Genomic DNA, 144,179 nt, shown 5'->3' on the forward strand with positions numbered 1-144,179 from the left:
CAGCTTCATGTCTCCAGTAAAGTGATTTTTTTAAACGGTTTTGTGTTTATTAAACACTTGCTGCGTAACTTTCGTGAAACTTGGAACAATTACACTTAAGTACAATAAGTGACACTGTTGTTCATAAAAATGTAACTGATCAGTCTCGCTGTTTTATTTATTTGTAAACGAGAGAAAATAAATGCCGTCCGGAAGGCTATCCTCATCAGACAACGTTTCTGCATGAAAGCCCTGCGAAATCAAGCAGAAATTAGTCTTTTAAAACAAATCTATTTGCATTACAATATTTGCTGAGTACCTGCGTAGGGTATATCAATCTCGCCTTCAGCGAAATTTATCAAAAACATTAAGGCGTTAAGCATCTTGACAGAAAGCTTAGCATCCATTGTTTGATCCCCATTCCAATAATGTTTCACTCCTCCCACAGCTCCTGGTCTTAAACGTCATCACCTTTGACCTCTCAACACTCCTGGTAGCAGCAGGCGTCTACCCGAGGTCTTTGTCCATCTCACACAAGCAGTTAGTTGAAGGCGGAGTATAATGTGATGGAAGCGGAAGCTAGTGACCTCACGGAGACACAAACACCTGTCCTTCCTATAGTGTTTGGGGGGGGTCGAGATACCTGACTCCCAAATGTTTTCATAAATTTCGCCGAAGGCGAGACTGCTACACCCTAAGGAGGTGCTCAACAAATACTGTAATGTAATTAGAATTTTTTTTTAAATTCATAATTTCGAAGGACTTTCATGTCAGAACGATTTTTGATGAGGATAGGCTTCCGGACGGCATTTATTTTCTCTCGTTTAGAAATAAATAAAACAACGAGAATGATCAGCTACATTTCTGTTAACATCAGTCACTTATTGTATTGAAGTGTAATTGTTACAAGTCCAGAGAAACACACGATAATTAAAAGAATAGTTTGAGCTTTTTGGGCACAAAGACTTAATCGCTGGTGACACCCTCTGGCTGACAACTCTGAATGTACCCCATAACACCACCCACACAAACACACTAAACCATTCAATACTGTAAATATTCATTCTCATTCGCATTTGTACATACTCATGTCAGCGTTGCCAGTTCATGTGTCGTAACGTGTGAAAGCGTCCAAAGACACACTTGGTTACTTTGAGAGCTCGATACGTCTGAAAGGGGCCTTTTAGTAGAGGAGACCAAGGGCAGGGGCACGCCCACTAACTAAAGGCTGGGACAAGTTAACCGATCCTGCCGGGAAGGACTTGAAATGGATAGGGCAGCTGCGTGGGATCTTGCTCGGGAAGACCGTCGGGGGTTTTAGGTGGCGGGTGAGTGAAGCGATGCGTCCCCGGGTGTATGCTCACGCTTATAATAATATAATGTATCTCGTTCGATTTCGTTCGCGTACTTGTCTTATTTATTTATATATGCCGTTGGGCAAAATAAAACTATCGTTATTATTATTATTATTATTATTATTATTATTATTATTATTATTATTAATATTATTATTATTAGTTATCATAATTTCACTCACGACTCGTGTCTCGAGTGGTAGGTACCTACTGGTAGGCTGAAGATACTAAATTAGGTTATGAGTTGGTAACTGCTGCCGTTAGTCGAAAGGGCGTACTCCCCCTGTAGAAGGTTGAGGTAGATCTTATTTTTGTTGTTCGGATCTGTTTCGTGAGGTCAGGCTCCGCAGGGCTGCGGGGTGTTCGCCACGTGTACTCATTATGGTAAAAACTATTAAGATTTTCAACATGAAGACAACGTTTTTCTGGTGTTTTTTTGTTTTGAGTGATTTTGACATTCATAGTCGTTGACGAACACGTAATTTTCCTTATTCCACATTCAAAGGAGAATTGGGAAAAAAAGCGTTTTCAGTGGATATGGAGGTCAAATTCGCTCAAAATACATCAAAAACCGTCAGGGAAATCTTGTCTACATGGTGAAACGCCGCCCTCTTCTTTTGAAGTGTTCCTCTGTGTATCGCTTCTTAGGTCCTCCTTAGTTCTTCTTCACACTTCTATACTTCACTAGGCACCCTTAGTTACTTCACTGCGTACACTTATATGCTTCACCCGGCGCTGAGCTCTGCCTGCACGCTTTGCTTCCACTGACTTTGCTTTTCTGTTTTCTTTTCTTTTGTTTCTTCACTTTAGCTTACTCTGGACTTTTCTTGTTGCATTTCTCTTTTCTGTCCTTTTGTTTGTTTCCACTATTACACTTTTCTTTTTACTTCTCTCTACCTTTTCTGCGCCGTTGTAATGGCCGAGTCGAGGCCGCCCATTGACCTGCTGGAGCCGTGATGGTAAACAAAGCTTGCTGTTGGCTGTAATTCAAGATGTGAAGGCTGCAACACCAGGTATACCGCATTGTTTACTAATACATTTGGTTACTTGTGTTTATGCGAGTTATGTGCCTTTGTGGTGAAGTGGTAAGCACGCCTAGCAACGGATTCGCAGGCCCGGGTTTGGTCTAGGCTTGGGGCAGCCCTTCATCCTCCCATCCGGACGGGTCGGTCAGTGGATACCCGAGGAAAACTGATAGAATGTTTTAAAATACTTAATGGATTCACGAATGTGGACTTATCAAAATTCTTTATGATCGATGACACTTTGCGAACGAGGAACAATGGCACAAAACTCAAATGTAGGCAAGTAAATTCAGACTGCACCAAATTTTTCTTCACCAACGTTGCAGTGCGAGAATGGAATAAGCTCCGACCTTCAGTGGTCCAGTGTAACACAATTGACTCCTTTAAAGACAAGCTCGACCGACACTTCCTTCAACTAATGTTAACTAGAGTGAAATGCAAAGTTTTGGAGCTATCTGATCAATGTAGAATCTCTTATTTTTAAGGACAGGCCACCTAGTCTGGACCTTGGGGTCTGTGTGGTCTGATTTTCTATATGTAGATCTATGTAAACTGTGGTGACCCGGATCGGTTAAGATTACTAATGTTAAGCCTCCCATGTCTCACTTCCTATCTTACCAAGTGTATATGTACTCTGTTGTCATACTTTTACTCTACTGACCTTCAAACTTACCTCAAAACTGCAGGAAAGACTAGAAATATCTAAACAAGTGAGAATACCATTTAAAGGTGTGTGTAAACCCAAATGGCCATGGGAGGGTGAGTAGCCCAATACAACAAAATGTGGAAACACATTAAGCATTTTCAGTGTGTTTGATCTCTTGACTTTTTCTATTGATTTTCTAGGAAGTTTAAAGATAAACAGAATACATATGTTTCAGTAGAAAAGAAACTGCCTAAGTAGGAAACGAGATATTGATGCATTAACAAAGTCAGTCTTAATATACCTAGATGTCACACTGACCCAGTGTCCCAGGGTAATTATTTCAGTAATTGACAATAGGTTCTTACCTACCCCAGGCTTAAGGTCAAATGTGATAAAGATGAGAATCGAAACTAAACATGGCTCAGTGTATACCCTCAACTTCACTTCATTAACACTTTATTCAATTTTATCATTGTTCCTTGCACCTTTCTCACCATGGCTCTTCCCAATGCTGAATGCTGGCATGTACTAATATCCACCTCATAGGCAGAGTTGAGGGGAATGACTCAGAAACTGTATCATGGAGCTTTTTTTTTTTTTTCAAAATACATTGGTAGCTAGACATTTTATGACTTTTCTTAAATGAACAGATTTCCAATGTAACTGGGTTAAGCTTCATGATTAAGATTCATTTTAGGTCCCTCTACATAATTGACAGGAAGTAATTTTTCACAAATTTGAGATGAAATTGAATCTGCACACAGCAGAACCTCTTAGATGTTTTATTTCAAGGTTAATGCAAAAAGTAAAATAATTTTTCAGAATTACACTCGCTTCAAGATCACAGAGCAAGGCCATCTCCAAACCTATGCCCTACCACTTCACGTTTTCATGCTCCAACAGAACTCCATATAAACCTAATGGATTGTGACCTTTTACTACTAAGATAGTAACTTATCACTGCTATGTATAGTAATCTATCATTGCTAAAATAGTAACCGATCTCCACTAAAGGAGCTGAGAAGACAGCCACAGGCAAGAAGTAAGAATTAGAGTGGTGAGTGGCCAGAGTCAGTTCAGATATAATCACAGTATTCATAAGTTTTAGACTTTTACTTTCTGCATTTATCTCAAAATAAGAGGTGTCCAAGGAACATTCTTATTCCTTCCAGAGTGGAGGAAAGTGGTGTAAGTGCTGATATGCCAGAATGACATCACCAATGGAAAGCAGGACGTTTCAGTGTGACCAGTGCCACTCCACCTTCAGCCAAAAGTGTAACTTGAAGCGACACTTGAAACTCCACTCAGGCAGTAAACCATACAGCTGCAAGGACTGCGACCTGTCCTTCTATGAGCTAGACTCCCTCAAGAAGCACTCCAGGACCCACACTGGGGAAAGGCCTTACCAATGTGAGGAGTGTGACATGTCCTTCGCCTATAGTGGCCATCTCAAGGCACACAAGCGTGTTCACTCTGGGGAGAAGCCATATGTCTGCGAAGAATGTGGTCTGTCCTTCTCGCAGTCAGGAAACCTTAAGGTACATAAACGAGTTCACACGGGGGAGAAACCGTATGTGTGCAAGGTGTGTGGTGCTGCCTTCTCCATCAGCAGTGTGTTCAAGAAGCACAGAAGAGTACATACTGGTGAGAGACCCTTCCACTGCACACACTGTGATGCAAAGTTTGCCAGCAACTCAAACTTATTAAGACACAATAAGAAACACACTGGGGAAAGGCCCTTCAAGTGTTTGCTGTGCAGCGCTGCATTTCCAGTAAAGAATTCCCTCGAGCGACATGTTAAGTCTCACACGGGGGAACGGCCATACTGCTGCGAGATTTGTGGCTCTGTATTTGCTGACATGTCTGACTTAACCAAACACCGCAAGACACACACTGGAGACAGACCTTTAAAGTGTGATGACTGTGGGATGGGGTTTTTCTCAAATTCTCAGATGAAGGTACACATTCGAACTCACACGGGGGAGAAGCCTCACCGCTGTGCCCTCTGTGGCGTGGCCTTCGCCCAGATTGGCACACTTAACAAACACAAGCGAACACACTCTGGGGAAAAACCCTTCTTGTGTGAGGAGTGTGGGACAATGTTCACAGCCAAGAGTAGTCTGAAGAAGCACCTCAAGAGGCACTCCACTAAAGGCTTACCTCACCTTGCCAGACCACCCACAGCTCTTGCACCACAGCCACAAGCTGAAATACGGTAGCTCCCTGCAAATCCAGTTGTCACCCACTCCTCAAAGACCATTGCAAGTACTGCCACCACACAACCCCTACTGGCCTCCTCTCCCTCTACACACACACATACACACAAGCAGTGGATACATACCAGACAATCTAGATTCAGTGGTGATGACCTCTACAGTATACATGTTTTACCACCCTTGAATGTTGATATTTCAACTATTCTCCCTTGCCCTTCTGCAGCTACAGAGCCAGACACCTTCTCTGCCTTTGTTCCTCTTGTTATTGTCAAATAATGCTCCTTAACTCAAGGTGCTGCAGGAGACAAGCTTTCAGTTCCCACCCCAGTACTGTCAGAACTCAGTTGTCCTCCCTAAGCCAGCCACTGTGCCGGAGTGTGTGCCACTGTCGCTACAGCCACATCAGAGCCACAAAATCCTCCCTCCCTCGTCTCAGGTATGTAGGGTGAGTGTGTCTTGGGCAGGATTCCACCCCTTGTTAACTATAGCTTAAGCACCTGTCCCCTTGATCTTTGATCTTCATTACCTCCAGGCAGATGACTGGCACTGTGTGAAAATTAATATCTGGCAAAGAATTTAAAAAAAATTGTCAATGACAGTGATGGACTGTTGAAACAACAAAGGGTTGGTATTTTTATTATTTTTTATTAATGCTTCTGTGGTGCAGTGGTTAGTGGGCCTAGTTATGAATCCACAGGCCTGGGTTCGAATCCTGGCCAAGGCAGTCTCGGCTTATAGCTCACCCAGCTGTTCATCCTCCCTTTTGGGCTAGTTGATAAATGGGTACCTGGAGAAACCTGGGGAATGTAAACTGTGGTAACCTGGATGTTACAGTAGCCCTGTGTTTAGTTAATGGGTTCTTTCCTGCCACAGGGTTAAAGGCCAACAGGATGGACATGAGCACCACTGCTATGAGCAGCTATGGCGTATGCCCCCAACTTTGCCATAACATTACCGGTACTAGGTTGTCATCAGCCGCAAGGCAGCAGTGTTTGGTTTAAGATAATGGCTGGTCTGGTTACCATTGCTAGTTGTAACAATCATGGCAGCTTTGGTCAAAAAGATGTACACATGAATTAAGTTCCTTAACTTTCCTCCAATGTATTGTTACTTTTGGGGTGTTGGTCTTCTTGGAGCTAAGAAAGATTTTTACATAACTACAAAGCATGATTAATTTATTTGGAGAAACACAAGGATTAATGACTCAGTGTAGTTCATTACTCATGCAATATGAAAACTAATATACTTAATATGTTATACTGAAGTTAGAAGTGGTGTTGCAGCCAATCAACCAGCACCATAAAAATATTCTTGGTTTCTACATTCAGTGTCTTTTAGTAAATATATGTACTTAATTTATATTTTTGCAATAAATTTTCCATATTCTCTAATGATTTCTTTAATTTCCAATAATTTTTTTATAAAATTTGAAGAGCATTATATAGGGGACCATGCACATGTGACCACAAAATCACACTGAATTAAGGGAAAGAATAGGGTACATGAGGTAAAAACTAAAATAACAGATTGGTAGGGCCATAAAAAGTAATGAATTGCAAACAACAGCAAGAATTTTATTACTCAACAGTCAACCAGAGACCTTTAGTAGTTTTCTTACATAATTCTACATATATACAACACTGGAAAATTTAAAGTATTTTCAAGACCTATGATGCATAGTGTTCTTTTAGTTCAGGGTCTGTGGGCTTCATGATCACCTTGTCTTCAAGGTTTACAACCCAGCCTGGCTGAAGACCATAGAAAATCTGTCTTGGGTCCTTCTGTTCCAGCAGCATATCTCTGTGTTGTGAAGCACTGATGTCCGGCAACTCGTACCCGTATTTCTGCAGGGTGGGAATTAATCACTGGGGATAATGGCCATGGGGCATGAGGCCTCACCTACCCTATGAAGCCTCCCAAGCAAGTCTCCATGCAGGCACCTTTCCTAAACCAAATACTGTACCTGCCAGCAGGATCCATCAAGTTTCTTTAGCCACAAGATTTGTTGTTGCCCCATTGACCTCAACAATGTTATGTAAACAATCAATGCACTTGTTCGTAACGTTGTAGAATTTAGTGAATGAGTGAGTCTTCAATAAATAATAAAAATACTCACCTGGGACAAAATGAATCTTTCCTTGGCCACCTCAGCAGGGTCAGCCAGGTAGCCCCTATTCTTGGGGTCACTGTAGTAGTCAATAAGATCTTGTGGCGGCAACATGCGGCGGGGAATGGGCACACCTGTGGAGAGACACCCTTAGAGATAAGCTATTGAACACACATCTAATGTGATTTCTTAAAAGTCTATGTTAAGAACTCTTGAAAAACTAAAAATACTTTTGCATTAGCCACCTCCTTGAGGGAAGTTTCCATGAGGAGGTGGGGCACTGGAGCCATAGTTAAATAGATACCTTCAAGAGTAACCATCCCAAACCCAAGGCTGTTCTGCTATCAAGGCAGCTAAGTGGCTTTTTAAAATAAGGAGGCAGTAGCTGAGTGGTCAGCATGCAGGCGCAGTGTCCTGGAGGACCCAGGTTCAAGTCCTATACACCACTACAAACTCACAATTTTCAGTCATTGCTTAAAAGGCTTAAAACTGCCTACATGCTGTCCTGATGACCACTATCACCCCAGATTCTAGCAAAACTAGAGTGGAGCAAAGATGAGCTCCAGGGGAGCAGCATAAGCCAAGCACTTCCCTGCACCACTAATGAGGTGGCAGGTAAGATTTAAATAGTAAAGAACAAAAAGATGCGAGTTGTGTATAAGTTATATACAAACCTCTTTTAAAGTGTGAAATGGGGTCAATAGCAGTCTGAAGGGAGATGGGGTCAAAGTATGATGTGACTATGGTGCCTCCACAGCGTTCCACAGCAGCAATGACGGCCTCTGATGCCCACTGCACCTCCAGATTGAGAGTAGCTTGGAAATGGTCCATGCCCTGAGTGGGAAGAGATCATGACAGGTACAAATGAGGATTCATTGACTTGAAAAACATACCCACATTTTTCACACATCTGTTCATTATCTGCAGACAGAGTAGCAGCTAAAAATGAAGGGTAAATAGCTGAAGTCAGGACCAGGGCTTCGTTAAGTGCCATAACTACAATGGATTCCTTACACCTCTGCAAAATGTAAGGTATGAGAATGTCAAATGACACTAAAATAACTGAAATATAGATGCAAGAACTTCACACACCTTTCCTATTTCTAAATTGTCCTTTTCTCTTCTCTCTAATATTGGTAAATTAATTTCCTTTGAACTTTCCTCATACATAAGCCTCCCAACTGCCACTATTGTATAAAACCTCAATAAGTTTGTAGCACATAACCTCCCTTTCCTAAATTAAAACTTTATCAGATATTATCTCCTTTCTTGCATGTGTGCATTTGTTTGCATGTGGAACTAAGTTTCTCATAAAAGGAGTTTGTAACTGGAGACATTTCTCACATCATCCTGCAGCCAGATGCCACCCTCTTTTTCTATGGGTTTGATGGTGAACAATCCAGTCGCTACCAACTGCGTCACATCAACAGGGACATCTGTGCGTAGCCTGTTGGTGTCGATCATGCGCTGCAGCTTCCCCATGCAGAGTGGCACATATGACAGCTTTAGGCTGGAGGGAGAAGCAAGTAAAGGTCTGGATGCTAAATAAGCCCAAATCCACTTCTTCCAAACACTGCAGTTTGTGGGATACTGAACAGGTCTAAACCATTTCTAGATGAGAAAAAGTACAATGAAGTACAGAAGGTACTTATATATATATATATATATATATATATATATATATATATATATATATATATATATATATATATATATATATATATATATATATATATATATATATATATATATATATATATATATATATATATATATATATATATATATATATATATATATATATATATATATATATATATATATATATATATATATATATATATATAGGGCCAGAAATGATCTATGATATTTACAATCCTAAGAAGTCAAATCTCACATGATAAAATGAAGGCATGGATGATTTCACCAACACCAAACCAATTAAACCATATTATGAATCTCCTTCCATTACAGCAGAGGTGGGAGTGTCATGACTGATAAAGATGAACTGTCTGCCCATTTATGCCATTGTATAGCAACATCAGTAGGACTAGGGACTTACTGGTGACCCTTGTAGTAATTCTGGTAAGGGAAACGCAGGTAGAATGGGTTGTTGCCTGTCTCATAGCCGAGCCGCATGAAGTTCTGCCGCTGCCCTGATCCCTTGGAGCCTGCTCCATGGGTCTTGCCACCATAGATGCCGCGCCCACGAGTCGGCTGTGGCAAAAAGTGTCAGATGGTAGAATCTCTCCATCCTACATTTATGAAACATACCCCCCCTCCCAAAAAAAAAAAAAAAAAAAAAAAAAAAAAACATAGGTAAACTAGAAAGATTACAAAGATCAGCGACAAAAATGGTAGAGTTTCACAGGCTTAACATAAGAGGAAAGACTAAAGGAAATGAATCTACCATCATTAGAAGATAGAAGAAAAAAGATGATAATGATATAAAACGTCAATCTTCCCTTACACATTAAGCCTGCCAAACTTGGAACTTCTTTTGATGCTGATCTTTATGCGTGTGTATGTTTGCGCACATACATTTAAAAATTTAACATCACTTATGAGTGATTTATGGCGGCAACTACATGTGGCACAGAGGTGTCCCTCGTAGCATTCGCAGCAGCGGCGTACTGCTGGGTGGTGCCGAGAAAAGACGCACCAAACATGGTAATTGGTGTGACGTCAAAGCTCATCCTGTGTTTTAAGTCCATTCCATCCTGATCTGCACATGTGCAGGCTTTGTTTACATACACAGGCTGGATTAATTTTGGCACGGTACAGTGTCAATTGTCGACTGCTTTTTGTGATCTGTCCCACCCAAGTTATTTTTATTTTTATAAAAGTAAATGATGACGTAGGTTCTGAATGTGAAAAATGCATGAAATCTGAAAAATTGTTCCTGCACCCCTTGTAGATATGTTGGTAAGTGTGGTTAAGGAGATAACCTACACCCCTTGTATGTTGGTATGTGATAAATGAAATAACCTGCACCCCTTGTATGTCGGTAAATGTGATAAATGAGATAACAGGCACCCCTTGTATGTTGGTATGTGATAAATGAGATAACCTGCACCCCTTGTTTGCCGGTAAATGTAAAAAATGAGATAACCTGCACCCCATGTATGCCGGTAAATGTGATAAAAGAGATAACTTGCACCTTTTGTATGCTGGTAAATGTGCTTGCCTGGACAAACTAGGATATCAACACTGTGATAGTAAACTTTGGGTTATGCACAGATCAGGGTGGGATGGACTACAACACAGGGACGAGATGTATCGCCACACCGGGTAATGAAAGAAACACCCCCTCGCGGTCACTGCCACACTGAATGCCGCAGCGCCTCACCTGCTTGTTGGCACCGGGGTTGGGCTTGAGGTTGCCGAGGGAGACGCGCGGCAGCCTCCTGAGCAGCGACAGGGCCTTCTCCGTGCCGCCGGACGACATGTTTACTTTACGTTTGGTCTGATCTTGATCTTGATGTCACAGCTGACTTTTAGGATTTCTAGACATGTCAGGCCTTTGTAACGGCAGCTCCTGTGATAATAGTTTTGTAGTGCTTGGAAACAATAACACTCTTGCACCATTACCTTCCCTCCCACACAGTTAATTATTTACGATACTTAAACCTACTTTTGTGATCCTGTGTACCTATATTCCATACTTAACCTTCTGGCATTACAGTTTTATTTCGCCCAGCGGCATATATAAAAACAAACAGGACGAGTAAACGAACAAGATCAACCAAGATACATATACAAACAAACAATTAAACATTCAGAACAGGCAGTATCCTACGTAAATGGGATAAAATACTATTCCCTATATCGATCTTGCACGCCACATATCTAAGAACTCTCTCTGCCTCGACCAGTCCCAGCATTCATTTCACGTCCCATCTTACTCAGAAACACTTGCATCATCTTCGTCTCAGCCTCTGATCTACCTTTTGACTTTCCTTAACAGTTTTATCCGATTTATGCTTTCATTTTCACCTGGACGGAGGGTCGTATTTTAAAGCATTCCGTCGCTCAAGTACACATATTTAACAAGGCTTTCCTATGAGTTTTGGGCATTTCCAGGGGTAATTTAATGACAATGGTGGTAGTTTGACCCTTCTTATGTAGCATGAACCTAAAGAAACACTCATTGGAACCCGATTGGTCCACTCTTTGACCTTTAGAAATAGCTGATATGGGACGCAATACCGGTTGCTGTTACACTTCCACTTGTAATCTCACTTTTCACATCAATTCTCTTTTTAATAATCCTCTCATTTTTCAGTTGTATATTTAATATTTTCTGCCTTTTCCTTATTTTCAAATTTAAATAAAAATCTTTCAAAACTTGCTCCTTGTTCTTTCTAAACTATGTTAATTTCTCATGTGTTTCCAGACACTGTGAGATCATGTGTAATTAATTAAGATCAAAGATGGAAAATGAACCCCATAATATAATATATATTCTAGCAATGGGAACTTATCAATCAATCAATATAAGATGAGGAATTGCAAAAGATCTTGGAAAACGGAAGAGAAAGATCAATGAGTGATCAAAGAGTAACCGGAGGTAACCATTAAAACTGTATTCATTGTATTCAAAATAAAAAAGTGCATAAATTTTTTATTGTCACAAAGATGATTATAAACTTTATACTCCACAAAAATATTACTAATATAAAAAATAGAATACCCCACTATTTTTGCAGTAAATATTACAAATATGTTGTACAATGTATATACAAGTTAGTTCATCATTTTGATTGGCAATGTCAATGTTGCATTGACAAGGTTATGTAAGAGGTATCCTGGTGGATGTGGATAATTTTTAGGCCTCATGCATCAAAGTCTTGTCTATCAAGGTTCTGAAAGTTTCAGTTAAGACTTTAATTAAAGAGGCTGAAGTAAACTATTATGAAACTGAACACTACTGAGTTCAGTGTTATAGGCCTCAGTTTGAAACCCTGCAATCTCTTGGTGCTGCTACTGGGTGAATGTATCTCGTTTACTTTACACAGTTCAGCAACCTCAATAAGGCTTGTTTGGGTGGAAAAGGGTCAGCATCAAGATCATTCAAGGATGAATTTATTGTAAAAAACATTATTTTTTAACTAATGAAGACAAAAATTATATTGATTCATGAGCAAACTCAAATTTGTCAGCCAATACTGTTCAATGAGGGCCGGTTGAGAGCATGTCTGTATAGCAAAACTCCTAAAAGAAAACCTGAATTATTGAATCATTAATGAAATAAATTCAGATAGGGATGGACTGCAGCTGCCACCTGTACCAGAGAGCACCATTAAGAATGAAAAGGAAAATTTATAATTGATTATTACATAAAAAAATTGAGGAAACAAGAGTACTACAATAAAAAAATGAATGGTCATACCAACCCTGATTCACAGCAGAGAATGATCCCAAACTCAAGAGGCAAAGGCCAAGGGTCAGCCACTAGTCCTTAAGAGAGGCGAGATCAGGCATCCCTGTGACTTCAAAGTCAAGGAGCATCTGGCCATATGCCTTGCCCTGGGGATCAGAGCGGAGGGAGGCGACCCCGCCCCCTCCCAGTGACCTTTCCAGCACAAAATTGAGTCCATTTATCCCTGGTACCTCATACCTGTGAAGGGGCAGGTTAAGTCAGGTCAGTGTTGTACAAGACATACATTGCTAAACTTTCATTATTATTATTATCATAATTTTTCTTCAACCTAGTTCAGCAGAAAACAGTGCAACAGTCACTAACAGGCTAGGACTGACCACCCATACCCCTAAAGATAGCCAAACACTAGAATTGGCCTGCACATTAATAAAGCATACTCCACATAGTACACACTAGATAATCAACTTCACCCACCTTTTCACAAACTCCTTTGGAGCATCACTGCCCAGCTCTGGCTCCCACACATGTCCAAAGTACTTTCCCACTGCATCAGCTGAGAGGGCTTTGAGCAAATAAGGATAGAGGGATGGGGAGCGCGCCACCACCCCAACATTACACGAGTCCCCCTTGTCACCACTGCGGGTAAAGGCAAGCTCCTCCAACCGATAGCTGTGGAGAAAGTAGATTAGGAGAAAAGTAGGTTAGTATGTGAAGGACAGGCTGGCCGGTGTCTGTATTACAGTGAGAATCCCTTAATCTGGACACCTACTCACCTGTGAGGGCCAGTTTCCAGTTGAGGGAGATCAGAGGGAGAGGAGGCAGGCTGGTGAGGCAGGTTGTATGTGGATGCTGGGACAGTAGTGCTGGATCCTGCTGCTGCCACCTCACATTCCTCTCCTTCAACGTTGACTCTGATCTAGGAGAAGTAGTTAGTCATTCTCACTCACTCACTCACTCGCTCGCTCCCTCCCTCCCTCCCTCACTCACTCACTCTTCTCATATAATCTCTTAGAATTCATTAAAACTTTTCCCTTTTTACCTTTATCCCCTCTCCTCTCACTCTACATCTCTTCACTTCTACCTCCACCCATGTCCTCTCCTACTTTCCTCCTCATCCCTCACCTTACATCTGTCCTTCGGTATGAGAGACGAGTGCAGCCTGAGGAGGGGTGTAGGCTTGGGACGGCCACCCACAACAGCTGTCAGTCCTGGGGCCATGCCAGTGCCTGCTGCCGCAAGCTCCATTGCAAACACCTGCAGGGCACGCTTGTCCTTGTGTGTCACCGAAAACCACATCACGCTTTCCCTTGGCCCCCCATCATTCCTGTAGAAAAAAAATGGAAGGAAGTTGAGGAAAGAGAATGGATAGGAAGGGAAGGGAAGGAAAGAGATGGGATAGTTATTGGCGTTAACTGAAATCATATAATCATACATGATATAAAAAGGAAAATAAAGGAGAAATAATATGAATTGTTCAACCGGGAGTAATGAATGAGGTGTATGGGTAAGACAACTATGTGGTGTCTAAGGTGGGAAGGGAAATTACTGGGCCACCCATCCTTTCTCTTACTGCCTGTTTTAAAATATTTAATGACTATGAATGAGGACAAATCCAAATTGTTTATACTTATTCTCTCTCTCACCTAGCATGGGGACCATAGGTGTCCTCAGCCCCCAGTGCCTGGAAATGTGTGCGACTGAAGTCTGCCATGCCCAGGGCCTTGAGGATGGACCGGGTCCTTGCTAAGATGGCCTTTACTGTGCGATGGCCCTTGGCGGCGCTTGCAGGGCCACCCACTACAAACACTGCCGTGGCCTTGTAGCCATCCAGGTATGTGGTGGAGACCTGTGGGTGTCAGGGCATATCAGAGTGTGTGGGGATATTGGGTGGGAGAGTAGGGGTGGTGGTGGGGTTACTGAGTGTGTTTGCAATTTGTATGTTAAATCTGTTTGCCATGCAGTATTTGTTTTATTTATGCATAAGAAGAGAGGGAGAGGAGGAGAAGAAGGGAACTAATGAGACTAATAAATTGATATATTTAGATCATACACCATAATTACGTAGGTAAATGTTTGTTACGTGGAACTAAGAAAGCATGAATGCATGGTGTGGTACTCCCGCCAGTGCCAGCAGGCAGTGGTCAATGCACCCAGGCCAGGCGCACGCTGCTCTTAAGGAGGATGCTGCATGTTCTTAGCAGTTAAACAACTTTATGCTTATACAGTAAACGTTCAGTTATCCACATCGACATTATTGGAAATTATCCCCTAAGTGACCCAGATCACCAAACCAGCCACCATATTCTCAAAAGGTGCAGTTAGTTCAGGGAAGTTACTCGCAATGAGACTTGCAAAACTATCACAAAATCAGTATAATATACCGGTTATGTGGGGGATCTATGCGGTTGGAGAACGGCAAGCAGTGCAGGGCAGTAACAAGTGGCTCAATCAATGCCACAACAGCACAAGTCACACTCAGAGAGCATCCAATGAACTACTGAGTTGCCCATCAGTGTTGTTCATAAAGTACCCTGCCAATCCACAAAGTAGCAATGGATCAAAATCATGAATCATGGAGGATGAATTTACTAATATAGTAATACCTCGGTTTATGAGTGCCATACTTTACGAGTGTTTTGCTTTACAAGCAAAAAAAAAATCACTAAAAATGCTTTGGTTTATGAGCGGTGACTTGGTGTATGAGTATCCTGTTTGTAAAAGTCGAAGGCGCAAGCATGGGTTCCCTTTGTTTGCCGCAAGACAAGAGTTCTCTGAGCGGAAAACTGGGAATGGGGTCTCAGTCCATAGAGGTAGCACCCATGTGCTTGTGTCCGCTTACGTTTGTGCTCTAGTGTGCGATCTTTGTGTTTTCAGCACTACAGTGTGCTTTCATTTTGGTTTACCAGTTTTTTGGTTTGCGAGCAAAATTCCGAAATGAATTAAGCTCTTAAATGGAGGTATGATTGTATTATACTACGTACTATAACCATTACTTCTACTACTACTACCATCATACCCCCTAGACACACCTTATAGAAATCAGTGGGTGGCTTCCCTCTTGCACCCCACACCTCCACACCTGCCTCCACCTCTGCCACCTGCACACCAGTCAGGTCACACACCACATCCGGGAGTACGTACGCCCTGGGGTCACCAATTTCGTAGAGGAGCTGCTCAGCAACTGTGCCCACACTGACCAGACCTCCTGTCCCCTCAGGCTTGGTGATGAGTATACGACCGCTGGGGCTGACTTCAGCAATGGGGAAGCCTGAGTATTTATGACAAGAGTGGATGTAAGGAGCAGTGTAAAATGAGATACAGATGCATGAAGTGAGAGGGAAATGGAAGGTTAGAGAGGTTGAAGTAGAGGAAAAAGAGGTGTTAAATGAGGAGTGGTGGGTGAAAGAGGATTTCAATGACAGATTCAGATGGGAACAATGGATGACCGTCCATTGGTAATGGGGACAAAGGCTAACAGTAAATGAAAGGGACACATGTTAACAGTGAGTAAGATTCTATGAAAGTGCAATGCCCATAGGTATGGGAATCATACTGTCTTAATTTCATATTTTGTTTTACATGTGAATTATATGATGTCTGGAAAGGATGATCCAATGTCCTAACACCCATGATACATGAGGCTGAGGGATATGCATTGGAAACCATCCACTACTGAGCTAACTATACTACTGAGCTGACTCAGGACCATTCATAACATTACACTAGAACAGAAAATATTGAACTAACACAAAAATAGTTCATCTACATGTGCCTTGAAGGACCTACCAATTTTATGCCAGTCAGGCACAGTCTGCCAATCAGTGAAGATGCCACCGGTCACCTGGGCACCACACTCTATCAAGTGACCTGCCAGGCTGCCTGATGCCAGCTGGTCAAGATCACTTGACCCCCAGCCAAACTATAGAGGAGGCAGGAAGACAGGGAGGGGGGAAGGGAGGGGGAGAAAGAGAAAAAATGAGTATCTAAGGTGTTAAAGGTGTTAAATAACATAAAAGGTGAAAGAAATTGAAAGTATGAGAAGGTAAAAAACATATAGACACAAGTAAACAAACACAGTGTAACTTCAAGAATATTTTAAATTCCTGGGTTACAAACAAAGCTGTATCTCACATCTGCTGTTCAATTTATCAATGGGTGGGATGAGATGAGCTTAGCTTAAATCCAGTATACTACAACATGGTAAAACACACACCACATGCATGAGGGGTGCCAGGGCCAAGGCACTGTCAGTACACCTCCCAGTCACCACCACGTCTGCTCCCTGCTCAAGGGCCTTCACCATGCCAACTGCCCTGAGAACAACAGAGAAAATAGTCAGACACAGTAAGCCCTCCCATATTCAAACCACCATTATCCAAATTCCCCTCTGGTATATCAAACTGACAATTTATGTATTTTGAACCACCTGTACTGTGGATGATTCATATGTTTGATGCTTGGTGACACACTTGGTGCTCTTCGGCTGGCCAGATGCCACTATTTTCAGTACACTCAACCCTCATTTTCCAACTAATGGGGGGAGCACCGTCTGTGAATCGGAAATCCATTCCACTGGTGGCCTCCCTCTCATTCATTCTCCATAATTCCTAACCTAATGAACACTTCACAAAGTCATTCTCATTAATTTTTACCATATGTTCAAACTACCTCAAGAGTACCAAATTTCACCCCAAACTTTAAATTTCATATCTCTACTTCGCAACAACAATAATAATAATAATAATAATAATAATAATAATAATAATAATAATAATAATAATAATAATATCAATAGTAATAACGATAATATTAATAATAATAGTAAGGCAAATGTCTCACCCGAGGTAGGCATTAATGCTGTGTGCTGAAGGGGGAAGGGGAAGGCCTGAAGTAAGGTCACAAAGGTTGGCATCCAGCAGGTCATTCTTCTGGGGCATCAGGTCATCTCCAGCCACCACCCCAACCTGCAGGTGTTGTAATGAAGGAGTAACCATGGCAGCAATAGTAACAACACTGTACGTAGTAGTTGTAAGAGTATCATTATTATTACGTATGATTATCATTATCATTATCATCATTAGTAGTAGTAGCCTTACTGCTTTCATTCACCTTTCCCTTATATATTCATCCATACCTCCACCCACCACTCCCTTTCACACCCACCCATGCCATACTTTCAACCACCACTTCCTTCCCCCTCACCTACCTTGAGATCCACTCCAGCCTTCTTCGCCGCTTGTCTCAGGGCAGCGGCACAGGCCTCAGGGTTGATGCCACCCGCATTGCTTAACACGCGGATGCCTGAGGGTACATGTCAGGGTGCTGAGAGAGTGTTGACATCAGAGGGAAGGAGAGGAGGAGGAGGAGGGTAAGGGGTAAATGCTAGGGTGGGAAAGTATGTGCTAAAGATGTGGCCTGGAGTCTACAGTTGAGGAGTGTGAAACTTAATCTTGAGTTTAGTACTTCTGTAGGGTGAAGAATAGATGCTAGGGTGAGGGAGTGGGTACAAGGACAAGGAAATAAGTGCTAAAGATATGACCAAACTATTGAATTAAAACAGGAGAGTGTGAAGTCCAATATCTTGTCTTATATTCCAGTGGACAAAAATATTCAATGCAGTGAAAATAAAACACACACATACTCAACGAGATCCACACACACCTTGCCTTTTCATTTCATTCAGGTGAGGTCCTAGGGCGTGGAGGACAAAGTCTGGTGCATAACCCATGTCCGGCTTCTTGGCTCTGGCAGCCGTGAGCAGCGACATGGTGATCTCCGAGAGGTAATCGAACATAAGAAAATCCAGACGCCCATGATGGATTAGCTGGGATGCTGTGGGGGGGAGGGAGTGATTAGCTGGGAGATGTGACAACAGGAGATTAGTTTCAGTGCTCTACTATGAGAAAAGAGGATTCGCTAGGGGATGTGAGTTAACCCCTTGCTGCGGATTTCCTACAAGAAGACATCACCAAGCTACAGAAATGGAACAAAAAGTGGCTGCTACAATTCAATGAAAAAAAAAGTAAAGTCATGCACCTTGGGAGGGGATATCCAGCATACCAATACCACATGGGAAACACTCCACTATCCACCACAGAGGCAGAGAACGACCTGGGAGTGTATATGTTACCAGGCTACCAGTGAAAGCCAAATCTATGCAAATCGCAGCGGACGGGTTAAGAGAAGATGGGAGGGAAGGAGAGGAATAGCCAGGGTGCATTGGGAGGCATCTTTGTTCAGTATCATGCAGTCAGCGTTTTTTTTCTTATCTTTGGTAACAGTCTTGCTTACGGCCATATCATCTGTGTAAGGTTCGGGTACATTGGGTAGCATTAGGTTCCTGGCACGGAAAGCTAATATGTCCTCTTCCTCCAGTGCTGCCTTCATTTCTTCTTTCACTTCATCCTTGACTTGATCTGAGCTCATTATAGTTGCAGCATCCCCCCCCCCCTCTGGTCCATAAGCACTGTCACCACTTCCGGATTCTTGTCCCTCTCCAACCTAATAATCATGTTTACCTCATCAGTCTTGTTTCCACGGGTTCTCTTGAGCACGTAATCTTTCCTCCAGGTCTACTATTCTTGTCATACTTAAGTCATCTTTCATTGGTGGGGCAACCAGAATTTGCTCTTCGACACTTTACAATGGAAATATTGGTTCCATAATTCCCCACGGTACATACGGATAAATAACACTCTTAAGTCACTACGGATCAACGCACCATGAATCTAGAGTAAGTACTACATAAGAAAAGTCACAAGAGATGTTATATAGGGTACGTTTTCCGGTGGTGTCGTGAGCTGTCTGCCTATCTTGAGCTGTCCCCCTGTGCCGATCGGGGCCTTTGGAAGTTATATAGTAGAAGACAACTGTAAAAATAGTGTTTGAACGGACATATATGACATAAGGAGAGTACTTCATGGGGTAGGGAGTGAAATATGGACGCGTTAATATAGCCAATCTTAACCTAAAGGGCCGGCCTCTTATCAATGCGTGTCGTGAGCTGTCCACCTATCTTGAGCTGTCCTCTAGCGTTTGGAGGTTATATAGTAGACGACAACTGTTAATATAGTGTTTAAACCGATACATATGACACAAGGAGAGTACTTCATGGGGTAGGGAGTGAAATATGGACGTGTTAATATATCAATGCGTGCTAACTAAACCTCGTCTCCTCTTACCTGCCGTAGGAGTGTCACCCCAAAAGCCACTAGCACAGCCGATCCTCACGGTGTCCCCCGGGGTGTCCTGGCTTAGGTGTCTCCCCAGGGTAACCAGGGACGGCGTGGGGCTTAGCTTTATAGTAGACACCCGGGCGACCAACCTTCCTAGCCCCGCCATGATCCAGCTGTGTTGTAATGCTGTCTTATCATCACTCACTCATCACGTACCATACTCATCACCACTCGATCATCACCCTACTCATCACCATACCATACTCATCACCACCCTACTCATCACCATACCATACTCATCACCACCCTACTCATCACCATACCATACTCATCATCACCCTACTCATCATACTCACCATACTCATCACCATACTCATCACGACTCATCATCTCATTACCACTCATCACCATCTCATTATCCTCATCTCATCACCACTTATTACCATAGGCTACTCGATCATCATCATCACCATCACTCATCTCATCAACACTCATCACCATATTCATTATCATCCTCATCACCATCACTCACCTTATCATCATATATATACTCACCCTCACTCATCTCGATCATCAGCATACTCGATCATGAACATCTTCACCATCACCATATATTATACTCACCATCACTCATCTCATCACTATATACTCATCACCATATACTCATCTCATCACCATACACTCATCTCATCACTCATCACCATACTCATCTCATCACCACCACTCATCGCCATCCCCACACATCTCATCACCATCACCACCCATCTCCATCTCATCACCATCACTCATCTCATTGCCATACTCATCACCATCACTCATCTCATTGCCATACTCATCACCATCACTCATCTCATTGCCATACTCATCACCATCACTCATCTCATTGCCATATTCATCACCATCACTCATCTCATCACCATATCACAAACTCGATCATCATACTCATCTCATCACCACTCATACTCCTAACTAAACTAAACTAACTCAATATATCCCTATCAAGAGCCATTCCTGCCAAGAGAGATAGGCAGAGGATAAATCTGTATTTTTGGTTAATATACACAATAACATCACTTATGTAAAAAGGGATACCTACTGTGCTGGTCTGCTGGCCTTACCTGTCATAATGTAGTTGAATTACAGGCTGTTTCTTACACGACTGCAAGTGACAACTCTGGTACTGTTCAGGCAATATTTTTCAATCAGCTCCTTATGGAAAGGTCAATTTGAATATATTCCTTGTTTGTAAGTTCCTTGGAAACAGCTCCTCATTGGTGTGATCTTTAAGGGTGCCTCTGAGGGAAATAATGTGTGAGGTGGCTCTGGTGGACATCGAGAGTTGCAGTGTTCAGAACTTATGAGTGGAGGAATGAGTCATATGGGGTGCTAAGGTGGGTCAGACCACTCCTAATACTGCAAGGAATATTATGACAATTCAAGCCTTATGACAAGAATTGCATCTCATGGGTAAAATTTGTCATATTTTCCATTAGGACATATTTATAAATTCCTTAGAGTATAATTACTTGTTGTCACAATGAAGGGCTTACTGTACATACTTAACAGGCTGGAAAATCTCTTTTTAAAAAATTATCCTTACTTGACAAAAAAAAATAATGAAATTGGTCACATTTGGGAAATATTTACATAATCTGCACTTTAATAGTGCATTATATCATACTGTATTTTAAAAGAAAGGATAAGGTCAGTGATGGGATTCAACCGGTTCACACCGGTTTGTAAGAACCTGTTCTTGGAATTTCTTTAATTCCGAGAACCGGTTGTTACTGTTAGCTTAAATCAGGGGTTCTCAGTTTTTCCCCCAATTTTTCCCTCAATTTTTACTTATAACTTATTTAGGTAAACCTCTCATAGAGAGAACCTGTTCTTAAAAAATTTGAATCCCACTACTGGATAAGGTCAAAGATCTATGTTCATAACATAATTCAAGTATAGTTAATGAAATAATGAGAATATGCACTTCAGTTTTGGCATGAATAATGTGTAGCGATGGTTGGGGAACAAACAGGGGAAGTGGTGGCTGAATGGTTAGTGTACTGGTGCCGCATACAGGAAGACGCAGGTTTGTGTCCCGCCCACCCCCACAAGCTGGGATTTTTCGGTCACTGCCGAGTGCCCTAAGACTACCCACATGCTGTCCTTAGACCACCTATGACCCAGACTCTAGATTCTCTCTCTAAAGAGAGAATCAAAGATGAGTTCCAGAGGGCAGCATGAGTCAAACAAGTTGGTGCCACTATAAACACTTGCCTGCACCATAACAGGGTGGGGCAGACTATCAGGCTCCACTAAGAAAGTATACTAGTGCCATTGGTGGAAACGTAAAAAATAATAATAATAATAATAATTATTATATATTACACCAAGGTGTTCTGATCACCTGGAGAAAATGGAAGTACAAAAAAGAGGATGATGTGGTGGGTATGAGAAGACTACCCACTCAGAAAATGGAGACTGGGTGAGTGGGAGGCAGGGACTGTAAGAGCAGCATTTGGGCAAGGGAAAATAAAGTTAAGTAGACATCAGAGTAAGTTGATAGATAAACAAATAGGAGATGTAACACAGCTTTCATAATTTGCCTGATATTGTGCAGTGTTTGTAAACATAACTAGCTTGAATATGGGTGTACTCCACACACACATCTTTTAGAGAATATGAGTGGTCTACTTTTTCTGTATACATTCATTATTGTGTTCCACACACATTAAATCCTTTAATTAATGGATATGTCAGGATCAGGAGGGTGTTAATACAATTTATTTTTGTTTGTATGTATCTTTCAGGGCCCAGCTTACTGAAGCTAAGGCAGATGAGAAGTACAGATGCATAGAAAAGATAAATAATAAAGCATATTTTTTTATTTCATATGTATGAAAAACAAAAGTAAAATCTACTTTGTTTTCATATTGAAAATAGTTTCATTTATTAAGTACTAACTTCAACAGTGGTGAGCTAATAAATTATGACATCCTATATGGTAACATCATATGATGATAAAATACAAACTTCACTGAAACTCACACGGCAGCAAACATGTACATACTCATTCATTCATAATTTACCTTGTGAACACTAGAATACAGCCAAATCACACTCAAGGCATTTGCTCTTTTATCAATAACAAGAAAATTCTTACAATTCAGGAACTTTATTAGTACATTGATTCCTTAAATGCTACATGTCCCTTCCTAGTAAACACTTAAAAAATGTTCTGGCATGATATTTATATTATTCTTACACCAGTCCTGCATCCTTTGCCATACTGTAGAATGCAGAAGATTTACTTTCGAGTAATGAAGATGGGGTGTCAAACTCTTTCACCATACCTCGGTCCAGCACCAGTACTCTGTAAAAAGATGAATTAAGAACTGCTAACTTTCTGATCTCAGTGTAACACATGAGTGAGTCAGTGTCACCTGTTTTATCTGCACTCAAATATATTACCTTACCTTAAATGATATATGGTAACACTTTTCTCCATGAGCTAGTCAAGGCTAGGTTAGAGGGGAGGGCTAAATGCAGGGATCAAATATGGTATATTAAAAATGACCAATGTTATTACAGCACATATTGTTTCATTAGCTTGTTCCTTTAAGGGGCTTTCACATGTTCATGATCTGTATCTCAAGCCATGCTGATGCAGGCTTTGTATTCCAATTGGCATATAGTTCGGCAGACTCCCCAGGTATTTGGTATGAATCCAAATACTTCATGCTCACCCAACAAAGTTTTGAACATGCTCAAATAATGATCTCAAATCAGCCACATTGAATGAGGATTGTATTACATTCTTGAGTTTGTCCTAATTCGTATCTCTTTGAGCTGGTTCCAGTTGCTTCATTTGGCCAAAAGAAAAATGAACACAAAGTGAACCAAACTGACACAAACTCAGTTGTTGGTAGGGTAAACGATTTAGCACAAATCATGTCCCCATTAACTGGAAATTTGGATGCCAAACAATTCCACCCAAACATTGAGAAACCATCCAGAAACGAGCTGGATGTCACACATATCCAGCTTGAGTTAGCATGAGGTCTGTAGAAACCAGTAGTAATTTTTCTACGTATAAATATTGATATTACATGCAACCACAAATTCACTAAAAAGTTCAATATACGATTTTTTGTTAAAGATATAGAGTGTAAACTGAAATTACTTCATGGATGCATGAATACATGTGTAGCCTATGTGGTAAGTCAAGCATCTTGTCTTTCTCAATGAATTATGCATTTCTTAAATATAAATGTCTCCTAGTTCCACCCCAAAAGATGTAGCATTTAGTGAGGTGAAGGTAAAATGGAAGGCACCTAACCTGGAGGAGTCCATGATTGTGTTGAGGCGATGTGCAATGGTCAGCACAGTACAGTCCACAAACTCTGTTCGGATGGTCTGTTGGATGAGATCATCAGTCTCCAAGTCAATAGCAGCCGTAGCCTCATCCAGGATTAGGACGCGGGTCTTGCGCAGGAGAGCCCTACCCAGACATACCAACTGCCTCTGGCCCACACTGAGGAATTGAAAACAGTATTGCTGCATTAGTACTTGTGAATGTGTTTCTCAGTCACCCTTTATAGTGGCAGGCTGCACTCTTAATTAACAAAGAGATATATCTGCAGTTTGACAAAACTGACTAAGTGTTCATCTTGATTATCCTCTTCCTCTTCCTCTACCTACTAGTAACTTCAATATGAATGAAGTTGAATATATTCTACTCTGTGACCACAGATCTTAGTGCATAATTTACTTCAGAGTGGATCAATATTTTTTGCCCATAAATAGGCATCATAAACAAGAACACTCACCTAAGGTTGTCTCCTCCTTCTGAAATCTCATGCTGAAGGCCAGCAGAAAGAGTGCTGACAAATCCCTTGAGATGTGCATGCTCTAAGGCAGACCACACCTTTTCATCACTGTACAAATTAAAGGGGTCCAGGTTCATTCGCAGTGTCCCACTAAACAACACAGGGTCCTGAAATAACATATCAATGTCATATAACAATGCATTATGAGCAATTCAGTACCAATTTGACATTCTGTATTGGTATGAAAATATAATTACAACTTATGCCCTTTGACAATTAAGTCAAATAGACAAGTTGGCACTTGTGCTGAGGATTAACTAAATGCATATGTTGGGTATTGTGAACACTATTATACTCTGATGCCCCATTCACATGAGAAGATGGCTAAATGGCAGAAATTTGACTGGGGACACATCACAGCCACTAAGTAGGTTTGTCTTTTGTACAAACATGTCAAGTAACTTGATAGCATAAAAGTTGAATAAATTGACACTTTTGAGCAGTGTAACATTTTACAGGATAGGGCAGAATATGCCAAACTTTTTATGACCTCACTTTGCATTGTTTATGGTTTGTGTGAAGATAACGTTACTATCTCAGCACTTTTGTTACCTTTCCCTACAGGCAGATGAATGTACCACCATAGGACTGAAATTCATGTGTTAGAAATAAAACTATTTATCTCTAAAAATAAATGTTCCTAATATCTTTTTTTTTCTTTTCAATGAATGATTAATGCAGAAAGTGTACATTGCCATATTTATTTACATTTACTAACAAAGGGCATGAACAAAATGTCACGCACCTGAGGGATGATGGTTAGCTTGCCACGCACGTCATGCAGGCCAATCTCACCAATGTTGACCCCGTCTATGGTAATGTTGCCTTCAGCAGCTTCAATGATGCGGAAGAGGCCAAGTGTCATGGAGGACTTTCCAGCCCCTGTCCTTCCCACAATACCAATCTAAAACACAAATTAATTGGTTATTTCTGCAAAGTCCCCAAAATATTTTCCTTCCCTTGACAATGCAGGTGTAGCAACTGTAATTAAACAATGACCTTTTACTGAGTGTTGATAAACAGTATTTCTGATAAATATACACAAGGCATGCTGAAAAGAAAGGCCTGTCACTTGAGCAAACCAAGGTGATTCAACTCACCTTCTCTCCAGAATTAATATGGACATTTATATCCTTCACCACTAGGTCTAACCCTTCACGGTACCTTGTGGCATATTTGTTAAACATCACCACCCCTTCTTGAGGCCACTCCTGAAACATACACACAAAAAAAAGTTTGTAAGAATATTAAGGATATATATTGTACAGTATTATTTTTGACCACACAAAACCATAAATACTCATGTAAAAGTTGATCTCATGTAAAAGCTGACCCTTCATATTTGGGCCCAAAATCTGGAATTTCCTTATACTCAATGTCCAAGCTGACTGCTATTTCAGTTATAACATAACATCTGCACTTCAAGGCTACAATACAGTAATAATTGTTTTATATACTTTGCTTCCTTATGGCTTGGATACATATGGTTGAACAGCTTGGAAAAATTTAACACTAAATGAATAAAAAAAATTTTTTACTTTTACATGAGCATGTATGAATACGATGATATTTCTAAACTCCAAAGCAAACTGGAATTACAATTGCACTGTAATATAAGAATACATTAAGTCTGGAGCTGATTACCAGAGATACCATTTTCTTATTTTATTTATTATACATATTCAAGGGCCAAACCTTAGGTGGCTTCTTGTTAGGTATATCCCAGGGTGCCTCCTGTGGGGTTTCTGTGTATTCCTTAATACGCTCCACAGACACAATGTTGGTTTCAACATCTGATGTCATTCTCACAAGCCAATTCAAAGTCTGTGTTACCTAAAAGAAATAGTAAGATAGGTTATAACTCTGCTCTTCTGAAAATATCAACTTCCTCTACTTTTGAGCTCCCTTTCTTTCCTTATATCCAATGAGCAATGTGCAAATTAAGGTTGTCTCATAGTTGCTTCAGAAAAATACTTGCAGTTTATACTCAATAGTCTAATTACTTACCGAGAGAGCATAGGTGACTGAGAGGCCAACAACTCCTCCTGAAATAGATCCTCTCCTGCCAACAGCAAACATGGCTGCTGAAAACGTCATGATATTGCCAATGAATTCCAGCCTCACTGCCAACCACCTGCAAGGAGGTAGTTTCAGGATAAGAGATTGTGGTTTACCTTTGCTTGCAAATAATCTTCATCCCAACCTAACTTACCAAACCAATGGAAAAGAGGAGGAAGCCATTTCTGCCCCTGTATGAAAGAAGTCATCAGGATGACAAATGGGTAATACTACAAACTTAATATTTATGGAAGTATTGTGCATGAATCAGTGGAAATTTGATCACTTTATATTTTGTTAAATATAGCTCCACATAACAAAGTTTAAGAGCCAAACCTGTTAGCCATAATGCTGGGATTGGAGCTGATCATGTTGAAATCCACTCTGCTCTCTGACTCTTTGATGAACACATGTTGCTTCCCAAATGCTCTTATGGTGGGAGCTCCTGCAATAATTAAATAAAATATATGCACCTCTCTTTTAGAAAATACAATAATATTTTGAAACAATTTACAAGTTTGTTTTGGTTAGTTTCGAATTCTGTATTGGATGTATTCACTAAATACTAATCTACCCTACTTGATGCAACACATTATATATATCTTACATCATTTAATATAGTAAATAACAGGAGGATGCTTGAACTTTTAATAATAAATAGACATATTTACTGTATATGCTCATACTGGCATAAAAGTCAAATCTTTTGGGCATATTTTTAAGTCATGTTTATGGAGTCAACTTTTATATGGGGGATACTTTTCTAGGAGGTTTTTGCTGCTTCTCCTCCTCCTCCTACTACTACTACCACTACTACTACTACTGCTACTACTACTTTTTGGAGGGTTAAACTGATTCCACAGTGGAACACAAGTTGACCTTGAGAGGTCAACTTGTACATGAGCTTGACTTTCACAGGAGTATCTATGGCATTACTTTTAAGCTCTGTGTATGTTTTGGGTTCCATGTACTTACCCTGGAGAGTCTCCTGGAAGTGGGAGTAGATGGGTGAGCGGGACACCGACTCAATGCGCTTCAGCTGTCTTGAGGTTGCCACATACAGTACCTAAAGAGGGAAATGTGAACAGATTAATCATCTTAGGAGTAATTGGTATAATCATAGTGACAAATGAACATACATTTCACTCACCATTTAATCATATATGGATGTATGAGAACTGCACCTCGTCCTCCTGTTTCCCTCAAATTCCATTCATAATGTTCAGTAAGCCTCACTGGCTCTTACAGTATCATCACAATTATAATAGACTTAATGATCTCCAAGGAGGAGGAGGACATATTGTGAAAGAAACTGTAACAATGGTAGAACTTACTTGAACAAAATAATAGATGATCAGTGTCGGCACCATGACATAAGCAAACTCTACTGTAGCGGCAAGTATCACTACGAAGGTTGCTACCACCTGTTGTAATACATATATGGATTAGAAGAGTTCTAGCTTCAGTAACTAACATATTTACATTTAATCCATTATGAGAAGCATTTCCTAAACATTGAATGAAGTAAAACAACTAATTTGTAATGGAAATATCTGTGAAGCTTATTGAATTAACATCTTTATGAAATAAAGCCTGATTTTTTATTAACTTTAAATTTGACTTTATAATGTAAATGTTGTACCTTTCAATAAGCTCATTGCTTAAATTTAACAAAAATATTTGGTTGATCAAAAGACCTAATATTCAACAACAATGAATTTTTTAGGTGTTTCTTTCATTACAATTTTTATATAAAGTATCTTGAAATTAACTGAAAAAAATAGGAGAGATATTAACAAAAATCATTACAGCCCCAAAATTAGCATAAATGAAGTCGAGACAGGACAGACCAATTAGTAAAGGCAGCCAAAGAAACAGAAATCAGCAGAACAAATCATGATCAAGTACACATCAATAATTTAAGAAAGCTTGCAGGTATAATTAAGGCCAAAGCATTTTGATAATATAGATGAAAATATGTACCCTGTAGCCAAAACTAGGCAGTCTCTACTTTAACCCAAGTGAAATGATATTAAGCTGTTCCTTACAGGAAAAGGAGCATGACATCATGTGCCTTGTGGAGACCTAATTGTGTGAAAATGTCAGTGTTGAGATGGGGTATTGCAGATGTATACAGTGGAGAAGAGACAGAAAGGAAGAAATGCAAGGGGGAGTGATGATGGCTGTGAAGAATAAAATGATTGTGGATAATGCGAAACCAGGAGAGGGTATAGCAGAGGCAATAAACATTAAGCAAGCACAGTGGGGGCAGGGCAAGAGAGGCATCAAAGTGGGGTATGACAAGACAAGGGCATGGAATGAAGCTGATTTTCATGAGACGCTGACAGCCATAAACAGACACTTATGGAAAGTTGTAGAAACTGACTATAATATTGGTGGGGAACTTTAATTGTAAAGACATGCTAAGGGAGACATGGGAAGCAGGAGTAAATGAAAATTTGAGGGGTAGTATACTACTGAATATAAAAATGAACTATGTAATGACGCAGTAGGTTAAAGAAAATGCAAGATACAGAGACGAGCACACCCAAGCAAGGCCATATTTGTAGCTACCTGTGCCCCACCGAAAAAAGCGATCATGTGGTGTTAGAATTCCAGACGTTAGAAGGGAGTGTGACGCCAAGAGAAGAGTCACACTGGCACAGCAGATACAGCTACAAGAAAGCAAACTTTACAGGCTTAAGGAAATATTTTGAAGAAGGAGATTGGAAGGAACTCAAACAAACTATGGAGACAGAAGACCATGGGAATTTTTTAGTCATCTTACACATTGTTCGTCTCATCTGCTGGTAAACACAGTAAATATAATCACAGGAAGAACATTAGAGCTGATACTATACATCAAAATGGTGTTCTCTTATATGGATGAAGATATACTGAGAAAAAAGAGTGTTCAAGGTAAGATATGGACTGTAATATGCACCAGAAATTTGGTCAGCACAAAATATAAATAAGAAAGTGAATGTAAAGAGTAGTGACAAGAATGGTACAAAGTCTGCAGAAGTTGTCACATGAAGAGACTGAAGAAATTTAACCTTCCAATACTTGAGGAAAGAAGAGAAGGAAGTCTTAATTTGGATGCATAGAAGACCGAGAGGCTATGTAAAAGTGGATAGTGATTTTTTATGTGCAACAATAAAAGAACATGAGGAGACAAGTTCAAGTTGAATAGCCTAAATTTGAAAACATTGTAAAGCAATTCAGCTTTCCATTTAGCACTATTGACAAGTGGAATAATCTAAGTCAGGAGGTGGTTCAAGTGATGGTCTCTTGCATTCTCAACACACACACACACACACATACACACACACACACACAGACTACATACATACCGTAAAGAAACACACAAGCCAAGATCTAATGGACCAAGGCAGGACACTGTCAAGTGTGTCCACATCTTTGCTGAACCTGTTAACTAGGCGACCTATAGGAGTGGTATCATAGAAGGACATGGGGAGCCGCAACACAGTTCTTAAGAGTCTTGAATGAAGCTCCTTCGCTGCATCCAGGCATCCATAGGATAGGGTAAATGCCCCTCCCAGAATGAAAAGGGCTGTTGAATAAAGATTCTGTTACATCAGTTTGGAGAGTGCACAGCCCACAAAAAAGCATTAAAAATAGCGTTTTAGATTATAAGAAAACGGAAAATCAAATAAGTAATCAAACACTACCCCATATGATCATCTGTGACAGTACAGTAACAAGAAAATTATCACCACATGTAGAAGAAACCCAAAAGCCAGACCATAACACGATAAATGTCGGTTGTCATGTACTTCCCCCAACACTTTGTCAGAGCACAGTAGAATCTGTTTCATAGAAATATGCAGCAAGCATTTCTGGACAGACTTCTGCTGATGGTGAATCAAATAATGCCACACGGAAATGGAACTAGACAAATGAATGATTAGGTGTGTGGCACTTACCGATATGAAGCACCCTATCCATGACCTGAAATTGGTTGGTAACATAACATCAACAGTATCTATGTCCTTGGAGAAACGATTGACAATGCGGCCAGTTGGTGTAACGTCAAAGAAAGACATAGGACTGCGCATGATGTTCCCGAGCAGCATTTTATGTAAGTACTTTGCAGCACGCACAGTGGCTCCCGCAACTGTCAAGGCTCCACACATGATGAACAATGCTGCAAAATTAAGGAGTCATGGAGCCTTGGGGGATACTGTTAACTGCTTTAAACCTACACAAGAAGGGCTTTCACAAAATTTTCTCTGATGAGGTTGGGAAGACTGTCATGGGAGTGCTGATACAGTAAAAGTCCATCAATGGATATTCCACTCGTCTGAAAATCCCAAAACTAATTTTGAAGGCAGGAAATTATAATAATAAAAAAAAATTCTTAGCAGCAAAAAATTACAACCAGAAGGGAAAAAGGTCGAAAATTGTGAGTGAATGAAATGCAAAAAGTAAAGTAAAACAATAATAATGATAATAAAATAACAATCATAATGATAACAATAAAATAATGATAATAGTAATGATGATAAAAACATAAAATTTTCCATGGCAGAAATAAATAAAAAACAAACAAAAAACATTGAGGGAAAAATGCAAGCAAGGGCCAGGCATTGACTATTCTCCTCCTATATTAACTCTCTCGCACCCCAATAAGTTTCATTAGTTTTTCTTCCAACACCTCATCCTTAGGGAAGCACATGGGTTGTCTCTGCGCACCTTCCAAACTTTCCTAGATTTTTTTCCTTAGAAATTCATAAGTAGGCAAATAGTATATATTAATGGAGCCACAAGAAATTTATCTATAACCTTCCCTTTCAGACTGGTTGATAAATGGGTACCTGGGAAAACCTGGGGAATGTAAACTGTGGTAACCCAGATGTCACGCTGGGCCTGTGTCTCAGGGTGATGGGTTATCACCTACCATGGCTCAAGGGTCACTGTGACAGAGATGAGCACCGAGACCATGCAAAAGCATATGCCTACAACTTAATTATTCATAGATTCTCTTCAGCTGTTAATATATTCTCACTTATGAATTTTACATCCATAAGTCATAGCAGTAATAGAATGATTGAGCAAGTAGGAATAAAGTATTGGAAAACAAAGATTTATGGCACAATCAACATCTAGTTAGTTGTGTGCCTGACTCCAGCGAGGCAATAGACTGGCCACGCACTAACATACAAGCTACAGTTCACATGCATAATGTCTCCCAGAATTTTTTGGCTTATTTTAAACATTCCAAATTGAATAAATGATAACTGTGAAGGAATGAACTAGTTAAGATGAAAGTCTTAAGACCCATCCAATGACTTGATGCCCCTATGCCTAAATCAGCAACAGTTATCTGATCATGCACTATAGTAAATAGACTGTCAAGTCTTCTAACCTGTGACAGAATGTTTTCTATCATTTATAGTATAGTGGAGCAGAGCCCTTCAGAGTTTTCTAAAATTATAAGTCATCAAATAATGACTGCTGAACTAAGAAATCTTCACATATGTAATAGAAAAGAAAACTCACCTTGCCCCACTCCCAGAGCTGTGTACACTCCCAGGTACTTGTCACGTACAGCCGTGTCCATTTCACCATTCTCATCAAGATCCACTTCAGACCAAGCAGTAAGCCACACATTGGAACCTACAGAGCAGGCTTGTGACAGTACGTAGGATATAACTGTGAATGATGTGGCAACAAAGCCAATATTCCGAACGTAGTAGCCATATACACCGAAGGAGACTTTTCCGGTCTGTGCCTTTTCTGCTTGAATGAGTTTTTCGCCAGTTTTCTTTTCGTCCAGGACGGGGGAGGCAGGCAACAGGGACTTAGGCTTCTCAGATTCACTAATCTTCTTGGACCTTAAGCTCTCCCTTCTGGGCTTCTCCCTGTACATAGTGTGATGTATGAGTTTATTGCCAATGTTATCTAAATTATTAGAATTATGAAGAGGGCATGGCAAGCTAAGGTTGGGTGAGGGAGGTTAGTATAGACATTTAAATTTCAATAATATTATCTTTCTAGTGATAACTGATGGGAAATAAATCCAGTACATCATGCTCTTTTCAGAAAAAAAGAAAGCGGGGCAAAACTGTGAATCTAGGAACTGGGGTTTACTTATCTCATGGCCCAAAACAGTTGATACCCTGTTCCCTTTGGGAACATCCTCCCCTCCAAGTTAATACTCACTCTGTGCTGTGTCGAGCTCTCTCACTCCCTATACTTTCTGACTCCGACTCTTGCCTCTTACGAGAAATTTGGCGCTGGAGAGCTTCTCGTCCTATCTTGTTCTCCAAGTTCTGTCTGATATCTTTTAGCTCTGTAAACAATGTCAACATTGCACATATAACCAAACTACAAACCATAATTATCCCCTACAACAGGATATAGAACACATATAATAAAGGGAAAAAGGCAAAGTCTTTATCTTCATTGGAAGTTCCTGGAAGGATCAGGATGTAAGAGCTAGAGATAGACAGATAGGTACACAAAGGCAAGGCATAATTCCAGGAATTTTTGTATCATAAGCTTATAAACCAAGAAATAGAAACTAACTCAATGTATTTGAATCTATCCCCCTATATATATATATATATATATATATATATATATATATATATATATATATATATATATATATATATATATATATATATATATATATATATATATATATATATATATATATAATTTGATATCTTGTTTTATGGTGTAACAAGCTTCCTGAGGAAGTTTCAAAGGAGAATGAGATGAATGGACACAACATTATTATTTAACATTAGGAGAGATGTTAAAACAGTTGGGTGTTGGAAATACAGAGACACATATGTAGACTGTATACTGTAGCTGGCTCCATAGAGTCAGTTTCAAACAAGCATGAAAAATTATAGATTCAGACAGCTTTTCAGATAAAGACAACAGAATATTGACTAGTGCAATAGAAAACTCACCCTCAAGGTCATCATCAAATGCTTCTTCACCCTTCTCAGAGAGATACTGAAGAAGAAACTCGTTGAACTCTCCCTTATTCTCCACCAATTCAGCATATGTGCCCTGCTCTGAGATCTGCCCATTCTTCATCACTATAATTCTGTCAACCCTAGGCAAGTATGTAATGCCATGAGTCACCAAGATACGTGTCTGTGGAATACATAAAAGCATACATCTGTACATTTGTAAAATGTATTGAGATATTTTATTCCTCCATTCCTTTCAATTACCATAACATGTATACTATAATGCTGTACCCAATTTCCCTCTTTCTAAATCATTATTCAGTTTTATGCAACACTGCAGTTTCAAATTCTAATTTATGTAATATACATAACAACTATCAAAGGATTATGAGTATACTTTTACCTAAACTTTTTATCCATTTAGTTACTTGTCACTTGAATTCTTCTAGTATGTAATTCTAATTACTTTTCAGTGCTAAACGGTCATTGAAAATATCATGTAAAACTGCATCAATCCTCTCTTAAAGTACATTCTGACCCTACAGTAAGATCTTGCCATTAACTGATTTCCCAAATATATATATTTTTACAATAATGTTAAGTTAGAAGATACCAAGTTTCTACAATAATGGGTAGATTTTCTCTAATAATGGAACTTTTGCTGGAAGAAAGCATCTCGGCACATCCCGGATAGCATTTGTTTGCTGCCATCTTGATGACATGGGCATCAGGACTACATCTTGGTCACATGTTAAGGATCCTCTGGTGCCACCGCTTCAGGATTTCCATCCATCTTTCCCATTTGAACCTATCTATTACTGCTTCATACTTACTTCACTACTACTTAGCTGAAATAGCCATGAACGTTAACTTCCTGTTTTATAGGAGGCGCTCCTCTCTCTCTCTCTCTCTCTCTCTCTCTCTCTCTCTCTCTCTCTCTCTCTCTCTCTCTCTCTCTTCTCTCTCTCTCTCTTCTCTCTCTCTTCTCTCTCTCTCACACACACACACACACAACATTGAAGATAAGTTGGGTTTATCTTCTTTCATGTGTAGCCCCTTTTCACCTAGCAGTGACCAGGTACGCAACACGACGTAAGGCAAGGAGTTGTGACCTCGTTGTTGCGGTGTGTTGTGTGTGAGTGGTCTCAGTCCTCCCCAAAGATCGGTCACTGAGCTCTGAGCTCCTTCCGTAGGGGAATGGCTAGCTGTCTCGAGAGAGACCCGCAGCAGACCAAGAGGTGAATTACACACACACATAGACACACACACACACACACACACAAGACCCACCTCCAGGAGCCTTTCAACCTTTTACTTCCGTGAAATCTGTGTGCACTGCCAGTGAATCAGTGGGATATTTTCCATGATCTTACGTTTGTGTCCTTCCCTTCCCTCTCCTCCACTTTCTTCCACAAATCTATTTCTTTATCACAACTAATATAAGGAAATACAATTCACCAGATACACATCATCTACACATAACACAAATTTCTCTGTATATTTATGCATACATCTCAAAATTATCAAATAGTTTATGTTTCTTTATGTGCACCATTTAATTTTGCATATTTTTTATATAATACATGATGATTATGTTGAGTTTATGGCTTAAAACTTGTTATATCCAGCAGCGACATTTCAAATTTGGTGCACGCGGCCAGCCCGGATACGGTGCGGGGCGCTGTTTTCACCCGGCCATAGTGAAGGGGTTAAGACCAAGTTTGTCCCAATCTGTCAACTACAAAAAACACTCACTTTGCCCTTTAATACTCCTTTGGGTCCAATGACGTGGTCAAAGATGTGCTTCCCAACATGAGAGTCAACAGCACTCAGGGGATCATCCAGCAGGTAAATGTCTGCATCAGAGTAGACTGCTCGTGCCAAACTGACTCTCTGCTTCTGTCCACCACTTAAGTTGATTCCCTGAATGCCAAATTAATATATATTAATAATGAGACACTTGTAATTTGTGGGTACTCATAGAACCCAAGATGTTAAATACCTTAAGCAAGTTAGGAACTGTATACAATTGTGTAATATTTTTATCACCTTTTCTCCTATTTCTGTTTGATCTCCTCCAGGTAGCATTTCAAGATCAGGAGCAAGAGCACAGGTTTGTATGGAGACATTGTAACGATCCTTATCCATGGCTTGGTTGAAGAGGATGTTGTTTTCCACTGTGGCGTTTTGAATCCATGCTTGCTGGGCAACATATGCTATACTCCCCTGTAATGATACAGAGTATGAGCAACACCTGTCACTAATTTGAGCATAATTTTTATACTGATTAGTACTAAGCACACTGGTTCTCACCGTAACATTCAGTGTGCCACTCTGCTTCTCCATCTCCCCAAGGATGGCTGAACAGAGGGAAGACTTTCCAGCCCCAACAGTGCCCACCACAGCCACCAGGGAGCCCTTCTCTACTGTCAGATTCAAATTTTGGAGAATTGGTTTTCCATCCTCCTCTTCATGACCCCAAGCATAGGTTCCATTCTTGATCACAACAGGATGCTCTATGAAGAAAAATTACATGCATTTAAGATACTGTATGAACCTGAGCTCGAAGTCACACTGTTATCCTGTGTGTAATTCACAAACTTTGAATGAAGGATTTAGCTGTACAGAATATGGTGCACTGTGAACACAGAATAGGCCATGCATTCATAAAGGGTGTTCTGAAATTTGGTACATATGAGAAAGTTGACTCCATTCCCATTGTTTTCTGCTCTGAGCACTCTCGTCTTGCGGCGAACAATGGGAACCTGAGCTCATGCCTTCGACTTTTACAAACAGGATGGTTGTACACCAAGTCAGCGCTCGTAAACCAAGGCATTTATAGTTAATTTTTTGCTCGTAAATCAAAACACTTATAAAGTATGGCACTTGTAAACTGAGGTATTACCATATATACAGTCAAGTCACGTATGACGCGGATTCGTAAGGCGTGGTTTCCTATGACGCGGTATGGTTTCAGAACCGTACGCGGGTGAAACCATCTATGACATGGTTCGTGGTCTCCCCTGTGGTAAGTTTGAGAGAGCAACTTGGGCTGCCCAGACCGCCCCGGGTCCTTTCAAATGCATGACGCTGCAGCCCAAGTTCAGGAAGATCAGCGGACACCATTTTGCTGCCAGAACAGCTAATAAACGTCCTCAGGAAGATCAGTGGACGCCATTTTGCTGCCAGAAGAGCAAGTAAATGTCCTCAGGAAGATCAGCGGACGCCATTTTGCTGCCAGTGAGATGCCGATACCATAGTAACGACGAGGCTTAACTGAGAAGCGCACAAAAGCATTTGATAGAGGGGTACGGATGGTCTGGGCACCCGGGGCGGCCCGAGTCGCTCTCTCAAAAGCACCCCTCGGCTGCGTTTAAGAGAATGACTCAGGCCGCATGGACTGATCAGTGTGCTCTCAAACGCATGACTCCGCAGCACGAGTTGCCAATTCGGGCCCCTCGCTGCATCTCAGTTTGGAGAGGTGGAGCGCCTCCATGCTGTAATGACGTCATCAACAAATATGGCGGACCAAACAAACACATATAAGTGCTTCCATTGAATTTCACCTCTCTGTGCCACAATAACCACTGCAGCTTCCTTTTCATCATCTGTTGCAAGGAGCTCGTCGGCCAGAACAGCTAGTGATGCATGTTTAAATGTCATCAAGAAGATCAGCGGACGCCATTTTGTTGCCAGAACAGCTAGAGAGAGAGCAGCGGATGCCATTTTCCTGCCAGTGAGATGTCATTACCATAGCAATGACGGCAGATAATGCCTATCGGTGCACTCGGGCTAGAAAGAACAAAAACAAAAAAAAAAAAAAAAAAAAAAAAAAAGTGTGGGTGGGGCAAAATGGCAAGGGTTAGAACCAAATTGTATTTTCTCCATAGGTTTAGTTATTCCTATGACATGGTTTCCTACGACACGGCCGTTGCTCAGAACCAATTAACCGCGCCATACGCGACTTGACTGTATATATATATATATATATATATATATATATATATATATATATATATATATATATATATATATATATATATATATATATATATATATATATATACAACACACAGGTATGCTCACCTTCCTGGCTGTCATGCGAGACACAGTTTGGATCCAGTTCATCTGAATTCAGGAATCTGTTTAGTCTTTTGAGGGAGACATTTGCCTGGGAAGAAGGTAAAGCATATTAGGATTTTTTTTGTACCTACATGACTATAATTAACTTTCAAACATAATTACATAATGAAAACTTTTGGATGATGTATTCTTAAAAAATACATATGGTTTACTTACACTGAAAAACTTAAAACCATTTTACTATTATTACTTTAGTAAATGACTGAACAGTACTCCATTTTACAAGCAACATTACCTACTCTCCAAAATATAATTAGTGATATTCAAAGAAGTAAAATGAAAATAAAATAATCTATTAATAATAATAATAATAATTAAATTTTACTAATATCATTGTAATTATTATTATTTTCATCATTATTATTATCATTTTTTATTATCATTATTATTATTTATATTTTTTAAATATTGTTATTATTGTCAATCTAGTTATATTATTAATAATAACAGCAATAATAATAATGATTATAAAATTATTAACTATAATATTAGAAATAGTAACAATAATAATAATTATAATAATAATAATAAAGACAATGTTCAATCATGCAAAAAATGGCTTGCTCATCAACAGGCTTGTTAAATTGCAAAGGACTACACACAGCAAGCAACAAGGCCACTGATCTCCATCACCCAAGGAGCCCACATGCAGCTTAGTATATTCCCCCAAATTTACCTTACCTTTAATCAACAATTATCCAGACCTCATGGACTAATTATACAATCATAATCCAAAATCAGTATCATCAAATTCATATTAACGAAAATGACAAATTGCATGAATAGGCCCACATCACATCATGCATCCCCCAAAACAACCACACAATGCAAAACACAGCAAAAAAAATAAAGGGGAGGGATTTTCTGGAACTCTTAGTTCAGTGGCTGTTCCATCATACAAAATGAATACCACAAAAAAAAAAAAAAAAAAAAAAAAAAATGCAACCTGGGTTTCTATCACAAACTAAACATAAGCCAAAACCAGTACACTAAGCAGGAGCCCAAACTTAACATCACAAGAAAAAGCCATGTGGAATAGAGGAAAACCCTGCCAAAGGCAGGAATAGCCAGTCACTCCCTCTGATGGCATGCATGGGTTATACAATTTACCTATGTTAGGTGACAATCTAAATATGCAGAATGTGCCACATGAGCAGCATGTAGTATCAGGTTGGTGAAGGTGTGGTATTTTGTGAGGCTAGAGTAATGTCAGAGGCAGAATTGTTATGTAAGGTTTACCTGAACCAAGCTGGAGATTATCATGGGCATCATTGTGATGGGGAATTGGAGTAGATTAAACAAAGAGATAGATACAAAAGCTGTTTTTGCATCCAAGATATTTTCAGGTGATACAGTGAGATATGCTCCAAATGATACCAGGGCTACCTGTTGAAGGAGAGTATATGTAAGTGTCTCTGTTTTTCTGCTGTAATCTCACCCGTAGCTGAGATGTGCCTTGTCTGAACATAGTTAGTTACTGTGTAGGGGCTCACAAGAGATAACACATTCCAAAGTATAGTTACTATGTACATGTGAAAATAAAACTTTAGGCTCCTGTGGACTGGTTGCCATACCATTAACAGTGTGCTTAGGTAGTCTTTCTCCAGTTTGACAGGAAAAAAAATTGCCACATATGTTTGTTCAAATTCTCGCATTGACATATCTTTGATAGTATAACAATTCACATACTTATAATGGCATCTCAGATATAGTCATGTATTTTTCTATACCTATTGATCTTATAAGATCAATGTTATTTTTCTGCTGGTTCGGTGCTGCATTTTTAAGCATTTCTGAGAATGTTGTCAAGTGCTATAGGAAAGGAAAAATATGAGGTGGATCATATTTGATGAACTTATTTTAATGCAACTGTTGAAGTGCTCAAGTGGGCTTGTTTGCATGTAATGCTATTGCTGGGCAGTTTTGCAGGCTAAGAATCTATTCCTAGAGGTAAATTAAAAATGGCAATAAGATATTTACAAGAAAGGAGATAGAACACCATGCTTGCTGTGCTCCTCCCCAACCCTTGCAAACAAATCACTCAGGGCTTCACCTGGATTGTATAAGCCAAAATAATGGGTGTCAACCCCAGTGGCATACGTAGAATATTTAACAATGCAATAGACACAAATATTTTCTGAGTAGTCAATGTGGCGTGGCTGTTAACAAACACGTAGGTTGTGAGACAAGCAAATACCACCTGGAATAAGCAAAAAATCAATATTAGATGTACATCATTTTTAAATAACTAAGAGGAATCTACTAATCAATACATAAACCATTAACATAAACATTACATTAGGCAAAATCACTCCCACAACTTGAGATATACCTCCATGTATAAACAAAATATTTACACTCAAATGCCCCCCTCCCTTTTTTTTTTTACAAGAAGGCAAGGCAATAGTTGCAGTAAGAGAAAGAAAATAACTTTGGCTTTAATGAAAATTAAGCAAATGAAAATGCGTTGAATAAATAACACTTTCCTGGGGACAAACACAATGATAATCCATACAATCAGCTAAAAAGTCCACGAAAGAATACCACACAAGCATAGATAGCTTTGTCTACACAGATCAAGAGGCCATTATTATGATGGGACGAAAAAATACCCACACTTACAAAAACGAATGACACTTTGCAGCATCAGCAGGGTAACTGATAGCATCAAACTGCAAGGCAATACCTGCACTGATGCCACGATAAGGAAAGGTAACATCATCATGGGCATGCGCAGAATGTTCAGGAGAGATACCGAGGTAAAGATGATCTCTGCAGTGAGGATGTTCGTTGGGCTTGACAATACAAATGTAGCAAACATGACTAAGTTAACCTGTTTCATAAGAGAAATGGAAAGAAATGGAAAACGAAGAGAGAAGGGGAGAAGATAGTTAGTTCAGTATTTGTTCTGTTATTCCCCTAAATCACTGAGATTCTGGGTCCCTTAAGAATAACACATAAAGTATTGGCAATGCAATTTCTCCATATATGCCTTTTTATTTATCTCTCTATCTATATCTCTGATGCCCTGCCCCCTCATAGAAACTTCCCCTTGGCCTTGACCTTGGCAGAAGTGCCTTCATTTTTTTCCTGTTCTGACACTTCCTTTCAGCACATTCAATACCTTGCCTGCCAACCTCCTCTCATCCATTCTATTGATTCATTTCACTGGTAGTCTTCTGACACCCTCTCCGTTAACCCTCCCATATACACTCTTTATAAAATCATCCTCATTCATACTCAGCACATATTGCCCTGTGTCACAGGATAGTAGCTTCTGAGCCACCACAGGCTCAAGGGCCAATTTGATGGGATGAGCCAAGAGGTCATACATAGCTTACTGTGTGTCCCCCAACTTTATGTCTATCTTACCCTTTTCCATCTCACACACACACACACCTTATATGCTGGAAAATTTGGTATGTTTAACCCTTCCAAACCTCAAAAGTTTCTCTCGGGAGATCCCCCAGAATGCAAAAGTCATTGGAAAATACACTTTAAAACTGAGAAAAGTCATAAAAGATGTTTTATAGAAAATTTTCTGGCACACCCTGCTATAATTAAAAAATTATATGACGCCAGCGGCAGCGTAGTCGTTAAGGGGTTGACTTTGGGAAAAAGGTCTAAAACTGACCAAAAATGGGGTGCAGGTCCAAATGAAGGAGGTGCCAGCATTAAGATAAGCAGCTTTCTTCAACACCTTAACCTCCTTGTTTCTGATGTCCAACACTTGATCCTCAAATGAGGGTTCCCAAGCATACAGCTTCAGCACCTGCAAGCCAATGAATTATCAATCATCAAGAAATTATTTCACAGCAAATACTTACAAATAACAAGCAGTGTATATATGATTAAGAGTCCATTATGCATTAAAAGAAAAGTAAATAAATAGATGAACTGAGGTATACATGTTGCATAAGACCCTATTGATTGATTGACACATACTATAAGTAAAGTACTAATACAAAAAGCAACCAGTTGCCAAACTCACCTTGATGCCATTTAGGATTTCATTCATAAGCTTAACACGCTTGTCCTTCATTTTCATCTGACTGATTTGGAGAATCTTGGTCTTATTGGCAATAAAACCATTAACAGGAATTAGGATCACCATCACAGCAACCCCAGCCAACACAGATGGACCTGAAGACAAGAAGCCAATGGAGATTAATATTATTATAATCAAAGTTCATGATTATTGCACATGCCATATGAATAATAAAATTTTGGAATTTACTAATACAGAAATACTACTACTTTACTGGTGGTCTATAAACCACACATTAAAGATAGAGATTCCACTGAAACTGGAGTTGTGCAATGAGAGTAGAGAGAGCTTCCCATGTATTGATGGCTCTCATTCCTTCAGTAGGAAGTTTCAGACACTTCAGGATTATGCACTTAGGACCCTTAACCCGTAAACTGCGCCAGACATTTCAAGATGCTATGAGTTAGACTGTGCCAGACATCTTAACCCCTTCGCGCCGGATGTTCAAAAAGCCCGCCTGGCTGATATACGGCGTGCTCGGCCGCGCACAGTGGCGCGCCGGAAACCTGAGCCAGCATGTATCTGCTTGTCACCTCCGTATATTATGCTGCTAATTTTCAGTCAACATGTCACGGTCACGTCGAAAGGCAAGGAGTGGTGGTGTTGGCACCTTGGTGTCTGAGAGAGAGAGAGAGAGAGAGAGGTGGGCGAGACGTGATGGTGTCGGCGCCTCGGTGTCTGAGAGAGAGAGAGAGAGAGAGAGACAGCCAATGAGACTTCCTAATTTTAGACACAAGGCGGGAAAAAGGCGGTGCATACTGTAGCTCATTTTTTGTGATTGGTGGGAACAAGGATGGTGGGAGGAGCAATAGGATTTCAAGGACAGCATACGGCGTCTTTACGTACTTAGTAACCAACACAAAGTACGGGACAACTCAATAGAAGAAGAAACAGAATAGAAATATGACGCCTACGTAGGTGTCATCGTATATGCTACTGGGGCTTCATGACACCTACGTAGGCGTCATCGTATTGAAAGGGTTAAGATGACACATGTTCCAAGGTGAATATTTATATTTCCCGTGATGCCAAAGTATATTCCAATGAACCTCATGTGGCAACATCATCCCTCTTTCGCACCATGTAGTCACCATCATCATATTAGTTGCTCTTTAGCAGCCATGGAGAGTAGAATTATGTTATCTACTGATGCCAACCACTCTCATATAGCTTCTGCGGTCGTGAATGAGGGGGAGGCATGGGAGGGGGTAAAAATAAAGTATTGGTAAAGAGAAAGATTGTAGTAGACAAATTTGAAAGAGACAGCGATTCAGATTGCATTTAACCATCAGATTCAGCTGGTCTGAGGAAGCGTGGCAAGCGTGAGCATGCTTCTGGTGCTCAAGGTCACAGACACGCTGCCTCTCCAACAGTGCAGAAAGTTACTAGCTAGCCTAGTCACTCACTGACACCATCATCACTGTCCGATGATTCAGAGTGGCAGAAAGATGAGGAAAACGACAGTGGGGGTATAAGAGAAGACTCAGCTAATGATCTGAGTGAGGGAGGGGTGTCAGCTGGTGTGGGAGAGGAGGGGGAGGCAGAGGGAGAACAGGAGCCTCAGAGACGCGAGACAACGCGTACTCCATTTGTCTGGTCTGATGGATCAGATTTTGTGCCAGACATTCATAACTTTGACAAGAATATTGCTGGTGTGACTAATGACTGGCCTCTTGATAATGATGTGCAAGAGGTTGATTATCGAAATTGACAAAGTGATGTTTCCTGTGATATATTTTGTCTGTTGTAACTGGAATGAATAATTAGTGGCAAGAGAATGTTCAGATGTGACTGTGCCGTGTGTCATCTTCCCTCTGCCACCGTCCTATCTACCCCATCACTACCAGCGCTCCTATCTACCCCGTCACTACCAGCGCTCCCAAGGTCGCCTCATATCCGCAACCTTTATCCCACCATCATTGTCACATGAAGTGAATTATTATTATTATTTTATTTATTTATTTTTTTTTTTTGCACTATTTGGTGCTCAACATGTCTCTCTTGGGTGTTGTAATACTAAAAATTGTTTTCCACCAGGTTATTGTTTTGCCATTTACTGCGCACCCAGGAGCTATTCCCGAGTCTTAATTGCGCAGTTTATGGGTTAAATAAAGCTGGGAAAACCAAATTCTGAATCAACTTTTTTCTTATGTATTTCCTCTTTTTTATTTACACTTTCACAGGAGGTGTCAAGATACCTCTATGAACAAAAGTGATTATCCTCTCGAAACCTTTTTTGTATTCTTCTTGTGGAAGCAGTGTATTGTGGGCTTATATTTTATTATTTTGCTTCACCATTGGCCAGCCTTTCTTGCTTGAAAATAAAAGTAGTCATACCTTGGTTTAAAAGCTTAATTTGTTCCAGAATTTTGCTAGCACACCAAAAAACTTGTCTGCTCTGAGCACTCTCATCTTGACCTTGTGGTGAACAAAGGGAACCCACGCTCGAGTCTTTAACTTGTACAAACAGGATACTCGTACACCAAGTCAACTCTTGTAAAGCAAGGCATTTTTATTGATTTTTTTTTGCTCGTAAATCAAAACACTCATAATGTAAGGCACTCATAAACCGAGGTATTACTGTACTACACCTTGCAGCATTACTTGTGCATGGCCTAAAATGATCAGAGAAATAGTTTGCCCACTATAAGGACTTTTCACTTACCAAGATGTTGCCATAAGAAGTAGAGAGCCAGAGCAATTTGGAAAGGCGCTGACCAGAGCATGTTGATGTAAGCCATAAGATCCATGAAGCGCTGAGCATCCACGGACATCAAGTTGACAATCTCCCCAACAGTTGATTCCTTTTTGGCTGAGCTGGAGATAAGCAAGGCCTGTCCACAGAGTGGTTTTCATTATAATACTCAATACCATTAATAATCATATGAATTTTTTGTCTTAGCTTAAAAGGAGTGCTTAGTGTAAGGAAATAACTGGGTCAATGTACCACATCATAGCTCATCAAAACTGTTTCCACATAACATCGAAAATGAATGTTCAAGCACAAATATTACTCTTATTACAAGACCTGTTAAATTTGAAAGCATGTAAACAGAAATGTATTAAATAAGAACTTTTCATCATGACAACTGAAAATCACAAAGAAAAGTATTTTGGAATCATATGAAAATCATTAAAAAAAGACACTATTTTTTCCTAGTTGACCAGCATGTACAATAATCAAAGATCTTCCTTTCTTCATGATACATGCATAAATAAGAAAATTTTCAGGCCATTTATATTCCATACTGTATATTTGTAAAATATTGCTTAGAGGTTATCAAAGTGGGATGGATTTTAAAACTAAAGCTAAACTGCCATCAGAGAACTCTAGTGGCTGGCTGAAACAATGAGATTATTTATATTTCATCTGCCTAATATACAATCAATCTTTGTTATAGGTTATATTCCTTAAAATCCATATGAATAGTGATTTTACCTTATTAATAAATGTTTTTTCTACAAATCTTAATAATATAAAGGGGCAGCAGTACAAGTGCCACCTTCCCCTCAAAACAAGTTGGATGTAAGATCTTCCTTTACAATGTATTTCTGATGCCAAAAATAGTTTCCGGAAAAGTATACATGTACAAAAGATGCAATCAAACCAATACAAAACATGAAAGATGCCTCACCTTATTGTATACTGCAGATATTATGGCTGAGCGTATTCGAAGGCCAATCAGGTACATCCTTCTAAAATACTGCGATAAAAGCAATGACTGAAACTCGGAAGCCACCAGCAGCACTAGAGCATAGAAGTAACCATGCCACTGAGGCACATCCTCCCTCGTTGTTTCTGTAAACTCAATGAGTTTGCTGTGAAAGGGAAATAAATGGTAAGTATGAATGCTAGTTCTTCTACTAAAAGAATATTAGGCAATGAGTAGTTTCTGAGAAGATTTACATAGATTTACATAGAAAAGCAGACCACACAGACCCCATGGTCCAGACTAGGTGGTCTGTCCTTAAACCTAAGTGATTTTACATTAATCAGAAGGCTCCAAAATGATGCATTTCTACTCTAGTTGATATTATGTTGAAGGAAGTGACGGTCGAGCTTATTTTTGAAGGAGTCAATCGTGTTACACTGGACCACTGATGGTGGAAGCTTATTCCATTCTCGCACTACAACGTTGGTGAAGAAAAATTTGGTGCAGTCTGAATTTACTTGTCTACATCTGAGTTTTATGCAATTGTTCCTCGTGCGCAAAGTGTCATCGATCATAAACAATGTTGATCTGTCTACATTCGTGAAACCATTAAGTATTTTAAAACATTCAATCAATTTTCCTTGGAGGCGACATTTCTCAAGAGAGAACATGTTAAGGGTAGAAAGCCTTTCTTCGTAGGATTTGTTGCGCAAGGAAGGGATCATTTTCATTGCCCGACGCTGACCACCTTCTAATTTAGCAATATCCTTTGCATGGTGGGGAGACCAAAACTGTACCGCATATTCCAAGTGGGGTCTGACTAAACTATTGTAGAGCGGGAGTATTACATCTTTATTCTTGAATAAAAAGTTTCTTTTAATAAAGCCCAACATTCTGTTCGCTTTATTTGCTGCATCAATGCATTGCTGTGAGAATTTGAGGTTTGACGCGATTTTGATCCCCAAGTCCTTGACACATTGAACGCTTTTGAGTTTAACGCCGTGCATTTCGTAATCGAACTTCTTATTCCTCATTCCAACTTGAAGGACCTGGCACTTGTTTACGTTAAAGGGCATCTCCCATCTATCCGACCAAGCTGAAATTTTGTGCAAATCCTCTTGGAGGATTTGCCTGTCTTCGTCAGTGAGAACCGAGTTACCAATCTTTGTGTCGTCTGAAAATTTACTAATGCGGTTATTGAGTCCAACATCCACGTCGTTGATATAAATAATGAAGAGCACTGGGCCAAGAACCGAGCCCTGAGGGACGCCACTAGTGACCGGCACCCACTCTGAGTTAAATCCGTCAATCACTACTCTTTGTTGTCTGTTGCTCAACCAATTCGCGATCCATTGGTGTACTTGACCATCAATACCTATTTGCTTTAATTTGTAAAGTAATTTATGATGTGGGACTTTATCAAACGCTTTCTGGAAATCAAGATAGACTACGTCCAGTGATTTGGTTACGTCATAAACAGTGAGGAGGTCATTATAAAAGGTTAATAGGTTTGATAGGCAGGATCTTTTGTTTCGGAAGCCGTGTTGTGAGTCCCCAATTACTTGTAATTACCTGGTACTTTTTTGTCTCCTTTCTTACAAATCGGTGTCACGTTAGCCTTTTTCCAATCTGAAGGGACGATGCCTTGTCGCAAGGACATATTGAATACGGTTGTGAGGGAGGAGAGTATTTCGCTCATTGTTTCTTTCAGCAGAGTTGGATATACTTTGTCAGGTCCAGGACTTTTATTTGTTTTAAGTGATTTGAGGGCTTGCAACACCCTGAAGAATGTATAGGCTAACTGTGGCTATGTGTGAGGTAAGGCTAGAGCTTAGGGGAAGTTAGATGAGGTAAAGGAATTTAAATATCAGGGAAGATTTTATCTAAGTATGAAAACAAGGAGGGAGAAATGAGGAAAATGTGGCAAAGCAAAGGCAACACAAAGTCCACCAAGAGAATCACGAGAGGTAGAACTCTAGTCATGGATTTAAGGAGAGGAATGGTAAATAGCATACACTTGCCAACCTTGATCTATGGCTCTGAAGCATGGGCATAGAATGAGTCACAATAGAACGAGCATTTATGCATTAGAAAAAGTTACAGGAGAACATGTGATATAACAAGACAGGATGGCATAAGTAATGCAGAATAGTATGAAAGATGTGGGTAAATTGTAGCTCAGTGGGAGGTGTAAGAGTCAAATAGGAAGAAGAAAGGTAGGGAGAGCATTGGTAATGTAGAGTGATAGGGTTGAGGAATACATGAAGGTGAGAGGTGGAAGAGAGGAGTGAATGTTGTGAACAGGAAATAAAAGAACAGGGAGAACAGAAGACTGCTGCTGTAGCCAATCCCTCATGAGCCCCTCCCCTTTTAAAGAAGGCACTGTAGCTGTTTTCTCATCTCTGTTATGTTTAACATGTTCATATATATTGTAATGATGATGATGATGATAATGATGATACAATACATCTTAAAGCAGGGGAATATACCTCAGAATCTGGGGGCTAACAAACTGCAGCATGTCATTGATAAGCTTGAGGAAAGCACCAAATAGGAAGGGTAAGCCAAAGGTGCGTATCATGGTAGGGAGGATGGAGAGTTTCTTTTTCTCTTTTTTTCTACCTGCATCACCTGGCTCCACCCGTGCTGAATTGTTGAGGAATGGAGTATTTCCATCAGAATTCCCTGATCTGTGGAGGAAAAAATAGGAATAAATAAGCAACTTCTGCACCTTAAGAGTAAGGCTGGGCATTCATTTGTCTGAAATGCATGACCTGTGTTTGAGTCAGTGTCCATATCCATGTCAGTGGCATCAAATGTGTTTGGGCTCAGTTCATTGAGCTTTAAAGGCAGAGCCATTATCAAGGGAAGATTTCAATTATTGATATAGCTATAGCTGTGGTAGGATCAATGGATTCTCAGCCTTTTTCCACATGTTAAACTTTCCCTTTTTTTTGTGTGTGTATGTAGCAGTTTTCATAACACAAGTAAAACCTTCCAAATAGTCAGAAGTAATTACAACTTATATCAAACTTGAAACACTAACTTTTTTCCTGCCTTTCTGAGGGTCTTTTTCCAGTTCCTATCCCAATTGGTCACGATGGTGTTGGTGGCATTCTCATACTGGATGTTCCACATATCATCCTGCACAAGAGGCTTCCTGTATCCCTTCCAAATGAGTGGGTCTATCCAGGCGAAGGTGATGTGGCTCAGGAAGGAGGCACCAGTCTCTGGGTATGGTTTCTAGGGAAGGCAAGTCAAAGAAATCAATGGTGAGTTGGGAGCAGTAAGAATATCCCTGGGTCTTATTTTATTTTATTATTTTTTTACAGTAAAGGATGCAACTAAGGGCACACACACACACACACACACACACACACACACACACACACACACACACACACACAAAAAAAAAAAAAAAAAAAAAAAAAAAAGGTAAGCACTGCTTTCATACAAAAGAAAGCTGGAGTGTCCAAATGGAGTGTCAGTGTGTGTTAGAGGTGTCTTGATACTCTTCTCTTGAAAGTCATAAGAAAGGGAAAAAACAGCGTGAAAGTGTACCGGTGAAAAGGAAGAACGAATGAAGATGCTAAAGATATACTATCTACAAACTTGGAATGCAGTCATAAAGCTCAGGAAAAGATTAAGGAGGATTTAGGTTTGGAATATACCAGGACGTGGATGCAAGTGTGAGGCCACTAGTAATTCAGTTTCAAACTCTGTTCATGGTAAATGATATATCTGACAGAACTTACCCTTATAGCTGTTTATCAATTTTATAAATGCATGTATTGGGATTAGTACACACCTGGCCACGAGGGAAAAAGATGTACTCAGGCGTCGCATCGCTGAAGCAGTTGAGGAGCCACAGGACACAAGTAAGTGGGAAGAATATCATGAAGGTGACAAAGCGCATTTCATCATAAGATTGATCATCCTAAGGAAGAGAACATAATCTTAGTGCCACAAATTTTAGTACAAGAAGACTACAGTAAATATCCTTGAATCTTGATCAATAAAGAGTGGTGATAAAGCAAACTATCAAGATAAGGAGCCCTGAAATAATGAATTTAAAATATCCAGGGATCACTCACTCTTCCAGAGTATTGGTTCAGCAAAATAACATTTTGTGATGAGGTGGGAATCTGACCTAGCTCATATTCAGAAGTAAAACTGAGCTCTTGACTTATTCTTCATAAGTACTGTTGGCTGGAAAGGGTATATGAGAAATCTATGCACTCTATACAAGGAAAGTAATCTGAGTAATAAGTCCTTGCAGATAGGGGACTATTTTTTTATTAATAACATGACATACAACAGTCAAATCATAATAGTCTTCACTTGTTTTCTGGGTCAACCCTACGGCTAAAAATACTCACATCAGTGTATTGGATGATCAGTGATCTGAACTCTGGAATGCTGCACACCATTAGAAGGAAGCAATACAGGAAAAGATAACCAGACCTTTGCAGGCCTCTTTTCTTATTCAGCAGCAAAAATACCATGTAGACTATCTGTAATACAATGAAAAAATGTTCTCAGTTTCAGAGTAATTAATGGTAAAAATAAAATAAAAAAAACAATCATAAATTAACCTAATGAAGAGGAATGGGAACTGTAAACAATTTTTATCACCTTTCCTTGTTCTGGTAATCACTGTATACTCAAGCAAGTCAAATTGGCTGATCAAGGTTTGTGCATTTCAATCTGCAGCCTGTGCTATCTGAAACATGCTCACCCCACTATAGATATTTTTTGTTTTGTTTTTGTAGCTCATGCTGCTAACAAATCACTTTATTTGATTTTCTGCTATTTGGGACCCAGTATACCCTATACTTATTTAATTTCATGTCAGTCAGAGAGCTCAGCAAGGATTGGTAAACAATCTACTTACCAATGAGGCAAAGATAAGTGCAGGAGTAACATAATCAACTGCTGGCACATCCTCCCCGTTGCTGTCTTGGTGGACGGCATAAAAGAAGTTGATGCACTGAATAACCATCAGTGCCATTACAACCGACTGCAAAAACGGCAAGGTAAATTACCAACACAAAAACAAATTAAATACAATCTATCTATCTATATCTATATCTATATCTATATCTATCTATCTATCTATCTATCTATCTATCTATATATATATATATATATATATATATATATATATATATATATATATATATATATATATATATATATATATATATATATATATATTTTTTTTTTTTTTTTTTTTTTTTTCTTCAATAATATCGTTTATAAGTATATTTGACTTCTGAAATGGTTTTCCTTCAATAAGATATGTAGAAAGAAAAAACAATACAGTAATAAATCACAAGTACTAGATCTATTTTTTCCATACACTCTTATTTCATGTATGATACATTCTCACAAACAAAAATCACATTTCTCTTAACTAGTATTTCTAAATAAACTAGTGATGATGATGATGAGGAGGAGGAGGAGGAGGAGGAGGAGGAGAATGAGGAGGAGGAGGAGAATGAGGAGGAGGAGGAGAATGAGGAGGAGGAGGAGAATGAGAATGAGGAGGAGAATGAAAATGAGGAGGAGGAGGAAGTTGAAGATTTGATAGACAACATTTGGCAGAAACCATAAGCTGTAAATAGGTTTGTCAAACTGTATAGTAGTAATTTGTAATTTTGGTTCAATTTTAGATTTGGGAAGCAAATAATATGCTTAACATACAAATTATTTTTGCACATGGATTAATGGTATGCAATATGAATTTACCTAAATTACTTCTTCTAGTTAGTAACATTTTAAGAAAACATAAGTTCTGAGAAAGAAGTTGCTTTATGATCCTGTCTCCTCACTTGTCATGTCTTACCAGCTTTGAGATGTTGATGAAACTCCATGGCACCAGTCTGTCCACGCTTTGGCGAAGATTTGACACCTCCACAGGTGCCAGCAGTAACAAAAACCCGCATGGCACCCACACCAAAACCGTCCGTTCAAAGCATAATGTAAGGTCAGGGCTGGTAGTGTTCCAAGATAGTGTTTCGTTCTGAAGCACATAGAAGAAAAACATTAATAGAATATATATACTTGATGTTTACTATACTCTATGCTTCTCCAATTCATGCCTCCCCTTATGACTGTTGCACACTTGCACAAGAAGTCTCTCACTACACACACACACACACATATAAGAATGGCGTTTCACTACGTGGATGAAGAGACGATGAAGAAACTGATAGCAGCTATGATTCGTCCAAGACTGGAATATGCAGCAGTAATATGGTCCCCACATAAAAAGAAGCAAGATCGAAAGAATCCAAAAAGGTTGTCCCTAGCTTGGCAGACTTAACGTACCAAGAAAGATTGGAAAAGATGGGGCTACCATCACTAAAAGAAAGAAGAGAGAGAGGTGATATGATTGCAGTTTTCAGGGTGATGAAGGGAATAGATAAAATCAATAGAGAGGATCTGTTTGTACAGGATGGGAGAGCAACAAGAGGACACGAAAGGAAGTTGAGAAAGACAAGATGCTTGAAAGATGTAAAGAAATACAGCTTCCCCAATAGATGCATCGACCAGTGGAACAGCTTAGACAAAGACGTTGTTCGTTCCAGAAACATAAATGAGTTTAAAACAAAGTTTGACCAATTGAGACTCTGAGACAGGACCACACGAGCATAGCTCACTTCCTGTATATTACAACTAGGTACATACACACACACACACACACACACACTTGGAATTATAGGCCAGTCTCTCTCACAAGTGTGGTGGTTAAGATCAGCAAAGAACTAATTAAAAATAAGTGGATGAATTACCTGGAGGAAAACAGATTGACGGACAAGCAGTTTGAATTTCAAAGAGAAAGATCTTGTACAGTGAATTTGATGTGTATTTATTTGCGAGTGATAAACATAGTACAGGAAAGGGATGGTTAGGTTGACAGAACTTACTTGGATTTACAGAAAACATATGATAAGGTGCCACATAAGAAACTGCTGTGGAAGATGGAGGATATCAGAGGACTGAGAGAAGGACTTTAGATTGCTGGAATGCAGTACAGCAATCGAGAGTACGTGCAGTGGAAATGAGTTATATAAGAGGTGCATGTGGTGTTTCAGGATGGGATGGAGAAAGTAACAAAAGCATGTATAAGAGGTTTGGTATGGGTGTGACAGTGAAAAGAGTGGATTATGGACTGGTCGAGGGGGTGAAGTGTGGTGCACTGAGATAATTTGAGCATGTGATGAGAATGAGGGAGAATGAATTTGTGAAGAGAGTGTATGAGGGAAGGAGTGAGGGATGGGGTGTCAGGGGAAGACCACTTGTGAAGTGGATCAATACGGTGAGCGAGTATAGGAGCAAGAGAGTTGGAAGTAGCAGGATTTAGTGCCAGAACAGGGAGAGGTGGAGACACTTCTGCCATGGTCACCCCCTGGAGGGAAGTTCCCAAGAAGGAGCAGGGCGTCGAAGATAGATAGATGACCGACTTTGGAAAACAGGGAAAAGAATATGGTGATCAGGGATGTGAGGTCCTCATGGAGGAGTGTAATCAGTGGAGTCCCATAAGGGTTGGTGCTGGCTACGGTCATGTTTGCAATTTATATTAACGACGTGATGGAGGGAGTGAACAATTACATGAGTTTGTTTGCTGATGATGCCAAGAACATTGGAAGTGGAGAGGATTGTCAAGCACTGCAACAGGACCTGGACAGAATATGGGAGTGGAGTCATGGATGGGAAATGGATTTTAACACCAGAAAGTGCAGTGTAATGGAATTTGGAAAAAGAAAAAAACAGAATTTCTGTTAACTATACAATGGAAAATGAAAGCATCAAGAAAACATCAATGGAAAAAGATCTGGGAGTATCTGTATTGGATCATTTGTCACCAGTAAAGTACATAAACAGAATTGTAGGTGAGACATATAACCTGGTGAGGAACATGAGTTGCTTTTCACCATTTGGATGAGGAAATGATGAACAAATTGATTGTGACAGTGATACGCCCAAGGATGGAATACGCAGCAACAGTATGGTCATTGAGTACAAAGTTGAATATAAGGAAAGGAGAGAGGATTCAGAGGGTAGCAGCAAAGTTGGTTTCTGGAGCAAGAGACTTAACATGCGAAGAAAGATTGAAGCAGTCGAATTTACCAACATTGGAACAGAGGAGGGAGAGAGGAGATTTGATTGTGGTATATAAGGTGCTGAATGGGATGGAGAAAGTGGACAAGGAAGATCTAATAACATGGGATGCAAGCGACTCAAGAGGCCATGGAAGAAAGATGAAAAAGGATGCCTGTAGATGAGATATTAAAAAGAACAGTAATGGAGGTTTGGAATGGCCTGGTCTATGCAAAGATGATTTATAAATTTAAGGCTAAGGTAGATAGTAGAAGACATAGAGACAAGACAGTACGAGTATAGCACCTTTCCTGTATATCACAACTAGGTAAATACAGGGTGCCCCCCAAAAATGTAACACTTTCACATCCTTATTAAATCTTTAATTTTGAATGCACTTTATAATGCTTTTGCCCAGTGCTAGCATATCTCGGGGAGTTTTTTTTCCTGAAAAAATCAAGTCATTATCTTTACTCTTTAAGTCACAGTCTCCAGTTTCGTGATTTTTCACTTTTCAACTATAGGAATATGGAAAGTTGAGGGCATTGATAGTGCCTGTGATGAGATCAAGTTTTGAATATGCAGCTGTGATCTGATTACCGGTACCTTGCAAGAAAAAAATATTAGAAAAATATTTAATTTAATTTAATTTCTAGGGGACCCGCAGAGGGCCATTCTTGGGTAGGTCATCTCCTAAAGGGTACACCGGCAAGTCAAATAACAAAGAGGAATTAATAATAAATATCAACCATAGAAGATCCTCCTTTGTTAATTATGAAGTAGAGGAAAATATTAATATTGGACTGGAGGTCATGCAAATTGGTGTTTTGAGGATGTGTATAATAGAAGGTACACTTGAAGATCCTCTACAAACATCACATATTTGTAAAGCATATTTGAGCCAAGGTGGTTTACAAAGTTGATAAATAGTTGGGGACCCAGGACAGTGCCCTAAGGAACTGTATTAAAAAAGGTAGAGCTCTGCTATGCTCACTACTGATAAAGACCTTCGTACATTAGGTGATGATACATAAAGCTTCTGTTGATAAAAGGTAAATTATAACATCATTAAACATCAACTTGCTGATCAGACTGAGATGAAGAATTGTTAAAACTTTTATTAACAAAGATTGTAATAATGTGTACAAAATATCAACACCCAAATTAATATATTATATATATATATATATATATATATATATATATATATATATATATATATATATATATATATATATTCCTTCTTGTTAATTATCACTCCATCCAGAGGGAACATGGAGGATTGTGACGAAGGGCGTGTGTCTGATGCTGTCTGCAGACGGTCTGTTGGAATAAGACTTGGCACTTTTCACATTAAGTTTTTCACAAAATTAATGACAGACCGCCAATCGAGCAAGTAAACCTCGAAGCCGCAGGGCTTTGACCCCGCCACTCGACCGCAAGGTATCAAATAACCATATTGCAGTCTGTTTGCCTTTAAAGTGTGTAACAACATGGCTCAGTTTTAACATTTCAACACTTCGATGGGGCACTTTTCGTTTTATTCACTTCTAAAAAAGTTTTCAAGATATATTTTTCTCGTTTCCTGTTTCCCGCGCACTGAACTGTGACCAACCCCCTGCACTCAGACTCCCCTTGCCCGCACCATACACTAAAGGAAAGACTCAAAAGTTTTCTAGAAGAACATACCCAAAACGTGTCTTTACAAAACGCCTCCACCCCTTCCCAATCTGACATCGTTGGATCACTGACGCTGCAGCTTGCCCAGTTGCCACGACCCGTCTCCTCCTCCGCCGCTCCGCCCCACGGCCTCACGTAACGCAAAGCTCCGCCCACCCCCTCGAGGCGCCATGGCTCCGCCCCGCACACACACCTGCTGCACGGAGGGTTTTTGGGGAGGAACAGTCAGCATGATCACCCTGGATTTGTGGTGCTCAAAGAATCTCTCTCTTGAACAACTTGAATAGGAGGAATACTCAGCATGATATATCACTCGATCTGGATTTGTGGTGATCAAAGAATAGTCAGCATGACCATGCACTTGATCTGCTGGATTTGTAGTGATCAAAGAATCTATACTCTAGAACTCTGTATAGGAGGAACAGTCAGCATGATCACTCTGGAATTGTTTTCTCTATAGGACCCTTTGTGCGATGGCGTAACAATCAGCATATGACCATGGCATTCGATAGGATTTGTGATTATCAAAGAATCTCTTTCCAAAACCCTTTGTATAGGAGGAACAGTCAGCATATGATCACTCTGGGTTCGTGATTATCAAAGAATATCTCTCTCTAGCTCTAGCTAGAACTCTTATTGTATTGGAGGAATAGTCAGGATGACCACTCTGGATTGTTAGCTGGTAGCTCTATTTTTTTTATTTATATATTTAAGGTTTCCAAGACAAGTTTATCACTGTAATGACATCCCGAAGTCAATAACGGATCTCATAAACCCAGCCCTAGAATTCTTTGTATAGGCCGGAGGAATAGCTAGTGATTGATTGATTGATAGTTTATTGTTGCAGGTAAACAACAAGGGAGAAGGGAGGAACATGCCATCCCTACCCCCAGGCAGGACAGAGTGAGATTATACAAATATTAATACATGTGAAGGGAGCACCAGGAAATTAAAAAGATACAATGGTAGGAAGGAAAGCACAACAAGGGAGGGGGCAGTACCTCCCCCTGGACAATAAGACAATAAAATGTGGGGACGGAGAACATTGCCCAAGCACTAGATGGGAATGAATACAGAGATAGAGTAATACTAGTCCTTAAAGTAAAATACTGCAGAGATCACAGCCTTGTATAGCACGGCAGTAGTTCAGGCTGCCACACACGGCATCACCACCTTGGTGCAAACTGAGGGTGTTCCTTGAGGATAGCAGAGAGGACATCATGGTTCAGGAGCCAACAAATTGTCTGCTAGTCAGCATGATCACTCTGGATTGTTAATTTGTAGCTCTGTTCTTTATTTATTTATTTAAGTCACTCACTCCATTGTATCTTTTTAGTTTCATGGTGCTACCTACACATGCATGTACTACTAGTTGCATAATCACATTATGCCCTGCCTGTGGGTTGGGATGGCATGTTCCTCCCTTAAAATTTCTCCCTTGTTCTTTACCTGTAACAATAAACTATCAATCAATCAATCAGTTTTCCAAGACACGTTTGCCACTAATGACATCCCGAAGGCAAAAACTCATAACAACTGTGACATCAGGATCAAGGTCAAGAACATGGTACCGGCGGGGGTGCTTGGAAAAAACATGATAATTATACAGTTTTATTAGTCCGTGGTGCTGTGTTGGAAGTTAAAAGGACACAAGTAGGATAAATGAACTACCAGATAAACGCACGAGAGAGAATATAACTGCAAATACTGGAGTGGGAGAGAAGTAGAAAGATCTGAAGAGGGCACGAAAGCAAGCACCGAAGAAGAATTAAGAAGTTAACAATGGCCGGGAGAGATGCCAACCCGTCCTTGCTTGAAATTGACGACAGCATCATACGAAAACAACTACTTCTTCAGGTAAGTCTCGAAATTAGCAGGATACCCTTTCCTTAGCAATCCCCCAAGCCTAACCTAACCTAACCTTCAAGAGGAGCAGCGTCCAACTCCATTATCGACCAGCTGCAATACTTGAAGATGGATCAGAGGTGTGGAAGCGGCAGGTCCCCAGACCGGCCGTGGTGATGACACCTAAATTTACAACAACTACAACTAACAACTTACTTGGTTTACTTGGTGTTGTTTAGAGGCCCCGCCTCACAGTCGTGGTGGTCCACCGCTGCTCCCAGTCCTGCCATCCCTGCTCAACAGGCCGATTTGGTCCAGTATCGTGTTGGAAGTCCTACTTCTTGAGGTGTAGTCCGGCACTGGAGGTTCGTCTGGGACTGTTTGTAGCAGCTTGTCCAGCCCATTCCTAAACCTGTTTACCGGGCAACCTGTTAGGTTTCGGACTTCCTTAGGCAGGCTGTTGAAGATTCGTGGCCCTTCATGGGACAGACTCGAGGCCAGCAGGGTCCTGCCTCCACCTGGGGCTCTTGTGGGGAGGGATCTTCTGCTGCACTTTCGTCCGGTCCGCTGATTATCGTGCTCTTGCAGCGCATTGTGTGTGGGGTCTAGCACCAGAGCTTCTAAAATTTTCCATAAGTATATGGCCCGATACCTCTCCCTTCTTCTTTGTTGTGAATAGAGCCTCAGTTTCTGCAGACGTTCCCAGTAATTTCGGTGATGTAACCATCTGATTTGTCTTGTGAAGGCTCTCTGCACAGTTTCAAACCTCTGCACATAGCCCTTCTTGTGTGGTGACCACAGCTGACTACAATAGTCCAGTGTTGGCTGCACCTGGGCCTTCCAGAGGGTTAACATTACCTTGGGTTCTCTGGAAGCAAATGTTCTTAGAACCCAGCCTATTATTGCCTTTGCCTTCTTCACTGTTTTTGTGATGTGGTGTGAGAAGGAACTGTTGTCGCTGAGGTGAACCCCAAGGCACTTTACATGTGACTGTCCAGATATATGTTGCCCTCCTTCTGTGAGCAGCAAAGTAGACGTCTTGACGGTGTGGTCAGGGCCACATCTCAGCATTTCAAACTTGGCCTCGTTGAATGCCATGTTGTTGGTTGCGGCCCAGGCATACACTTTGTTGAGGTCCTCTTGTAGGTGGGCGACTCCCTGCACAGTGGTGGTAGTGGAGGATTGCGAGACGGTTCTACGGCGTGCCAATTCGCCGACGGTCTCTGGACGGTTTGCTGAATTCTCGGCGAACTGTCCAACGGTCAAAGATTTAAATTTTGGTTGAAGTAAAGTATCACTATTCCTTCTCTACTGGCCAGAAGTTAATATATTCATAGATGGGCATATATAAGTTTTTTCCATCACGCAGGAATTATTCGTGCATAAAGAAAAACTCGTGCAGATTTAGTAAAGGGATCAAGTTTGCTAGAGAAACCAAAAGATATATAATACGACTAAGAATAGTAAAGTAGTGTCGTCTCAAAAATGTTCCAGAAAAGGGCAGATTTTTGAAGAAAAAAAAAATTATGTAAAAACTTCTGCTATCACCTTCAAACTTGGCCACAAATATTATGATATTATTTAACTATTTAGATAAGTGACTCAGGTCACTTCGAAAATTTTGACCAAAAAATGGAAATGCCCCCTTAAGATGCTGCATATTGCTGTAAAGTTTAAAAATAGTGTCAAGCATAACTTCGCATACAGGTGCAGCCTTTCAGCCAATCAGCCCATTATGAAGTAAGAAGGTACAGTAATACCTTGGTTTACGAGGACTTCACGAGTGTTTTGATTTACGAGTAAAAAAAAAAAATGCCTTGGTTTATGAGTGGTGACTTGGTGTACGAGCATTCTGTTTGTACAAGTCGAAGACACGAGTGTGGGATCCCTTTGTTCACCTCAAGACAAGAGTGCTCAGAGCAGAAAACAATGGGAATGGGGTCTCAGTCCATGTTGCACACTCACAGAGGTAGCACCCTCGTGCTCATGTCTGCTTACCTTTGTGCCCTAGTGTGTGATCTTTGTATTTTCAGCCTACAGTGCGTTCGTTTTGATTTACGAGTTTTTTGGTTTGTGAGCAAAGTTCCGGAATGAATTAAGCTCATAAACATGACTGTATATTTAATTATTACTATAGGGAAAATACTCATAAGGTTTCCTTTGGTAAGTTTTAATGTGTTTAATTTGCTAAGTATACTTATTGAAAATCTCTAGTTTCCTGAACGACTTAGGCCCACTAAATTATTATTGTATCCCTACCATACCCAGAGCCAGGGTCCATTAATCAGGAAGCTGGCTCCACTAAATCAGTAACTTTGCCAAAATGGTAGTGATGACATGGCTTCAGGGAGTGGTCAGTGTGGAATATTTAGGGGTAGCTAGAATTCAGTTTTTGAATTATTGTTTCTGTAAACTATGACATCAGTCCAGTTCTATACAAACTGTTCATTTTGATAATGGTCTGAAATATGCAGATATATGTAGGATATAAAATCTGGTGTAAAATATATATTCAGCCATTTTTTTTGTTATTTCTTATTTTTATGTACGTATTTGAAGAACCAGCTACTGAAATGTTGAAATATGCAGTTTACATAATATATATACATGTAAATAAATACATTACGGAATATTAAAAGTGTTCTAATATCTTAAAGGGTGAAGAGAATGAGGAACTTAAGAGTCTATTTCCATCAACAACTGCACCTAAGAAAGCTGCCACCATCAAGCCTAAACCAGGTAAGAAGGAAGCCACTTCCAATAGTTGTTGTTGATCTTTTTCTTCTTTTTCTTCTTCTTCTTCTTCTTCTTCTTCTTTTTCTTTTTCTTTAACAGTAACTGATATAACAATGGTTATTATAATGTTTAAATAATGATAGTTACTGTAATTATTACTATTGATTGTCATTGTTACTATAGTCCATAAATGAGAAAGACAGGTTTTCATATTCTGCTACACATTGTAACTATGTAGCATTATAACTCCCCCAGTATTTTTGCACATAGATGACAATAATTATGCATATTTAAATATGTGCCAAGTAGGTAATCATCTGTATTTATACATTTTTTGATAATACACTTCAGATTAACACACAACAATAGATTTCTGAAAAAACGTTGTACGGTATGATGATGTCATGTGGGCCCATAATCCAAGCTAGCTGGATGACCAATTTAAATAGGCATTGATCTAAACACAATCTTTGAAAGTATTAAAACATCATGTTCAGAAAGTGTTAACTACTGAATAAATTATCAATTCGCCTTCACCTCCTGTGCTCCCTCCCACACCCATGCTCTCCTTCCCTCGCCTGTTCCACCTCCCTCATCCCCTGTGCACTCTCCCTTATCCCCTGTTCACCCTCCCTCCCTCCCGCTCCCCAGGTCATTGTAGCTCACCACGTCAGTCACTGATAAGATAAGCTCAATCACCTCTCCAAAGTTCTTTAGAGGGATTGTGTTATATGGAATGAGTAACACCACCAGGTAACCTTGATGTTGCCATCTTTCCTAATCCCATTTGGAAGTTTATACATGAAATCTTATCTGACAAGCAGTCATTCTCCAAGGTCAAATGAGACAGGGACGAAGTGAAGACCAGGGCCATTATCAGTGTTTTGCATTCCAAAGAGAAATTGATCCCTTGGATCAATACATTATTCGACCTTTTTATATTGTGTGTGTTTTATAATCTTATTTCAAGTATTTCTGTCATAGCAAATTTGTTATGAAACCTCAACAGTACACTGAGAGATGTCTTCATCCTGCTGTCATATATTTAACTTCCAATTTGGAGTAAGTGATGACCCAGTGCATAGCCTCGCGACTTAGAAATGAGGCTCAACCCACACACTGAAGAACCTTGCCCGAAGTTACACCATGATATGAAACTGCCACTTTACCTATCAGACTGTGTTCCCTATCCCCAGAAGTGCATTGTCACTGATGACATCATTTTAAGGAAATATTACTTTGTTTTGTCCAGGGGGTCATGCTTATATTTCTGTGTTACATACCACTCTCTTTTTTGCATCAGAAGGTTTTTCAGTAATTATTTTGGACAGACGGTGGCTTATTCTAAATACATGCATTATCGATTGAGCTTGGAAGGGAACTGCTTTTTAGAGTCGTATTAGATACCCTTTCTTCGTAGACCAATGGCCTTATTGAAAAAGAAGCTTTACCCTTTTCATTTATTTAACTATTCTCATTAATCTCTACTACTTTTTGACTAATTTCCTTCAGAAGCATCTCATAGCTCTTTTTTCTTTCCATCTGACATTTTTCCCCTTTCCTCTATCAAATATTTGTATCTTTTTTTACCATTTTGACCTTGTTTCCTTACCTTCTCAGCTTATCAAGAAGTCTCACCATCAGCTTGTTTCGCATACTTCACATATTTCTTTGCATTAAATCTCTTACTGTTTGACTTATCACATTGCCATAATACTTTGACTTCTACAGGCAAACACTATTTTTTCCTTAGTATTTTGTGTCTATATGTAATTATGGAAAAGGAGAAAGCACAAATCATAACGTCAGTTAATAAGATAAGGTAGAGGGTGGATCCTTTGTATTGATGAAGGAACTGGTAAGAGAGGCAAAATTAATGATATCTTGAGGTGGAGGACAGGGTACCCAAGAAAACACAGAAAGAAGGACTTGAAACGACCGCAGTGTTCGCATTAAAGAGCTGAGGTATCCATGATCTTTTATATAGTCATAATTGGTGATAGGTATAATTTATGCTCTGTTGCTATATAAGTGGAGAATATAGTAGCTATGTGAGTCATGATGGTGCAATTGAACTCTGTGTTACGGGTTGTTCAATGTTGTTTATTAGCTCTTGTTTGATACCTAGGCCTTTTTCTATTCCCCATTGTTCCTCTGTTAAATAATGGGGCCACCAATTGCTCTTCCTCCTCCTCCTCATCATCAGCTTGAGCATCATAGCAATTAGTCATCATGGGAGAGTAGTTTAATCCCTTCTCAAGCCTTTTATGACCTTCCCTTCACCATGCCTTAGATGTGGATCCTCCTCCGTCTCCTCCTCCTCCTCATCGTAATCATTATATTAGTCATCATCAAAGAGTAGTTTAATCCCATTTTTGACGCTTCTCTGACCTTCCCCTCCTCCTCCTCCTCCTCCTCTGCATCATCTCTATTATAATCATCAGTTTTATTATCATGGTTGATCTTGATAACTAATTTTTAAGTCCTCTATGACGTCCCACCTTACCCGTATAGCCACTGATGTCACCTTCATTATCATCTTTATTATCATAACATTATCGTGGTATTTTCGAATGGGCATAATATGTTTTTATTTTTTATTTTTATTTTTTGCTTTCATTTTACCCTCTGCCATGCCCCCCTCTTCCTCTTCCACTTCCTTCCTCTTTATCATCATTATCGGCATTACCATTGTCATCAGGAGGGGGCGAAAAATGGAGTTGGTGGACCTCCTGTTCTGTTATCGATGAGCCAATAGGCAGGGTCGAAGTCTGGCCGACCGATAAGATATAGCCACGGCCACAGCCACCTTCACACTCGTTTTTCATTCTTTTTTTAATATTACAACTCAAAGGACAACAGGTTATGTCTACTACTACTACTACTACTACTACTACTACTGCTGCTGCTGCTGCTACTACTATTAGTCCAGTCATATCATCCGTTGAACTGATGGCATATGAGCTGAACAATCAAAGCAACACAGTGGCAACCCATAAATTGTATATGTGAGAGCAGACAAAGAACCAGGTGGAGAAATGAAATTTGAGCATTTGCCAGAGAGAGAGAGAGAGAGAGAGAGTGAGTGAGTGAGTGAGTGAGTGAGTGAGTTTAAACAAGGTCAAAATTGATTATTCTCTTTATTACTGGGGTCGACTTGATAGCTATTCGCAGCATTTTAAGCATTCATAACACAAGCATTATGTTCAAAACGTTTGGAAGAATCTGAGTGTCATAAAGTGATGCAGTGTGTGTGCATATGTATGTGTGTGTGTTCCATGTTGCAACCGTATAACCTCTCGTCTTTATCTCTTCTCATTCACTAAATGATTAAAGAAATAAATAGATGGATATAATTAGTGTAGGAAAGGCACAGGAAGCTCTAGGATCGAGTAATATGTATGAACAGTATAAAACCCATATGTGAAAAGCATGGAAATGGGTGAGAGCTACACTTCTTGTCCCTCCCTGGCAGAAGAAGAAAGGAGGAGGAGGTGGTAATTGAGAACTCTGGGAAGGGACAGAGGAAGGAGGGAACGAGCCCTTGGGTGTTTGGGCAGTGAAAGTAAATTGCTTGATCGACCTTGAGTCATGGTAATCTTCTTCGAGAGAGAGAATATTTATGGTACGTGTTAAATAGTTATTGTGTGTGGTGGGGCAATGGGAAAAGGATTGGTAGAGAGAGAGAGCGCGCTAGGGTGACGTACGAGTCCGCATGTGTTCATACAAAGACGAGGAATGTAGGTAACGTGAAGATGCCAGCCAGCATGACTTGACGTATCTACCGCTACCCACGCCGCCTCCACTTCACCCCTTATTTTTCCTCCTCCTTTTTCTTCCTTGCACCATTCTGACCAATCTCTCTCTCTCTCTCTCTCTATTTTATCCATTTATCTTACTGTGTCTTTCTCTCTCTCTTCTCTCTCTGTTTCTCCTCAATGGTTATCCTCCCTAATCCTCTCTCTCTCTCTCTCTCTCTCTCCTCTATTTTATCCATTTATCTTACTGTGTCTTTTTATCTCTCTCTTTTTCTTCTCTATCTGTTTCTCCTCAATGGTTATCCTCCCTAATCCTTCCTCCAATCTCTCTCTCTCTCTCTCTCTCTCTCTCTCTCTCTCTCTCTCTCTCTCTCTCTCTCTCTCGAACACCAAGAAACCGTTATAATGTGGGTATTTGAAATCAATGTATCGATCACCCAAGGTTTAACTCGCCATCATGCATCTCGAGACGTTCAAGAAATGTTAATGTATCGTGTATAGCCTATTGCGACAACCACTTCAATATTGTGATTCACTGATATTAGGTATTAATCTCCCTCAAATACCATACTATAATTTCCTGTACAGAGTGAGAATCAGATAGAATACTCCATTTTTTCTTCATCTTATCCAACCGCTATTACCACTTGTCAGCTGCAGGAAAAATTATGGGTCTTCGTAACATTATTTCCACCTCTGGCTGATGTTATGATAGTGTATTTCATCCTTCTTCCCTGGCCAGTCCTCTCGTTTGATATCCCCATTTGGCTCAGTCCCCCCTGATTTATCCAACAATGTCTGGATTTCTACTCTTCGAACTGTAACCTGGATTTTTTTTCATGATGTAACCTGCAGTTCCATTTTTTTATTTGCAATTGTTATTCTATCAAACTATTATCTGTTCTCAAATCCATGATGCTCGCTCCCTGTCTCCATGTTATAGGCCTACCTAGCAATTTTTAGTCTATAGACCTCTCAGTGGGTTTAGCTTTCTGATACGTATGAAGGGCTGGAAGGACACACATTGATTGCTCATCTTATACCACTATCCATTCACCCCCACACCCATTGAAGTCCCCCCACCCACTAGGCACCCCCTTACCCCCTCTTCCCCTCCCCACACTGTAAATCCCCCACACCCATTGATCACCCTTCCCTCCATTCCCCCTTCTCTCTCCCCTGCCCCTCCATTGAAATTCGTATACACTTAAATATGACAGTTTTTTACGCTTCAGGGTTAGCAACGAGTTAATTGCTCTTCATTCGCTCTATTCCATTTTTATCACTATTCTGCTGATTTTTCTTATTAGTGGTCCGGGTTTGCGCTCAAGTGTTTCGTTCCCCATCATTATTATTTTGCTGTCTCGTCAACTGATTATTGGATATTACCTTGGGTTTTCATCTCTCTCTCTCTCTCTCTCTCTCTCTCTCTCTCTCTCTCTCTCTCTCTCTCTCTCTCTCTCTCTCTCTCTCTCTCTCTCTCTCTCTCTCTCTCTCTCTCTCTCTCTCTCTCTCCGTGGCTATACCTTCGTGTCATGCTCTTCAATACTGCATGACTCACCTCTTTTTGTATCTCCCCCACCTCAGTCTTCCTTCTTATTTGTCATTCCTTCCATACCAGCTGACGTATTGTAGCCTCATTTTTATTATGCGCAGGAGAGGGGTTGGCAGACACTTCAATCTCCTCTCCTTTGTGTATATCCTTTTGCAACAGTGGAAATAATGAGTGAATTTACCTGTCACTATATAGCTCAGACTCCCTAACATTCTCTCTCTCTCTCTCTCTCTCTGTTCCTTACCTCTATATCCAGCCTTCTCACCTGTTATCCTTTACTTTCCTTATTATTTGTTATTTCGTTTTATTTCCTTTATTCCTTACCTCTTCCGACCTGTTTTCTTGACTTTTTTTAATAATTTCCTTTTCTATACTACGTCCAACCTTCTCAGTATGTTTTATTCTCCCTTTTCTCTTGACATCTTTTACATTTCAATACCAACTTTCTCCTTTTCATGTTTAATTTCCACTTTTTTTTTCTTTATTCTCCTGCTTTATTTCTCGCCTTCACATTTGAAGAAACTTTCCCTCTTCGTTCCATGACCTTAAATATATTTTTTCTTCAACTCTTCGTATTTTTTCTTCCTCCTCGCCATCCCCGCAGCCACGTAATTTGTGTAAATATTTATGGAAGGGCTGCTTTTCACGCGCGCCATGTGTGTGTGTGTGTGTGCAAGCCAGCATGACGGGGCATTATTCCACCTGCCTAATTATATACCTTCTCCCCCTAGCTGGTCCCTTCCATATCACCAGACCTCGTTACTCTTCGTGTTTTCTTCATAATCGGAATAGTTTAAGCTTTACCGTATTATCTCTCTTAACCAACTTCCCTTACGTGCTAACTTCTTACTAACTCAACGTTTCCATATTCACCAACATTACCTACTCCCTGGTCCCTTCCATATCACCAGACCTCGTTACCCTTCGTGTCCTCTTCATACTCGTAATATTTCAAGCTTTACCATGCCCTTGTATCTTTCTTATCCAACCTCCCTTACTTGTTAATTTCATACTAACTCTGCATCTCCATATTCACGAAAATTACCTACTCCCTGGTCCCTTCCATATCACCGGACCTCGATCGTTTATCTTCGTGTCCTCTTTATACTCGCCCTATTTTAAGTTTTGCCCTTTCATCTTTTATAACCAACTTAACCCTTACTTGCTAACTTCTTACTAACTCAACGTCTCCACATTCATGAACATTATGTACTCCGAGGGCAAGGTCTTGACTCTTTACATCTGATTGCACCACATTTCTTTCAGCAGATGATGTGTCAAGTTGATAAGAGGAGTTATCTATCTTATCTTATCTGGAGGCTCAGTTTGTTTCCATAAGTTATAAAGCTTGACACATTTACGATATTTTTCATGCGTTTATAGTAGCTTTAATCACTATCAGTATGCTTACTGAAGATGATGTTCTTCGCCACGCAACAGAGGAGATACCCGTTAGGTACTTGGCTCATTTTCAGCATGTTTACAACTGACCTTTTATTGGATCCAAAATCGCAATGTAAACACAAATTTCATTCCATTATCTGTTTGTCTCCTGTTTATTTTGTAAGGGGGAATGTTTTTCTTTATATTAATTACTTGGTAGTTATTTTTATCTACATTTATGCTTTCCTTTCTATAACTTAATAAACTCATCTGATCGGCACATCCAATAAATGGCAGCTAATTTTCTTCATAATATTTTTTCTATAATTAACTAAACTCATCTCAGCCAAGGCTCCATTTAAGGGGGATCGAGGTGTATGGCACGAAACACCCCTAAGATATTACTTAATCAAAGATGGATTTGGTTATAATTTGTGATCCTTAAATTGCATAATGATGTTGAGTATGCTGAGCCGACCAAGCTGTTTAATTTTCCTCCCCACATTTTTTATCGGCGTCGCAGACGCCAATCAACAGATTATCCATCTTCTTAGTGTTGTTGTTGTTGTTCTCTTCATGTTGTTTACCTGGCTTACCCATGCATTGTAGACATGAAATTGTATAATAACATTAATTTTGTTAGCCCTGATGAACCCTACAACATGGCATTATAAACAAAGTCAGCTGTTTTTATTTATTTTTGTTTTTTTATTTATTTATTATTATTTTTTTTACGTCTTGGCCTGTGGCGCCGGTAGGCCTTTATAGTAGGGCCTGATGGTCGGCCCCAGCCCGTTGTGGCGCAGGCAAGTGTTTATAGTGGCGCCATTTTTACTTTTAAGCATTTTCCATTTTAGACCCCTAGTTGCATAATATAAATTGGGGTTGTATTGGATGGTCATGTGACGCTGATCTAGCACAGTTTTTGTGCTATTAACACTTGTTTTATATGAAGCCCTTTTTTTTGTTTGCTAATCTAAATTACTCATCTCCTTAGGAGTGTGTTTGAAGACCCGAGAGGATGGTGGTGGGAAGGTATTTATAAATGTATGCACAAGTGATGTCCTCCCAGCCCCTGAGGACATCACAGACCAGGAACTCATCAAGATATTGGAGTCTGACCAGCCCTCAGACTTTCGTGTTCCCATGTCCATTGGACCCCCCCACGAGGAGAAAGATAAGTGTGAGTCAAGGATGTGATCTACAGACTGTTTCTCATAACATACACTCATGTAGAAATAGATCTCATGTAAAGACTGTTTGGTTAAGGAATAGATTTAAGCCCTTAGGAAAGTAGTATCCATGTAAAAGTATACTCCCAGAGCTTTACCTTAAAAAATCATAAAAAAAACTTTTACATGAGTGCATCCAGTAGGCTACTTGCAATTCCTGTGTCTCAAATTGGCAGTTACTCTGTGAGACTGAATTGAGACATGCTTACATAGTCTATGAATGCCAACTCTGGCTATATGGGCATGCGGTATGCTACCCAGAAGTCAACCCTGCTCACTGTATTGTTTCCAAAAGAGACAACCCTGAGTGAAAATGGCCAAGTGGGCATTCACAAATCTAAAAAAAAAAAAAGGGGGGGGGGGAATTATATAGATTTATGGATTTGGATGGCTAGTGGTAACAAATGAATCATTAAGAATTCCCTTGGGCAGGCCAAGCAGCCTCTTGCACACTCTTTATTTCCTTGTGTGTCCATGTGCCTGTTTTACATAATGAGGTATTGGGCAAACATAACGCATCATTCCTCTCTCTTTCTTTACAGCTGGGGAGAACTGTGTGGCATATGATGTAGTGATCAGCCCCAAGTTCTTTACCAAAATGGATGATAGTCCTCTATTTTACAATTTCTTTGTCCTTGCCATGATGGAGGGCATAGAGGAGAAGTATTCCATCACACTGGATAAGAATGGTAGGTTTGGATTGCTCATGTAACAAGAAAGAGTAACAGAATGCATTTTCAGCAAAAGTCAAGGTTGTTATTAATATAATGGCTAGTCAGTCAGTACTCAAAACAAAAATATTTTTCACAAATATGAACTAACTACTTTCACATGAAAAATAATCTGCTGTAGAATGCCAATAAGTCAAATTCTGTAATGGTTGCAGGATGGACTGCACTCAAGAACAAAAAATACCACGGGGATCTGTCTGACCAGATGGTACTCACATCCCTCCCCATGGTGCAGGAGCTGAGTGCTGCACGCCACTGGAAGCCAAGTGATGTGCCACCTTCAGCTGCCAGCACCCTATCAGATGCACCAAAGACTCATTCTGAACCACTAATTTCAGAAGTTTCAACAAAGATTATCTCAGAGAAAAAATTAAAAGTTAAGACTCAGCCATCCTTCACTCTTAGTAAATCAACTGGAGAAAATGGTGTGGATGATCTTGTGGCAGAGGTGGAACTCCCAAATGTGGTAAGTTGTAATAGGCATAACAATAGACATGGTAATAGGTGTTGTTTTCCACATGGTAAAAGTAGTATTCAGGCAATCTATGTTATTTGACAGTTTTGCGTTCCATAGAGAGGGGTCAAATAACGAGTATTTTTCTTAGGCATGCCAACCACTGCACCACAGAGGCATGTGCTTTGTGTAGAATGATACATAACTTAGCCAGATGATGAAAAATTCCAAACACTAAAGGACATGAGCATGAGAGCAAGTAATAGTCTGTATACTCAATTGGCATACACTTTGAAGCTATCAGTTACCTTTTTAGCAGCATTTGATGTTATTTCAAATAATTAATGGCTCTGCTGTTGAGAATAAAATCAGTAGGATACTGGGTGATATTTAACAAATCCACTATAAAAATAAAGTAAGAACAGAGGTGTCTGCAAGATGCTGATAGGCCTATGGATAGCAGCTACTGTGTTGTTATACTGCCACATGCACCTCCTTTGTTTTGGAGAGTTGCAAAGGAGGTAGTCTTTGGAACCCTTACTTTACCTTTAAGGAGCACTAATGAAACTGTTTAGTTGCCAATATTCATGTTAAATCTTTTGATAAAATAGAAGTAATCCATTGAATGTAGGTTGTATCTGACCTTACCTCATTGCTACCTCTTATTTCACAGCTCACAGGACAGAAGGTTCAGGTGGATGTGGGTGAGGATAGGGTGCTGCTGGAGACACCCGTGAATCTACTTGATGTCTGTGTTCCAGTTTCCTTAGACAGCAAGAAAGCCAGGGCATACTTCATTACTTCTTCCAGGGTAAGCATTTTACTCTCTGACTCCCTTATATATTAAATTTATACATACATACATATACCTATTTACAATACATATTAAGATTTTGGTTAACTAATTTATAAGACAATCAGTTAAACATCTTTTAAGTCTTGTAGTAACTGTATTCTCCTAACACTGTATAGATACGATCATTCCCCTTTAAAGCTGTTCTTTTCACCTCTTTGTATGCACACAAGCAACTTCAGCTTACTCTGCACTTCCTTGCTGTCTGACATCACTAAGATTGGAGTTTCTTTTCTCGCCAGAAATACAGCAAAAATTAAACACTGAAACACTGAAATGACCCTTATGTAAATAAAATAAAAATGACGAAGGTAAATGGAAAAAAAAGCCATAAAAATGTTATTCCTACAAGTATACATAATCTCAATATGTTATCTGTTATTTTTTTAGTAGTCAACAGAAGGCACCATTTAATGGTGTCCAGCCTTTACCTTTGCATTAAATTCTAGAATCCTTGGTGAGGACTGTGAGGAATGATGATGGTAGGGTGCATTTAACAATGACAGTACTATGAAGGCAAAGAGAAAACATTAGTCACTGCCTAACATTAATCAGACTGAATTCTATGTCAGAATTATTGTGATCTTCTTCGGTGCAACTTTAGATGTTCATAAAAACAGGATAGGTTAGACTATAACCAGAATCCACAGTTGTAATTGTCAAAATAGATAAATTATTCTTTGGTATTTGCATACATAATACCTTTCTCATTTGCAGGTTCTGGTATTGAGAGTGCCCATCCTCCACTCCTGAGTTGTGGGAACCATGCTTCAGAATAAATGCCTTATTAATGAATAGCTTTGTGTCTTTGTTGGAGAATATTCTGTTTAACATTTTTAGGGCATTTTGCAACAGATCTCTCAACACTTTTCTTGATGATTACACAGAAAATTTGAGTTTGAAACAAGCTTAAATATAGATGTAATATAGTTAGTATTATTGATGCCATCAGAATTTTCCGTTTTCATCAATAGGATCTAGTGTAATGGAAAGACTCAAATGTTCATCATAATTATCGTGTTATATTTGAGATTACATTCTAAAGCGTTTTAACTTGGTGTTATTGAGATGACAAAGCATAGCTAATATATAAATTATATTATTACCTTTGCACAATAACAACCCGACAAAGAAATAGTTAATAACTGTGTGCCTTTTAGATGAGATTAAATAATACCTTGTTACTTAATGTAACATGTTCTGGAAATTTACTCAGTAATCAGTGGTTTCCTATTATTTAATAACTGAGTAAAGCACTACAATAAGGAAACAGTTTTGTTATTTCTAATGAGTTTCAGGTCCAAACCTTTTCTGTAAGGTAACGTTGAGGACAATGATAGGCTGCACTTGACCTTTATGCTCATTTCCATCACATTAGCCTTTGAACCATGTTGTGGGTAAGAACCCATTACCCCAACACACAAGGCCAATATGACATCTGGTTTAACACAGTTTACCTTCTCTAAGCTTCTCCAGGTGCTCCTTTATAGGCCAACCCGAATGGTAGAATGAACAGCTGGATGGGCCTCATACCGACTGCCCAGGCTGGTATCAAACTCGAACACCTTGATTGGTAGCTAGGGCTGCTAACTGCAACACCATGGAGGGCCATTCTATAGGTATGTTGTGTATTACTTGATGTTCTTGTTTCATCTTGGAAAATATATTGAAGGGCAGAAAGTAGTAAAATTCAACATGCTTTATAAGGTTTATTAACATTTATCCAGTCCAAAATGCCTGGATCATCACAGCATCACTCCAAGGTTAAAGTAGCATTTTCAACTCAGTACAGTAAAGAATATCGTGCTTGCTTAACATTGTTTCAATGACAGCAAAGCAGTAGAACTTAATTTAAACTTCTGATATGATATAGCCTATATGCCAAGATATGCAAATCTTTATGAGATTGATGAACAATCTCACACTGTGTACGATCATTGTAAAAGTTAAAATTTTGCTTTGTCTGAGTGGTAAGTACTAAAAGCACATTGTGCCCTAAGAAAATAACACAGGGGGCAGCATTAACAAAGATTTCTAGCTTTTATTGTAGGAGGAAGAGTGTGTTGCATTACTTTTGCCAAGCGGCAGCTTAGTTGTTATTGATCATAGCCTCAGGTGTATGCTATACATCAAATACTTAAGGTTTAAAAGATTTTCTGGTATTAATCAAGTTATTTATGAACATATAAGCTTGAGTATGAAAGATGATATGCATTGTCCTGTTTGTTGACAGTTTGCTGGACATAAAAAAAAAAAAAATAAAAAATAAAAAAAAAAAAAAAAAATTAAGGCTGTAAAGGCATCCCCCGGGGACTCTTGCATTTTTGGCGGCTTTAAGGAACTCTTGAAGTTAGAAGGAATCTTTCCTTTGAATCTCTAGAAGTTAGAAGGAATCTTTCCTTTGAAAGCTAAACTTCACGTTCAAAGTCTTTATTAACACAGCCCCAGGCCTTGCATACCTTTTTCTTTTGAGAGAAGAGTGAAGTAATTTGGATGGCATTTGTGATCCTATTGATGTTTTCAATGTGGGTTCAGACGGATTAAAAATTGGGTATGCAAGGCCTCTGTAGGATTAATCACTTACCATATAATAGCACTTCAGAATTTTTTTTTAGTAGGGAGCATTAGTAACTTCTTAACACCTTATTTTCAATGAGGGCTTAAGAGGGATTAAAACTTGGGAAATGCACTTCATACTTTGATGTTAAGTAATACACTTTGGTGGTTTCCAGATCACTTACATTAGGTGTATTTTGTGGTCAGTTATATGTTAGCACAGTTACTTACATGGCATAAAGTATAGTTTAACCCTGCTATATAAAATGTCTGTTTTTAAAACTAACATTCCTTGACTATTTACAAGTGTTTTACAAAGTCTGACATATGCACAGTAGATTCAGACCACTTTCATGCATATCTGGTTAGCAGGAACTGTTATTTATTTGCTCAGAATTTTAACTCCAGTTAGTTTGATACACGAGTTTTGTTACACCTGTTCCAGTTTATGAATCCAAGAATTTACATGCAAGGTCAAATATATACATGTAAATTACATAACTACACAAGTCTTGTGTACAATAATTACATTGCCATGGACATGGACAGTTTTATCTAATGAATATTCTTTATGCAATGAATTACATCCAAATGCCCATGTCTTTTCATTGTGAGGATTTGAAGTATCTCGCTTTAACAAGAGAATAAGGTCATGTTTTATTCATTTTTTATTCTATTTGCTCTTGAATTTGCATGAGTAGTAATACAGAGCATTATATGAAGGGCTAAGGGATGGGTAAATACATTGCAGTAATGAGTAAATCATCATCATTTCATCGACGCCTGCTCCTAGGAGCTCCCACGTAAATTATCAGTGGTACAAAATTGTGCAGATTTGCTGTGCAGCTTTTTCTTCTCTTCTGCTCTTCCCCACTGAGGCAAAATGTCATTACTATTAGGCAGACCCATGGCAGTGTCTGGCTGTGATGCATCCAGCTACCCCTGGTGCCCACAGCTTGATGGTGATGGACAAGATAGGGTTGCTTGCACAGCCATGTTACATACAGTAGTCCCCTAAATGCTTGGCTCGGTGCCAGTGATTGCATATCCCCTAGTGGCAGGAAGAATGTTGTGGAATATTCTGGTGCTTCTGGAGTTAAGGTTTAAAAATATATAAAAGTCTCCCCCACTATCTGATGGTTCACTATCTGATATTTCACTTAGTCAATGTTTAGGTTCTTTGACTTTTTTCAATATTCAGTCATCTTTCTCCTGCTTAGCTGATGATTGGTTAAACAGACCAGAAGTTACCAAAACAACTGCACATGAGACCCAGATTGCCCTGACTCCTTAAGGTGTAACACATTATACATGACACTAATGAGGCATACAGTGCTTAGAGGTATTTCCCAGTCTACTCACTGCAATCCCCCCCTCCCTCTGTAACATGGGTCTCAGCTAGCAAGATGAAATTACCAAACATTTTATTCATTTCTTGGCTCCTATTGTCTGACACACTAAACCAGCCACATCAGTCCTGCAGTGGTCGAGATATTTCCTAATCCACTCGGTGTCACTGTGTACATGTAAAGGCCAGCCATAACAAAACACTATGTAATTCCAGGACAAGCTGGGCCATGCATGCTTATTGTTGTTTGGGTAACTTTTCATCTTCATAACATGTTTTATCAATGTATTTAGTCAGTAATATTTTATAGCTACGTAAAGATGCAGCAATAACACTAATGATATGGTGGACGGAAGGTGACTTCACTTGCTACTTTATGGGATTTATTACTAGCTATTGTACTGTTCTATTACCTTTACCTATGTTTATAATTACAGCAATATTTTGAAATACAAAATTCATTAAATTTATCATAAGTGAGTGTATTTTGGGAGGTTAGTTGACAGAGTACATTTCTCAATTACACCATTGTTATAGTTCTTACTATGTGACGGTTTGCTATTCAATGAGCTTTAAGGAATTTCATACCATCAGATATCAGGGGAAACTTACACTTCCTAGTACCCTTATCACCCGTGATTTAGTTAAATTTAGTCTATGTAATGAAAACATATGGCAAGGGTCATGTTTGTATATACAAGTATAAATAGTTATGATACAGTATGTGACTTAGGTTGTCATACTCTTCAAGCCTTGATGCTCTATTAATGTTACTGAGTGTCCATGGCTTGTGAATCAGCTAGCGAGTCTTCCATCTCAACATCAGCAGCTGACTGTTGCTCTACACTCATGTTGTACACAGAATTTGGCTCCACTAAGTTCATGCTAACTCCATTAGGCACCTCTGGCCCTACTCGGCTTGGCACTGAGCCCCTAACAGGTGACCCTGAGTGTGACATTGGCTCTTCAGGATTGATTCTGGCAACCTGAGAGGGATTTAATGCTGAGGGGGTGGTCCGAGGGGCAGAGGAGCGATGGAGGGCCGAGTTGGAGAACCAGTTAGATAGGCTTGGAGACTGTTCAGCGCCACTGCCACTATTATTTCGCACAGTAATAAAAATCTGAGGGAATTGGCCAGGTGTCAGAGAAGAGGAAAACTGGGGATGGGGCTGACCTTCACTACTTCTTACAGAGAATCCATATGAAGAGGTCACACCAGCTCCAGGAACACTAGTTACTCCAGGACGGTTTAAGTTTCGTAAGATACCAGGCTCAGCTGATGAAGAGGACACTGTTGAAGAATTAGATGTTGATGAGTCAGTGGAGGTGGCAGAGGAAGCTGCTGGTGGGGGCAAGCGACTCTGATTGAGGCTGTGCTTCTCGGCATGGTAGATACGAATGACCTGACTCACAAATGGGTGGGTGTCTGGGTCACTAAGCCACATGCTGGGATGAGTGGGACTGTCATACCACATCATCAGTGCTGCATGTAAAAAAAATAATGTTATTCATAATAGGACAAATCATATTTTCACTAAAATAACAAACAATAAAATATTTACAGTGGGGACAAGTGCTTCACAGTACTGGTACCAGAGGTGTGGAGTCAAAAAAAATCACAACTACATTACACAATAAGTGATTATGTAAAGGAGTCAATAAATGATTATGTACAGGAGTCGGAGTCGGAGGTATTTTTACCGACTCCGGCCAAAAGTATCCGACTCCACACCCCTGACTGGTACCGAGATGTTGGGAGCTGATACTAGTACTGTTAACCCTTTCAATACGATGACGCAGACGTCGGCATCACAATATGGAAAGGGTTGAGAGGAAATGGAAGCGGATTAATCCTCTTCTAAACCTCTTCCATTTCCTCTTAAGAGGTTTAGAAGAGGATTAATCCTCTTCCCTTTCCTCTTAACCCTTTCCATACTGTGATGCCAACGTCTGCGTCACGTATTGAAAGGGTTAAGCATATACTGGCAGAACTGGTATCAGTACCAGTACCTCCCTTGCCCTAAAACTCACACACACACAAACATCCCAAACATGATTATTTTAACATTCCCACAGATACCTTAAACCTCCAAACCCTGACCCCCTTCATTTTGTATGTATTTTCTAATATATTTATTTTTTACAATGTATCTATAGTATGAATATTTTCAGCTTATAGTCTTCCAAATATGTCGAGGCTGGTCTGGCGTAGGCTCCCGTGGGTCCTTTCCTCCCTTCTGCTCTGCCACACAGTCCCAATACCTATCTCTTCCTCTCATATGTAAGCTAAAGGTAACATATGAGAGGAAAAAATAGGTGTTGGGACTGTGTGGCAGAGCACAGGGGAGAAATGGACCCACGGGAGCCAACGCCAAAACGGACTGACAATTTGGTTTCACTATATGTAGTGGCTGCTAAAACTGAATAAACAATCACCCCATACCCACGGCAAATAATAGTATTTCCACCTTGACTTTTGCATTTGCCACCCTGTAGAGGTAACAAGGGAGTCATATAAAGAAAACACTATATTCATGTGAGGACATGGCTACATGGGTGGGTAAAATGCTATGAATGGTGCAATCTGTATCACATTAAAGTTTACTGAGTTGCATGAGAGTACCACTTGTACAACTTTCTATCAAGTGGTAATGTAAAGCTATACATTATTACTTTACCTTAATCAAGAGAACCAGAAGTATAATCGTACCTAAAAGAGTTTTGGGCTTGGGCAGTGCCAGCTGGATCACAGGTGACGAAAGGATAGCCGAAATAATAGGCGATTCTCGATCAAGCCCCTGGTCATCTGGCACCACAGATTGGGTGCCAAGGAGCACATCACACTGTAGGAACAATGGAACTTGACATTTATATTCCACTGAAGAAATAATTTTGTAATTCAAAAGTATGTAGCACATTTTCTAGCACAAAAAATGTACTTAACTGAAATGCAAAGTAACTTTTAAATGCGTATTTAAAAAAAAATAGGATCTTTGACACCTGAAGAGTTGTAGCCCATACTGATGAAAAACGGATGTATTCACAGTTTTCAAAACACATCTATCCATTTTATGCTGCCTCTTCAGAACCCTCAAAAAGTTGGCCACAGCAGGAGTATTTTACTTACATTCATTATTCTGCATTCATGCAAATGCATATGGGAACATTCTCAAAATACTATCTCAAGCTGATTAACTTTTGGGAACATGCTGATAAACACCAACAACTACACTGAATATGCTGTTATTTTAATTTGATTACTTCCCCCACTCCACTCATTACTTTTGTCACTGAAGCCAAATTCAATAAACGTCCTCTTGGTCTCACAACTCGTTTGTTTCCCATTAAGAGTATCATATAAACAATCTTATAGACTTGGATCCTTGACAAATAAACTCACCGCTAATTTTTTTTTGTTGCCACTAAGTCTCAGAGCATTGATGGATTCTTCTTCCCCGAAACCCATAGTCAAAAGGCCCTGAAGAGCTTGTGGATTAGGCTGCAAAATGCATAAGAAGGTTACATTACAAACTGTGACCATAACAAAACTTGGAAGTAAGTTATGCATAGTGTTTTAAGAGTATAAATGATTTTAGAGTATTATCAACACCAATTACATAACCAGAGAGAAAGTAAGAGTAAAGAAGGGCACTCAGATGATGCACACACAAAATCACAATGGAAAACTTTATGCAGACACCTAAACTAAATTCTATACAGAACATGCAGTTGTAACTTTATAATAACTGATAACAAACCTGGAACCACTTTTTTCTATATTGGAGAAAGGTATTTAGTATTCTCTGAGCAGGATCTTGAGGCACATCATTGTTTATGTGAGTGAGGTTGGTGGGACTAGAGGTTGAGTCAGCTGAGGTGGCAGTGGTAAGTGTGGTGGTAGTGGTGGTGGTGGTGCTGGAAGCATCGGTGGAGACTGCTGTTGCTGCCAAACTTGAATTGGAGCCACCAGTATCACTCCTGGCATTCCCAAATATACAGTCTCCTTCTACTTCTTCCATGCTCCCTTGTTCCAAAAGCCATTCCATTGCTTCCATAACATTTCTGTGGAGTGAAATGAAATATCAAATATGTAAGACCAGCAGGAAAATAATGAGGAAGGAGATACAAAAATTCAGATGCATTAGTCTTGTCATGCCCCGTGAGCTTATTTTTCTTTTTCCTCTATTTTCCAACACATCCTCTGCGTGTATTGAAACACACGAGAAATTAATCAAGATCAGGGTATTCGCCTGCTGCCTGGGATTGAACCCACGACCAGCGTGACGGAAGAGCCACTCCTTACCAAGTCGGCCAAAGAGGTACCCCACTGGCTAAGTGGGTTATGGGAGGCTCGTTCATCAGGCATAGTCGCCGCACTACACGACTTTCCCCTCTATGTAGATTAATTTCTGTGTGTTGAGACCTTAGACAGTGACCACTATCAGTTCACTATTCCACAACGTTCTCGTAGAGACATACCTCCAACTCTCCCATTTTCTATTACCCTCGGAGAGCATGGGCCATCCTACCTGTTACCCCTTCAGGGAAACTCAACAGAACTGCAGGATAGGATGCCCACTGCTATGCCACCACTGTCATGCCCCGGGAGCTTATTTTTCTATTTCCTCTATTTTCCAACACGTCCTCTGTGTGTATCGAAACACACGAGAAATTAATCACAACAAGGAGATATTCGCTGGCTGCTTGGGCTGGGATTGAACCTGCGACCAGCGTGAAGGGAGAGCCACTCCTTACCGAGTCGGCCAAAGAGGTACCCTACTGGCTAAGTGGGTTATGGGAGGCTCGTTCATCAGGCATAGTCGCTGCACTACAGACTCACCTTCTGATCTGGAGAGCTTTGGTGGCCTTGGCTTCAGGGAATCCCATTTCTGTAAGCTGACGTAGAGCATTGCGATCTACATGAGGGCGGTGACGACGCTCCAGCTTCTCCAGGATTTGATTGAAGATGTCTTCGGAATCGGGGTCAGCACTAATGAGGCGTACTGAGGCTTCTATCATAGTCACCAGGATGCGCCTGAGCTCAACCTGAAACTGTAGGTATGTCAGCGAAGGCAAAATTTTATCTAGCTTATGTTGACACTTTTGTTTGTACGTGATGAAGGAAAAATAAGTGTTGACAATTTCAACCTAGCTGAAGATTTCTGAAGTACCGTTTATCATTAACAAGGTTTCACGCCCTGCTTTGCTGAAGTATATAGTCACAATCATCATAACCATCAGCATGACACATGACTGCTTTCTGGGAAGCCAAACTGCTAGACTGGTCATATCATGTTAATTGGTGCACTGAATTATCAGGAAACCACTCAATGCTGTGGTTAATTACATTTGGGTTCAGAGGCAGAGATGACAAGGGATATACTAAGAGTAAATAATGCTCAGTGAACTATCCTTGGTTGTGGCCAGGTCATCCACTGATCAGTATGTGTGGGACCAAAGTGGAGATGGAGCCCAAGGCATGACACAGTAGTCTCAATGTGCAAGCCTAAACAATCAACTCTAAACAAATCATAAACTCCTTTAAGGTGAGTCTTTTATTGCTCTAGTTGATTCAATAACAATTTCTATTAACAACAAAAATTATTGATAGGAAGAGTTCAAATCAGGAAACTGGATGAAGTCCTGGGGTAGTAGCACCAATAATCCCTTTAAACATGACTCCATTGCTGTGACTGATGACTATGTCAAGATGTTGGCAACAAACACTATCCAAGATGTGCCTAGACATTTTTTTTTCTTCTGTCAAATAGGTGGTTGGGAATGTAAACTCCCTATTTACATGCATTTCTGAGGAAAAAACAGGTTTGTTTTTTGACAATTTTCTATTTGACCATTTTTAAGCAACCTTCTCCAACAGTAGAGGTAGCCTGAACTCTTTTCAGGTTACCACTATAACCTCCCTTCATACTAAGTATAAACTTACATCATCTGAGTGGTGAGTACCATCAATATCATGAATGTAGTTCCCCTTAGGTAGATTGGCAGTCACAGCACTTATCTTGGCCATGGTGGGAACCTCCGCTGGGTCCTCTGGTGCTGAGTCAGTTGTGGCTGGTGCCTCACGGCGCTCCACCAACAGCAGTTCATCTGTAAAATTATGTAAAGGTCTTAGAATACAGCCATAACATGCTCAGCCTTACCTCATCAGCACCTGAAAATTTGCTTTTCTTTACCCAAATTAAATTAAAAGTGGGCATGATAAACATAGGGTAGGAATGTGTGTATGAGCAGTCACATAGTCCCTAGAGCCTGGAAAATTACCACTATCATATTAATACAAACTCAAACCAGCCAAGAGAACAAGCTAGATTTTGCAATGCATAATCAACAACTGACCAAATCCATGTCATCAACAAAATTATTGAGAAATCGGTGAGTACAATAACACTATACATGGCTTTTGTATATTATGAAATATTGATTAACTGATAGGGGTATGTGATCATAATGCTGTAACTATGATGGTCATATGCCTCTTAATTCCTTTCCAAGACAAACTGCACAAGTAATTAAAAAAAAAAAAAAAAAAAAAAAAAAAAAACAAGGGTGCATAATAAAAATCATGAAACAAGACTAAATCCTTAACAGAGTTTGAAGGAGTCATTTAGAGTAAAGACTTACCATTATCCTGGAGTTGCTCCAGTTGAATGGAGTTTGCTTCCATGAGGGGCCTTGCTTCCCGCACCAGCACCAGGCGGAAGGAGCGGCCCCCACCTCCTGACTTGCAGCCTTCAATGGATGTTCGGTCGTCCCCTCCTACTGCCTCCAGAGGGTTGAAGAAGTGACCCACTGCCATTTTCTTCACCTGTTCCACTGTCATGTCTGCTGGAACTTCCAAGGAATAGTCACGGCCCTCACTGTTCAGCACCACCAGCTGTCAAGGAAATGCATAAGAAGAGAGATCTATTAATATGTACCATCTAAACAATCATCAAATTTAGTTTCTGGGAAGATGAATTAAAAAGTCATCCTTATTGCTTTGTCATTTGCTAGTATTAGAAATAATTAGGCCAAATTCTCTAGCTCTAGTGCTAGGAAGCAAATATGAATTTTCTGAGTCAAGACCTATAGTAATTGTTTGGGGTTTTGTGAGGTTAGGTTAAGTTTAGGCAGTGCTGGGCACAGTTCCGCTAATCTGCTAATTAGTAAAGCCAACTTTTTCGTTAGCTGATTAGCATTTTCGCTAACTTTGGAAACAGTAAGCGGTAGTTCCTCCTCCGCTAACTTTAAGTCCACTAAAAAATTCATACAGGTTTGTACTTTTATATTGTAGGCAGACACAGCACATGGCGTAATAATTCCAGGGCTTCCACTTTTGGGTAAATTACGCCTTAAAGTAGGGTAATTACATTATGGTATAAATAAAAAAAGAATGACCTCACTCTGTAGAAAGTCTCATTAGTAAGGAAGCATATACAAATTTTCTGGGTCAAGGCGTATAGTAACTGTTTGGGGTTTTGTTATGTAAGGTTAGGTTTAGGGTATCATCAGACACATGATAGCCAGCACCTTATGGTATAAATCAACAATGTATGACCTCACTTTGTTGTATAGAAAGTCTCATTAGTAAGGAGGCATATATCAATTTTCTGAGTCAAGACCTATATTAACTGTTTTAGGTTTTGTTAGGTTAAGTTTAAGGTATCTTCAAACACATGACAGCCAACACCTTAAGGTATAAATCAACAAAGAATGACCTCACTTTGTTGTATAGAAAGTCTCATTAGAAAGGAAGCATATATGAATTTTCTGAGTAAAGACCTATAGTAACTGTTTGGGGTTTTGTTAGGTTAGGTTAGGTTAAGTTTAGGGTATCTTCAAACACATGATGGCCAGCACCTTATGGTATAAATCAACAAAGAATGACTTCACTTTGTTGTATAGAAAGTCTTATTAGTAAGGAAGCATATATGAATTATCTGAGTCAAAACCTGTAGTAGCTGTTTAGGGTTTTCTTAGGTTAGGTAAGTTTAGGGTATCTTCAGACACATGACTGCCAGCAACTTATGGTATATATTTACAAAGAATGGCCTCACTTTGCTGAATGAAAAGTCTGATTAGGAAGGAAGCATATATGAATTTTCTGAGTCAAGACCAATAGTAACTGTTTGGGTTTTATTAGGTTAGGTTAAGTTTAGGGTATCTTCAAACAAATGATAGCCAGCACCTTATGATATAAATACACAAAGAGTGGCTTCACTTTGTTGTATAGAAAGTCTCATTAGTAAGGAAGCATAAATCAATTTTCTAGGTTAGGGTTTTGTTAGGTTAGGTCAAGTTTATGGTATCTTCAAACACATGATAGCCAACACCTTATGGTATAAACCAACAAAGAATAACCTCACTTTGTTGTATAGAAAGTCTCATTAGTAACAAAGCATATATGAATTTTCTGAGACTAGACCTATAGTAACTGGGGTTCTGTTAGGTTAGGTTAACCAGAGGGCAGCATGAGTCTCAATAGGCGTCACTTAAGCAATCCTGCCTGCAGCACCATCGGGCTAAGGGACATTCATCAACAGCCCCCTAAAGCTGGAGTCTATGAGGCAATAATAACCTCAGCCTCAAAAATAAATAAAATAAATAAATAAAAAATAAATAAAAGTCCAAAGGCACCATAGGCAAACTTGTATTTTTTTCTCAGTTCTCAAAGTTTCCTAAAATTCATAAAATTCCCATGGAAAGTTTCCCAGTTCAAAAATTCAGGGAATTTTATGCCCCTACCCCTGCTGATGCGTATTTTCACTGGCCCACACCGCATGCTCAATAAATTTAAACTAACCTATCCTAACTTAACACAATGTAACCTATCTAACCAGGGGGGGTCAAAAAATGAGCCTCGACCTCCTTAACATGGGGCTTTGCCCCCCACGACCCCCCTAACGAGAGACCTTTGCCCCCCTCGAACCCCCTTCTAGTTTCCAGAAGTCATTTGTTACTGCACTGCAATCAGGGACTAAAAACGAATCCATGTTGTAAGCATTAAATTTGCAAGAGGTGGCTACCTCTCTTTACCTCTCTTCAATATTATCCGAAGAAAGATAAATGAAGGAATAAACAGGAAAGGGACAAGAGGAGGAGGACCTACAAAGTAAAGAAGAAGGAATGGAACTGAAAGCAAAGTCTGTGCATAAGCAAAAGAGAGGATCAAGAGGAGGAGGACCTACAAAGCAATACAAGTCAAAAGAGGAAGAAGAAACATAAGGAAAGAAGGGGAGGAGGCTGGCCCACCACCTTGAGGCTGTGGCTGAGGAGGGCCTGCACGGGCTCCGCCACGAACATGTCTGCCTCGCCCAGGTCTCGGCGCAGGAGGCAGCTGATGTAACGCGCCTGTATGCTCCCTCTGGCTCTCTTCTTCAGCCAGCCAAGCATGAATCCTCCTGCAGCACCACCATCACGGGGGTGGGCTCGGCCTCCCGCTCCGCCTCGCACCAGGACACGCCTTCCACCACGCCCTCAGGGACACGCCCACGCCTTGCACAGTGACGGGTGACAAGCAACACCTCTGCACGGGGTGGCCTCGAGGAGTGACTGTGGTGCAACTCCTTAACACACGCCACAGCTGATGGGGGGCAGACTGCTGGGGCTGGCCGGCCAAAAGTTAGGGAACGTGCCTGTCATACACCTTCCCATCGGCGCCTTCCTGCGAGAACGTTCCCTTATGTCTACTCCCCTGATTAATCAAAGCCTTTATTGCTAAACATGTAGGAAAAGTAGGCGTATTATTTTCAAGACACTGCTTCACAGACCACGCCTACTAATCCTACATATTAACCCCTTCATTTTTTTGGCACTTAATGTCCCCTACCATTGTATCTTTTTAGTTTCCTGGTGCTACTTCCACATGTATCCTTAGTTGTTTAATCACACTATGTACTGCCTGGGGGTTGGGATGGCATATGTTCCTCCCTTCTCCTTTGTTTAATTACTTGCAACAATAAACTATCAATCAAGATAACAAAAGTCTTCCTAACGCGCAGTGCTGGGTAAAAACAGCACCGATTCTTGAATAAGTCCTAGGAAAAGCAACAAAACTGAAAATTACAGAGCGATAGTGCATTATACAGCAGGTGAGGACCGAAAGGAATCAAGAGACCTTATTAAGCGATACAGGTCAAAAGAAGAAGAAACCCAGAGGTGGTTTGGCATGTAGGAGACTAGATAAGAGGGCAAATTATTCTGAACACGGGGACAATGGATAGGAGAGGGAACTAGCTTATTCTTGCCTCGCGAAATAACACTAGGGAGTCCAAGGCTACGTACTGGGCATTGCGGAACTTCCAAGACCACTAAGACCTTGGAGTACTCATAACTGAAGAGCAAAGAAGTAATTGATTGATAGTACTTTTTCCATACATTCACGCGAAGCCACTCCTCTAACCAGTCGGACAGAGGTTATTAGATTTCGGGGGCTCCAACAAGCTGTAGAAATGGTGGCATTATGCCTCTGAAAACTGGTGCCCCCAGTCTAACAATGTTAAGCCACAGCTTGGGAACCTTGTGATCGACTTGATTCCTTTTTAAGTCTTTATATGGCCATTACTACACGATTTCCCTTATTCCATTTTAATGAGTTTCTTTGTTCCCTATGTCAAAAGTTTTTTGTTACTAAAAACTTCTATGCCTAACTCATTAAAATATCTAGAAAAATTTGGTTCCCTTGGAATTGCTTTACCTTGTAGATGATGAGGGATGCATTTGCAGCTCTTTTTTTCAAAACATTGATGGGAGGCTGGGCACATGGGAGGCTGTAAAGGCTGTCTCTCCATGTGCCTTGCTGTTAAAATCACAAACTAGAGAGAAAACTGTCACATTACAGGTGACAACTGCCGAATATTATTATTCCAGTATTTCAGCAACGAAACAGAGGCAGAAATAACTTACCAAAATAATGGTTTTCTTGTACGTCTTTACCTTTGCACCACTTGTAAAACTTTATTAATTATTAATTTTTCTAGACAAGATTATGAATTCAGATTGGCCTTTCCTACATCTCTTCTTGCCTCTATTTGACTTCTAAGGAGTGGAAGTGGAAGTGGAAGAAGTGGAGGGATGCTCCACCAGGAGTGATGAACTCACGCATGGGACACATCTATCCATTAGACCATTACAAAATATGACAATGGCTTGGGGGGAGCATATGAGCATAATTGTTAGTTAGTGGCTCTGGGTATGGGTAGAGGGTAAAAATATTGCCAATCATACCAATTTTCACTAAGCTAGTGGCAGCAGTCTGACCAGGAGTGCTCATCACCTGCAGCTTGAGCCCATCAACAAGTGTATTTTATGAGGGGTTAAGACATGGTAAATACAACACAGGAACTGGAACAGGATCCACTACTGGCCACCAAGATCTTTCACTAAGAAAGCTTTGCTGTACGAAAATCAATTTCACCAAGAGCACATAGTACATACCATTAATACTCCTCAAATTTACATATTTTATATTAGCTAACATTCAAACTCCTTTGCTTATATTCCCAGGCACATTTCTACACCTTCACTATCATTTGCTGCCAGCCCTCATACCTCTTCATATGATCATACACCAACAGGTGTCAAACCATTGTCACACAAAATATCAATGTTAGCAAATTTGTTACCATATCTACCTAAATCAAGTGAATATTGATTATTCAGCAATATTTATTTATTGAAGATACAATTAAATAACACACCTTAGTTATTGCTGTAATATCAAGAATGTTTTCATAAAAATAAAAAATAAATAGCTGAGTATGCTCTTACTCAATACTCTAAGGAAAAGAAAAGATTGGTAGGTGACAAGGCATGGTATAATCACAGAAACATCTCATCTGGCCATCTAATCACAATCACATACACTGTCCAGTGACATTCATTCCACCACAAAGTTTCCAAGTCTCAGTTCATTTACAGAGATGGCATCAACCAATATATTACACACTGTGAAGACATAATTCCACTGTGCATTCAAATGGAAAACCAAACAATATACTAATTATAAACAAAATCATGTTGACATCACAGGTGATATGTCTAACATATCAAAATTACTACCTCCTCTCTTTCATAGCAGATTCTGTTGTATGTGGGCAACTGTCAGTACTCAACACAGCCATACCAAAAGTATTGACTGAAGAGTAGCAGTAGGCAATAATTTTTGAAAAGAAACTATCTGTAATTTCTATTTCTGAGCTAATGATGATTATAATAAGATTTAGGAGTATTACTGTTATAATGATTAAATATATACTTAGATAATGCATAGCTTCTCACTGTCTTAGCTATCAATGCTTCTTCATTTAATATGACACTGCCATCTGTCTCAGCACTTTTTGCTTTAACATTTTGCATGATTTCTCAAACATTTTTGGAATGATTATTCACAAAATGCTATAAGTAGGCAATAATTTTTGAAAAGAAACTATCTGTAATTTCTATTTCTGAGCTAATGATGATTATAATAAGATTTAGGAGTATTACTGTTATAATGATTAAATATATACTTAGATAATGCATAGCTTCTCACTGTCTTAGCTATCAATGCTTCTTCATTTAATATGACACTGCCATCTGTCTCAGCACTTTTTGCTTTAACATTTTGCATGATTTCTCAAACATTTTTGGAATGATTATTCACAAAATGCTATAAGTAGCACCATTAATGATACCTTCTAGTACTGGCACTGGTGATGATAGGGATAAGCAACATGGTCCAATGGATAACTACACAAGGCTAATAGACAGCAATCAAAGTTTATTAATGGTTCAACTCTGAAGGATTTCAAATTGGTAAAAATGCATGAAAAATGCCAATTATCAATATTACAATATGAGCTAATATTAGGATTTTAACTGGTAAAAAACTGAGGGGATATATTACATATCCTAGCTGTTAATAATCATGTCGGTATTCAATATCAAAAGGCTAGGGAGATGTACATGTATTATTTTCATGGCTACAATAACTTACAAATAACCTTGTTTTTTCAGTATTCATGACTTATGACATTTTTGGTGATATAATAATCATGTTTATTAGATAAACTACTGTTAGACTGATCTTAATCAAAAGAACTGGGAAGATTCTCTACTAATATATAAGCACACAAATTGGCAGTTTATTTCTATGTTGGAAAGTATATGTTAAAATTAATGAGGCAACAATTGAACTGAGAATTACATCAATACAGTTAAAGCTAGAAAGACTCAGAAGGCACAGGTGTTAAAACACAGCCATTAACAGTATCACTCCATCACTGGCAAAATGGGAACACTCAGTAATCAAGTTGTTGAACAAAGTATATATTTTTTTCCAGAAGAATGCTTTTTCTTTGGAAGGAAAGAAAAGGAGGCATTTATACTTATAAAAGGGCAAAAAATTTGCAGCACCTACTTCAGAATCAGTTCTTTGTCATTTAATAGGTTAAGGTTTAAAGATAATGATAATGTAAAAAAAAAAACAAAAACAAAAAAAACTTCAATCCATCTTTTCAAGTTCATACATACAAAATGTTCCAGAGAAAATAAATAACTGATTCATACCATAAATAAGAAAAAGGACTTTAGAAAATATTCCTTGTGACCTATTTTGTCTTTCATTAACACTTCACTGAGCACAAAAGTGTAGGCATACCAATTCACAATTCAAATAACACTTACCTAAACAAATGTACATAATGGCATCAGAAAACAAAAGAACACATTATTTATTATGACTTGCACTTATTTTTATTTATTGAACTATTTGTTCTGTCCTTTCATGGAGTTAACTTTACCCGTCATGCTCATCAACTTCCAATGCTATTGCTACATCCATCATGCTGTTCAAACCATGTCTTATCAGAGCCAATTCTTAGCTCAGTTTATTTCCAGACATACTCTGTGTTTGGTGAATAGGCACTACTGCAAAAGGTGTATCCAAACTGTTTTCATGTGCACCTGGTTGGGGAATCCAACCCAAACTCTTAATGGTATGGTAATCATTCTAGCCAATGCTACACCAGACTGCAAATACCTTTAGTCTTCTTGACAAAGTCTTGAAATAATGACTGTATTATGGAAGATTATATAGCAAAGCCCTGCTATACTACACCAACTATCCTATGGGTGGAGAACAAACCACAGATCCCTAAACCATGTTGGGCTGGAAAAAATAGAATGTGCTTTATTTGTAAGCAAGAATTGTGGTTGGTGTAATTTATTGTGCACCTTAAGTGCATATACTTTATAATGAAGACCTGGACTGTGATGTTCAAAAAGCTATTGTTGCTGGAAACAAATAAAAGTGCATAGCCTTTACCATCCTCCTCTGCTTCACTCTCAGCCGTGGTTACCTTTCACATGAGGGAATGCTCACATTAACATGAAAAAAAGGAGCAAAATTTATAACATTCCTAACTTATGGAGGGAATAATCTGCTGCATACTCTGCATGCAACAACTGTGATTCAGTATTCCACAACACCAGTGTTAAGGGTAATATGCCACAACTAACTTACTTTGCTTTGTTTACTACATAACAAACATATGGTAGATATCATTATCACTTCCTGGAGAAGGTGTAGTACAACTAAGTTTTGAGTAAGTGAAGTGAAGGTCAGTCAACCATGTATATTACTTTTCTTTTGCAATATAAGTCTTCTATTAACCTTCAATTATCTTGGAAAACTGCAGGAAATAGTGTAGGCATCAAAACAACGTTGCAAATAGTGATGAAGTAAGTGCGAGTGCAAACCCATGCAGCAGCAACGGTGGAGTAACTCAAGGCAATGAAATGTGCAAACACAAAGGGTCGAGATGAGATGAGCCCCCAAACAAGGTTAGTTATACTATATTCCCATGTATTTTAGAGACCCTAAACAGAGTTGACAGAGGCAAGCTCTTTTGATAAGAAAGAGCATGAACATTCCTTTTTGATTTTGACTTTGGGCTTCATCACCACCTGCGGTTGTTCAGGTTTGCACTATTTTCATACTTGTTTTGATACCTATGCTGCTTCATATAGTTCTCCAAGAGGTTTAAATGTTAATAGACATATATTATGACAAAACTAGTTTGCAAGGAAGAAAACGAGATATGGGGACGTTAAGACTACCAATCTTACTGTGATGGGTGGTGACTTTGGTCTTGATTGCGGGCCTGGAACAGATTACCCATAATACATGTATTTCATTGTATGCTGGAATGAACAAATGCCATGATGAACAACATTCTAGAATCAGTTCCTTTCATTCTAGCACATCCCACTGTATGTACTGCCAAAATCAGCTGTTCCTAATTTTAAGTTATGGACAATGTAGTGGGCTAAAATATAGATTTCATAGAAATAATTTATACATTCTGTTTTATTTCCTCTTATGTAATGAAAATTCTCAATGGGAGAATGTAAACCTTAATACAGCATCTCCCATTAGTAATGAAATATGAAGGTCAACTGTACTATTACTTTCACTGCAACTGTTGATGACAACAACAGTTCAACAGAAAACTCTTCTAAACAATGAGAATTAGTGAATCAACAACTTAAGAATACAGTCCACTTCCACAGAACAGAGCATTTACTCAGACCTTATCCACCTCAGAATATGACCAGAAAATACAACCTGACAAACAAAGGAACTTAGATTTGTTGTAATGTGTTGAGTGGGGTAGTGTTTCATACTCACTGAGACATTGATGTTACGTACGAGTAAAATCCAGGCTCAAGAATCTCTGCCTGGGCCAACACAACCCGAAGGTCTGCTTCATCCAGGTCAAACACAGAAGACAGTGCACGGCGCAAGGATCCATAACCAGACCTCCTGCGCTGGGCAGACCTGTTTGTAGCAGCAAATGTAGTTTTCATTTAAATATGTAACATACTATAAAATATATGTTGCACTTTCCACTTCATTTAAGTAGTGGCAATAGCACTAAAGCATTCAAGAGAACTATACTTTAGATTAACTTTTAAGAGAATTTTGATATTCAAGAAATTTGAAGATGAGCAAGAAGAAAATGAAAGTACCAACCATTCATGCTGGGTCCAAGTAATGATGGATAAGGCAGTGTAGCGCAGTGACCGAAGAAATGCACGAATGAAGTCTTGCCGTACCTCATTGTGGCAGGAGCTCAAACGGTCATAGTCGTGCAAAAAACGCTTGACCAATGGGGCTGCTATGCGCGTGGGCTCCAGAAGGCTCCTGCGTGGAATTAAGCAAACAATACCTGACCTGCCTTGGGACTTTTATTGGATAAAAATAGCATATTAAACTGGTCTAGCTATATGATATTTCACATTACAATCAGTTTTTTCAGGGAAGCGTTCCAAGAATAAACTGAGTAAGACCAGTATTTATCTATGTGCCTATACCTAAGGCTCCTCTTAACTATTTTTTCCATGCTTGAGGTAGCTCAGAAATCACAATGGCTCTATGTCCACCACAGACTCAGGGCCAATGCGACAGATGAGCACTGAGGCTACATGCAGCTATAATATATTCCTCCAACTTTACCTTATAGTTACCAACCATGGTGTTTCACAGGCGGGTTTTCCATACAGTGTTCTTGCTTGTTCTCTTTCTTTTTTTCATTCACAATTTACTCTATAGTTTACTGATTTGATGACTTGTGAATTGGTAGCATGAGCATCTTCGAACAAAACAAGTACTCACTCTGAGGGCACAGACACATCCGAGAGGCCATGCCAGAGGGAGACCAGTTCCTGACGCAGAGCTGTGGAGTTGCGACGAGCATGAACATCAGGTGGACCAGTCTGCTTCACTGTGCCTCGGTTTACATCGACGACTGTCAGAGGGCGGGAGGACTGGATCAACTTCTGAGCGGAGAGGTTTACCTCCCCACTTGAGCTCCGGACTATTCCCTTGGGTTGACAGGTGAAACGACCACATTAGATTATGTAATGAAATTTTCCATCTTCAGATCTAGATGAATCCATAAAGAACAGGAAACAAAAATGTATGCATTACTGTTTGTAGACAAGGATGAGGAGCAAACCAGCAATCAGGTGGATACAGCACCCTATCAAATATCAGTCAGAGTTGCTTATCCTTGGCTTGACTGACTATGAAAATAAATGTAAGTAAAAAAAGCCACCTTTTAATAATGTTAGTGACAAAAAAATTTCAAGTAGATTCCTGACATACCTGTATGAAGAGACCTGGATGGAAGGGCCACTGCGTGTATGACAGGCACAGCCGGGAGGCAGGAAGGGTGCTGGGGTCTGAGAACTGTGCCAGCCACATGATAACCTGTAAAATACAAAACTTTAAAAACTTTAAACAAATTTTACCAATTTCTTTGAGTAAGGAATCATAAGAAACCAACAGGATTATTATGCTCTTACTTGAAGATAATTTAAGATCATTTATTTCTAATGTAGCTTTGAGATTTTATCATTCACAATCATAAATGTTTGTCTTTTGCCATCCTCCTCCTTTCCATGGAAAAAGCCAAAAGCAGAAAAACAAGAAAATACATATAAAGGAGGAAAGCTAACCCAGGGAAGTGTGACCTAAACATTTACACACACTCTGTTTTCATATCAATGCTGTTGTGAATATTTCAAATGGCATCAACGAAACTATCCTCACTAAGTGGACTCTTTACACTATGTAGCAAATAAGTCCTCATAACACTGACCTTGTTAGCAGCATTAGGAGAGTCTGCCACTACCACTGTGCTGCCCATGGTCTGAAGATGAGATGTGAGAAGCACCTCAGCGAACCTTCGATCATCTGGGGGTTGCCCGGCTGGGGTCAGCGGGTACTGGTCAAGAGAGGCGCTGCGCAGGGCCACCAGCACCTCACATAGTTCCACCAACTTGTCCTTCACCAGTCTCCCTCCATTAACGCCATGCTAGAAAAGTCATTCCTGAAGATTAAGCCTTTTTATTTGATAAACAAGGTGCATATCTGATGAAACTAAACTACAAGCATCTATGTGTGTTTCTACAATGTCAGTATTATACAACAAAGCATTACAAGGTTCTAGGTTACTTTGTCACAAAGAACACACAAAAATCACAAACAAATGTCTTCTTTAAGTTATATTAATGTTTCACTGCAACGAAACAGACAACACTGAATATTGCTGCCCACATCAGACCTTGGTTAGTAGTAATCTTGTAGTGGTTGCAATGGTGACCAGCCAACTGGTGACCATTTGACTGAGGGGAAGGAAATTTTTGTATTCCTCAAGTGGCACAACCATGGAGAGGCAGTATGGCACGGCACCTTCCTCCTCATCCACAGTGAACCTGACAAAAATTCATATCTTAGTTTAACGGGTCTTCACTTCAGCATGTTAGTCCAATTGAATGACACAAAGAGAATAGGCCAAGCAGACTTTGGGTAAAGGGGAGATATCTTCCTATCAGACATAATGTAGTGAATATTTTTTGAACCTTTGTTAGTAAATGTTGCAGCTCTAAGGGAAAAAGTTGTTTGGAGAATTGTAATGGACAGGTCTTGACTGTGTTTGTGGTATATGAGTCAACAAGGGGTGGGACAGGGAGAAGTTTATGTTGATTGATGAATATGAGAAGTATACTTTTTGCAGCGCAGACTATCTACGAAGCAAATATAGTGAAAGGAACCATTCAAGTTGAAGTTGAGTATCACCTAGCAGCCACAACGATGATGCCTTGGTGTGGCACAACGTGGAGAGATGAAGTGACCTTCTTGGAGGCTGGCCCCACCTGGCCCACACCAACACTGTGCACGGTCACATACCACACGACAGTGCCCACCCGTAAGCGGCTTCGCCCATACACCCACGTGCTGCCAAACTCTGTAGAAATATCAGGCAAAGGACATAACTCATCCAAGAATACTTATTTTTTCTGGGAATAAAAACATACCAAGAAATTATATTGTACAAACATCTTTGTCTTGCTAAAACAATAAAAAACGAATCTTTGTATAGTTAACTACATTCTAATTCATTAAAGCATTACTCAGAGTGAACCACGGTTTGCAGTTCTAATCATAATTATTCAGTTAAAATTGATATTGAAAACACTTATTACCTTGTTCATCTGACTCCCCTTCACTGTCATAAGTATTCTTTACGGAGTTAGTGTGCAGGCTTGAGAGATCCTCCTCAGGCTCTTGAAGCATCCCTTCATCCATGGAGCTCTCAGATCTTGAAGATAAATCCTTCATCTTTGAGTTATTTGGTTTGTCCTTGAGAGCAGTAAGGGACTGCATCAAAATATCATTCCCAAAATCTTCACAGAAGGCTTCAACACTGCTAGGCGGCCTTGAATCATCATTTGGTCTTGGAGATGATATCCTTCTGGTGCTGCTAAGAAGATTTCCAATATGTTTCCCTGAAAACTTTCTTTCATGTTCAGTGGAAGAATATACTTCAGAGTCATTGGAAGTACTGCTGTATCTTCTGGCATCAGCTCTACTTCCACTCTGCCTCCCTGGCCAGCTCCCCTCCACTGATGGGGGGGTGTTGCGGTGAATTTCCATGCCTAGCAATGTCTGAAGACTTGCTCGCCTCACATTCATAAGGTCTTCACCTACTTCAACTTCTTTTTCAAGCAAGTCATCAAAGGTTTTTTGAGTAGGGAATGATTTCCTTTTCCATACATTAACAGTTTGTGGGCCAACTATATTATCCCAAACAGATAAAACAAAGCAAAATACTATGTTGTTCTCAAATGGAAGGCAGGAAAGGCATGGATACACTTGACGCAACATAGGCTTTTGTGAAGCCCCCCTGCCAGTGGTATTGGCTTGGTTGTTGGGGTCCAAAAGAGGCTCCTCATTCAACTCATTTCTCATATCTTCACAACTCTTTTCTATCGAGTCGTTCAAGCTCTCCCTTGATACACGCATCTGGCTCAGCTTGGTGGCCATGTTAGCACTCATTTTTACATTACTTGTGGCCTCAGATGGCATAACAATTGGAGAACGGTCTCCAGCTTCTTCGGGCAGTGCTGAATTGGTGCAAGATATGTAATCTCCATCCTCAGGTGATGATAATGACTCTGCTTTCTGGTGACTCATTTTCTCTGTCGTATTACTGGCAGGTAGGCCACCACTGTTCCCAACAGCAGAGTTATCCATGGTGTCAATGTTAACAACTGGTTTCATCATATAACAAGAACGTATTTATAAGTCTGTGCAGAGTATTTTCTGCTTCACTTTTCATAACTCAGTAAATGTCCATCCAAATTAAAGGTTGTCACAAAATTACTTTCATTACAATGTTGGCTAAATTATGAAATGTATTTGATTTAGTTTCACTTAAATCTTAACAATATTTCTAGCACTGAAAATATACTATATCCATCTGTTTCTTAACTCTGCAACAAATCCGCCACCAGTTCCTTTGATATCCACTTCATTGAGGAAGGTGCAGAAGGCAGTGATCTCCCAGACCAGTGCCCAGTGAGCTAGCAGGTCAAGAGCTGTGATGAGCCATGCATCAGGGGGTAGAAGGTGAGGGGCAGTGATGTACACAACCCATACATGCCCTGCTACCACTGCTAGGGCAACAAGCACTCCTGCCATCGACACCACCATACTAAGCTGAGCAGTTTCTCTAGAGGGTAAACTGAGGACCTCAGCTCATGCCACTTATCTGTCTCATTTGTCTTACTCTAGAAGTTGAAGTTTCTTGAGTCAGCATTCATGAGAAGCCTCTGCCAATGAGTCCCCTGGCTGGGTGTGGAAGCAGGTTGTGGTAGAGGTGTGCTGCAGAGATGATGAAGAGCAGCATGAAGGAGTATTGCAAAGTCATGAGCACAGTGGTGGTGAGCAGATCATCAGGTAGCAGAGCAGTCACCTCCACAGAGAAAATCCACCAAAGGAGGCAAATTGCTAACCATGCATACCACCCAAGCCCAACCATATCATTTAGTCACCAACATGCATGAACAGTTTCTACATACTAACTTCACAGGCACAGTCATTCCCACTATGAAAACCAAGTGGTGTTCTACATCAAAGTTCCTATAATCTTTGGTAACACTTTGTACAAAGCAATGCTCTTCTTTGACTTGTTCACAGATATGCAACTTGATCACTTGAATACCCTTTCATGTCTTATGGCTTATTTCTATCGTAAAAACTTGAACTTCTGAATGACTTTTGGTAACCAACTCCAAGACTTCTTTCCTGAGAGTGAAAGAGAGAAAAAAACATTAATATAAGTCAACTCTTTACTAGAATATAAAAAAAAAACATGAATATTAAAGTGAAATTAATAAAAAAAGGCTACTTAAATTGATTCTCCCTCATTACTCTGGAAAACAAATGATATGCTGGTTGCATTAATTTTTCAATTGAACTTTGACTTTGGCCTATAATTGGTAATGCTTCACCCTAAGTTTGAAAAGGTGACAAAAATATGTACCATACCTTCTACATGAAGTAGGAAAATGGAGATGAGGCAGACATCAGCGGATAGGATGAATGTTGAGTTGATGGGTTAGGAAGGTGGAGCAGCTACCAGGCATACACACAGGAACATCTGAAATATGAATAATGAATGGTTAGCCTTGGCTCTCAAGTCTGAAGGTGGGATGAAAAGAAGCAATGAATGAGGCCACAGAAAATGTTTGAAGCAGAACACTACCAATAAGTAATCTATGATTTGAAAGAAGGCAGAAACTTAATACTTTTAGAAAATATTTTGCAACCAGGGGATTGTTCCATTACTATCAGCATTCTCTTGTGGTGCTGCAGTACACAGCCACATGGACCTGCATATAATAATGAGCAAAGATATAATCACATTTAAACCAAAAGAATTGGGAAAAAACTTCAAATATCACATAAAAAGGGCATTCTAACAATTAGTACCAGTAGGTAAAGAGGCTTCTCTTGACCAGTACAAAAGGGAGAATGAGCCACTGGGTGGGTTGTGCGCTGACTGCATTGCCTGGGATTCAATCCAGGCTTGCAGATTTGGCAGGTCAATATCTTGTCACCTAATCTGTTTGTAATGCTAGTGCAAGGAATTTACACTCAAGTTTTAGAACCCTAACTAATTACCTCCCAATGGGTTGGAGAGGGGGACTTCAATCGCCCCAATAGGAAAACAAACAGTCACAAAAACTCAAAAACAACTGGCCGCAGAAAGTCTAAGTGAAGGAATATTTTACAGAAAAAATGAGAAAATTTTGATAGAAATGGTTAAAGAGGAAGATGAATAGTGCAATAAGATCTATCAAAAAAGTGTCAACCATCCTACTGAACTACGGATAAACACCTTGGATAATAATCTATATACACTTGAATCACTTATCACCAATAATTGATTCCTAGAGTCATCAACAGAAGCTGAACTCAATGACCACTTATGACCTGCTCTCCTAACAGCAGGGAGTAGCATTGTTATCGTGGCGGCTCATGAGTAAACACTACCATGTACGAGGCTTCACCACTTTACGACATGGTCATTTTTTTGGTTTGAACTTCCGTAAGGTATCACATACACTAGACGTCACAAGAAAAGATGGTAAATAAATATGGAAGAGGTGAGAATATTTGAATTGTATGAATGACAAACAAAATAATACCCAAAAGCAAACACTGGCTGAGAATGATCGTAAAAACTGACAAGTAAAACATTGCCAAGAAACAACCAAACAAAAATGCTATGAGTAAATCAACCAAACATGACACAAGAAAAGATGGTAAATAAATATGGAAGAGGTGAGAATATTTGAATTGTATAAGTGACCTTAAACAAAATAATCCCCAAAAGCAAACACTGGCTGAGGATGATCGTAAAAACTGTGACAAGTAAAAACATTGGCAAGAAACAATCAAACAAACAAAAATGATAAGTAAATCAACCAAACATGTGAATAGAACGCACACACTCAAGCTAATGGAGTATACAAAAGCAATGATAAAAAATGACAACCATAAAATTAAATCAGGTGATGCAAAAGTGAGACAGACAGATGGGTCAAGGCCACCACCAGACCTATTACAACACTCACGATTCACCTCTCACTCACTGCACACACTCATACCTCTACAGCCTCCTTTCAAACACTCCAAACACACTTACCAAGAGAGGAGAATCACATACTCTTAAGCTTAACCCTGACGTACAGTGAAGTTAAAGTGTGTGCGCGTGTGTATGTTAAACCCCCTTCACTCAGCACTGCAGCAAGATAACTAACAGCAAGAGAATGTAGCCCCTTCAACTGGGTCACACACACTGCAAGACACAGCCAACGCCACTGCCACAAAATTGCCACAAATGAGACATGACGTGAGGTATGGAAGGGACTGGGGACAATGCATACCAGCTCCCGCAGCCCATTACCTTAGTTTTGAAGGGAGGAGAGAGGTATGAGGGACGTACGGAGCCACCTTTCCACTCCTGAGTTCGTGTGAGGGGAAATTGCACGCCTCAAACTCAAGGTCAGGCCGAGTGAACGTTCCCAGCGAGGCGGCATCTCGAGTGAAGGGTCACACGCACCACAACACACCACCAGCGGCTCCCATGTTGTGTGTTGACTGGTACTGCGCGGCCCCTCCCTCCCCCGCCCCTCCTCACACATTTTTTGGTATTAAATCCACCCATCTTAGTAGCCAGTAGCCCTAGAGAAACGTTTTTGTACCCTAAAAACATGTAAAATATCAATGATGCTAGTAATTTTTTTTCCTATGGGCGAGAAAAAGTCTAATCTAGCTTTACGCGTTGGCCCCTCCCTCCTCACACATTTTTTAGTATCAAATCCACCCATCTTAGTAGCCAGTAGCCCTAGAGAAACGTTATTGTGCCCTAAATACATGCAGAATATCAATGATGCTAGTAATTTTTTTCCAATGGACCAGATAAAGTCTAATCTATCTTTACGTGGCGGCCCCTCCCTCCCCTGCCCCTCCTCACACATTTTTTAGTAGCCAGTGGCCCTAGATAAACGTTATTGTGCCCTAAATACATGCAGAATATCAATGATGCAAGTATTTTTTTTTCTATGGATGAGAAAAGTCTAACCTATCTTTTTTTTATATACGCCTGCAGTAGTACGTATATAGGTCATCACACAATTTTACATTTTAACCTATCCATCTTATATAGTAGCCAATAGCCGGAACTAAACTTTACTGTACACTAAATAAACGGGGAATATCAGCAATGCGCGAAACAGGGTCTTCAAATTTGTTCCTAACTGACTATCATGAAAAGAAACGTCAGGTATGATTTTTATCTTTATTTTTTTACGGCCGGCAAACATATCGAAAATTGATAAAGATAAGATATTGTGCTTTTGGGAAGTATTCTATCTATATATATGAGCTGACCATTTGACATCCAAGATAGCACAATGAAGCATAGGCCTACACAAACTGATTTCAAATGTGGTCCCCTTGCTGGCGTTTATTTTTTATTTTTTAATATATATTAGAAAATAAGATCCTCAACCTAAATATGAAAAAAAAGTGATGCATAAATTAAAATATATTAGGTAGCTTTTTCTTTTCCCCCTCCCCCTCACCACACGTATCGCCAATCCCCATCATCTGAGTCCATAGATGGCTATTAACTCTACACACCATTGCCCTAAAAAATAATCTCCACGACAACCACATTACCGGTCCGTGCTCTCGTTACCTCGATACGCCTATGGCAGTGAAGGGGCGAGGTGGTGCTGGAATGGCTGGTATCACACACACACACACGACCTATCTTGTTTTTCCTTTTTGACAGAATGACTGACTGATTTATTGGTGCAAGGAAATACAGCATAAATGGCGCCACTATAAAAATTGCCTGCTCCATGACGGGCTTGGGCCAACCACCAGGCCCCTGAAGAAAGCCTACCGGCGCTATAGGCGAAGACGTAAAAAAATAAAGATTAAACTGTCCACCAGAATTCTAAAGTCCATTCAAACACCATCATTGTGTGAAGAAAGTAGTATTACCTTTTTTGTTGTCACGATTGGCAAACAAAGCTCTCTCTCTCTCTCTCTCTCTCTCTCTCTCTCTCTCTCTCTCTCTCTCTCTCTCTCTCTCTCTCTCTCTCTCTCTCTCTCTCTCTCTCTGTGTGTGTGTGTGTGTGTGTGTGTGTGTGTGTGTGTGTGTGTGTGTGTGTGTGTGTGTGTGTGTGTGTGTGTGTGTGTGTGTTATGCAATGGGGTGGGGTTTATCGAGTAGGTTAAATGTCGGCTTGGTGGGAGCGAGGGAGTGAGTGGACTGCAATGATCACTCGAGACATTCACTGGCTGGTATGGAGTGTAGGAACATTCACACGCCGTTGATTTGATTACAGTTACGTTATTAGTTAAAACGTGCGCCCTACCAGAACACTACAGTCTTGTTTTAACGGTATGAACGAAACAGCTGGACCAGAAAATATAAATGTCATGTGTTTAAACTTCGTGAGAGAGAGAGAGAGAGAGAGAGAGAGAGAGAGAGAGAGAGAGAGAGAGAGAGAGAGAGAGAGAGAGAGAGAGGGGACAGTACATAAAGACCTTTCCTTGGTTAATATTATGTAAAACCGTTAAAAGTAAAGTATAGCACATAGCTTCCGGCAACTCACACAGTGCCGCGTCATTCCTCCTGAAAGTGTTCACGCTGAGCACACTCGAAGCGTGACGCGCACTGTCTGTACCGTAGCTTCCCCACTACCTGCCCCCTCACCTCCCCGCTAGTGTTATAACCTGCGTAGACGCTGTGTCAGCGAGTAAGGAGGAAAGTTTGCGTTCCGTGCTTAGAAGGAGCTGACCGGGCGGGAACTGTTACCTACTCAGTGTGCATTATGATATGAAAACAAATGAATAAACACGGAAACTCATCAGTAACATTTTGAAGCATCTGGATATCTCGTTTGGCGTGGATGCGAGAGGCGCTTAAGTAATCAGAGTAATTGAGCGAGAACTGAACCCCTAGCGGAACAGACCATATTTGCGTCACCACACCGCTCACCAACACGATCTCCCCTGTAGGCACTGCGGTCGATATATGGTTGTCCAACACCTTACAGCTTAGGCAATATAAGACATGCTTCCGCGTTTTCTATCCCACATGGAGCTCCCAGTCTACATATAAAGTAAAAATCTAATTGGATGTGTCGACTTACACTGATTGGGTTTTGAGAAGCACTGTATGAAGGTATGCAGGATGTTATGAAGGTGACGGGGGCTTGTAAATACTTTCCCCAGACTCCGCGGAACCAAAAAAATGAGGAACATGGAGATATCATTGCGCGGTTCATGCAACACCCACAGCCCCGTAACATTACAGCCTTTAACAAATTTTCTCCGGTGCAACGAGCGACATTTTCATTCAAAATTATTGTGTTCTTTAGCTCTTTGAATCCGAATGACTCAGAATCTCGACTCACCACAAGGCACAGAAATTGACGTTTGTAACAGATTTGTCAGACAGACGATGTAGTACATAATGACGTAATGAAAATTCCAATAAAACAGTTATCTATTATGTTTTTTTGGCTCAATCCGAATGACTCAGACTCGACTCACCCCAAGGCACACAGACTGACAATAGTAACAATTTTGCCAGTCAGAACATCGATGTACATATTTACCCGAGACCGTAAGCGATATTTCCATCAAAACTAGTGTCACTCATGTTCTTTAGCTCACTGAACCCAAATGACAGACATTAGTAACATTTTTGCCAGTCAGAACATCGATGTACAAATTTACGTGAGACAGTAAGCGACATTTCCATCAAAACTAGCGTCACTCATGTTCTTTAGCTCACTGAATCCGAATGACAGAATCTCGACTCACCACTGGGCACATAGACCGACGGTAGCAACAAGTTCGTCAGTCAGAACAACGATGTATACATGTTTACGTTCTGCACGCCTGTTCCTTCCTATGGCGTATGAATAATTCCCGAGGCAGCTTTAAAGGGGCCACGCACACACTAATACACACTCCTCACTAAAAAGGAGACACTATCGGCTCCCCACCTGCCCGCCGCGGCGTCACACAACGAACTGCGTGAACACAACACCGCACACACATCACACACGCCACTGAAGCTGAGATTGAAGCAGCGCGTTACGCACCCAAACTTGGAAGAAAGGAGAAAGTCGTGTTTTCCGTATATTCTCGTACTGCCGGATAACTGCAGTGAGGTTGGGACTAGGATGAGAACTCCCTGTCGAGATGCTGCTCATGTTTGGAGCAAGCATCTTCCTGCAACGGAATCACTACATGTATTAGAGAAAGTTGTTCGATAGCACTGTAGCTTCACTGTGGCGAGATGGTTTCAACACACACACACACACACACACCGTCTTGAATTACGTGCTGCAGAGAATGAAGAAAATCATTAACGGCATCAAACACACACACACACACACACACACACACACACACACACACACACACACACACACACACACACACAAAAAAAAAAGATAAACTATTAAACACTACATGACATAAAATCCGTTTTTTTTAACTGGGAAATCATGCAGCTTTCCACAATCATGACACTGCGTATAACCCAAGCTCAGATTTCTAAGGTATATCGTCTCACCAATAGTATCGACTCCAGGATTCATTACTGTGACCTCATATCTTTGTAACTGCACCTTCATTTTGTCTCTTATTAGATTCTCGGTAGTTGTGCAGCATCCTCCTACACGTCATAGCCTATAATAATGTAAGATGAGCACCGTGAGAAGAACACTTTCCCTGCCGTAGCCTGGTAACGCCTCCAGCATGTTTTCACAGTTTCCTCCAGTGCTTCACCCCTGTGGCTCACCATAGTGCTGTTACCATGTACAATTTATAACGAGGGAACTTCACTATGGCATCCAGGGAACCCACATCTTATTTCTAGCCCCCTCCCCCTTTCTCCTTCTTCTTCTTACTCGTATTATTATTAGTAGTATTATCATTATTGTAAGAGACGAATCAGGTAGAGAGAGCAGACCCCAAACAAAGTCATATTATGATTATACTTTGACCCCAAACACCTGAGACGTCGAGAAAAAGAAAATGAAGCAATTAAATGAGAAAGTAGTAGTAGTAGAGGAGGAAGCAGGACGAGAAAATAGCTTATGATTGACTCTCAGACAACCAACAATGGACGTCGCCAGTTTTAAACATAAGGTTGGGAGTGATACTGCTTTGAGAGAAAACAAAATAATGGGGCTAGAAGTTTTACAAAAGGAAAGAGCATATAAAAAAAAATGTTGGGGGCTAAATTACGTTTCTTTACGTCTTTCCAAGGGTGACTAGCAAATATCTGCTGCTTAGATAGTACGTACATACATAATCACGAATCTTGCTCCTCGAAGTGCAAAAGGTATACATACTTGCCGGGGCAGAGGGTCGAACACGTGACCAGCCAGTTCGGAAGTCAACCCAGCGACGATGTTCTAATTCTTCTGTCACGTCTCTTTCCCCTTCAATAATTTCCAGTTCTAATTTCTCCCCTCATTCACAAGTAAGCTCGCAATTGTACGCTCTCCTTTCTATTTCTCAGCGCCATTATAAAAAAAAAAAAAAACACTTATGCGGCAGATGGTGCATACTTCCTTCCTGAAACCTCCCTCAGTGCCACCTTCCTTTTTATCTCTCTCCATTATATTATTTGATTTTCCGGTAAGTCCATCACAGGTTCAAGGGTGTACTTCATCCTTTCATTCCTCAGCATCATCTTCATCTTCCTTTCATCAATTCCTCGACAAGCCCACAACGACAATAATACTCTCCTTTCCATTCCTCAACGCCATTCCAATAAACTCATCCCTGTATCACCATTTCAGTTCCAACGATACGATACTCTTTCCTCCTTCCTTCATTCCCCCCTGCGACCCTCTACTCCTCATCCCTCAGTGCCATTCCCCCTGCAGCCTTATCTTGGCGGCACCGTCTTCATTTGGCAGCAGCTGGGAGGGAGGATGAGGGGAGGGGAAGGGGGTGGCACTGCATTGCTCCACCGTGAAAGTGCTTACACGGGACAGGGAAGACTTGGCAACACTGCTCTGCTTATTAGTGCTGGAGCTGAGGAAGGAGAAGGAGAAGGAGGAGGAGGAGGTGCAGGATGGAAGCAGAAGAGAGAGAAGTGGAGATAAGGAAAGAAGAAAGGAGGAGGAAGAAGAAAGGAAAGAAGAATAAGAAGAAGGGAGAGGTAATACGGGTAAAGAAAAACAGATGGATGACAGAGGAGAGTAAAGGAAGGAGGAAAGATAAAAGGAAGATAATAAGAAAAGGAAGAAGCGAAGGAAAAGCGAAGGAGAGGATAAGTGAAACTGAGGGAAGGATGAGAGAAGGCAAATGGATGGAAAAGGGAGGATGGGAAGAGAAAGGTAACGAAGGGAAAGGAGAGAAAGGAATAAGAGGAGGATGAGGAAGAAAAAAGGAAAGAGAGAGAGAGGAGAAAGAAACAAGAAATGGAGGAGAAAGAAGGAGGAGGACGAGGAGGAGGAAGGCGAAAGGAGAAAAGAGAAGGAATGTTACAGGATAAAAAAAGAAGGGAGGAAAGACGTAAAAGGGGGAACGAAAAGAGAAAAATGGAGAAAGAGAAGATAGTAAAAAGAGAAATGAGGCAATATAGGAAACCAAGGGAAATGAAAGGCAAGGCACGGTGAGAAAACTACAATAAAGAGAGGAAATAAAAAAAGAGGAAAGGAGGAAGAAGAGGCAATACGGAGCAAAGAGATGAGAAGCAATAGGGAAGACTGGAGACAATGAGAAGGGGAGGAAAGGAAAGAGAAAAAAAAAGAGGACAGTAGCAAAATATGATAAAGTAAAGGAAATAAAAAAAGGAATGTAAGATTTATTTATAAGAAGGAGGAAGTAAAACGAAGACGAGGAGGAAGAAAAGAGGAAATAATCAGGAACGGAAAGATGACGATAATAATAATAATAATAGTAATAATAATAATAATAATAATAATAATAATAATAATAATAATAATCATAATAATAATAATAATAATAATAATAATAATAATAATAATAATAATAAAGATGAAAATAAAGATAAGGGATTTTTTTGAAGACTTACAAGAGGCCAGACGTCATATACATCACAACTTCCGAGATAAAAAAATATTGACCTTCTGCCCATAACTTCCTTCAATTGCATCTATCTATCTATCTATCTATGCTATCCAAATGACCGCTTAAGTTTGCTTCATTCATTCACTATTGTCTCTTTTTTATTATTTTTTTTACTGCCAGGGACGCAGCTTAAAGGGCAAAAAACAAAACCAGGAACATTATTTTTTTTCACAGCAAGGAACGACTTTTTGGTTACATCCTTTTTTTAACCTGAATCTCAAAACCAATCTTTCTCCACATCGCTGCGGGTTCTAACATCATTATATATCCGTCTCCGTCTTCTTTCTACTTTCTACACACACACACACACACACCCATCCCCCCACACGCACACCCACACCCACCCACCCACCCACACAAGGCCTCAATTCATTAATATTCTTCACGACCGTTCCATCTGTTCGTACTCTGCCTCCCTTTTCATCTTTTTTTTTTCACCTGTCACCTATCCTCACCTCATTACTCTTCCTCCTCCTCCTCCTCCTCCTTCCTTTCTCTCCCTTCTCCTCCCTCTCCTCCACCCCTTCCCTCCTGAGTTTTTCGTATCCTTAATCTCAACCACCACTTCTCATCTTTTTGTCAAGCGTTAACCTCTTTTCTGTCATCTCTTCACTAAACACTAACTCACAACACTGTATCGGTGAACATAAGAACATAAGAACGTAAGGAGTCTGCAAGAGGCCGATTGGACTATACAAGGCAACTCCCGTAAGTCTAACCCCACCTCGCCTCATTATCCATGTTCTAATGTTATAATGCACCACAGACTCAGTAATTGTCAATCTCGAACCCTCTGCGGCAGTGATAGCGGTAGAGGGACCTTACCCGTACTATACAAAGGAACCGCACCGTCTCCATAAGGTCCCTCAGTCACAGTTTCGTTAGTCGCCTATAAGCTTAGAGAGATTGTTCCGTCTAGTGATGGGAAGGATGTCTCATTTATTTCTCTTCTTCCAAGTCTCCTTCCTCCTCCTTCTCTTCCTCTTCTTCTTTTTGTTTTGTTCTAGTTATTCTTTTTGATCTTTTTCTTTTCTTCGTGTTCTTATTTTCGTTCTTGTTCTAATTTTCTTCTTCTTCCTCCTCCTTCTGCCCTCCTCTTCTTCTTCCTCCTCCTCTTTCTTCTTCTCTATCTCTTTCCCGCAAACGCCAAGCAGCCACACTGAATGACATTTCCGCGTCCCTTCCTGTACACTAAGAGATTCTGGCTCAGTCGTTTCTCTGCTTCTTGTCTTATCTTCGCCTCTGTTTACTTGCTTCCTGAGGCGCCTCATCTTCTCTCACCTCTGACGTCTCTTCCTTGAGCTTCCTCCTCTCTCCTTCACTCTCCCTCCTTCCTTCCTCACTGATCTCCTCTTCCTGACTGGCTTTCTCCTCCTCCTCCTTCCTCCTTCTCATCTACACAAGTCTCTTCATAATGTTTCCTGCTTATCTCTTAAAGTTCTCTCCTTTCGAATGTCTCCTCACCCTCATCCTTTACTCTCTTCTTCTCCTTCATCTTCTTTCTTTTTACCATTCTTCTTCGGTCTATATAAGCAAACGTGGATAACAGTAATCATCGCCATCTGTCAAAAAAGGCCACTTGACGATTCTAAGGAGAGTTCTAGAGAGTTCCTGTACATGAAAGCAGAGTTATTCACCTCGAGTTTTTGTGTGGTGAGAGAATGTTCACTCACCATGTCTCACGGATAAACTATAATACAAGACCGTGTTTTTTATACAGTAAAGGAAGCAGCTCAAGGGCAAAAATGCATGGCAACAACAAAGCCCGCTAATCATCGCTCCTATAAAAAAAGAAGTAAAGGGGATTGTCCAAAAGTGTGGTCAATTTCGGGAGGAGAGGTGTCTTGATACTCCACTATTAAAGGAGGTCAAGCCGTAGATAGATATATAAACTGGATGGTAGATAGCGAACCCGACAGTGAGCAGACGGATAAGAAAACAGAGAGACAAATAGTGCGCTTCGTCGACTGCATAGGCACAGAGTTTCTTGCATGGCAGTGTGCTACAACAGACAGGAAACGCTGATTATATAATTTTTTCCTCACGCAGAGTGGCAGGCGGACGAAAGCACACAATTAGGAAATACAGGCGAGCTCAGATATCTAAGTTTTTTCTTGTGTGCTTCTCGCAGCGTCTTTCAAAGGTTCAATTAACGTCGCCGCCTGTCAGTCCCTTCTCCTCCTTTCTCGGCGGATGCAACAACAAAAACGAATTAGTGAAAACAATACAACAGAGAACATGGGAACTCAAACCACCACCACGGCCCCCTTCACACTCACTACTACCACTGAAATATGCCTGGAGGAGTCTTCACGGCCTTCAAGGGGGACGAAGAGCCACAGAAACCTCGAACTCATGAACAGCAGCATCGAACTCAAGAACACCAAGGGAGTCCGGGGCGAGAGAGAGATGCTGGTGCTGTCGATGAGGGCGGAGGTGAAAATAATATGCAGGTGTTACACGGTACTTGGCCGCGGTGAGAGCAGCGGCGGAAAAGTTAGATTGTTAAAGTTTCTCAGTTTTATCCAACTTCATTTTTTACTTTTTTTCCTCCTCGCCCTCTCCCTCGAGCTGCAACTCATCCTCGGCAGGCAATCTATTTTAATACGCGTTGTCAATATGTAAAGATGTGTGTGCATGTATGTATGAAGGAGGGGAGGTGGGCAGACAGGCATCCATGAATATATATATGTATGTATGGATGGATGGATGCTGTATGTATGTATGTATGTATGTATGCAGGTATTTATATCATTGCTGTGAAGGGCAACTCAGGTGTGTGTGCGAGGGTGATGGATTGAATCAGAGGCGTCAGTTCCATTTCATTATTTCATTTCAGACCATAAAGTTGCATCGTTGGACACATTCCGCCATCAGCTTCATACGACTAAACGTACTCTCACAAAACACAAATAAAAGCTACGATTCACCAGCAGGGAGAGTTTGTCGGCGAGGTTTTTGTCCGTCAGCAGGAATGAATGCATGGTGATATTTAGAGGATGCATGTGAAGGCAGGTCCCCCGTGCATTTACCGCATATATGCATCTCATTACTTACCCAACTTTCCCACTTTCTCTTTTTTTTTGGCTCGCCGGAGAAATGCCAATTAATACGCAAAAAAAATATTTAAAGTCTCGGGCCTAAATGTTTTCGGGGCCGATCCATTGTAGTGAATTCTATTACCATACGGGATATGTTTTGTTTCCGTTGCTGAAATTATACAATTATTGGAGTTTCTGTTGACGTTATTACTGTTTTTGCTGTTGTTGTTGTTGCTTTTGTTGTTGATGATACTTTTAATTTTCATATTCCTCTTTTATTTTTTTTTTCTTCTGTTCTCTTTTTTTTTCTTTTTTTTCAACTTTTCTTCGCTTATTTCATATTTTTTTCTTTTCATTCTGTTGTACTCCTCCCATTTTCCTTCTTTTTTCTTTCTTTTTTCTACTTTTCTTCGCCTATTTCACATTTTTTCTTTTCATTCTGTTGTACTCCTCCCACTTTCCTTCTTTTTTCTTTCTTTTTCTACTTTTCTTCGCCTATTTCACATTTTTTCTTTTCATTCTGTTGGACTCCTCCCATTTTCCTTCCTTTTTCTTTCGTTTTCCATCTATATGTTGCTCTCATCACTAGTGTTTTTCCTTCTTCCTTTCCCTTTCCTTCCGTGAACGTGAAAAAACACTCATGGGAACCAGACTCATCTCCTTTGTAGCCTTTGGAAATATATGTTGTTAGAGCCGAGGGCGTCTGGGAGTAAGGGCCTAAGGTTGGTATTCTTAGACGACCCTGCCTCTCACATCAACAATTTCCAAAGGCCAAAAAGGAGGTTAATCGAGTTCTAATGAGTGTTCTTTTAGGTTCGCGGTACAGAAGAAGGCTCAGGCTACCACCAGGGTCATAAAAGTACCCCTGGAAATGCCCTAAACTCCCACGAAAGACTAGTAAATTACGTGTTCTTGGGCGCAGAAATGTTTAAAAATATGACCCTAAGAGCTTGCCTAAGAGTATACCCATAGTCCCGCGGCGGCCCTTGAGTGATTAAGCGGAATTCTCAGGGTGTAGGGGAGGGAGACTGTCTTAAAGAGGAGCAGCGGCGACCTTGTGTGTACCTGCCTGCGTATGTGTCCTGCCCTTTTGCTCACCTCTCGTGTTTCCGTGACTCAATGAGGAACCTGAGGATTTGGCACCAAGGATCCGTGTGTGTGTGTGTGTGTGTGTGTGTGTGTGTGTGTGTGTGTGTGTGTGGTGATTGTAGTGATCTTTTCTCTTCTTTTACGTCCCTTCTGTGTCCGTCTGTGGTGTGTCTGTTTTTTTCTTTGCCTGTTTGTCTGTCTCTATCTGTCTGTGTGTCTGTGTCTCTGTCTGTCTGTATCGTTTTGCTGTTCACGTTACTTTTTTTATCTTTTTTTTGGGATCCTAATCTAATAATCCTGTTCTTCCTCAGACTCAATTTCTCTCTCTCTCTCTCTCTCTCTCTCTCTCTCTCTCTCTCTCTCTCTCTCTCTCTCTCTCTCTCTCTCTCTCTCTCTCTCTCTCTCTCTCTCTCTCTCTCTCTCTCTCTCTCTCTCTCTCTCTCTCTCTCTCTCTCTCTCTCTCTCTCTCTCTCTCTCCTCTTCCTCTCTCTTCTCATTCCTCTCTCCCTTTTCCCATCCCCTTCCCATACCTCCTTTCCTCCCCTTTTCCCTCTACCTTCCCTTTTCCCTTGCCTCTTCCTCTCTCCTTTTCCCCTTCCTTCCCCTTCTTCCTTCCCCTTCCCCTCCCTTTTCCCCTTCTTCCTTTCTCCACCGCTTCCCCCTTCCTTTCCCCTTTCCCTCTCTTTATCCCTTTCCTTCCTTCCTCTTTTTCCTTACCCTCTCCTTCCTTTCTTTCCTCCTTTCCCTTTTCCCACCCTTCCTCTTCCTCTCCCCCTTCCCTCTCCCTCTCCCTTCCTTCCCCCTTTCCCCTTTCCCCCCTACCCCCTTGGTAACCTGTATGTAGTTTAATTCTTCATGAGCAAACAGAGGCAGCAGCTTACATGACTTCAACCCTCGCCCTTCATTAAGAAATTGTTAGTAAATTATATAAATGCAGCAATGCCCGGGTGAAGGACTGAGTGAATGATGGGGTACGCTGGTTCCTTTACTTGTAAACATGTTATTAGTATTGTTATTATTAGGGGAGTATAGGTTATAGCTGCGCGTGACCTCGGTGCTCATCTCCGTGTTAAACATTAGCCCTTGAGATTGAGAAGGAAGAGGAGTAGGAGTAGGAGGAGGAAGTATACAGATAAGAGAAGGAGGAAAGAGGAAGAGAAATGAGGAAAGGGAAGGAGGAAAAGAAAAGGAAGGAAATTTAGGGAGAAGAGGAGGAAAGGAAGATGAGAGAAGATGGAGAAAAGGTACAGGAAGAAGAGGAGGAGGAGGAGGAGGAAAGGGTGAACATGTGAGATGAAGTAAATGAATGAATGAAGAATGAACAACACACACATGACCCCCCCCACACACACACACACACACACACACACACACACACACACACACACACACACACATACAAACTCCCCCCCCCAACACACACACACACACACACACACACACAAACACAAGATAAGACGAAACTAAAAAAACTCACGGATAAAACTCTTCCAGTGGGCACCGAAATGGCAAGATCTAACCTCGGGCGGACGGTTCCAGCTGGCTCATAACCTTAAACAAAGAACCTTTCCGCCCTGCATTGCTTACTAACGGCAGAGGAGTGGATAGGGAAAGGAAGGGAAGGGAATGGAAGGGGACGGGTGAAATGCAGGCAGTGATGGTGGTTGTGGTGGTGGTGGTGATGGTGGCGAGGAATGGAGGAGAATGCAGGAGGAATAAGCTTATTTACTCGCATCATAATAACAGATGAAGAAGTGTGTGGAGAGGGATAGGAGAGAGGTATACGAGGAGCAAGCAATGACGGCGGCGGTGGAGGCTTGTGCAAGAGGAAGACGGGACGAAGGAAGGAAGGAAGGAAGGAGAACAGTTTACAAATAAGGTCGTTAATCCGCTTAATAATGACAAAGGAAGGAGTGTGAAGGTGAGGAGGTGAGCGGCATGCGATAATGAAAGTGGTGGTGGGGGTGGTGGTGAAGGGAGGTGGGTGGTGGTAGTGGTGGTGGAAGGGGAGGAAGGGGTGAGGAAGCGTAGTGGTGGCTATGGTGATGTGGACTGGAAAAGAGAATGGGAATTATGAAGGATTGTGGAGGGAGGGGAGAGACTGTATTTTTTTTTACGGTAAAGGAAACAAGAAAAAAAAAAAAAGTCCGCAAGATGCTATTCCCGCAACAGCAAACATAGTGAGTGAGTGGGCAGAAAAGAGGTCAACTTCGGATGGAGAGGTGTCTTGCTACTTACCCCATGTTTAGTATGTTTTAGCATGTTTTAGTATGCAGTATGTTTACCTCTTGAATATTAGCGTAATGAGTGCACAGTGGGGAAGGCGAAGGGCATGTAACAAGGGCGGTGGCAGCGGTAGGAGGGAGGAATGGCGAAGAGAAAGGATGAAGAGGAAAAGAAGGAAAGCGAAAAGGTGGAGAGATGGGTTGAGAAAGCTAGGAAGTGAAGGGAGATGGGATGAAGAAAAGAGGAAGGAAGGGAAATGGTGGAAAGATGGGATAGGAAAGAGAAGAAGGAAGGGGAAGGAAAGCAAAAAGATGAAGAGATGGGTTGAGAGAGCGAGGAAGTGAAAGGAAATGGGATGAAGAAAAGAGGAAGGAAGGGAAATGGTGAAAAGATGGGATAGGAAAGAGAAGAAGGAAGGGGAAGGAAAGCGAAAAGAGAAGAAGGAAGAGGAAGGAAAGCGAATAGGTGAAGAGATGGGCTGAGAAAGCGAGGAAGTGAAGGGCGATGGGATGAAGAAAAGGGAAAGGAAGGGAAATGGTGAGAAGATGGGATAAGGAAGAGAAGAAGGAAGGGGGATGGTGGAGGGATGGGATGAGGACATAAGCGAAGGGGAAAAATCGGGTAAGGAAGAGAGGAAGGAAGGGAATTGATGGAAAAATGGAGTGAGGGAGAGAGGAAAGAAAGGGAAATGGTGGAAAAATGAGATACGGAGAAGAGGAAGGGAGGGAAATGGTGCATGGAAAGACATGGTGAGGGAGAGGAATGAAGGGAGATAGGAACAAGAGAGAGGAAGGAAAGGGAGGAAGGAAGGGAGGAAATAGCGAAAAGATGGAGTTAGGAAGAGAGGAAGGAAGTAAAGGGAGACGGTGTAAGAACAAGCTTGTGTGTCTCCCAGGAAGAAGACGAGAAGGAGGAGGGGGAGGAGGAGGAGGAGGAGGAGGAGGAGGAGAGAACCTGCGGGCGTGGAGGCAAAAGCTGGAAGTGCTGTTTGTCCAGGACCTAATCTCCTGACCAAACACATGCTTCTTAGCGGGGTGGAGCGAGTTTTTTCACTCATTTTGAGGAATTAAGAAGCAATTTTAACTCTAATTTCAGAACGGGGTGTGCGGGGGAAGGGGTGAGAGGGTGAAGGGAGGAGGAGGGAGGAGGGAAGAACACCTAATGTCCGTAATTAAGTCACCAGTTGCGTTAATGAAGGGGACACAGGTAATGGTGACAGGTAACGAGGAGGGGAAGGGAGAGAGCACCTGTGTTAGTGGTGGGGTGGTGGTGGTGGTGATGGCATGTTGGTGATGGTGATGGTGGTGATGGTGGTGGAGGTGAGGGCTGAGTAAGAGGTAGGAGATGAGGAGATGGGTGGGAAAAAGAGAAGACGAAATTGAAGAGCGGAGAATAAAGTGAGTGAAGAAATAGACAGAATAGTTAAGTCAAATAGATAAAAAAAAAAAAAAAAAAATATATATATATATATATATATATATATATATATAAATATATATATATATATATATATATATATATATATATATATATATATATATATTTATATATATATATATATATATATATATATATATATTCGTATACATGAAAATGTGTGTAAAGACTGAGACCAAACTACAGAACGGCCAAGAATTATCCCGAGAAAAATACGTAAAAATGTGTGTAAAGATTGAGACCAAAAACTACAGAACGTCCAAAAATTGTCCCCAGAAAAAAATACGTGGAAATGTTTGTAAATACTGAGACCAAACTAAAGAGGGGCCAAGAATTATCCCGAGAAAAATACGTAAAAATGTGTGTACAGATTGAGACCAAACTACAGAAGGGCCAAGAATTATCCCGAGAAAAATACGTAGAAATGTGTGTAAAGATTGAGACCAAACTACAGAAGGGCCAAGAATTATCCCGAAAACACACACAAAAAAACATGTAAATAATGATGAATAAAATAGTAAAACAACAACAGAAAAATATACATGTCAACATACTAAAAAAAAAATATTAAAAGAAAACAGAACAGAAACAACTACTGCACGAAAATGAGAACGCAAAGAATTAAGAAATGACAGAAAGAGAGAGAAACACACACAATAAAACAATAAAGTGCATGAAAAAATGTGTGAATAGAGAATTTATTAAGGGAAACACACACAAAAATATTCTCACCTGCAAAAAAAGCAAATATATAAAAAGAAAGAGAAAACATGAGACAGAAATAAAAGAAAAAAGCAAACAAGTGGGTATAAAATAATCCCCCAGACAAACAAACAAACAGCAATAAAGGAACAGAAAGGGATGCCGAGGAAGAAAGAAAAAAAAGAAAAAAAAGAAAAAAAACAACTAAACAAATAAAGAGGGTGGAGGAGGGATAATGGTGGTGGTGGTGGTGGTGATGGTGGTAGTGGTGGTGTTCATGAGAGAAGGAACAAGTGGTGGTGGCGGTGGTGGACTTGATGATAGTGGAGGGGAGGAAGACAGGTGGTGGTGATGATGGTGTTGATGCTAAGTAAAGATGGGGAAAGAAAAAGAAGAAAAAAAAAATACCACGTGGTGAGAATGGTAAAGGAGGTGGTGGAGTTGAAGAAGGTGGTGTGGGTGGATGGGTGGGTGCCAGATGGTGGTGGTGATTGTGGTGATGCAAATGAAGATGGCGAAAGAAAAAAAAATAACACGTGGTGAGAATAGTGAGGCAGGTGGTGGAGTTGAAGATGGTGTAGGTGGGTGGGTTCGAGGTGGTGGTGGTGATGATGGCGGTGGTCCAAGTGAAGATGATGAAAGAAGAAAAAATAACATGTGGAGAGAATGGTGAGGGAGATGGTGGAGTTGAAGAGGGTGGTGTGATTGGGTGGGTGGGTGCCAGGTGGTGATGGAGGAGGCAGGTGGGGCAGTGGGAGGTGGGGGCACGGAGGACACAGACAGGCAGCTGGTCAAATATTCACCTTTCCTTTCCCGGCTCGCGTTCCCTCACATATTATTCAGCGGATAAATGCTTCGGAGTTTTCCATCGCCCCTTCCTGGATGCGGCGGATCTTGGGGAGCGTCAGGGAGAATTAATGATCAAAGGAGCGAGGGAATGAAGAAAGAGGGAAAGAATGTAGAATGTAGAATGTAGAATGAGGGAAAAAATGTAGAATGTAGAATGTAGAATGAGGGAAAGAATGTAGAAAGGAAAGATATGGAGGCGGAAGGAACCAGATGAAGAGAAGAGATGAAGGACAAAGCGCATGACTGACTGACGGATAAATGTTAGTATATAGGAATGTAAGTAAAAAGGAGTTACTGAACATCCCAGAATAAACAAACACAAAAAAGACTGTAGAAGGAAGGAAATGGAGGCGGAAGGAAACACATACGATGCAGAGATGAAGGACAAAGAGTAGGACTGATGAATAAATATTAGTAGAAAAAACTAAAAAACTAAAATGGAGTAAAGTAATAGACCAAAGAAAGAAGGAAATAATGTAGAAAGGAAAGAAATGGAGGCGGAAGGAAACACGGATGATAATGCAGAGATGAAAGGAAGGACAAAGAGGAAAACTGACTGGCGAATAGACGTTAGTATGAATGCAACTAAAAATGAATTAAGGAACAGTCTCGACTATACTAACACAAGAAAGACGGTAAGAAGAAAGGAATGGACGCGAGAGGAACCACGAATGATGCAGCAGAAATGAAGGAAGGACAAAGAGCATGATTGGCGATTTTTTTTTTACTTTTCCATCTATGGCGCCGGTAGGCTTTCTTGGTGGGGCCTGGTGGTCGACCCCAACCCATTATGGCACAGGCAAGTATTTTATAGAGGTGCCATCTTGCTTGGCTCGTGCTATCCACCAGAGTTCATTCTTGATCCTCTTAAGAGATTATCTAGAGTCCTGGTTGATAGGCTGCGTGCTCAACTCATCAAGTTCAAGCTCGGGGCCGAGTTGGAGGCAAAACAAACCGCGCTTAATCTTCTTTTGATCTGTTCCGTGTTGATGCCGCAAGCCAGACTTTCTGCCGAAATGCCATCCACTTGTGCAGTGCTGGGTGCGGCAAGAAAGCGTCAAGTTCCCCGACAAGTCATTTTACAGACAACCAGCTACCTCCAACCCGATAGTAGCCCCGTTGCGATGGTGAACAGTTACTCTCGTGCGCGACACCTATAGGCGGTCTTCAGGGCGGCATGTGGGTCGTCTGAGGCCACACGGCGATGACTGAAAAATGAGGCTAAAGAATTCGATATAACAGAAGAATGAGTCATCACACGAGCAATTCATTTATGCATGCAAATATTCACGCAGTCATTTTCTTTTCTTCCGCATTTCTGGCTTGGAGCGTCGACCTAGATATTCTGCAGCAGCCACGAGACGGAGCGCGCAAAATAAACACAATCTTCATTACGGAGCACGCGGCTCAACGTAACAAGGACCCCAACATTTTAACTTACTCTTAAAGCTAAACACTTCTTTTGGGCGCCTTGTAGAACCTCTTATTCAGTCTCTCTCTCTCTCTCTTCACCTACCCACCCTACCTCTCTCTTTTCTTGCCTCTTTTTCCCTCACACTTACTTTCATACGTTCATCCATTTTTCCTTCAGTTTATCTTCGCACTCAACCACCTGCCTCACCCACATCTGAACCAGTCTCTCATCCACTCTCCTCCCTCCACTTTCACTCTCACTTTCTCTCCTTCACCCACCTGCTCTCCCACCTCTCATCCACCCCTTCCCAACTCCACCTACTTTTTCCCCTCTCACTCTCCCACTCACTCACTTACCACCCTCTTTACTCTGTCATCCAACCACTTGCTCACCACTAATCCACTCATCCAACCGTCAACCCATTCTCCCTTTTATCCACTTGCTCACCCTCACTCATCCATTCACTCACCTCCTTCTTTACTCACCACCTATACACTCACTCATCCACTTACTATTCAAACCATCAACTCATTCCCCCTCTCATCCACCTTGCATACTCATTACCTGCTTTCTTATGGCCACCTGCCTGCCCACTCCTCCTCCCTCCTTACCTGCCCTCTCCTCCGCTCTCCTTAATGTTCCCCTTTCACCTGCCGTTCTCACCGTTCACCAAGGCGCAATCACAGGCAACGACCCAAGATTAACCTAATTGTGAATGTGATGATCAAATACTTGAGATCCCGGCGAGTGTCTTGTAATTATCCGCGAAACTTTGGCGCGAGGAAAAGTTTAAATGAAGCGAGGATCGGAGGGGAAGGGTCGAGCGCGCGTCTGCTGGTGGGTAGGGAAGGGATCGGATCGCTTTTTTGTACCGTCTCACCTTGACCTATCTTTTTTTTACCGCTGTAACCTCGGAGTGGAATACCCGTGCTCTTTCCTTTCCTCTATGTTCTTATGTTCTTTTACTTTTCTTCCTCTTCTCTCTTTCTCTCCACCCCTTCCTTCCTTCCTCTCTCTCTCTCTCTCTCTCTCTCTCTTCCCATTTGCATTACTTTTCCTATTTTTCGATCCTCTCCTTTCCTATATATGGTCTTATGTTCTTATACTCTTCTTCCCCCACTCTCTCATTCTCTCCGTCTCTTCCTTCCTTCCCTCCTATTCCTCCTTTTCTCTCTCCTTTCCCGCCTACATTCTTCACCTATTTTTCGTTCCTCTATTCTTCCCTCGATATTCCTAATGGTTTCGCTTTTCACGTTAACTATTTATATTTCCAGAGGCTGAAGAGGAAATGAATCGCGTCCTCATGAGTGCTTTTTTTCTTCAAGTTCAGTGGCATATACAGAAGCTTCGTCATACTACCACCAGGGTCATAAAACTACCCCTGGATATGGTATAGCAGCTTCGGCATACTACCACTAATGTCATAAAACTATACCCCTGGAAATGGTATAGATGCTCATACTACCACCAGGGTCATCATACTACCCCTGGAAATGGTACACATGCTCATACTACCACCAGGGTCATACACTATACCCTTGGAAATGACCTTGTACAACTCCCACGAAAGCATTGTCAAATACGTGTGCTCGGGTGCCGAAATGTTTTATTGAGAATATGGCGTTCCGTCTCTCTTCCTCCTTTCTCCGTTAACAGTTTTGAGACGTTTGTTCATTAGTTTGTTCATTCAGACAACCATTAAGTTAGTTATTGATTACTTTCACTAGGTTTTTCCGTTTATAGGTTAGACACACACATTGCTTGACTCCCTCTCACTCATACCCCGAAAACTGGCCTCGAGGTCATTTGCCAGGCCGCGGCAAGAAATGAGGCGGACGAGGTGGTGGTGATAGGCAAGGCGGGTTGTGATCGGTGGCGGTGGTGCGGGAAGAGTGACTCGCCGCATCCTCAAGTGAAAGTGCTGCAGCCAAGGACAACGACAGCCAACCGGTAAAACAGGAAAAACAACAAGAACAGCGAAACGGAGCGACCGAGTACCGAGGAATGTCAACGGAGAGGTAAAGAGCTTAGTCACCATTGCAAAGGTGTTCTCTGCACGTGTGTTAGCGATTTTTTTTAACGTAATGACCTAAGTATTTTTGTAGGTACACTGATTAGCTTCTCAGAGTTATGGTTGTACTCTTTAAACCTGTGTCGAATGTTTTTGTCTGCTAATGAATAATATGAACACAATGACAACGTTTTTATAAGTGAACTAATTAGCTTCATTATCGTAGTGTATATAGTGGTATAGTGTAGAATAGTATAGTATAAAGTAGTGTACAGTAGTAGAGAGTAGTGAGTGATTATTTATCTTCGTGGAATATATTTCTCTGCTAACGAATTCACCACCGTAATGACATAATATTAAAGTTTCTATAGGTACAGTAATTAGGTTTTATTTTATCATCAAGGAAATTCTTTATCTGCAAAAAAAAGGGAAAAAAACAACATCAGCATACAAGTCCTGCGTGTTTATTTTCGCCTAATTCAGCAGCTTCCTTATCGACAGGCAAATCCATCGAGGCGCAGATATTTGTTATTTTTTCCCCGTTGTTAATATTGAAAATCATAGATGAAAAGCGTAGCATATTTTCCTTTGAGAGCAAATTACGTCATTACGTTAATAGAATCAAATAAATAAAATCACAGTGCGTTCATTTCCAGGCGGAACGGCTTAGCTCTATAATTAGGTAGACAATAAAAACGTGGCTTAGTTTTGCATATACGCGTTTCTGTAAAAAAAAAAATATAATTATTATTATTAATACTGTTATTATTATTATCATTATAGGCCAAGAATGTCAGCCTCTCTGGAGAGTTCGTGGAACTATATACCCAGTACGGGTCCCAGAGGGGGGAACATTGGCCTGAGGAAAGAGCAAGTCACCTTAGTAAAAAAATAATAACTCTGTTCTTAAACAATTGCAGGTTTCAGCTTTAACAACATCATTTGGAAGCTGGTATTAAAACGTACAGTGAAAATGCCAAATCATTGAGATTTGAAGCAAACCTTGTGAAACGTGACTGAAGAAAAGATGGAGGAAGTTTAAAATGTAAAGGATGGTTATGATTGTTAGATTTTATACAACAGAGTAAGAGAGCCAACAGTGCGGCGATGTTCCAGATTAATATCTAGATTAGGTAGCAAAAACTTGATCTAATTAACGACCGGTCCAAGAGCTTCATATGGGAGTCTGCAGCAGAGAGGAACACAGGGGAGCAGTACTCAAAATGTGGGAATAAAAATGAATAAAAGAAATTTAATATAACGCTGTCGTCAAAAAAATATATTTTTGCACCTGCGAAGAAGACCAATTTTCTGAGAGACTGACGAAGCAACAGACCGCAAGTGAGACTCAAATGTTAGAGTAAAAAAATAACAAACTGAGTAAACAGCAGGATCAATAACAGTGACAATAACAACAACAACAAACAAACAAGAACACAACATCAACAACAACAGAAAACAACATCAACAAAAACTACAACAACGACAAGCAGCAGCAGCAGAAGAAGAAGAAGAAGAAAAAGTAGAAGAAGAAGAAAAAGAAGGACGTAGAAGAAGAAGAAGAAGAAGAAGAAGAAGAAGAAGAAGAAGAAGAAAAAGAAGAAGAAGAAGGACGTAGAAGAAGAAAAAATAACAAGAAGTAGAAGACGAAGAAGAAGAAGAAGAAGAAGAACAACAACAACAACAACAACAACAACACCACCACCACCATCAACAACACCAACAGGCCCAGTAACACCATTCCGCCTAAACCAACCAGACTGCAACACGAGGAACCAATACCATAAACATTCGGCCGCGTGTCGCAACCATCACACTCAACCGGTTTGCTGCCTGACCTGACCTCTCCCCCGCCTCCCCCCCCCCGCCCCCCCTAGTCACCCGCTCCCCCCTCTCCCTCCCCTAACGCTGCTGCTCCGATTACTGACCCTTCACCCTTTGCTTCACGCTTTGCTTCACCCTTCACCCTTCATCTCAAGCATATCTTTACAGTCTCCCGTGCGTTCTACTTTTCTCCTTCCTTCCTTCCTTCCTTCCTTCCTTCTCTTCCCTCCTTTTCATTCTTTTCTTTTCCTCTCCTTTCTTCCTTTACCCTTCTCTACCCCCTTATATTTTTCCTCTCCTTTCCTATACTTGTCTTCTTCCATTCTCTCTCTCTGTCCCTTCTTTCTTTCCTTCTCTCTTTATCCTTCCTTACTCCTTCTCTTCTCTTCATATCCTCTCCTTTCCTCTCTTTCGATCCTTCCCCACTTATCCTTCTCCTCCTCTCTTCTCCTTCTGTTCCTTCTTTCTCTCCCCTTTTTTCCCTTCCTATTCCCTTTTCATTTTCATCTCCTTTCCTCTTCTTCTCTTCCTTCTCATCATTCTCTCTCTATCCCTTCTTTCCATCTACTATTACTACTTCCACAACACCACCATCATCGCCTCAAAATCATATCGTAGGAAGTAATATAGCGTCCCAATTGCACTAACTAATATCGCCCGTCGGAAAAACACTCGCGCAGAAACATCGCGGAGAGCTCCCGAAATTTGCAGGTTGTGTGTGACGAGTGGCGGTGATCAGGAGCTCTGGCAGCGCTGATTGGTCCGATCTTCCACCAATGGCATGGATTTCTGAGCGCATTCGAGTTTGCCATTAAGTAGATAGTCATACATACATACACACATATCGCTACCTTTCTTTCTCTCACTCTTTCCTCTTTAATATTTTCTTTTCCTCTCCTCTGCTCTCCTTGTCTTCCTCATCATACATTCATTCATACATACATACATACATACATATCGCTACCTTTCTTCTCTCTTATTTTCTTTTCCTCTCCTCTCCTCTCATTGTCTTCCTCATCATACATACATACATACATACATATCTCTACTCTTCTCCTCCTCCCTCTCTCCTCTTTTTTTTTTTCTTCTCTCATATCCTTCTCTTCCTCCTCCTCCTCTCTCTCTCTCTCCATCTACTACTACTACTACTACTACTACTACTACTACTACTATACCATAAAGTCTCAAAAACTGATCATAGACAGACAGACAGACAGACAGACAGACAGACAGACAAACAGGCAGACCTTTTTCCCATTCCTTCTTTCCCTAATTTATCTGTGTTCCTGCTACTTGCCTTCCTTTACTCCTCCTCCCCTTCTCTTTTTTTTCTCTCCTTCCTTCCTTCCTTCCTCCACTTCCCTTGATAATATATACTTTCTTCTATCCTATACATACACCCCTCCCTCCCTTCTTCTCTTCCTCCTTAATTGAATATCCTTGCTGTACTTTATTTTTCGTTAAGATGAGGAGGCAGAGCAAGGGCTAAGATAAATATAGATAGATAGATAGATAGATTGATTGATAGATAGATAGACAGATAGATAGATAGATAGATAGATAGATAGATAGGTAGATAGTTGGGTAGGGATAGATAAGTAGATATATAATAGATAGCTAGAGAGAGGATAGATCGAGATAGAAATGATAGTGCTACATGAAAACAAAAACAAAACAAATAACAACAACAACAACAACAACAAAACCGAAATAACCTGTTCCCTTTCACACACTTCTTCAAAACATGAATTTCTTCTTTATATTGTTTCCCTTTACAATATATATTTCTTTACCTAAAAAAAAACTAATATCCTTGAAATCTTCGCCGTAGGACATCCAATCTTCACCCATCTGGGAAGGACTCAACAACATCCTTTTCAATTTCTCTTTCCTCTGCGACCTTTTCTCCCCTCCCCCCTTCTCTCTCTCTCTCTCTCTCTCTCTCTCTCTCTCTCTCTCTCTCTCTCTCTCTCTCTCTCTCTCTCTCTCTCTCTCTCTCTCTCTCTCTCTCTCTCTCTCTCTCTCTCTCTCTCTCTCTCTCTCTCTCTCTCTCTCTCTCTCTCTCTCTCTCTCTCTCTCTCTCATTCCTTTAATGCTGCCTTCCTTTCCCAAACTCTTACCCTAATGACGTTTTCTCTACCTCACTGGCGACAGACCTTTTCCTTGCCCTACTTTTCCTCTAACAACCTTTCTTTCCCTTCCCTTCCACCGATACTCCTTTCCATTCCGCTCCTCTCTTCCTTTCCCTTTTTTCTCCTCCTCCCTGTTTTGTTGTTTTTCCTCCTTCCAGTCTTTCTTTCTACTCCGCCAATTTCTCTTCTCATTCTGTTCTTCTGGATTTCCCTTTTTATTCTTCCCTGTTTTGTTTTCGTTTTCTTTCTTTCTAGTGCAAAATCTCATCTTTCTTCATTCCTCCTTCGCTGATACCCTTTTTTGATCTCCTTCTTCTTCTTAGATTCCCCTTTTCTCATACGTTTTCTTTTTATCCTGTGCAAAACCTGTTCCACCTTTCCCTCTCATTCCTCTCTTCACTCTCTCTCCTCCGCTGATACCTCTTGCCATTCCGTTCTTCCATTTATATTCCCATTTCCTCCTCCCAGTTTTTCTTTTCCCGTGCAAAACATCTTCTATCTCTTTTCTATTTCTTTTCTCCGCTGATACCTCTTCCCTTTCCGCCTTAGTTTTAAATATTTTCCTACGCCCTGCTTTTTCCTCCGCGCAAAACCTCTCCTCGTTCGTCATTTCTCCTTCCACGCTTTCCCCCACTTCTCCACCTTTTCGTCGTCTCTCTTCGAAGATCTTTTCCGCCAAGCCGCACGCCTTTGGAACACTTGCTCTTCTTTCCCTGCACATAAGAAAACATCCCCACCATGCACCCCCTCCACCCTACAGCCTCACAGTAGTTCCTCTCCCTCACTGCTTTCCTTTCTTTTCCACTGTAATCTCTCATCTTCCTGCCGCTTCCACTCTTCCAAGATAACTCTCCTCTACACACACTTAAGTTTTCCTCTCTCCTCTCCGGCATTCCAAGAGATACATTCCTGTGCTTCGCCGTTCCGCCTCACTAGCTCGTTCTTTACCTGTGATACACCTGACGCAGCCCACCACCTAAGGTCATGATTTTGCAGCATCGTAAAAATAAATAAATAAATAAATAAATAAAAATAAACATGAAGAAACTGTTGATCCGAAATTGACCTCTCTTCTGCCCTGTTCATCTTTTTTCTTTTGTTTGTTTTTGCTTCTTCTCTTTGTTCTGTTCTATCGGGCTTTTTTTTTTGTTAGTGCCCTTGAGCTACTTCCCTTGTTGTATAAAAAAAGACGAAAGACGAAGAAGAAGAAGAAGAAAATAACAACAACCACAAGTAGATGATGACAATGATGATAAAAGAGGAACGAAAGCAAATCAACAAGATAAAAAAACAAGAACAACAGCATCAAGAACAACAACAACAACAACACTAATAACATCAACAACACAAACGCGTACAATACAGGGCGCGCTCATAACAATACCAGTAACGTAAAGTATATGACGAGCACCCACACACACACACACACACACACACACACACACACACACTCACGGAAGTAGGAAGGAAGGAAGGAAGGAAGGTGATGTCTTATGCAAATACTGAAGTTCTCCCTGACTCCCTCCCTCCTTCTCCTCTCCCAAGCCCTGCGATATAAGGTACAACATGCTTTTCCGTAGACTGTTATTGTTTTGTGGGTGAGACATTGTTATTGCTGGGCCGCCCTTCCCTCCCCTTCCCCTTTCCTTCCATTCCTTTCCCTTCCCTCGCCTTCCCTCTCCACTTCGCCCCACCCCACCCACTTCTTTCCCTTCTCTCCTGTCCTTTCCTTCCTTTCCCTTCCCTCCCCTCGCCTTCCCTCTCCCTTCGCTCTACCCCACCAACTCCCTTCCCTTCTACTATCTTCTCCTTTCCTTCCATTCCTTTCCCTCCCCTCACCTTCCCTTTCCCCTTCGCCCCAGCCAACCAACTCCCTTTCCTTCTCCTCTCCTCTCCTTTCCTTCATTTCCCTTCCCTCCCCTCGCCTTCCCTTCTCCCCTTCGCCCCACCCTACCAACTTCCTTTTCTTTTCCTCTCCTTTCCTTTCCTTCCTTTCCCTTCCCTCTCCCCTTCGCCCCAGCAATATGATGAGGCAGTGTTGAGAGGTGTTGGGATTCCTTGGTAAATATATCGTCAGTTAGCATTACTACTTCTACTCCTGTCTCTGCTACTACTACTATTGCTGTGCTGTGTTATGTTTATCAGAGGGTCCGAAAAATCCAGCACTGCCCTCTACATAAAAAGGAGGTTTTGAAAGTACGTCACTACTGTTACTCTCGTGATACAACTGGATAGCTTTCGTTTTTACTTACTGAAATAATGAAATACGGAAAAAAATATATAAAGCAACAGATATGGCGAAATTAGAAAAAAGCTATAATTAAAATGAAAATCAGCGGTTACACGAATACAAATTAAACTATACGAATAACCTTCCTGTAAAGAGAGAGGTGGATTATTATTTTTTTTATAGTAATGAAAGTTGCTCAAGGGAAAAAAAAGACAAAAAAAAAAAAAGCCTGCTACCAAGCGCTGCCCCTGCAAAAGAAAACAAAAGTGAGTGGACAGAAGAGAAGGTCAATTTTGATTGCCACTCAAAGACAAAAACAAGACAAGAGCAAAACAAAACATAACAAAAACAAAAAAACAAACAAAAAACAACAACAAAAAAATATCCGCTAAGCAAAAGGAAAACAAAAGTGAGTGGACAGAAGAAAGGGTTAATTTTGAATGCCACACAAAGGCAAAAACAAAACAAGAACAAAACAAAAGAAAAAAAATCCGCTGAACATAAGAAAAGCGAACTGAGTGGCCAGACGAGAGAATCAGTTCCGGATGGAGAGGCGTCTTGATCTCCTTATACCCTCGTCCAAAAAAAAATCCGTTGAACAAAAGAGAAACAAAAATAAGTGGACAGAAGAGAGGGTCAGTTTCGGATGGAGAGGCGTCTTGATTTACTTTTACCCTCGTCCTAAGACAATAACACCACCACCACCACCAACAACAACAACAAAATCCGCTAAACAAAAGAAAAGCGAACTGAGTGGCCAGAAGAGAGAGTCAGTTTCGGATGGAGAGGCGTCTTGATATATTTTTAGCCTCGAATTAAACCCCAAGAGTAGACGAAGCAGCGAGGCAATAATAAAAAGGAATGACGGAGACTTGGTGTACGGACATAAAAACGGTCATACTTTTACCAATTTTACTACCCAGCCGTGAGGAGGAAGGGAAAATATTCGTAAAGGTCACTAACGAATTTCCCGAACGAATCAAAAATTTTTCGAGTTACGATTTTCCGGACGACTATATATATTTTTTCCCTGGTTACCGCGAATTACCCGAACGACTTTATTTCCAGGTTTATTTCCCGGACAAATATTCTTTTTCCCTGCTACAAATTTCCCGGACCAATATTATTTTTTTCCTGGTACGACGAATTTTCCGAACGAATATGTTTTATCGAGACTACCTGGGCGTATATTTTTCTTCCCTGGTACAGAAAAAAAAAAATCTCCACCTGGTTCTTTCTGTCTACCCTGAATTCTATAAGTTCTGGGGTGTCACTCTAACTTTGACGACAACTTGATCTACATAATTTCCTGACCCTAAGGAATAACACAAAAAGATGAATGAATGTATGGAAGGGAACAAGGAAATAAGGATGGGTAAAAGTTGACAAGACAGAAAAGTAAGTATCTCCATCTGGTCCTGTCTACCTGGGATTTTATAAGTCCTGGGTTGCAGCGTTACCAGATTATCGTATTCACCACATTGTATTTATTACTTTTAAGCCTCAAACATTCGCACCTATACAAATAACGATAGAAAATTGAAGTTGGCGTTAAAACTCCTATTTATTGATGTTTGATTGTTTGTTTTTGCTATAGTTATCGGTCGGAAACTACGAAATGCGATGAGTGCGATAATTTGGCAACGCTGCTGGGGTGTCACTTTTATTTCAACTGCAACTTAATCTGCATAAATATCAGACCCTAAGGAATAACACAAACAGATGAATGAGTGAAATGAGACGGAACAAGGAAATAAGGATGGATAAAAGTTGACAAGACAAGGAAAGACTAAATCTCCACTTGGTTCTCTGTTTGGGGTGCCATTCTACAACACTGGCTGTAACTTAATCCACATAACTACCCAACCATAACAAATTACACGGATATATAGATGAATAAATGAATGGAAGGAGAGAAGGCAATAGGGAAACTGATACGAAGGCGATAACGAGAAAGAAACACGAGAACTTATAAAACAAAGGAGGAGCGTCGAGGAAGCGGAAGAGTTCGACAATTAAACAGGAAGATAAAGAAAGACAAAGAGGAGAAGTGCAAGGAAGGGCGGTGTGGGCGAGGGTGGGTGGAGAGGGGGGAGAGGTGGTAAGATTCAAACCTCCCCCAGCGCGCAGAAAAAAAAAGTAACTGGTCCTGTAAAATAAAGTAGCCCGTAACAATATTCTCACTTAAAGGCAAAAGAGCAAAGACAAAATAAAACAATACAATATAGAAAAAAAAGGTTTGTGGCAAGTCACTACAATAAAGATACAGCATAAAAAAATAAATCAAAATCAAGATAAAATAAAATAACAATGAAAATAAATTAAAACAAACTGAAAATGCAGTACAAAAAATAGTTTAAAAAATGAATAAAAATGAAAAAATAAAAACATAAAATCAATGAAAATAAAAATACAATTTAGAAAAAAGATGTTCGAAGCAAGTTACAACAACAATAATAATAAAATACGAAAACTCCGATGCCACAAAAAAAGATAAAAAAAGCGAAAGAAAGTGAAATTAACCGCAAAAATGAGAGAGAGAGAGAGAGAGAGAGAGAGAGAGAGAGAGAGAGAGAGAGAGAGAGAGAGAGAGAGAGCGAAACCGGTTAGACGAGAACTCCAGATAACCAAGAACAAAAAGAAGGATCGCCGACTAACTTTAAAGGAAGCTGATCGCAATGGAGGTTTACACGCGAATAAATAAGATGGTAACACTGCCGACATCCACCACCACCAAAAAAATAAAATGAATGATAAACTAGAAATAAAAAGGAGGAAAAATGAAATAAATAAAAATAACAGAGGAAGAGAAGGGAAGGAAAGAGGAGGAAAGGAAAGGGGAAGGGAGAGGAGAGAAGGAGAGGAAAGGAAACGAAAGGGAAGGGGAGAGAAGGAGGAGAGGAAAGGGAAAGAAAGGAGATAAATAAATAGATAGAAAACAACACCAGCACTTACAATTACAACTCTTTCTCCCCCCCAAAAAAACAAAAACAAAAAAAAACATCACCACCACCACTTTTTACAATCACCACCACGCACAAAAACCACCACCACCAAAAAAACAAACAATAAAAAAATATAACACCGCTCACTCAATCACCACTACCACTCACCACCACACACACTCAACACCACCCACCCTCCACTCATCACCACCACACGCAATAACCACAGTCACCACCCCACGCGATCACCCTCAGACAGATGGACTAATAGAGGGACAGATAGAGACAGATATAGGTAGAGTGAAGGAAATGTAGATAGTATGTAGGGAGGGAGCTCAAATAGGAAGGGAGATGAGACAGACAGGAAGGGAGGTAGAAGAAGCAGGAAGGAAGGTAAGGCAAGAAAGCAGGGAGGTAAGTCAAGCAGGAAGGTAAGAAAAGCAGACAGGAAGGCAAGGTAAGCAGGCAGGGAGGTAAAGTAAGCAAGCAGGGAGGTAAAATAAGCAGGAAGGGAGATAAGAAAAGCAGATAGGTAGAGGAAGCAGGAAGGAAGGCAAAAAAGCAGGCAGGTAAGTCAAGCAGGAGGATAAGACAAGCAGACAGGAAGGCAAGGTAAGCAGGCAGAGAGGCAGGAAGGTAAAGTAAGCAAGCAGGGAGGTAAAATAAGCAGGAAGGGAGATAAGAAAAGCAGACAGGAAGGCAAGGTAAGCAGGCAGGGAGGTAAAACAAGAACGGAGGAAAGAAGAAAGCAGAGGATGGTAATGTAAGCAGGCAGGGAGGTAAAATAAGCAGGAAGGGAGATAAGAAAAGCAGACAGGAGGGTAAGGTAAGCAGGCAGGGAGGTAAAATAAGCAGGAAGGGAGATAAGAAAAGCAGACAGGAAGGCAAGGTAAGCAGGCAGGGAGGTAAAATAAGCAGGAAGGGAGATAAGAAAAGCAGACAGGAAGGCAAGGTAAGCAGGCAGGGAGGTAAAATCAGCAGGTAGCAGGCAGGAAGGGAGATAAGAAAAGCTGCAAGATAAGGTAAGACAAACCAGCAGGCAGCCATAAGAGCAAGCAGGCAGCAGGTTAGCAGATAAAACCATCCCCCACAAACTGACACGGGAGACACCTAAAAGGCCTTCCATCACCCCCCTTCCCCCGTCCCCCAGCCCCCGGCCTCCGTGTGTGGGTGAGGCATGACCCTTAAATCCTCCCCAGGGTCGTGGGTTTCCCGGCGGCAGTGAATTGTGCGATAAAAGTTCCTTCAGACTATTTGTTTTCCCGCCATCGCTCGGGGCAGCACGGGGAAGGGGGAGGCGATGGATGGGAGGGGTGGTTTGACAAGGGGAGGGAGGGAGGGAAGCGGAGGGAGAGGAAGGTAGGGGCGACTTGATAAGGGGAGGAGAGGAGGGACTGCAGGAGGAGGAAGGGAGGGAAGAAGGGGTAGGGAGAAAAAGGGAAGGTGGTTTGACTAGGGAAGAAGGGGAGGAAGAGAGGGGGGAAGGGTGCCTCGACTCGGGGTAGAAAGGGAAAGGAAGGGCAGGTAGCGGCTCGACAATGGAAATGAGGTAAGGCACGGTTAGGTAAGGTTATGTAAGGTATGGTTAGGTAAGGAAAGGGACGGGAATAGAAGGGAAGAGAAGGGATGGAAGGGGAAGGGGTGATGCACGTGAAGGGGAATGGAATGGAATAGAAGGGAAGGGAAGTGCGTAGCGATGAGGGGTCAAAGGGAAGGAAGGGGAAGGGAAAGGGCGGCTCTACAAAGGGAAGAGAAGAGAAGGGAAGGGAAGGGAAGGGAACAAGGAGAGGTATGGTAAGGGAGGGGAAGGTAAGAGAAGGGAAGGGAAGGAAAGGACAACAAGGAAGGGAAGGGAAGCACAACAAGGAAGGGAGGGAAAGTAAGGTAAGGTAAGGTAAGGTAAGGTAAGGTAAGGGAAGGGAAGGGAACAAGGAGGGGTATGGTAAGGTAAGGAAAGGGAAGGGAAGGTAAGGTAAGAGAAGGGAAGGGAAGGAAAGGACAAAAAGGAAGGAAATGGAAGCACAACAACAAAGGAGGGTAAGGTAAGGTAAGGTAAGGGAAGGTAAGGGAAGGGAAGGGAAAGGAAGGGAAGGGCTGCACGATCGTCGGTTATGTTGCCAGATGACACTAAGATTACCGCTGTGTGTGTGTGTGTGTGTGTGTGTGTGTGTGTGTGTGTGTGTGTGTGTGTGTATCTATCTATCTATCCATCTCTCTGTTGACGATATAAGAATGACGGGGATGGTGATGTTGATAGTATGATAAAGATAGTGATGATAATGATGATGATGGCGATAATGACGACTATACAACACCATCACGGATCACCATCATCACCACCACTCCTACACTCCTCCCTCAGCACCACCAGGCAAACAAACACACCAACAGCCGCCATTACCGTGAATGCTAACCACCTCATTATAAAGCCTCAAGCACCCACACTCGCCTTGCTTAAATTCCCCTCGCAGCGCCGTTCGTTTCCACTATCTTGCAAGTGTCGCTCCTATCTCTCGCCGCCCCGTTCGCAACTTTCCTTCCCCGGCCGCCGTTCTCTGCCGCTATCTCTCTCGTTATCTGCCCCCTTTTGAGTGCAGTAAAGGATCTGTTTTCAAATACCGCGACGGAGAATTCCATCGCGCCCGCCCGCCTCCAGGACAAGTTTAAAAGCTTTATCGGATTAAATCGTGTCTTGATGAGTGGATTTGGCCGCTGGTTCGCTGGATGTTGGTTGGCTGGTCCCATTGAAGGTAAGCAGGAAGGAAGGAAGGAAGGAAGGAAGGAGGGAGAGTATGGAAGGTAAGGAAAAAAGGAAACTTGAGAGATGTAATGAGGGGAAAGAAAAAAGGGGGAGGCAGGAAGGAAGGAAGGAAGGAAGGAAGGAAGGAAGGAGGGAAGGAAGGGAAATAAAACAGGAAGGGCGTCAGGTTAAAGAGAGAGGGGAAAGATGCAATAATTTCGGCAAGGATAGAGAGGGGAAGAAAGAAGCGAAGTAAGGAAGGCAGGAAACGAAGGCAGGAATGGAGGTAAGGATAAAAAAACAGCTTAGTAATGAATGAATAAAGAAATGAATGGATGAAGGAAAGGAGGAATGGAGGAAGATATGGAGAGAAAAAAAAAGTATGGATTAGAAAGAAGGAAGCGAAGTGAAGAATAATGGACAAAAATAAAGAAATAAAGGAGAGAGAGAGAGAGAGAGAGAGAATAGGTAGGGAGGAAGAACAGGATTAAGATTAGGATTAGCATTAAGAGGAGAGGATACGAAAGGAGTAAATAGAGGAGGAGGAGGAAGAAGAGGAGGAGGAGGAGGGAAAGAGGATGTTCATATGACTTAATCAGAAAGAAAAGGTGATGGAGAAGAAAAATAAAGGAGGAAGAGGTGGAGAGGGAGAAGGAAGACGAAGAGAAGGAGGAGGAGGAGGAGGAGGAGGAAAGGAGTGAGGAATTGACAAGTTGTGTAGTAAAATGCAAAGGAGGAGGAAGGGAAGGAGTAGGATGAGTAGGAGAAGCAGGAAGAGTAGGAGGAAGAGGAGGAGGAGGAGGAATAGAAGGAGAAGAAAGATGTGGAGAAAGAGAAGGAGAGAAAAAAAGAGGAGGTGGTGGTTGAGGAAGAGGAGGAAAGGGAAAATGATGTGTAGAGGAGGATACGGAGGAGGAGGAAGAGAAGGAGGAACACAAAGGAAGAATAAACAACAGCAGCAGGAGGAGGAGGAGGAGGAGGAGGAGACGGAGGAGGAGGAGGAGGAGGAAAAGAAGAAGGAGGAGGCAAGAAGCGAAGAGTACCCTTGAGCGAACAGCGGTTTCTACTTATTCGAAAGTTGGAGAGAAAAAAAGTAACTTAGGGAATGGGAAAGCACGGATGAAAAGGAGGAGAAAAAGGAGGAAAAAGTTTTAGGAGAAGGAAGTGGAAGAGAAAATAAGCAAAAAGAAGAAGAGGAGGAGGAGGAGGAGGAGGAAGGAGATAAAGGGGGGGAAGGGAAGGAGGAGCAGAATAAAAGGCAGAGGATATTAAAACTTTAAAACAGAAAATTTCCCTCTAACACCTTTTTTTAATTCTGTTTTGTTTATCTGTACTGTATATATGTCTGTCTATCTATCTGTTTGTCTCTCCATTCGTTGACTTTCTAACATCCTTTACCTCTCCAAGTCTGTCAATTTCTGTCTCTCTACTGTCTGTGTGTCTGCCTCTCTGTCCCTCCATCGGTCAACCGCTATCTTACAAAAATCTGTCATCCTCTCTCTATCCTATTCTGTCCATCTCTACTGCGCCTGTGTCTGTCTATCTGTCTGTCTCTCCATCGGTCAGCCTTTCCCTCCGATGCGGTCCAATGTATTCATCTAAAAGTAAACATCGCGCGCCGCTCCACACAGCGTCCAACGGCACAGAATAACATAGCATAATTTAAGGCTTTCAGAGTACGCGGCGAAGCTCATACACGTATTTTTTTCTTCTTTCAATGCATTAAATGTGTTCTTTTTGTTAGTCTGAAGTAAATAATAGAAAACAGTGCAGTGAAATTCTATGACTGTTATTTTGGCTTAATTTAATTTGTTTTGTTCGTATTCAACTGTTTCTGTATGTTTCTCTCTCTCTCTCTCTCGCTCTCGCTCTCTCTCTGCACACCATTACTAATCAATTTGCTTGCTATTTATTTTTAATTTTCACGATTTTCATCCCTCGTTTGTTCCAACTCTCTCTCTCTCTCTCTCTCTCTCTCTCTCTCTCTCTCTCTCTCTCTCTCTCTCTCTCTCTCTCTCTCTCTCTCTCTCTCTCTCTCTCTCTCTCTCTCTCTCTCTCTCTCTCTCTCTCTCTCTCTCTCTCATGGTTTTCTCTTTCCTTCCGTACCTAATTCATTCCGTTCTCCCTTTCTTTCTCTCATTTTCTATTCACCACACCAACTGCTCCTCTCTTCCTTCTCCTCCTTCTCCCTTTCCACATGTTGCTTTCCTTTCTCCTCCTTTCCTTCTCCCTTCCCACATCAACTGCCCCTTCCCTTTCCCTCCTCCCTTTCTGAATGGTACTGCTTTCCAACCCCTTCCTCTCCACTCCCACACCGAACATATCCATATCTTCGTTTTCTCCTTTCCTCCGTACCTAATTCTTTCCTTCCTCCTTTCTCATTCTCTTTACATTCATATCAACTGCCCCTCCGTGCTTTCCTACTCCTTCCTCTCCCCTCCCTCACGAACATATATATATCTTCGTTTTCTCCTTTCCTCCGTACCTAATTATTTCCTTCCTCCTTTCCCATTCTCTCAACCTTCATATCAGCTGTCCCTCCCTTCCCCTTCACCTCTCCCTGCTGCTTTCCTATCCACCTCCCTCCCTCGAACGGATCTATTTATTTTTCCCCATAAACCTCATTGCAGCAAGCGTAAGCCTCTTAATCCGGTCATTCAGCGCAGGGCAATATATCGTCGTAATCCCGCGAGTATTAACACACCGCATGAAGCCCAAATCCGCCATCACCACCACCGCCGCCGCGCAATGTTGCCAGATACGGAGGGGGAAAAATGATACGCCCGATTCATGCGACACTCCCTTCCACCACCACCACCACTACCTCTGTCATCGTCATTATTGCCAGCTTCACCATCTTCATCACCTTATCTTCATTACCTTCTTCATCACCACTAACGTCACTACTTTCACCACCAGTACTACCTTCACCACTCCCATCATTATAGCTTCACCACTCCTGTACTCACCACTACTACGGTCACTATCACCACCATCACCTCTAAATCCTTACCTTTAACACCACCACCACCACCACCACCACCACCATTACAAGAACAAGCTCCCATACCACCACCCACTTCCCTCACCACCACCACCACCACCACTACAATACCACCACCAAACACTATCTACACCACCACTACACTACACTCACCTGTCCTTCCCTTTACCACTGCTATAATTAACACAGGTATATACAGTACATTTAAGTCCAGTCAGCTTCATACCCCCATCAAAATCTCATTCCCGCGGTGTTTACAAGCCGACACAAGACCGACAGACCTTACCGATACGAGACACGGATTAAATGAACAGAACAGGGGAGGCTGATGTTACAGTGTTGCCAGTTAAGCCTCATCTACTGTCCTCTCTTTCTGGTTATTCCTTATTCCTTATCTGGCCTTCATTTCCCTCTCTTTCTCTCCCTTCCCTTTCATTTCCCTCTCTTTCTCTCCCTTCCCTTTCCTTTCCTTTCCTTCTCTTTCTCTCCCTTCCTTTCCTTTCCTTTTCCTCTCTTTCTCTCCCTTCCCTTTCCTTTCCTTTCCTTTCCCTCTCTTTCTCTCCCTTCCCTTTCCTTTCCTTTCCTTTCCCTCTCTTTCTCTCCCTTCCTTTCCTTTCCTTTTCCTCTCTTTCTCTCCCTTCCCTTTCCTTTCCTTTCCTTTCCCTCTCTTTCTCTCCCTTCCCTTTCCTTTCCTTTCCTTTCCCTCTCTTTCTCTCCCTTCCCTTTCCTTTTCTTTCCTTTCCCTCTCTTTCTCTTCCTTCCTTCCCTTCCGTTCCCTTCACTTTATCTCCCTTTCTCGATAACAACTTTCCTTATTCCTTGCATATCCTCCATTCTCTTCAGTTCCCTTCCTTTATTTTCCCTTCTCTACCCTTTCCTTCCCTTTCTCGATAACAACATTCCTCATTCCTTATCTATCCTCCCCTCCCTATCTCTCTCTCCCTCCTTTCCTTTCCCTTCCCTTCCCTTCCGTCTCTTTCTTTCCCTTTCCAAATATAAATACATGAATACAAGTTCCCTCATTTAGTTCTCTCCATCCCTTCTGTGTTCTAACTCCTGATTTACCTCTTCCCTCTCTCCCCTTCCTTCCGTATCTCCTCCCTTTCCTTCCCGTTCTAGTTATCAATGTCTGAACTTCCTCCCTTTATAATCCGTTTCTTCCTTTATTCACTTTCCTTTTTCTTCCATTACTTTCCTTTCCTCTGTTATGTCTTTTTCATCTTCCTCTCCTTACTTCCCTTTCTCATGTCTTTCCTCATCTCTCCTCTTTCCCATTTACTTATTCATGTCTTCCGCTGCCTCCTTTTCTCTTTTTACCCCGCCTTTCTTCCTTCCCTCTTCCCTTCTCTTCCCTTTATCCATTCATACCCCATTTATACCTCCCCCTCTACTCCGTTCTTTCCTTTTTCCTGTCTCCCTCCTCGCATGCACCTCCCTCTCGCCAACACCTCGTCCGACAGTGTTACCAGTCGGGCGTGACATCCCGTGGGGCTTCCGGATGCTGGGTCACGTTCGTTGCTATCTTGTTCTGGCATCTGCTGGGGAGGAGGAGGGAGGAGGAGAGAGAGGGAGATGGGGGAAGGAAGGAAAGGAAGGGAAAGAGACAACGTGGGGAGGATGAAGGAGGAAGGGTAGGGAGAAGGGATGGGTAAGTGAGGGATAGGAGGAAGGAAGAGAGTTGGAAGGGAGGGGTAGGGGAGGATACAGAGAGAGCGTGTAAATGGTTGGAAGAAGGAGGGAGGGGAGTAGGAGGAAAGAAAGGAGAGAGAGAGAAAAAAAAGGACATAAAGGAGTCTACAAGAGGCCAGGAAGAAAAGGGAGGAAAGGGGAAAATTGAGGAAAGAAGGGAGGAATAGGAAAGGAAAAGGAGGGGTTGAAGAATAAAGGATGAGGAGGAGGGAAACATAACCTTGACATGACGCTGTTTTTCCCCTCGCTTGTCCTGCCCTGCCCTTACTCTCCTCCCTCCTTCCCTACCCTTTGCCTCCGGGCCGTATTTTTAAACATTTCTGCGCCCAAGAACACGTAATTTACTAGTCTCTCGTGGGAGTTTAGGGCATTTCCAGGGGTACTTTAATGACCCTGGTGGTAGTCTGAGCCTTCTTCTGTACCGTGAACCTAAAAGAACACTCATTAGAACTCGATTAACCTCCTTTTTGGCCTTTGGAAATAGTTGCTGTGAGGGCTGGGAGCATCTGACCATACCAACCTCCTCCATCCCTTCCTGATCTCACTGCCCTCACTCTCTGCTTCCCTCCCTGCCCTCACATCACCCTCGTCCTCATTCTTCCTCCCTCCCTTCCCTCACTCTCTCTCCTTTACCCTCTCCCTCCATCCCTTTCCTGCGTGAGCCTCATCTAGGGTAGGAGTATTTATAGACACCTTCGCCGTCCCCGCCCCTCACGATATTGTGTTGTGAAGAGAATCTTGTGACATGTAATGATTTTCTGCCACCCATTCCACATCTCGATCACACGCACACGCACAGACAGACAGACAGACAGATAGATGGAAAGACAGACAGACAGACAGACAGATAGATGGAAAGACAGACAGACAGACAGACAGATAGATGGAAAGACAGACAGACAGACAGACAGACAGACAGACAGACAAACAGACACACGCACACACTTTACCAAATGAAACTGTGATAAAAAATGCAATAAAATACGGAACATAACGAGCTCATCTCAATCATGTACAAATGCAAATGGATAAGAACACACACACACACACACACACACACACACACACACACACACACACACACACACACACAAAGGGCCCACTGTTATCAGCATACACACACACACACACACACACACACACAAAGGGCCCACTGTTATCAGCATACACACACACACACACACACACACACACACACACACACACACACGCAAATATGCATGACCCAATACGTCGCTACAGAGTGCATGCGAATTTTGGGCACAACACAATGCAACTCAATAGGCCGCGCACATACACACGTACACACATGCATACATACATTCATCCCCGTCCCATCCATGCGTGATACATACATAGTGCATAGGGCCATACATACATACATACATACATACATACATACATACATTACCTATCCGTTAATACTGGTTAGCGTATATGTTCCTGTTGCATTCATTGATTACGCTTTCGCTACGCTACGCACTTTCATACCGTATATAAAAGAGAAAAGAAAAACGAGAAAAAAAGGAAAAGAAAGAAAAAATAGCAAAAATAAAAGGAAAAAATGAAAGAAAAAAAGTAGAAAAATGGAAGTAAAAAAGAAAACGAGATGAAAAATAAAGAGAAAGAAAAATAGAAAAAAAGGGGTATTGGTGTAAATGAGGCTTAAATAATGATGGAAAAGAGGAATTATAATAGGTGCGTGCGTGTGTGTGTGTGTGTGTGTGTGTGTGTGTGTGTGTGTGTGTGTGTGTGTGTGTGTGTGTGTGTGTGTGTGTGTGTGTGTGTGTGTGTGTGTGTGTGTGTGTGTGTGTGTGTACCCCATCCATCATCCTCTGAGCCTTCCCCTTCATCCCCTTCACTATCAATGTCACTATCATGTCCGCAACCTCAATGAACCTCAGTCTATCCCCTTCTCTCTCTCTCTCTCTCTCTCTCTCTCTCTCTCTCTCTCTCTCTCTCTCTCTCTCTCTCTCTCTCTCTCTCTCTCTCTCTCTCTCTCTCTCTCTCTCTCTCTCTCTCTCTCTCTGTACCCTAATTTTTCCATTTTGTAATTCTCTTTCCTTTCTCTTCTTCCCTACTCTCCCCTTTCCTTCTTTACCCCCTTCCTTCCTTCCTTCCTTCCTTCCTTCCTTCCTTCCTTCTTTCTTTCCTTCCTCTATGCAATTCCAGGTTTTGCAATGCACCCTCTTTTCTTTTGATCTGTTTTATTCTCTTTTATCCTTTATCACTACTTTGCATCCCCCTCTCCCTCTCGTTCTTTAATGTTCTCCTTCTACCTTCCAATTTTTTCCCTCTAATTCCCGTTCCAGTATTCCATTCAGCCTTTAACTCTTTCCTCTTTTTTCAGCCTATTCTCCTTTCGATGTTTTTCCTCTCCCTCTGTTCTACCTATCCATCCCTTTCCTTTCTCTTCCTCTTTTCTTTTCTTTCCTCTCTTCTTTGTCTTCTATCTATCCATGTAATTTTTCCCTCTTCTTCATCCCTTTCCTTTCTCTTCTTTCTTTCTATCTTTTCCTCTTCTTCCTCTTCTACTAATTCATTCAGTATCGATCTTCTTCATCCCCTTCTATTTTATTATTTTCTTTATTTCAATCACTTCCTCAACTCCCTTAATCTATCCATTTTTCTTCCCTCATACTCTCTCTGCCGTTCTTTCTTTTCCTTTCCACCTCTACTCCTACTAATTAATTCAGTCTCAATCTTCTTCATTCCCTTCTATTTTTTTCTTTATTTCAATCACTTCCTCAACTCCCTTAATCTATCCATTCTTCCTCCCTCATACTCTCTCTTCCGTTCTTTCTTTTCCTTTCCATCTATTCTCTCCTTCATCATTCTCACCTCTCCTATTCCATTCTCTACATCCATTCAACCCTCTCCTTCCCTTCCTGTATAGCTTCTAAACTTACATACCTCTCCCTCACTTCCTCTTCCGTTCCCTTTCTACTCTCCATCCACCTCCCGTTCCACCCTCCCTTCCCCCGTTCCGTTCCCGTTCCAGAGGTCATCCGATACGCCGTAATCTCCGCGGGGACAAAGGGATTGGTTCGGGGACTCCGGCTTCGTGATGCCAGCCTAATCTTCGCCACATTGTCTGCAGAGCTCTACCCAATTTGTACTCCGAGTGTTGGACGTGGAGTTGGTGGAGTGGTGGTTGTAGTGGTGGTGGTGGTGGTGGTTGTAGTGGTGGTGGTGGTGGTGGTGGTTATGGTGGTGGTTAGACTTAAGTAACAGTGTAATTAGTTTTGGTTGTGGGAAAAGTAACAGTAAGAAGGAGAAAAAGAAGAAGAAGAAAAAAGAAAAAGAAGAGAAAGAAGAAGAAGAAGAAGAAAAGGAAGAACAAGAACAGTAACAACAACAACAACAAAAACAACAATACTATTAATATGAAATGACAGAATAATGGACTAACAGAAGTGTTGTAATTGTTGCCGTCGACGCCCCATTATCATTATTATTATTATTATTATCATTATTATTATTATTATTATTATTATTATTATTATTATTATTATTATTATTATTATTATTATTATTATTATTATTATTATTATTATTATTATTATTATTATTATTATTATTATTATTATTATTATTATTATTACTATTATTATTATTATTACTGGTAGTGGTTGTTGTGTAATAGTGTGCGTGTCAGTGTGCGTGGGGTGGGGTGGGGGTGCGTCTCTGTGTAGTTAAACTCTTCTATCCCTTAATGGTTCATCTATTATTTTTTTGTCACCCTGATGGAGGTTAATGGGGCTGTTTAGCGTAATTAATCACATCAGGGTAAGTGGCATTATTAATATTCGTGACCAGCTATTATTTTTTTGCCAGTAATAGCCATCACGGGAGAAGGTTTTTGGTGTAGGTGGTAAAAATGGCGAGGGAGAGGGAGAAGACTGGGCATGGGAAAGGAAAAGGGAGTAAATAGGACATGAAGGGAGGAAAGACAGAGGAAGGGGAAGCGAACAGTACATAAAGGGAGAAGGGGAAAGGGGAAGGACATAGGAGAGGAAGGGTGTGATTAGGAAAGGGAGGTGAAAGAAAGGGGAAGGGCATAGGAAAGGAAGGGTGTGAATTGGAAAGGGGAAGGGGATAGGAAAGGGAGGTGAAAGAAAGGGGAAGGGGATAGGAAAGGTTAAGGAAGCGAATAATACAAAGACTGGTGAGGAAGAAAACAAAGGGAAGAGGCATAGGAAAGAGAAGTGTGAAGGCTAAATATGGAGAGAAAGGATAATGAAGAGGATGGATGAAAAGGGAGGTGAGGGAACGAGAAAAAGGAAACTGGGAGACAATTTGAAGTAGGGAAAAAAAAGAGACGCAGGCAGGAAGGAGAAGGGTAAGACTTATTATTAGGGCAGAGAGAAAGTCGGTGTGGATAGAATGTGAAAAAGGAGGGAGGAAGGGAGGACAATTCTGTGATGAGGATGAGGAAGAGGAGGAAGTAGAGAGAGTTCCATGTAGAAGAGATGAAGCGCTTACTAATAGGAGAGAGGGGACATCTTTGGTATGATGCACGGTGGACGAAAAGACGTGAAGAGAAAGACAAGTACAGATATGAACGAGGAAGAGAACGACGGTAACCTCCCTCCTTTTCTCCCTTCCTCCCTCCCCTACCCAGCACATTGCCTTCCCTTCTTTCCTTCCCTTCCTCTCTTCCTTTCCTACCCAGCACATTGCCTTCCCTTCTTTCCTTCCCTTCCTCTCTTCCTTCCTTTCCTACCCAGCACATTGCCTTCCCTTCTTTCCTTCCCTTCCTCTCTTCCTTCCTTTCCTACCCAGCACATTGCCTTCCCTTCTTTCCTTTCCTTCCTCTCTTCTTTCCTTTCCTTCCTCTCTTCCTCCCTCCCCTACACAGCACATTTCCTTCCATTCTCTCCTTCCCTTCTTACGACACTTCCCTTTCTTCCTCAATAGCATAGGGAGAGAGAAGAGAGAGAGAGAGGTGGAGGAAAGGAGTGAGAGGGGCGTCTGTAAAGTGTCTGGGCGGTGGTTATGCTGACAGTGGTGTGTGGTGAGAGAGGCAGGGATGGTGTGGATAGGGACACGAGGGAGGCGGTGAGGCTGAGGGGCAAGGGCGCAAGCACTCACCTGCCGCTTGTTATAGGCAGGTACGCGGCAATTTAAAGGGCCGGCAGGAAGGGGGAGCTTAAGTCAGGGCCGTGGCACACACACACACACACACACACACACACACACACACACACACACACACACACACACACACACACACACACACACACACACACACACACACACACACACCAGGGTTGGGCTCAGGTAAAATTGTTTGTCCTTGAATCAAATTACATTATTGCGTTACATATTCAAGCAGCCGACAAGTATACCTATTCTCGGCATCATATTTTTAGCAACAGAATAATTCATATCTAATTAATATTTAAATACAACGCATCACTCATCGCATGTACACTGTGGCTGTATTTGAATATATTTGACTTTTTATTTATTTATTTATACACGCATTTGTGACCGAGTACAAGAACACCTTCCCTTTATTTTAACTCTTGGGTCTAAATACGAGTAGGAGAGTATATATTTGAGGTTGTGTAATTGACTCTGAGTATAAGTACGGACCCAACAATCATGCACACACTCGAATACGTACACGCAACACCACACAACACACACACACACACACACACACACACACACACACACACACACACACACACACACACACACACACACACAGCACAGCACAACACACCCACACCCACTCACCACCTCTCCTCGCCACACACAAACACATAAAAGAAAGCACTATACTTCGCTTCACGACTAAGATTAATTTTCCCCTCCGCCCTAGTTCCCGGCAAGCACCGCCCAGGAAGTTTTATGTTAAAGGGGAATGACCTCGTCTCTGCCTTCCGTCCCTCAGCCGCGGCGCCACGCAGGACACGACGTCGCCCCTACCTTACTGCCCTCCCTCACCCTCACTATCACCCCAGCCCCGAATCCCTTACCATCCCTGCCATCTATAACTCAGTCTTCTCCCTACCACCTAGCTCTTCACCCTTTCACTCAGCCGTCCCTACCCTGTTAACCCACCAATTCTCTCACCCTCACTCTCCCACCCTACATCAGTCTCTCAACCTTCTCCCTACGACCTATTTCTCACCCTTCTCCCCACCAACTAGCTTTCCACCCTTCCACGCAGCTGCCCCTTCATCCCTTTCTTCCCCAGCAACAGTCACTCACCCTCCTCCTAACCCCTCTCTCTCTCTCTCTCTCTCTCTCTCTCTCTCTCTCTCTCTCTCTCTCTCTCTCTCTCTCTCTCTCTCTCTCTCTCTCTCTCTCTCTCTCTCTCTCTCTCTCTCTCTCTCTCTCTCTTTCTCTCTCTCTCTCACCCTTCTCCCCACTAGCTATCTCCCTCAACCTTCCACCTATCCGTCCCCTTCTCCCCTCTTCGGTACCTCACGCCCCCTCACCTTCCCTTCCGCTCCCATCCTTGTGACTCTATGAGGGACACACACTCGCGAGGGGCACGTTCAGGCCTTCATCACCACCACCATCCTGCAGACCGTAATGACGCTCCGGCCACTTTGATCTTGTTACGACACGGCCCAGGACACTCAGACACCATCCCAACCTGTCCGCGATGCTTCTAAATCAGCAGGTGACAGATTGACGTTAGAAGCTGAAAACAGGACACTTCGGCCACTTTGATTATGTTACGAGACGGCCCAAGGCACCATTTCAGCCTGTTCGAGCTATTTCTAAGTCAGCATGTGAGAGACTGACCTTAGGAGCTGTAACCAGGGAAAATAGCGAAATGATTATGGAAAGAAAAATCCGAATCCGAAACTGACCCTCTCTTTGGCCACTCGGTTTGGTTGCTTTTGGAGGAGCGGCGTTTAGCGATTTTTTAGCGGCGTTTAGCGATTTTTTTTTTGTGTGTGTTTTCCTTCTTGTCTTCTATGTACCTTCCATCCTTGATACTTCCTTCTCCGCAAGCCGCCTTCAACATTACCTCTCTCATAGCATAATAACTAACCCAACTAAGTCTCTCTGATATCACATCGACAATCTAACCTTATCTCTACCCCTCCTTCCCTGTCTTATCTACCAGCATTTCGCCTCGCTTCCCATGCACCAGCCATCCTTCTCTCACTACATTTCCCGCAACGAGCCGTCAACTTCAACACTCTCATAGTGCCTCACCCAGTCCGTCTAACAGTGACCGTCTTGTCTCACCTCAAACAATCCTGTCCTGTCTTATTTACCAGCATCTCGCCTCCAATGCACCGTCTATCCTTCTGTCACTTCCATTTTTAACAACAACCCGTCAAACTTCACCTCTCTTATAGCGCCCCACCCTGTCAAACATTATAGTGCGACCGTCTTACCTTACCTCAAATCATTCTGCCCTGTCTTATTTACAAGCATTTCGCCTCCCATGCACCGTCTATCCTTCTGTCACTTTCATTTTTAAAAACAACCCGTCAAACTTCACCTCTCTTATAGCGCCCCGCCCTGTCAAGCATTACAGCGCGACCGTCTTACCTCACCTCACACCATTCTGCCCTGTCTTATTTACAAGCATCTCGCCTCCCATGCACCGCCTAACGTTCTGTCACTTCCTTTTCCGCAACCAACCGTCAATATCACCGCTCTTATAGCACTCCACCCTGTTCAACGTCATGGCGCGACACTCCTACCTCACCTCAAACCATCCTGTCCTGTCTTATTTACCAGCATCTCGCCTCGCCATCCTTCCGTCAATTCCATTTCCGCAACAAGCCGTCAAACTTCACTTCCCTCAGTCCCTACCTCCTTCCCTCCTCGCATCCCGCCCTTCCCCCGCTCCCCTTACCCTTTCCCTCGTAACCTACCCTTCCCCCGCCACCCTTGCCCCCCCTCGCATCCCGCCCGCCCCCCTCTCGCCCAGTCCGTGTCCTCTCCCTTCCAGCCAAAGTCAAGCAATTCAATCACATAAGAAACCCAACGCGAAGCAACTCCTCGGTGGCTTCGATAACGCCGACAATTCTCGTATTTTCCTCCCGCGGGGACAAATAGGAACACACAGACGCTCTCTATCCCCCCCCCCCCCCCCCAACACACACACCGCGACGCCTGCCCTCCCCCCTCCCCCCCTATCCCCAATGACGCCCTCCAGGAAGCACACTTTCCACACACACACACACACACACACACACACATATACACACAAATTTTCTCTCTCTCTCTCTCTCTCTCTCTCTCTCTCTCTCTCTCTCTCTCTCTCTCTCTCTCTCTCTCTCTCTCTCCCTCTCTCTCTCTCTCTCTCTCTCTCTCTCTCTCTCCGTGAAAGTCGTCTTGGTATATTTTGAAGAGGATAAAATTTAGCTAAAGTCAATATCACGAGAGAGAGAGAGTCATTATGTATACAAGCTCGCCTCTAACCAAGCGTCGCCTCCTTAGACCGACCTTCATAAGACTCACGCGAGAACTCAAGGAAATTTTATACCTCGCCTTGCCTTGCCTTGCCTTGCCTTGCCTTGCTTCTCCCTCCTTCACTGCTTTCCCAACTCTTCTTCTCTTCCTCTCCTCCTCCCCCTCTCTCTCCCTCCCCGAATTTGCTATGCTTTTCTTATCAGCCTCTTCTTCATACATTTCCCCTCTTCCTTCTTTTTTTCTATTTTATCTAGTTCTTCCTTATCCTCTATTGCGTCTCTCTCACCGTCATCCAAGTAACAAATCAACCAAATCATTTTATTGGCTATGTAAATGTACAAAACGCATTGCTCACTCCTCTAACTTTTCTTTTTATATATACTTTTCAAATCGTTCTTCCTCCTGACTCTCTCCCTCACCGTCTATTCATGCAAGACATCGTACCCGTTCCCTTCCCTTTCCTCCTTTGCATCCTTCCCGGTACGTGCAAGATGCCTCGCCTCACTCGCCCTCCTCCCGCTCCCCAGCATCCATCCATCTCGCCTCTGTCGCCCCTACGCCGCCGCACGCCATTACCGCCGCCACACGCTTCTCCCACGCCCGCAAGACGCCACACGGAAGGAGGCACTTGACTGTCACCACGTCAGCACCTGCATTCCTGCGTCCCTGAGATTAGGATCCGTGTTCTCAGGCGCTCTAGGCTCTCACAATGCATTTCCGAAGGCCGCAAAGGAGATTACTCGAGTATTCATGAGTTTTTTTTCATGTTTGTGGTGCATAAGCCTTGTCAAACTATCACTAGTCTCGAAATACTACCCATGGATATACCAACCCGCAACCTCTACGAAAGAAGTATCGAGTTTGTGTGTAACTGACTGACTGACTGACGGAAGGGGAAGTGTAGTGGTTGTAGTGGTGGTCAAAGTAATAGTAGTAGTAGTAGTAATAATATCGCAGGGACAAATTAACTTTTACATGCAATACCGCTTAACATTTTCGATAATTTAGTTCCCCATCCAGTCGCCGGTAACCTTTTCGAAAACGTTTGATACTGCAGCCCCGCGCGCGTCAAATGAATCAGGAACACTCCCTCTTTTTTATTAATTTATTTCCTTTTCCAGCAGCGTCATCAGGACGGGGCCGCGGTGATGGACGGGTGTGGTGGTGCTGGTGATGGTGATGGTGGTGGAGGTGGTGATAGTGGAGGGGACGGTTGTGATGGTGGCGCTGGTGGATATGGTGGTGGTGGTGGTAGCGATTTGGATTTCCACGTTTACCAAGCTAAATATATAAATAGCATCAACAAAGGGTAGAAAAAAAATATTTCCAAGTAAAAACAAAAAGCAAATAAAATATACTATAGTAGTTAATGTAAGAGTTGCAAATTAATGAAGAAAATTACTTAATAACTACAAGGAGACATACTGTTGCGATGGCTTTAAATTACGAATTACAGTGACAACGGCGGTGGTGATGGTGGTGATGCCAGTGGTGATTGGTGATCTTGGCTTTGAAAGTGGTGGTGGTAATCGCTGCGGTGGTTGAAGTTGTGGTGGTGAAGGCGATAACAGAGGTGATTGTGGTAATGGAGGTGGGGGTAATGGTGGAGGCTGTGGTGATGGTGGTGGTGACTAGAGGTGATGCTGGAAGTCGTTGCGGTGGTGGTGGTGGAGGCTGTGGTGGTGGTGGTGGTGATTGGAGGTGATGCTGGAAGTCATTGCGGTGGTGGTGGTGGAGGCTGTGGTGGTGGTGGTGGTGATTGGAGGTGATGCTGGAAGTCATTGTGGTGGTGGCGGTGGTGGTGGAGGGGCTCACCGCGCGCCGCTCACTGCCATCTCGCCGCCGTCGCCCCGCCGCTGACGATGGGGCTCTCGTATGATTTTTTTATATTTTTTTCCTGGCGGTGGTTATTGCAGATATGTGTGAGGTATTTTGGCGGCAGCCGCGGGCAAATTTAGCCATCCGCTACACTTTCCTATTTTCTGGACTCTCGGTAAAATGTTTGAAATCTGCGAAGCGCTGGTCGTTATTTTTACACTTACTTTTGCCATCCCCATCGCCACGAATCTATACTTTTACCGGTGCGGCAATAGCAGGAGCAAGAAGAACGACATCTACCAATACTATTACTTTTTGCCTTTGCTTAACGATCCCCATCCGTTAGACGCTGTTGTAAGAAGCATTTTCTCATATCACGGCTCAACGGACCCGCCTCCGCCAACGACTTTGTCCATCACACAACTTCATTAACCTCGCATCATGTCAGACGAAGCATCATGTTTTGTGCTTCGTAACACGGTTTTGGCTGAGGAGAGTTCCGGTTCTCCAGCCACACGTGTTCGAGGGAGCTTCCACTGGCCCAGCATGACTCAGGGCAACGACATCTGTGATCTTGCCTTTTACCCTGGCAGGCGGTGAGGTTAGCCAGCTGGGTGCCTCTGCTTCCTGTCCCACGTCTGTATATCTCGTGCCTTCAGGGAGTTTTCTCATCAAGTCTTGCAGGATTCCTTTGTTTCCTTCCTCGATGTTTTGGGCTTTCATTCCTT

The 144,179-nt window shown here is 41.2% G+C and overlaps 7 protein-coding genes across 18 annotated transcripts; 2 read left to right on the plus strand and 5 right to left on the minus strand.

Annotated features, from left to right (window-relative positions):
* The first annotated feature begins 427 nt into the window (after positions 1-427).
* On the plus strand, positions 428-6,612 carry LOC127004629 (zinc finger protein 239-like). Its single transcript, XM_050872663.1, has 2 exons — positions 428-2,347; positions 4,178-6,612. Exon 2 carries the CDS (start codon positions 4,214-4,216, stop codon positions 5,222-5,224), a length of 1,011 nt encoding a protein of 336 aa, XP_050728620.1. The 5' UTR covers positions 428-2,347; positions 4,178-4,213; the 3' UTR covers positions 5,225-6,612.
* A 162-nt stretch (positions 6,613-6,774) lies between these two features.
* LOC127004630 (39S ribosomal protein L15, mitochondrial-like) lies at positions 6,775-10,841 on the minus strand. The gene is made up of 6 exons (XM_050872664.1): positions 10,678-10,841; positions 9,391-9,545; positions 8,673-8,838; positions 8,003-8,162; positions 7,338-7,462; positions 6,775-7,065 (listed from the first exon to the last, which is right to left on the minus strand). Exons 1-6 carry the CDS (start codon positions 10,774-10,776, stop codon positions 6,889-6,891), a joined length of 882 nt encoding a protein of 293 aa, XP_050728621.1. The 5' UTR covers positions 10,777-10,841; the 3' UTR covers positions 6,775-6,888.
* Positions 10,842-10,848: 7 nt separating this feature from the next.
* On the minus strand, positions 10,849-20,079 carry LOC127004628 (uncharacterized). Of its 2 annotated transcripts, XR_007757901.1 has the most exons (13): positions 19,893-20,079; positions 18,373-18,543; positions 17,918-18,012; positions 17,551-17,675; positions 16,925-17,024; positions 16,498-16,630; positions 15,741-15,979; positions 14,355-14,557; positions 13,834-14,035; positions 13,485-13,627; positions 13,186-13,380; positions 12,725-12,948; positions 10,849-10,866 (listed from the first exon to the last, which is right to left on the minus strand). XR_007757901.1 is itself a non-coding variant. In XM_050872661.1 (12 exons), the coding sequence occupies exons 1-12, from the start codon at positions 20,050-20,052 to the stop codon at positions 12,783-12,785; spliced, it is 1,932 nt and encodes a 643-aa protein (XP_050728618.1). In that variant the 5' UTR covers positions 20,053-20,079; the 3' UTR covers positions 11,917-12,782. The 2 variants fall into 2 exon arrangements, 1 of the variants encoding a protein (XP_050728618.1); XM_050872661.1 differs by lacking the exon at positions 10,849-10,866 and having other exon boundaries at positions 11,917-12,948.
* Positions 20,080-22,750: 2,671 nt separating this feature from the next.
* On the minus strand, positions 22,751-55,583 carry LOC127004632 (ATP-binding cassette sub-family C member 3-like). Of its 8 annotated transcripts, none has more exons than XM_050872667.1 (31): positions 55,420-55,583; positions 51,473-51,649; positions 50,519-50,644; positions 50,004-50,138; positions 49,433-49,561; positions 48,671-48,867; positions 48,114-48,314; positions 45,607-45,790; positions 44,637-44,805; positions 41,915-42,066; positions 41,558-41,695; positions 39,977-40,123; positions 39,163-39,309; positions 37,867-37,951; positions 36,094-36,296; positions 35,830-36,006; positions 35,536-35,703; positions 33,775-33,964; positions 33,014-33,143; positions 32,351-32,712; positions 30,181-30,401; positions 28,162-28,251; positions 27,803-27,893; positions 27,164-27,272; positions 26,777-26,903; positions 26,465-26,602; positions 25,870-25,980; positions 25,515-25,673; positions 24,710-24,876; positions 24,220-24,414; positions 22,751-23,253 (listed from the first exon to the last, which is right to left on the minus strand). In XM_050872667.1, exons 1-31 carry the CDS (start codon positions 55,465-55,467, stop codon positions 23,142-23,144), a joined length of 4,785 nt encoding a protein of 1,594 aa, XP_050728624.1. In that variant the 5' UTR covers positions 55,468-55,583; the 3' UTR covers positions 22,751-23,141. The 8 variants fall into 8 exon arrangements, with proteins under 8 accessions (XP_050728624.1, XP_050728623.1, XP_050728626.1 ...); XM_050872666.1 differs by lacking the exon at positions 30,181-30,401 and adding an exon at positions 30,775-30,995; XM_050872669.1 differs by lacking the exon at positions 39,977-40,123.
* A 1,299-nt stretch (positions 55,584-56,882) lies between these two features.
* Positions 56,883-71,227, plus strand: LOC127004634 (PIH1 domain-containing protein 1-like). Its single transcript, XM_050872678.1, has 7 exons — positions 56,883-57,267; positions 59,913-59,994; positions 67,685-67,870; positions 68,462-68,608; positions 68,806-69,116; positions 69,778-69,915; positions 70,675-71,227. The coding sequence occupies exons 1-7, from the start codon at positions 57,193-57,195 to the stop codon at positions 70,708-70,710; spliced, it is 975 nt and encodes a 324-aa protein (XP_050728635.1). The 5' UTR covers positions 56,883-57,192; the 3' UTR covers positions 70,711-71,227.
* A 426-nt stretch (positions 71,228-71,653) lies between these two features.
* On the minus strand, positions 71,654-83,691 carry LOC127004633 (ubiquitin-associated domain-containing protein 1-like). Of its 2 annotated transcripts, none has more exons than XM_050872677.1 (8): positions 83,117-83,691; positions 80,504-80,756; positions 79,806-79,969; positions 78,702-78,907; positions 77,620-77,923; positions 77,262-77,360; positions 76,572-76,704; positions 71,654-75,344 (listed from the first exon to the last, which is right to left on the minus strand). In XM_050872677.1, the coding sequence occupies exons 1-8, from the start codon at positions 83,252-83,254 to the stop codon at positions 74,632-74,634; spliced, it is 2,010 nt and encodes a 669-aa protein (XP_050728634.1). In that variant the 5' UTR covers positions 83,255-83,691; the 3' UTR covers positions 71,654-74,631. The 2 variants fall into 2 exon arrangements, with proteins under 2 accessions (XP_050728634.1, XP_050728632.1); XM_050872675.1 differs by having other exon boundaries at positions 78,702-78,913; positions 83,117-83,690.
* Positions 83,692-85,659: 1,968 nt separating this feature from the next.
* On the minus strand, positions 85,660-100,810 carry LOC127004635 (uncharacterized). Of its 3 annotated transcripts, none has more exons than XM_050872680.1 (10): positions 100,604-100,810; positions 95,241-95,352; positions 92,894-94,997; positions 92,487-92,655; positions 91,972-92,122; positions 91,507-91,722; positions 91,011-91,115; positions 90,519-90,727; positions 89,877-90,047; positions 85,660-89,681 (listed from the first exon to the last, which is right to left on the minus strand). In XM_050872680.1, exons 3-10 carry the CDS (start codon positions 93,972-93,974, stop codon positions 89,528-89,530), a joined length of 2,256 nt encoding a protein of 751 aa, XP_050728637.1. In that variant the 5' UTR covers positions 93,975-94,997; positions 95,241-95,352; positions 100,604-100,810; the 3' UTR covers positions 85,660-89,527. The 3 variants fall into 3 exon arrangements, with proteins under 3 accessions (XP_050728637.1, XP_050728636.1, XP_050728639.1); XM_050872679.1 differs by lacking the exon at positions 100,604-100,810 and adding an exon at positions 97,165-97,367; XM_050872682.1 differs by lacking the exon at positions 100,604-100,810 and adding an exon at positions 96,904-97,048.
* Positions 100,811-144,179: the final 43,369 nt, after the last annotated feature.

Source organism: Eriocheir sinensis, chromosome 28, assembly GCF_024679095.1.
Source record: "Eriocheir sinensis breed Jianghai 21 chromosome 28, ASM2467909v1, whole genome shotgun sequence".
Taxonomy (NCBI): domain Eukaryota; kingdom Metazoa; phylum Arthropoda; class Malacostraca; order Decapoda; family Varunidae; genus Eriocheir; species Eriocheir sinensis.

Excerpts from the sequence above, each read along its gene's own strand:
- LOC127004632 (XM_050872667.1), bottom strand. The coding sequence starts at position 55,467 with ATGTCAGATTGGGAAGGGGTGGAGGCGTTTTGTAAAGACACGTTTTGG. Across the intron at positions 49,562-50,003 it reads TGATCATCCAATACACTGAT|GATGATCAATCTTATGATGA; the intron begins GTGAGTATTTTT and ends TCTCTTCCTTAG. Across the intron at positions 24,877-25,514 it reads AGCTAACCATCATCCCTCAG|GACCCTGTGTTGTTTAGTGG; the intron begins GTGCGTGACATT and ends ATGTTATTTCAG.
- LOC127004630 (XM_050872664.1), bottom strand. The coding sequence starts at position 10,776 with ATGTCGTCCGGCGGCACGGAGAAGGCCCTGTCGCTGCTCAGGAGGCTG. Across the intron at positions 9,546-10,677 it reads ACCCCGGTGCCAACAAGCAG|CCGACTCGTGGGCGCGGCAT; the intron begins GTGAGGCGCTGC and ends TTTTTGCCACAG. Across the intron at positions 8,163-8,672 it reads GCATCTGGCTGCAGGATGAT|GGCATGGACCATTTCCAAGC; the intron begins GTGAGAAATGTC and ends CTTCCCACTCAG.
- LOC127004634 (XM_050872678.1), top strand. The coding sequence starts at position 57,193 with ATGGCCGGGAGAGATGCCAACCCGTCCTTGCTTGAAATTGACGACAGC. Across the intron at positions 68,609-68,805 it reads CATCACACTGGATAAGAATG|GATGGACTGCACTCAAGAAC; the intron begins GTAGGTTTGGAT and ends TAATGGTTGCAG. Across the intron at positions 69,916-70,674 it reads ACTTCATTACTTCTTCCAGG|GTTCTGGTATTGAGAGTGCC; the intron begins GTAAGCATTTTA and ends TCTCATTTGCAG.
- LOC127004635 (XM_050872680.1), bottom strand. The coding sequence starts at position 93,974 with ATGATGAAACCAGTTGTTAACATTGACACCATGGATAACTCTGCTGTT. Across the intron at positions 92,656-92,893 it reads AGGGGAGTCAGATGAACAAG|AGTTTGGCAGCACGTGGGTG; the intron begins GTAATAAGTGTT and ends ATATTTCTACAG. Across the intron at positions 92,123-92,486 it reads ATCATCGTTGTGGCTGCTAG|GTTCACTGTGGATGAGGAGG; the intron begins GTGATACTCAAC and ends AATTTTTGTCAG.
- LOC127004628 (XM_050872661.1), bottom strand. The coding sequence starts at position 20,052 with ATGGCGGGGCTAGGAAGGTTGGTCGCCCGGGTGTCTACTATAAAGCTA. Across the intron at positions 18,544-19,892 it reads GGGTGACACTCCTACGGCAG|CATCCCAGCTAATCCATCAT; the intron begins GTAAGAGGAGAC and ends TCCCCCCCACAG. Across the intron at positions 15,980-16,497 it reads GCCTGACTGGCATAAAATTG|GCTTCCCCATTGCTGAAGTC; the intron begins GTAGGTCCTTCA and ends ATAAATACTCAG.
- LOC127004629 (XM_050872663.1), top strand. The coding sequence starts at position 4,214 with ATGACATCACCAATGGAAAGCAGGACGTTTCAGTGTGACCAGTGCCAC.
- LOC127004633 (XM_050872675.1), bottom strand. The coding sequence starts at position 83,254 with ATGCTTGGCTGGCTGAAGAAGAGAGCCAGAGGGAGCATACAGGCGCGT. Across the intron at positions 78,914-79,805 it reads GTACTCACCACTCAGATGAT|TTTCAGGTTGAGCTCAGGCG; the intron begins GTAAGTTTATAC and ends ACATACCTACAG. Across the intron at positions 75,345-76,571 it reads CAAGCCCAAAACTCTTTTAG|CACTGATGATGTGGTATGAC; the intron begins GTACGATTATAC and ends TTTTACATGCAG.